General features: G+C 39.7%; 5 protein-coding genes, 1 long non-coding RNA gene and 3 other non-coding genes across 10 annotated transcripts; 3 read left to right on the top strand and 6 right to left on the bottom strand.

Moving 5' to 3' along the window:
- Nucleotides 1-2,787: 2,787 nt before the first annotated feature.
- LOC117813314 (inter-alpha-trypsin inhibitor heavy chain H3-like) lies at nt 2,788-22,933 on the bottom strand. The gene is made up of 17 exons (XM_034684471.1): nt 22,294-22,933; nt 18,386-18,421; nt 18,193-18,210; nt 14,036-14,193; nt 13,851-13,955; nt 13,617-13,779; nt 13,347-13,457; nt 13,131-13,259; nt 12,853-12,969; nt 12,599-12,767; nt 11,954-12,079; nt 6,166-6,347; nt 5,859-6,044; nt 4,623-4,762; nt 4,279-4,439; nt 4,028-4,057; nt 2,788-3,928 (listed from the first exon to the last, which is right to left on the bottom strand). Exons 1-17 carry the CDS (start codon nt 22,546-22,548, stop codon nt 3,837-3,839), a joined length of 2,178 nt encoding a protein of 725 aa, XP_034540362.1. The 5' UTR covers nt 22,549-22,933; the 3' UTR covers nt 2,788-3,836.
- LOC117813323 lies at nt 22,149-30,483 on the top strand. Its single transcript, XR_004631392.1, has 7 exons — nt 22,149-23,687; nt 24,446-24,601; nt 24,764-24,825; nt 25,216-25,253; nt 26,656-26,705; nt 29,260-29,327; nt 30,137-30,483. It is a non-coding gene; the product is annotated as an uncharacterized LOC117813323 (long non-coding RNA).
- Nucleotides 24,012-36,636, bottom strand: LOC117813307 (inter-alpha-trypsin inhibitor heavy chain H3-like). Its single transcript, XM_034684456.1, has 22 exons — nt 36,523-36,636; nt 36,193-36,222; nt 35,935-35,958; nt 32,502-32,656; nt 32,317-32,421; nt 32,055-32,217; nt 31,826-31,936; nt 31,526-31,654; nt 31,276-31,392; nt 31,023-31,191; nt 30,427-30,552; nt 30,151-30,332; nt 29,839-30,024; nt 29,600-29,739; nt 29,254-29,414; nt 29,040-29,066; nt 28,890-28,952; nt 28,412-28,525; nt 27,124-27,325; nt 26,815-26,987; nt 24,690-24,801; nt 24,012-24,576 (listed from the first exon to the last, which is right to left on the bottom strand). Exons 1-22 carry the CDS (start codon nt 36,634-36,636, stop codon nt 24,438-24,440), a joined length of 2,742 nt encoding a protein of 913 aa, XP_034540347.1. The 3' UTR covers nt 24,012-24,437.
- A 1,211-nt stretch (nt 36,637-37,847) lies between these two features.
- stimate (STIM activating enhance) lies at nt 37,848-57,905 on the bottom strand. Its single transcript, XM_034691407.1, has 10 exons — nt 56,916-57,905; nt 53,440-53,488; nt 53,248-53,343; nt 52,997-53,118; nt 52,539-52,651; nt 49,300-49,377; nt 48,919-49,062; nt 44,563-44,670; nt 39,863-39,986; nt 37,848-38,154 (listed from the first exon to the last, which is right to left on the bottom strand). Exons 1-10 carry the CDS (start codon nt 57,115-57,117, stop codon nt 38,039-38,041), a joined length of 1,152 nt encoding a protein of 383 aa, XP_034547298.1. The 5' UTR covers nt 57,118-57,905; the 3' UTR covers nt 37,848-38,038.
- On the top strand, nt 39,287-39,358 carry trnae-cuc. Its single transcript has one exon. It is a non-coding gene; the product is annotated as a tRNA-Glu (tRNA).
- Nucleotides 45,099-45,171, bottom strand: trnar-acg. Its single transcript has one exon. It is a non-coding gene; the product is annotated as a tRNA-Arg (tRNA).
- Nucleotides 57,906-61,285: 3,380 nt separating the features above from the next.
- On the bottom strand, nt 61,286-80,236 carry sfmbt1 (Scm like with four mbt domains 1). Of its 2 annotated transcripts, none has more exons than XM_034691071.1 (21): nt 79,950-80,236; nt 75,181-75,237; nt 74,988-75,082; nt 73,733-73,976; nt 72,970-73,058; nt 71,983-72,235; nt 69,991-70,088; nt 69,632-69,733; nt 69,218-69,377; nt 68,880-68,962; nt 68,196-68,322; nt 66,833-66,946; nt 66,605-66,647; nt 66,442-66,503; nt 66,179-66,318; nt 65,240-65,349; nt 64,758-64,933; nt 63,984-64,162; nt 63,675-63,899; nt 63,105-63,233; nt 61,286-62,950 (listed from the first exon to the last, which is right to left on the bottom strand). In XM_034691071.1, exons 2-21 carry the CDS (start codon nt 75,203-75,205, stop codon nt 62,810-62,812), a joined length of 2,595 nt encoding a protein of 864 aa, XP_034546962.1. In that variant the 5' UTR covers nt 75,206-75,237; nt 79,950-80,236; the 3' UTR covers nt 61,286-62,809. The 2 variants fall into 2 exon arrangements, with proteins under 2 accessions (XP_034546962.1, XP_034546968.1); XM_034691077.1 differs by lacking the exon at nt 79,950-80,236 and adding an exon at nt 79,479-79,497.
- A 1,706-nt stretch (nt 80,237-81,942) lies between these two features.
- Nucleotides 81,943-104,434, bottom strand: LOC117821294 (protein kinase C delta type-like). Its single transcript, XM_034695471.1, has 17 exons — nt 104,246-104,434; nt 90,874-91,004; nt 90,359-90,631; nt 87,637-87,805; nt 86,853-86,884; nt 86,670-86,755; nt 86,121-86,250; nt 85,875-85,975; nt 85,664-85,748; nt 85,367-85,494; nt 84,949-85,122; nt 84,674-84,765; nt 84,475-84,537; nt 84,157-84,295; nt 83,673-83,861; nt 83,397-83,525; nt 81,943-83,250 (listed from the first exon to the last, which is right to left on the bottom strand). Exons 2-17 carry the CDS (start codon nt 90,980-90,982, stop codon nt 83,092-83,094), a joined length of 2,058 nt encoding a protein of 685 aa, XP_034551362.1. The 5' UTR covers nt 90,983-91,004; nt 104,246-104,434; the 3' UTR covers nt 81,943-83,091.
- On the top strand, nt 89,927-89,998 carry trnae-cuc. Its single transcript has one exon. It is a non-coding gene; the product is annotated as a tRNA-Glu (tRNA).
- Nucleotides 104,435-112,979: the final 8,545 nt, after the last annotated feature.

The following is a 112,979-nucleotide window of genomic DNA, read 5'->3' as shown; positions in this document are numbered from 1 at the left end:
TTTTCTTTCAGTGAGGGTCAGAGGTCATTGGTAAACTGATTTAGTGAGGTTTCTGATGACTTCTCTGCTGACACTGTGAGCTGCACCTTGTATGGCTTTCCAAAGAGGCTCTTTTGAGCTGTATTTCTTGCCATTACTGTAAATTATCTCCTTCAGTATTGACCACAAGTTCTCAATTGGGTTGAGATCGGGTGAGCAGGCAGGCCAATTTATGAGGCCATTCTCTTTTGTATTTTCCTGCATGGAGGAAAAGACATTCAGCTAAAGTGAAATAGATGCTAGTGTTCATGCTGAGCACAATGCACCGTCACATGCCTCACTTTATTCCCCGGACAGGATAGCATCTCAGGGCTTTAAAGAGGATCGCCTCATGAACTGGCCTGCCTGCTCACCTGATTTCAACCCGACTGAGAACTTGTGGACAATAATAAAGGAGATAATTTAGAGTAATGGCAAGAAATACAGCTCAAAAGAGCCTCTTTGGAAAGCCATACAATGTGCAGCACACAGTGTCAACAGAGAAGTCATCAGAAACCTCACTAAATCAGTTTACCAGTGACCTCTGACCCTCACTGAAAGAAAGGAGGTTATATTTAACATTTGAGAAACACTTTAGATTTGAAATGTTTTAAAGACATTAACAGTTTTATTTTGTATACAAATGTCAAGAAAACTGTTGTTTTTGTTGAAGTTTGAAAACAGTTGTAGTAAATATTATTATTTTCAATCAATAGAACGTTTAAAATGGTGCCTAGTTTTTAATTTTCACAAGTTATATGCTCTTATCACCAACTTGCATAATAATTTGGCACGCTCATATTTGCAGATTCTACATTTATTTAAAAATAAAGCCAACTTAATTCGAAAAGCATCATTTTAACAACACAGTTGAAGAAATATATTCACTATCTGATTTCTTGACAAATTTGAAAACTACTGTTAACATAGTTTTTAACATATTCACAAAAATACTCACGTGCCTAATAATTGTGCACGCAGTGTATACTTATTTTCTTGCATATTTTGTCTGTATTGTGTTTTGGTAAACTTTAGTTATGCTGTTTGGGTGAAACTACCTTGGAGGTTGCACCAGTTGTTCCGGTGTCTCCCTTGTACACTCAAAGAAATTATTTGTTGGGTGAACGTAATTCAATTATGGCAAGAATTTCTACCTAATTTTTCTACCTAATTAAAACGCTTTAATTTAGCGAGACACAACTTTGTTGAATCAACTAATTGTAAATATGTTGAGTGAACATAAAGTATTGACGTCACCATTTCTTATTTGCAATGTTTGGGTCCAACTTAATTTTGAATGGTACAATAACACTAATTATTCATGCTGACTGAACAAAACTAAAGTAAGGTCAGTCCATCCATTATCTTGACTTGTTATCTTATCTTATCTTGTTAGGGGTTACGGGGAGCTGACTTCGGGCGGAAGGCAGACAACTATTCAAGCACACACACCTACCGGCAATTTAGTGAGACCAATTAACCGAAGGTGGCAGTAACGTGCAACATCTATGGTGGAGAAATGTCTTAATCAGTAAGCACTTATTTTAAAGGCTACCAAGTCAAGATCCATATTTTTTGTTTGTCATTGTTTGTCTTCTCTGGGGAATAGAGTTCTATTCCAACAAACCCAGTCTGTATTGTGGTCTTTTTCCAAACTTGACCCCAACTGGGGTAAACTAAGTTGGCACGTTTAAGCTGCTAAATGAAAACATTCTTGATATGTCAAAAATGTCTTATTTTCTCAATAATTACTATTTTAGAGTTTATTTTCATATGATAAAAAAGTTTGTCTCACAGTTCAAATTATTTCTGATGATTGAACATACGGGCTGAAGAGTGGTGCAGTGGGTAGCGCTGTTGCCTCAAAGTTAGTAGATTCCAGGTTTGAGTCAGGTGCCTTTCTGTGTGGAGTTTGCATGTTCTCCTTGTGCATGCGTGGGTTCTCTCCGGGTACTCCGGCTTCCATGCACAGTCCAAAAACATGCTCTCCAGGTTAATTGGACTCTCAAAATTGCCCGTAGGTGTGTGTGCGTGAATAGTTGTCTGCCTGAATGGGATAAGCGGTCTAGATAACGGATAGATTGAACTTACTTTAGTTTTGTTCAGTCAGCATGATTAATTAGTGTTATTGTACCATTCAAAATTAAGTTGGACCCAAACATTGTAAATAAGTAATGGTAACGTCAATACTTTAAGTTCACTCAAAATGTTTACAATTAGTTGGTTCAACAAAAGTGTGTCTCCCTAAATGAAAGCATTGTAAATAGGTGGAAATTCTTTCCATAATTGTATTATGTTCACCCAACAAATTATTTGGGTGAACACTTTGAGTGTGCCTTGCTGGGCAAGCATATCTCTCCCTCCCCCAGCATGTCTCACTCCAGGACTCCATTGGTTGAAGACCGTTGTGTTTTCCAAGACTCAGTGGAGCAGCCAGCCACCCCCAGGTGAATGGGAAGCATGGATACCATCACGTGTTTATGGATTCTCTAGACCTAGTCAGGAGTTTGGATTGGCCCAGGTGAAGGCCATAAAAGGGCAGGAATATACACTCTCCAACTTACAGGGAGAGGCACCCCAGTGGCCACTCAGGGACTCAAAGAAGGACACCTCAGAGTCCACGCTTTACATGCTGACTTAGTGTTAAGGTCACATCATACCAAATCATTGGTCATCTCTGCGGTGACAATAATAAAAAAAAAAACATTTGTGCTCATGTAAGCCAGAGTATCATCACAAAGGTTTCAATGTTGGATTTTTTTATTTTTTTATTTAACTTTATTTTTATTGAATTTTACAATTATTTGAAAACAAGGCACAGACAAACAAAATTACAGTTCTTTTCAACAACAACAACAACAGGGTCAATAGATTTTGTTGGTATTGTTTACATACCTAACTAGAGGAGATGAGCCTAGCACAGGATTAATTTCCTTCCTTTTGTAAATATTTCTTCCTTATTGGCTGTACAGTGTACATGAACAGAGTGTACATACACATATACATACATGTACATATACACATACACACATGCACATGCACACCCACATCCATGCAACCACAACAACAGACATTTTCTTCCTTTTTTTTACAGGTTTTTCTGTTGATAAGTCAATGCGTTAAAGTGAGTCGTCCATTTGTTCCAGTAATTAACAAACTTGTCCTTACGTAGGTTCAGTGAGAAAGTTAGCTTTTCCATGTTATGTATTTCCGCCATGATTCTGATCCAATCCTTCTTTGTGGGGGGCTCCTTAGTCAGCCATCTCCTTATTATACTTTTTTTACTGGCTGCACACAAAAATAGAACATTTTGCAATAATGGTACTGATGACTGACTGCTAGCATGACCTGTGCTCATGTGTTGACAATACCACAAACCAAAGTGACTTATAACCAAGATAAGTCTTATACAGGAATTCAGCCCTAATGAGAAATAATGTAGCCGAGTGCTTGAGTGACAATAGATTAGATCACATCAATCTGCCTGCTGATTTGAAATTGAAGCTGTAATACAGATTCAATTATTGTAAACTTTCAGTGATTGTATTCCTTTTATAGAAAGAACTGCCTGGACTACTTTGCTGAAAGACTTGGATTATATTTTGAGAAATAATTCAAATGATATATTTAAGGAATTATTTACTGTTAAGCAATTGTGTTACATGGTTGATTTAGATGTGTTTTTATCAGGTTTTAGTTGCATGTTAGAAAAAAGAAAGAAAAGAAAAACACTACTTTTTTCAGCTGTGTCCTTAAGATATAACTCTTTTGCTGTTTTGTTTTCAAATTCAGCGTCAGAAAAACTTATAATTTACAGATTAAAACAAACAAAGAAGATGAAGAAGTTCAAAGTAAAAGGTAAAGAAAACCTCTGATTTTGTACCACTTGATCGACCACTCTTGGGGACAGCTGCCATCAAAAAATAGAAACATGGGATTGTTAGGGCTGATTAGCCAACCTTAGATTGAAAAAGGATGTTAAATTATAAAGTTAAATAGACTTCCCTACCGAATGCCGCCTCTCGATTATGTTGCTCACCTGTAAAACAACATCAGTTAGAAAACACAACACAACATTGTTTCATTTCTTCTGTATGTTCTTCTGATTCAGCAGTTGTTGAAGGATATCACAATTTGCAATAAATTTGAAAAGAAAGAATACTTAGTTTGGTGCATCACACACTGACTTCTTCTGATCCGACAAATATGAATCAAACAGTAATCAGCAGCTAACTAATAAATTGTGATAGGTTGTATTACCCTCAGTCAGTTTGTCTGCAATGAGCGGGCTCTCTGATCCGTCTTCAGTTTCTGGCTTGGTGACCACCATGGATGTGAGAGGGGTGACAAAGCTGTATCTAAGGGCCATGTCCAGAGCCTTAGATAGAGCTTTGTCTTTCTCCTGCTGAGTACCAATGTCACTGAAAAGATGAAAAGAAAGGTGGCATTATATTGACATACAATGCACATGGCGTGCGATAAGGCCTTCTCCATAAAATCGCTTTAGATTCTCTGAACAACATGTCCCAAGTCACAAAGAATCTTGACACGGTACATCTTGTTAAACATACAAGTACAGCTTGACAGACAATTCACAAGTAAACCTGTTCTCCAGTAGCTGCTGGATGGTGAGGTAGGCCCACAGACGCTCAGAGAAATCCCCAAAAATGTAGTCCTGATCTGGGTAGATCATGTCAAAGTTTACAACAATGGCAGTTCCCTGCACTGAAAAATCTTCCTCAGACTGGGGAAAGAAAGAGAGAGATCAAATGGCAGCAGTTAATGGCAGGAGATCTGTACCTGTCTCATATAAAGATAAGTACATCATTCCCTATACAAAACCTCAATTGTATTCTCTAGGGATGCACCGATCCTACTTTTAGGTCCCGATACCGATATTGATACCTGGGTTTTGGTTTCTGCCGATACCGAAACTAGCCGATCCGACCCCGGTATTGATTTAACAAACTCTATTCCTTAATGTGAGGACAGAATCATGTTTTGGCAACTTCAGGCTTTTCTGACTTTGTAAACCAATTAAATGAATAATTTTAAACTGACAGTATTGTAGCGGCTAAACCTAAAACTTAAAGCCACTGAGGGGCTGCCTAGACGGGCTTAACATAATTGACGCGCTTGCTGTTCGTTGTGTCTTGTGAAAATAAGTTCCTGACGTCTTTTGGTTGTAATTACGGATGATTTTATTGTTCACCGTCTTTTCTCCACTCGTGTCAACATGCAAGAATCCAACATAGTGTCCATCAAAATCCATAAAACGCAATTATTCCACAAACATTTCACCTTGCCAGCGTCCCGGCGTTGCGGCACGTTGCGGTCAAAAACTTTTTGTGCTCACCGTCTAGCAACACCTGATACCTGATGAAAGGTTCCTACCTAAGTATGCATGTGTACCGAACACGGGAGACCCCTAGTGGACAACTTAGTGTCCTACACACACACACACACACACACACACACACACACACACACACACACACACACACACACACACACACACACACACACACACAAACACACACACACACACACACATCTTGAAATGGCCCTTACAAGTATCATTATTCAAGAGATTATAAATGTGTACCAGCAGTTTGGTGAGTTAATCTTCATAACCAATAGATGTTGTAAACACAGAAAAGCATAGAACTGAGATGAATAGATCTGCCATATGGATTGGCACTATATATCGGCCCCTTGTCACCGATATCTGATCTAGCTTTTTGAGTCCAATCTAGCCGATATCGGATACCAGAATCGGATCAGTGCATCCCTAGTATTCTCATTCATCTTTAGTTGGTATATTGCTGTCCGTTTCTCACCCCCTTTGCGAACACTTCCACCAAGAAGTTATCCAGGTTATTGTCAGTCACCCGACCTGTAACTACAATCTCTGAGCCATTAAACAACTGGCTATATTGGTTTTTGGTCAAGAATTCCACTGCCTTTTCAGGATAATGCAGGTTCACATCCAAGAGCAGAGGGCTTGACACCTCCTCATAGAAACCCTGAAATAAAGACACACTTCAGATCATGTTCCCTAAATATCTGTAAAGGTATGAAAAGATATAATTTACCAATTGTGTAAGGCCTTTGAATTAGCGGTAAATAAGCTTGATTTAGTTTTACCTGAAGTTGAAGTGATGCATCTGATCCCTCAAATATTCTGCGGGCCATTCCTTTGTTTTGTTTGCTCATCACATCAAGGAAAGAGTAATCCACATCATTTCCAAATCCAAGACAGAACAGGGACATTTTACCCGCAATAGCAGAGCGCACGTTCTCCTGGATTCTCTGGAGGTTTGATTCTCCTTCAAACACAGAATACATGCAGGCAAACATTCAATTAAAAAATGATAAATAATTGATACATACAATAAAAATATTGATTCCTCTACATCACATTGCATGTACAGTATGTTTTCAATGAAGACAAAAGTGTATTAGTGGTAAACTGGTGGCATATGCGTTATTTATTAGTTTAAAGGCCCTTAAATTTAATGATTTAGTGGAACACAAAATAGCTCAGGTAATGTACAAAGCAAAACATAGTTCACTTCCTAACTGTGTTCAGAGGTTGTTTTAAATCAGAGAAAGCAGGTATGACTTAAGAGGAACAGGTGATTTAAAAAAAAACAAAGACAAGGACAAATATAAAACAGAGGTATGTATCGGCTAGAGGGGTAAACTTTGGGAACAGTTGGGATGAGGAATTAAAAATGTGTAACTCCCTTTGTGTATTTAAAAAAATGCTTAAAAACAAACAGATACATACATATATAATAATAATAATAATAATAATAATAATAATAATAATAATAACAACTCCCCTGGATACTGTTATCTCGCCAAGCCACGCCCTGACAGCCGTGGCGGTGGAATAGCTGCTGTCCTCCGCCAACAAACAAAAACATCCCTCACGACTATCCTTTCTCCACCATCATTTGAACATCTGTCATTCAAACTCTCTGGTCCAAAACCCCTAATCATTGCAATAATCTACCGCCCTCCCAAACATAACCCATCTTTTCTCTCTGACATTTCTGTATTCCTCACCCAACTCTGCGCCGTCTCACCCTCCATCCTCCTCCTTGGAGACTTTAACCTACACATTGACTCCACCCACTGCAAAACCGCAAGAGAATTTCTGGACATTCTGCAATGTTTTAACTTCACCCAACACATCAACTTCCCCACCCATAACCATGGACACACTTTGGATCTGGTCTGTTCCACTGGCATCACCATCAATCACATCTCCAGCTCCGACCTCAACATCTCTGACCACCTAGCCATCCTCATAGACCTAGCCACCCCCATCGCTCAACCCAAACAGAACCCGATCTGTTTCCTTCACCCACTCTGCCCCCTGGTACACCCCTGAACTCCGTCAGATGAAATCAAAGAAACGCCAACTCGAACGCCTCGCCAGACGAACATCCCTCACCACACACACCCTGGCATACAAGGACTTTCTCCACCACTACAAAGACGCCCTCCATACCGCCCGGTCCACTTACAACTCCAACCTCATCCACTCCAGCTCTACCAACCCAAAGCACCTGTTCTCAACAATAAACAAGCTTCTCAAACCCATGGACAATCTCTCCAACTCATTCACGACAGACAAATGCAACTCTTTCCTGTCATTCTTTCAAGAAAAAAACAAAAACATCCACACCGAACTGCTTACTTCTGCCCTCCCCACCCATAGCCACACACCCATCAGCCCCCCCCCCCCCCCCCCCCCCCCCCAACAACCCAGTCTCTCTCTCAGTTTTGCCTAATCTCCCCCTTGGATCTCAATAAATCACTCTCCGGCATTAAGACATCAACCTGCATCCTGGACCCCCTCCCCTCCTCACTGACCAAAGCTTGTCTCCCTGCCCTTCAACCCCTTATCCTCTCCATAATCAACTCCTCCCTGTCCACTGGTTCTGTCCCTCCCGCCCTCAAACTCGCCTCTGTCACACCCATCCTCAAAAAAACAGGACTCAACCAGAGCAGCCCCAACAATTTCCGCCCCATCTCCAGAACTCATCACAGCACAGAAACATCCCCTCCTTAAAATCACCAACGACCTCCTCCTCTCATCTGATAACAACTCCCTCAGCATCCTCCTCCTCCTGGATATTAGTGCAGCTTTCGACACCCTCAATCACTCCATCCTCCTCACCCGCCTTCAATCTTCCCTTGGTATCACTGGCACCGCCCTCTCCTGGTTCAAATCCTACCTCTCTGACCGCCAACAGTTTATCAGCATCTACAACCTCAAGTCACGCACAGCCCCCCTCTCTCATGGTGTCCCCCAGGGTTCAGTGCTTGGTCCCCTCCTCTTCATCATCTACATGCTCCCCCTTGGTCACATCATACGCTGCCATGGCCTCTATTTCCACTGTTATGCCGACGACATCCAGCTTTACATTTCAACCACATCCATCACCGCTGCTTTCCACACCACCCTCACAAACTGCCTCACTGAAATAAACTCCTGGATGCAAACAAACTTCCTCAAACTCAATTGTAATAAATCCGAAATTCTTATCATAGGCCCAAAATCCCTCACTTCCACCTGCCCAGACTTCTCACTCACTATTGATAATTCCACTGTTTCAGCATCCACCCACATCCGTAACCTTGGTATCATTTTTGATCAATCACTCAACTTTCAACAACACATTAACAATATTTCAAAAAACTCATTCTTCCACCTCAAAAACATCGCCCGTCTCCGCCCCTCCCTTTCCTTCACTGCAGCTGAAACTCTCATCCACGCCTTCATCACCTCAAGACTCAATTATTGCAATAGTATCCTCTACGGTACACCCAACACCCTCCTCAACAAACTACAATACATACAAAACTCAGCTGCACGCCTCCTCACTCACTCCCGCTCCACATCACCCCAGTCCTCCAGAACCTCCATTGGCTTCCCATCCCCTCAAGAATACAGTACAAGATCCTACTTATCACCTACAAAGCCCTCCACAATCTAGCTCCCTCCTACCTCACCGACCTTCTGCAGCCATACAATCCCTCCCGCAACCTCCGCTCCACCAACGCCAACCTCCTCACCCCTCTCACCAAACCCAAGCACCGAAACTGGGGAGACAAGCCCTTCTCTGTCGCTGCCCCCACCCTCTGGAACTCCCTCCCCCAACACCTCAGATTCTCTCCCTCACTCACCAAATTCAAATCCGGACTCAAAACACACCTATTTACAAAGGCTTTTAAACTATAATTGATTGATTTTTTTCTTGTTTTGTTTTATTTTGCTGCCTTGCTTTTCTCTTCTTTTTTTTTTTTGCACTGTTTTCCTTTGCTTTTATTGTCTAATTTTATTTTCCTGTAAAGCGCTTGGAGAATCTTTTAAAGCGCTTTTATAAATAAAATGTATTATTATTATTATTATTATTATTATTATTAATAATAATAATAATAATAATAATAATAATAATAATAATACATTTTATTTATAAAAACATGAATGAAATAAATTTAAAAGCAATCATACGTTGAAAGCAGTTCTAAATAGGAGTGTTTTGGTGAGTGTTTTGAAGGTGGAAGTATAAACTTTAATTTAAATTAGGTTTCACTAAGATTTCTGAACTGCCGCTTGTTGAGATTGAAATGTTTTTGTTTTCTGTTTGTAAGTTTGTTTCTGAATGAAACGTTTGAAGATTGCTTTTTTATAAAATAACATAATAATAATAATAATAGGGGAGACCCCAAATAGTCGAATATTTGACGATTCGTTCTAACGAGCCTTAGTCGACTGCCAATCTCATAGTCGAATATTTGCACATGAAATGTGGATCATTCCATTCAAACCATAGGGGTGCTCAATGTCTAATGTTACATTATTTTCCTGTATCCTGTAAAAATAGTGTCTCATATATCCTATTTTAATATAAATATAGACTTATTTAATGTAATTCTGAGAACAGCTCTTGAAGTGTTAAATCTCCTTAAAGTGGTAATTAAATCTCCCCTGGTAATTAAAGGTGGAGCATTTAGCGGGACCTGTGGAGCAGACGCACCTCAGCTGGCCTTTAAATCTTTCTACGTTCATGGTAGCTCAAAATGTCAGGAAATAAAACTTCAGATGATCCTAAAAATAGTGATGAATAGCTGTCCGAAGCCTCAAAAACAATCCACAGCATCCCATCCACCGCCACACCATCAGAGAGGATATTCTCAAAGACAGGATTTACAGTCAACAAAGCAAGGAGCGCACTTCTGCCCGTAAACACGATGGTTTTCCTTTTGACAATTTGAAAAGACTCAAGCGGACAAAGACGCGATGAAAGACTGTTTTAAAAGGTACTGTAAAGAGATTTAAAAACCCTTTAGCTGGTTCAGGTTTGATTTTGAACATTATACAAATGTTTAGCCTTAAGTTGGACAAACTACCCTCCGCAGTGCTGCTCTCCGCTGTGTGAACACTGTTTAAATATCTCCTGATTCCTTACTCTATAGTGGAGCGTTGTTCCATGTTTAACGGAGGGTGGCCTTATTTGAGTTTTCTCTCCTTCATCACTTCGTTGTTTTTGCAATATAGATTTAAAAAATCTAAGTTTTATACTTATAATATTCTGTTGTCCCTTTTACTTTAAGCTACGAGTCCCTTAATTGTAAAGGGTTATGTGTAATATTGTCATGCGGTCACCATCATGCAGACTTTGGGTCAATAAGGAAAAACAACAAACATTCGACTATTCGTCGACTATGGGCAAAATCTGATGAATTAGATTCGACTAAGCAAATCCTTAGTCGGGCTCACCCCTAAACAATAATAATAATAATAATAATAATAATAATAATAACTTTATTTATATAGCACCTTTAAAAAAATGTTTACAAAGTGCTTTGACAAACAAAGCATAGTTCAATAGCAGAGTAAACAAATTGACAGACAGGCAGGAGAAAATGTGATCAATGCAAAGCAAAATGCAACGCAGGAGGTTAAAGGGAATATACGTCAATTAAACAGTATGGAGTGGTGTGGCAATGGACCAGTAAATCATTGTTGAGAGGTTTTTCAGGGTAAACAGATAAAAATTAATTAATTAATTAAAATAAATTAAAATGGAGAAGTAAATAAAAGCATTAAAAGGGCAATAAAAGAGGTTTTCAGAGTAAAAGGACGACATCACATCGGGAAAATTAGAAAAAGTGCAAAGAATGAATTAGGAACATTAAAATAATAAAAGAAAAATAATAATAATAAATTAAGACAGTGAAGTAGTTGGATAAAAACTAAAATTAATAATAAAATAGAAGTAAAAGCGGTTAGAAAGATAAAGTCACATAAAAGCTAGTCTGTAAAAATGGGTTTTAAGAAGAGATTTAAAAGATGTCACTGACTGTCACTGTCTAATTACTTGCACAATGTTGCCTATAAGGTATAAGTTATGTTAAAGGGTAGGCAGGATAAGCCTTGGCTTCAGCCTACACCTTTTTTGGTCAGCGTGTGATTGGCTAAATATATGTGGATGTGTATGCATGTTTATATGTATGCATGAATGTACTTGTGTATGTATGCATGTGTATGTGTATGTATGCATGTACAGATCGATATGTGTGTATGTATATGCTGGACTCTATACATATTTTCTTGATGAATCCCCCTGTGATTGTTTTGTTTTTTTGCTTTAATTTGTAATTTTCACATGGCTCCTATGTTGTGGAGGGACGTGTTGGTTGTTGATGCAGACCAAAAAAAAACTAATCAATCAATACCACTGAGAGGACTTGCACACCTTTCACATTTTTCAAAATGTCCTGCACCATAGACAGACAGCAAAGCTAGCTTATTTTAATACTTGTTTAAAGTTGCACTTGGTCTACATACAAAAACCTCACTATTTTATTTTGAGAAAGAAATGTTAGAATCTTTGAAACAAAATAGGCTCACCGCTGTTTGGCATCCCATCGGTGAGTAAGATAATCATATCTGTGCTCCTCTCTGGAAGGTTCTTTTGCTGTCTTTCTTTCACCAGCATGCTGACTGCTCTTAGTACAGCATCGTTGATATTGGTGGCTAAAAGGAAGTCACATGTTGAAAAAAATAACATCTGTTTAGATGTTGAGACTCCCCAGTATTTTCTGTATGGCAAGTATGTTTCTATAATATTCACTCTTATTTCTGTCCACTCTGCACATCAGCCAGTTAAAAGTTAGCTTGGCTAGCATGAATATTGACAGTTCTAAAGTAAGAAACTTGCCCATTAGCATCTTATAAATTAATGTACGCCAAAAAATTGTTGTAAACTGTTGTTGTATATGGGGTGTGGATAAGGCCCACGCCCCATATACAGAGACTATAGAATCTGACCCAGCAGCTGCAGGTTCAGCTCCCAGCCACGACTATTTGCTGCATGTCTTCCACCACTCTCTACTCTCAGTATTTCTTGTCTCTTTCTAGCGGTCCCATCAATAAAGGCAAAAATGCCCGAAAATGTAGAATAAAAATCGAACACTAAAATGAATTTAATTTTTAGCCAAGGAAGTGCTTAAATAGTTTTTCCTGGTAGTTAATGCCATGTTTTTTTTCTCTTACATCGATTGTCCATTAGCTTCCGGATGTAGGTAATGGCTTTAGACACATGATCCTTTGATGCTTTGGTAAGAGAGTCCCTCCAGGTGGTAATTTCATCATCAAAAAGGACAAGAGCAAAGTGGTCCTCCTCATAGAGGTCTTTCAGAATGGCGACCAAAGCATCCCGGGTCTGCAAAAGTTCCCAAAGTCACAAATGAGGATGTACCTACCAGAACTACACATAATGGAGTGCACATATAAACAATGCCTGTCACCTGTTCAATCTTTCTACCAGCCATCGATCCACTCCTGTCAATCACAAACACCACGTTCTTTGGGACTCTGGGCAGGTCAGGAGGAGCAAAAAAATGCACAAAGTATCCGTTCACAATCTGAAGGGAAACATATAGATTGATTTAGACAAATATGCACATACAGAACCAGAAAACCTTTAGATACACATTAAAAACACTTCTAGTTGTGTTTTTAAATAGTGCTGTAATATGCAGGTTATATATTTGCTTCAGATATGGGGTCTTTGTTGGTAGCTGACCTGAACCTGCCCCAGGCTCTTCTCCCGATTCACATCGTACTTGATGATAAAATCTCCATCAATTATGGTGCCTTCACATCCCAGACATTTCCTCTGCTGCTCCATAGATGGTGAGAAAGAGATGTGTGCCTAAAAGATATTCATATCATTAAACATAAGTGAACAACATTCATGATCATTGAAGCCTTTCAACAAGGGGAGGGGTATCTGACTTGCCTTTTTGTCTGTCACAGTTTTCTCCACAAGTGACAGCAGATCATTGGTGAGGAAGGATGCAGTGGCCTCAACGAAAGAAATTCCCTGGGGCTCAAATATGTCTGCCACAATCTGTGTATACAAAGACACACAGGCATGCACACAGAATAACTGAGATAGATCAAGTGCAAAATCAATGTTAGCAAAAGGTACAAAACTCTGACAAGGGTTCCCCACATTTTAGAAAATCACCATTAAAATGAATAAATAAAAGAGCAGGGTATGTTTAACCTGAAACTCCTGCACTGGTTGTTCAGGTTTGACTCGGGTCAGAATCTCATAGTGGCCTAGATTCCTCCTAAGGAGCTCCTCGTGGGTCAGAATGAAAGTTGCGTTGCTTTTGCTTGCAATGTTGACAGACACAGAAAACTTCTCCATCTTTCGGCCAGAGGCCCTGCAATAATGGAGATGTATTAGATGATCAAACAATTAACTTATGATTTCAAATCATTCTCACAAACTTACTTGACCAGTCCAGCAGTTTTCCCAGATGAAACAGCCTTCTCGTACTGTTCCTTGGCTTTCTCTTTCTCCTTCACCTCCCCAACATACACCTGACCATCAATTTCCCTGCAAGCACATGACAGTTGTCAAAGGTAGAGAAAGACATGGTTCAAGCTCATTTTCAGAAGTGGTGAGATTTGGCTTACATGGTAAAGTTTGTGATGAAGGCGGTCTTTGGCATATCCACTTCAAAGAAGATTTCCTGTGAGGTGTTTGCTTTGTTCAGAGCTTTAGAGGTCATTACAGTGTGAGCAAAACGGGACGTCACAGTGCAATGCACCATCACACTGTACACCTCCACCACCTGAAGTACGGACAGAGTGTGATGTTTGGCATTCTTATGAAATTAAATGTTTTCTTTAGGTCATAAACATCATTTGTCATAACAAATCCTCAAACAGAATTATATTTACAACAAACCAGCAAGACTGAGAAAGAAGTGGTGAAGAGTACTGGCAGCCAGCTGTTGTCTCAAGAATGATTTGGGATTCAGGTATTATAAGGTGCTCATGAAATTCACAAAGCCACCCTATTTCCACAGGAGTCAAACTCAGGGTGGGAAGTTCAAATACTGTTATGTTGTTGTACTACTGCATTCTAGAATGCAGACTGAAGAAATGAAGGGTGTCATGCAGGATACATCAGGATCACGTCATGGCTGCCAAATTCATCAGTAACTGGAAAAACAAATTTGAATTTGCAGAGGGATATTCGGCTTCATATTAAGGTTAAAAAACAACAATATATTTGTTATCTGCTGTTAGGTCAGGCTTTTATTGAACTACTGCTTAGCTTACGTTAAAGCTCCAGTGAGGAACATTCAGTTTGTTTATATGGTGGTTTAAGTTTATGGAGAAGCTTGTTGGGAAGACCAGAGTGCAGAGAGGTACAATTATCAATATGGCAGGCCAAGGCATTGACAAGAATAGTTGTGCTGTTTAGTGTGAGAGACCGGCAGAAGTGATTGATATTGGGCAGGTGAAAATATGGGGGAGATAGGAACTGTAGAGTTGTCAATGGTTAGAGTGAAGCAGTTCATTTTGGCTAGAGTGGGTTTGGAACCAACAAGAAGAATATCTGTTTTATTGCTATTAAGTTTGAGAAAGTACCAAGACAACCAGGATTTAATTTCAAATAGACATTATGTGAGGGAAGATGGTGGAAGGACGGAGTATGGCTTGGAAGATAGATAAGGCTGGGTGTCATCAGCATAGCAATGAAAGTGAATACCAAATTTTCTGAAGATGAGACCTTGAGATAAGTGGTAGACAGTGAACAAAAGGGGGGCCAGGACAGATCCCTGGGAACACCAGAAGTTACTGGGGAGGGTTCTGATCAGTAGCTTTTATATTCAACAATCTGAGTGCAGCTGGAGAGATACGATTTTAACCAGGAGGGTGAAGGGCCAGTAAAATGGAAGCTAACCTGTCAAGGAGGACGAAAACCAGACTGGAGAGCTTAACACAGATTATTTTCAGAAAGCTGAGTGTGGATCAGAGCTGCACCTTCTTTTTCTCAATAAATACATGAAGAAACGGCAGATGGAAATAATCAAGATTGTTAGGATCAGTACCATGTTTCTCGATTAAAGAAGCAATAGAGGCTGTTTTCAAGGACGGAGGAACAAGAGAGATGAGAGAGAAATAGATAACATCAGTTATCAGTAATAGATAACTGAGTTATCAGTAATAGAGAAGAGGTAGGGTAAAGGCTTTTACCAGGTTAGTAGGTAGGGGATCAAGCTGACAGGAAGAAGATTTGGATCTTAGTGGTCAGTTGCCGTTAAATCTTGTCAATTTTGGGCATTAAAGAAAGACATGAAGTTGTTACAGTAAGCAGAGGAGTATATATGAGGTGCAAGAGTATCTTTTGGTCACAAGATAGGTCATTGTATGAACAGTAAGGCTAGGTTTTGCATACAGTGGTTCAGGGCAAACCGTTAATTTTGAGGTGTCGTAGTTTGGGGGTAAACCAGGGCGCTGAATGAAAAAAGGGTACAGTCCGAGTCTTCAAAGGAGCAAGGTGATGGTGTAAGGGGATGGAGCATGGCCAGTTTGTTTTACAAGGTTTGGACAGAACACTCATTAAAAAAGTCAGTGTTGATCTTAGGTGGCTGATTGACAGCTGCTAATGTAATGGATATAAAAGTAAAATGTTTAAAAGCAATGTTAAAAACATTATAAACACAGTATAAATAGAGTAAGAATATATGTTAAAACCTGTATAAATTCATCTTTGAAATATGTTAAATGTTAAAATGTTATTTCATTTTGTTACGGTTAAAATTTAAGTTTATATAGGTAATAGATTGGTTTTGTTGCACTTGGTTTATTTTTGGACACTTCCGGGTTTAGCCAGTAGGGGGAGCATGTTGCTTGCGGCTGATCATTACGTTGTGGAATGAAAGCCAGCAACAGCGTGTCTTTCTTTCACATTTCTCTCCTTACAGGTAAGAAAAGTGCACAAAAACATATATAAAACTGTACACATGTGTTATCGTAATTTATATAAATATGTCTGTGAAAAGATAGCTCTGTGTAGAGTCGGTTGAGTAAGTTTATTTAGAGTTTGTAGAGAAGTTACTACAGATGCTAATGTTTTTACCAGTAGTTGCTAGCTTAAATTGTATGGTCAGAACCAGGGGTGCATCTCGCTCGGCTGGTGGTGAAGCTTGCAGCAGAGTGTCGAGTAGTCAAACTTTAAAAAATAAATACATGTCGTGGGAATGTTTCGCACATCCGTATGCTGTGGTGATATGTAGTTAGTATTTGACTGTTTTGTGTTCAAGGCCTCTTTTTTCTGAAAAGTTTCTTTTGCGTTAGTTATTAGAGGTTAAAAAACGGGGTTTACTTCTGGGTTTCCTTTGGTTCACAGCCGGCGTAGAGGAAACTTCAAAGGACACACAGCGTCTTGTGACGCTACGCTGTAGGGCGGAGCTCGTTACAGTGGCTTCACAGGCTCTGGCTGCACAATAGCTGCGCCCAGGAGCGGGACTTTTTGGCTTCAGAACCGTATAACGGGAAGAGGCGGAGCAACGCTGTCCATTTTTATTTACAGTATATGGTCGGAACGTGGTGTAGAAACATTTAGTGCCGGCTGGCATAAAGAGTTTATATTTATGATGGACTTTTGCAAGTCAGTTATATGATGCAGGGCATTGTTAAAGAGATGTATGTTTGAATGTATGTTTATTATCCATTGAGATCATTACATTGTGGAATGAAAGCCAGCAACAGCGTGTGTGTCTTTCTTTCACATTTCTCCCCTTACAGCACGCTGTGCAGGGGTGTAACACTAAAATAACAGGGGTTGACCCATAAATCTGCTAGGCAATGCACTCAAAGGAAACATGCAGAGGGACAGTTAGTTGACCTGGCTAGCTAAGTTTGCATGCTATCTTCAACAGTCTAAATCATTTTTGAGTCATCAAATGTGTAGCTGCCTTGGAACCCACAATTGATGTATTTCCAACAAAATGGTTGAGTTATATCAAAGTAAAGACAGTGCGAGTGGAATGGAATCGATCAATGTAACAGGATGGAATATGATAGGTATGATGATCCAGATGAATGCAATCCATGTGAGCTGCCTGTTGATCCACATTGTTGTACAACCGAGGCTCCAGGGTACAAGAGAGCAGCTCGGAGGAAACGATGGAACAGCAACCAGAACAGGTAGATTGACCCGACCGACAACACTGGATTTATCCCAGATAAAGGGCACTGATACTTGACGAGAGTCCACGGCGCAAGCTGTTGTTCATTAGGGTTTAAACAGCATCAAACAATCTTTTTGAAAACTTATAATTTCCCTCAGCTTTCAGTCACTTACTAGCTACCAGTAATATTACCTGGATACTAACGTTAGCTGTTGCCTGAGAGATGAATAGCAGAGAAAAAATCATGATTTGTTAGATACCTGTCATTTAATATGCATGAAAAACTGTACTGCAGCAGTATGACATTATAACAGCATTTGAGCCTATTCCCTATGAGCATGAGGTCAGAGGAAACTGGCTGCTCTCAGACTTTGGTCAATGTTCTGAAACTATTAGATAGACAAGAGGCTGTTATTCTGTTAAAAAACATGAAACATTTAGAATTGGCAAATTCAGAGAGGAATAAATAACATATGGACCAATGACGTGTGAGAGAAGCTAGCTACTAGTCCTCTTTGCCCTGGCTCGTGTTTGCTTAATTGTCAATTTCAGGTTTCAAAAGTCATTTTCAAATGGTACATGTTTGGAGGAGACAGTCTTACTTCTATTTTGAAACATTTTGATATCAACATAATATTTTCTTACAGAAGTTGTGCTTCTTTTCTGTGGATGAAAAATACAGAGAAAAACATGTAGTTTATATCAACAATCAAACTATTCCTTTTTTATTATTATAACAGAGTCAAACAAAAGATGAGTGTGAAATAGAACAAATAGAAAAAGCAAAGAACAAAAGCTTTAATTTATGTGTATTATTTAAATAATTAAAGCTGAATACCTTTAATGATCTGGTAGCCATATATTCTTTGGTGTCCTGGAACACAACAAAAATATGACTTTAAGGACAGGCAGTATGGTAAATTATGCAAACAACACACACGCACGCATGCATGCACGCGCGCATGCATGCACGCGCGCGCGCGCGCACACACACACACACACACACACACACACACACACACACACATCTGAGTGAATCCCTTCAGTCTCTCTGACTTGACAGACTAAACAATGGAGAACGTTTTTTTAATGAGGAAATATTACGATCTATTGTTCTGTCCTCACTGTCACGAGGTAATCCGTGGCGAGATGTTGTTGTTTAGTGACGTAGTGTAGACAATAGTTTCAGGTTAGTCAATGTGCTTGTAGCAGAGAGTGACTGAGTGATTGTCTATTCGCTCAATAACGCTAGCCACGGTTAGCATGCCTGCTATATGACCACTAAGCTTTTTTTTTCAGAGCGACAGATTATTTCCTATATGTCTATGATGGAGAGAGCACCCAGTGTCTTTCTCAGAGAGGAAGTGCTATTGCAGCCAGGGAAGCAACAGTGCCGAACCCATACTAGATACTCTACAAGCTCAAGCTAACCTAAAACTAAAGTTGCTTAAATTGTAAAAATCAAACAAACAAACTACCACCAGAAACTGCAAACCATCTTCCTTAATTGTCTAAAATTCACAGTAAAACAGTCCATACTAACAGAATAATTCAACAACTAAATCACTGAAGTCCCTTTCAATAGCAGTCCGTGTAATTCTCAGAGTCCACTTAGACCCCCTACAGTTTACTGAGCAAAGTGAAATGTGTTTTATGGGGTGTTTGGTGACGAAAGCATGAACACCAAATACATCACCAAATGCCAAGTCTGCCAATAAAACAATTCAATGGACCCTGGACAAGAAAAGAGCATTGTTGGCTGGAATTACGGCTGGAAAAAAACTAGTCGCCACACGTTGGAAACCTCCACACTCACTCTCTTTCCGAGCATGGGTTCTGACATATTTGGACATTGTTTCTTTGGAGTTGTCGATAGCCAGAGTCCACAGAGCAAAAGACCCTGCTATACAGGCTTGGTATTCACTTCTAACGAGCCTCCGTTGGTTTCAGGTGTAACGTGTATCTATGGTTTGTAGTTCTGGATCCGGGGAATGGGTGGGTTTTATTCTTTCATTTTTTAAATTTGTTTTGTGCGTGTGTTTTTATTTTTATTTATTATATTAATTAATTATGATTTCTACTATCATTATTATTATATCTTAACTGTATATCCATGGTATTTTTATATAAACCTTTGTATAGTTATTTGAAGATGTACTCTATTTTTTGTAATGTCCATATGTCTATCCATACTTATTTTTTTTGTATTTTTTTATAATAGTTATATGGAAGGAAAAAAAAAAAATGTTATCACTAAAAAAAAAAATAATAATTGCAGTAATTCTTTATACTCTAGAGACACAAACTGATTAGCAGCACTCCTAAATAAAGCAGTGTAGGGTTTAGTTACTCTGCGACGATGACTATAGCATTTGTATATGGGGCACGGTCTAAGCGTGTGCCCCATATACAGAGGCTATAGTCCTTGTTGCAGAGGTTGCAGGTTCGATTCCAGCCTTGACCATTTGCTGCGTGTCCTCCCCCACTCTGCTCCCCATATTTCCTGTCTCTCTTCAGCTATCTTATCAAATAATGGCAAAAATGCACAAAAACATAACCTAAAAGAAAACAAGAGAGACACTGACTCTCTTGTGATTGATCATGTTTGACATGCTGCAAAATTTAGGACCAAAATCTCAGAATTGGATCCTGCGTTGCTTTTGATTGTCATCCGAAGGTTTAGACTGCCCCGGTTACAACCAGACATAATTCAACATCTGCATAGTTGCACTTTGATGTGTGAGAAGGGCTGCAAGCAGCATTCAACGGGCAGTTCCTGTTCCTGTTTTGTCAGACCAATTCTCCAACTCTTTAATTCTCTCTCTTTATCCGGTATTATTATAAATGTTCTAACCATGAAGTCTAATTTGACATGTTTGGGGAATGTTTCATTTCAGAAGTCAGACTTTTGTTGATCCCATAAATGAGGGCCCTTTATCACCATCCATTTTTCTTGCCAGCTTGTTTTTTTCTGCACAGTCTTGGTATTTATGATCTAATGAACTTTTATTCCTTAACAGAGAAATCTTTGTTGCCTCTATCAGAGTTTCTGCCAAAAAAAGTCCCAGGGGACTTGATCAAACTTTCATGGCTTTTAAATTTGTGCAAGAAAGTTTGAATCTAATAGTGGGTCTGCTAGCACACTTTGGTCCAACTTATATTTAGAGTCAGTTAATATGCCAGCTGACATGTTTGTTTTTCAGTGTCAAACATTGGAGGGAATGAAATTGAGGAAGAAAACACATCACTAACTATCTCCCTGGTTACAAAGAATGTTGGCACAAAAAACAATGAAAAGCATCTTGCTGTGCTTAATGGAGACAATCAGCATGGCCACAAAGTGTTTCTGACCAAGCACATAGGGCGGCTGAACCCGCCCCTGCATACAGAGAATTGTTGTCGGCTGTCACTGCCATTTTCATATTTGCAACAATGCACCGAATAGCAAAAGTAACATCATGGAAAATTTTAGGGAAAGATCAATCTTTCAACTGCAGATACAGCTTACATTAACTGGCTTGTGTCAACAGGTTTATGGTCTTGACTAAGATGCCAGTATAAAGAAAATAAAAGAACCGACATGTGACTGCGGCCAAGTGAGCCGTCTTTTGCAAAACCCTGGTCAAGCCAGCCGCCCCTCGAAAAATAATGCGCGACTACACAGGGAATTACGGTACAGCTGCTGCGAGCGACCAAAAGGAGGAATGCAGCCGTGTAGTTCCAAAGTTTTGTTATTGAATATATAAATGAAATTTAAAAATTACAGAAAAAGTACTTGTTCTCTATGTTTTAAAATAATTAGAATTTTTGAGAAGATTAATTGTAAATTCTTCTCAAATTGCACTTCGACGCTTTGATATTTTACTCATTTTCCTTATTTTATTTTGAAAAATCTGGGAGAGGTGACAAAAATCTTTCAATGGATTATTGTTCTCCATGTCCCCGGCTGTCACCCTAAATATTTTCAGCAGATTTTACTGTATAGTTTTTGAGAAAAATAATGTTAAATTCTGGTCAAATTGCACTTAAATTCTTCTCAAATTGCACTGCGACGCTTTGATATTTCACTCATTTTCCTTATTTTATTTCGAAAAATCTGGGAGCAGAATTGAACTTTATTTTTCTCAAAAACTATAGAGTAAAATCTGCTGAAAATTTTTAGGGTGACAGCCAGGGACATGGGGAAATATAATCCATTGAAAGATTTTTGTCACCTCTCCCAGATTTTTCAAAATAAAATAAGGAAAATTAGTAAAATATCAAAGCGTCTCAGTGCAATTTGAGCAGAATTGAACATTATTTTTCTCAAAAACTATACAGTAAAATCTGCTGAAAATATTTAGGGTGACAGCCAGGGACATGGGGAACAATAATGCATTGAAAGATTTTTGTCACCTCTCCCAGATTTTTCAAAATAAAATAAGGAAAATGAGTGAAATATCAAAGCGTCGCAGTGCAATTTGAGCAGAATTTACAATTAATCTTCTCAAAAATTCCAATCATTTTAAAACATAGAGAACAAGTACTTTTTCTGTAATTTTTAAATTTCATTTTCATATTCACTAACAAAACTTTGGAACTACACGGCTGCATTCCTCCTTTTTGGTCGCTCGCAGCAGCCGTACCGTAATTCCCTGTGTAGTCGCGCATTATTTTTCGAGGGGCGGCTGGCTTGACCAGGGTTTTGCAAAAGACGGCTCACTTGACCGCAGTGACATGAGTTCACTGTTATTTTCTTGTACATACCTCTGCCAGAGCATCTCTGTGGTAAACAACCAAGGCTTTTTGGTTCTGGGCAGTTAGCCAAGAGCAGAAACAAATTAGCAAAAACATGACTCTCCACACTCCAGGCATGTCTGTGAAACAGAAAAGACTCCCGCGCAGCATTTCTGGAAACAAGTGGGACATTCCGGGCATTCGGATACAGACTTTCAGTCCATCCACACTGCAGGGGGAGGATCTCTCAATTCCCCTGTCCCTGTTTATGTTTTTGTGATTCATGGGTGGATCTCAAAGCTGTTAAGTTCCATCCTCACATCTGCGTAGTTCAATTGCGTCTCCGTCCCTCCCACCAGAGAAACATGGATGTGAGGAAATTACGAGAGGGGCTGCATCTCAAGGCTCCAAACTTTCATCCTCGCGGGGTTCACTCGCGCCGTTCCCTTGCGTCTTAGTCCTTCCCACAAAGATGCAATGAAATGAAACGGGTGGAGAGAAGAAATGAGGAGGTTTGTTTTAAGAGACATGAGGCGTCCTTTCCTCTGGGGCGTCATGTCAAGTTTCTTTTTGCGATGACGGCGTCAGCTGATCAGCTGTCGTGCAGCTTTAACAGCTGTTAGTGTCTTCACATGTGTGCGTTGTAATTCTGATCAAATCTAAATTGTAACTGTTTGTGTTTTCCCTGTTTAACAAACACCTTCAAGAGAGGACAACGTAGTCTTTGTTTATCCTGTGTTCTGCCAAGAATACGGATCACTTTAGAAATTAGTCATTGTATATTTTTGATTGTATATTATATGCATTATTCAGTATGTACGCCTATCTGATCGAGAACTCTAAGTCTTATTTATATAACCCAGTTTTCTGATGTCTCAGGAACACTGGATATTTACTGCTTATTAGATCTAAAGTGAGTGCTATTGCTAACATACTTCTCTCAGAGTTGAATTCTCGTCTTGCAGAAGAAGAGAGGAGAATCAACAGGATAATTAACAGAATAAACGGATCAAGAATATTTCTAATCTATCTACGCTATAAGACTAAATGACTCATTATTTCAGATACTGACTGTTAAGAAATCGACATTTGTATATGATCTGTTTCAAGCTACCCCTGGTGACTGTTTTAAGGTCCGTCTTTTCGCTGTTAAACACGTGTGCCTATATTTACAGTCTATGATTATACTCCGGTGATGTGAAGTCCTTGCCGCTGCAGCGTCCAATCAGTGAGTGATATTCCACACGCGTGTATCTACCAGTGAAAATAGAAGGCTTGTGTATCCTCCCTCATCGAGCCTCCGATTAACCTCCTCTATCCATTTTCCTCTGTTCTCCGAGCTGCATTAAGAGCTTTTGAACGCCACTCAGCATTGAGGGTCCATTAAACCTACCGGTTCAGCCGAGGACCGAGGACAACCCAATGTGTGTATTGTATTCTCATTCATCTGGATCTCTATGATCTGGATGTGTTTGAAGAATGTATGGGAGACTTCATCATCTTAAATAAGGCCCAGCAAGTGCTTGATTTCAGGCGTGTTTGTGGTGTTTACTTGCTATAGTGCATATTTCCAGGTTAGATAAATTAAAGGATTTTCCCTTTCTAGAAAACATCAATTATATCTCCACAGGTTTGATGGAAAGGAGGTTATCATCATAAAATATTGGCCATGTATTAATCCCAAAAATATTTGGTATGATTTTTTCTGTTTGGAGTGTGACCAATAAGAAACATTTCACCAATTTGTACCCACTCATCAACTTTTATTTGGTATCATTTAGGTTATGAGTCCTACAGTGGACTTAGACTAGTCTGTAAAAGACTTTTTCAAGACTTTGAAACAGGTTATTATCCTGTAAGCTCCTGACATAAGAAAAAGGCTTAAAGATAGCCTGAAATAAAAAAAACCTTAGACATTCATCAAGTCAAGCAAGAAGAATAAACATGAATTTGATAGCCTGCTCTTTTATATTTTCATAAATATTGAAAAGAAAATAATCCATTGAATTATGAGTACATCTAGTTTCTGTCCATGTTTAGGAACACTGGTACATATTTTTGAATGCAGGTGAGTTGCTCCCATTATTTCTCCTTACTTTCAGATAGTGTTAATTCTACTCTTGCTGTAACAGCACTTGTGATTTGTGTGGTAGATATTGATGTGTAACCTATTTTTAAACAGTTTTAAAAAGGCCTGACACAGTGTAGTCTGAGGCTTGTCCATCGATGAGGCCTGTTCCATTATTGTGAATGAACCAGCAGGGAACGTTGTCTCCTTTCTTCACATCCCTCCTGAAGTCTCTCTGCCAGCCTCTGTGGACCGATACAGAAACGTCAGGTACACTAAGGATATTTCAAGTGAGACATCAGCAATAGATTCTGTTAGGGTATATGTTATATGAAAAAACTCTTATTTGAGGGAGTACCTGGTCACGTTGAGCTGCTGTCCCTTCACAAACATGGTTGCATCTGGTTTCTCTTGGACTTCGCCTGGACGTAGTTCTGTCACCTCATACTCAACCCCATGGTAGAACTGACCTGCAGGATGGTCCATTATGACAGGTAAATATAAGTACAATTGTTATGGCCCTGTGTCTCGTTATCCCAATGTGATTTATTATGCATACATTATATAAAGAAGTTCCAAATGTTTACTGTCCACTTAATGTTGTATAAAGGAAAAGGATTAATGCAGACAGCTGACAAAATATGGTAAAATGCAATGGAAATATTCACTACTCCAATAACTAGACATGGTCGTAGCGGCAACTTAGCTTAGCTATTGGCCAGGAAGCTAATAGTAGGCTAGCAATATTTAAAGTCAATAACAGCTGACATTTAGCAATAATCATTTGACAGTAAAATAAATGGTAAAACTATGTAACCAGCATGTCAACTATGTAACCAGCATGTCATTGTCCCCAAATAAACATCAAGTTTGTTTTTTTCAAGCAAACGACACATTCAGAGGGGCTACATACTTCTTAAAGGTTTGTGTTTCACAATCAACATTCTGTGGTGTTCAGAGGAAGACTGTTCATGCTGTAAAAATAAACATTTCCTTCTTAAACTCTCACTTTCTCTTAATTTAGCTTTGTCCCTGTTGTAATTTTTTTATTTTACTTAAATTTTATTGAACCAGGAAAACCTCATTGAGATTAATAATCTCTTTTACAAGAGTGTCCAGGCCAAGATTAGCAGCAGCACGTTCCAACAAAGTTACAGACAAACAACACACAATTCTAAAACATGACAACATATCATGGATCACATAACAGAAAGTTATCAGTCAAAGCATCTACAAGCTGATGAATCTTCCTCCAATACCTTAAAACTACTTTTAAAAACATTTAAAGAGACAAGCTCACTCAAACACAAGTTATCCTGCAGCAGGTTCCAGGCTGCAGGAGAAGCTTACTCTTGGGACTCAAAGCAGAAACAAGTTTTGTGACTGGGTCACAGAGTGGAGACTGTAGCTTCCATTGTTTTTAAAATAAATAAAATCACATGAATAAGAGGAAAGCAAGCTAAGAATCGCCTTATAAATAAGTTCATGCCAGTGATTCATTCTACGAGCACAATGCAGACCAGCCAACTCGAACATACAGGGAGCAGTGATGAATAAGAGACTTAAGACGTAATGAAGCTCAGAGCTCCACGATAAACAGTATCCAAAGAATGAAGGCACTGAGCTGATTCCTGCATATATAAAACACATCATGCTTTTTGGACTCATTTTAGATACTGGAAGTGCATATTCAGAAAGGTGAACAGACAGTTTGGGCAGAACTTATTAGTGTTAAATTCTCAGGAAGTAATTGAGACCCTTTGGCCAATCAGATTCAAGTAATCACCCTGACCTTGGTAATGAGCTAGGTATACTGAAAAGTTCTGGGTGAGGAAATTGTGCAGAAAGCAAAATTCCAAAGCCAAGGTAAAGAGATAATCACATAGCCATATGAACGTTTTACACTCACTATATGTCTTAAGTGCTTATACTACTGTTTTTGTATGAAGCCAACCAGAGATCAGGACCATTACTTTTATTTGATCCTGCTCAAGTTGTAGACTGCGCTGCTAATTCTGGAGTGCTAGCTTGTAGTTTTAGCATGCTTGTAGCTTGACTGCTGTGGCATGGATGGAAATAAATATGAACATGCAGCCAGAGTACTTCCACAAGTCAGTATTAGCTTGTTTATTTAATTAATTGTATGTGCCTTGGCTGTAACCAATTATATTACATTTCTGGGACATTGTAGAACAAAAGTACTCCACAGTGTTCAAGATAAAGCACTACAGTAAGTGTTAGACCCTCTAATGACAGTCAGCCAACATCAATGGTGATTTGTATTTCTTATTAATAACTGAACTTGTTTAATTTCTTTGTTTTAGAAAAGCAGTCTTGAGTCAGCACTAAATATCTGAGAAACATGGTGGTTGTGGTAAGTCAAAGCAGTTGACACAACATTTTTCACTTTTGAAGCTATTTCAAAAGGCTTTTAAACAGTGGCAACAACAACCATGTGCTTCCATACATGTGGCATATCATACCTAGCAGGCCATGAACAGAAGAGGACAGGAGGTGGCTGTCCAGGGTGTAGAAACCCAGGTAGTCCTGGTGGTACGGGTGCTTCTTCCATACTTTGTGCAGCAGGATGACAAACTTAACTGAATCTTTCAGAGTTATCGTAAGGCTGCGGTCCTTGATCATGGCAATATCCACACTGGAGGACGAAGTGGGGGGAAGAAGATGGTTAGCAGTTTTTCTGAACTGGATTTAATTAAACTTTTCACTCATGTAGAGGAAAAGTTACGTCTCAATGAAGGAAATTGAAGGCAATGAGACATGCAGCCACTCACTTTGGTCCTTTGAGTGAAGCTGAATCAGACCACAGCAGTTTGACCAGTTGGCCGTCTTGAAACACTGAGATGTCCTGAGTGCTCACCATCAGCCTCACACCCAGAGTCTGGTGGATGATGCCAAAGCGCCAAAAGTAGGTGTTAATTTTACCATCAGGGGGAATCATCTTGTCTCCTATGATCTCACCATTGACCAATATACCTGCAGGAATAACATCAAATTCAGTTACTCTGTTTAAAAGCAGTATATGATTTACTGGCACTTATATGGGAATTGTAAAAAAAAAAACCCAAAAAAACAATACTGCAAAAAGAGTAGGGGAGAACGGGGTTGGTTGTCACATGGGTCAGTTGGCACACTCAATATATCTCGCCACAAGAGGGCGCTGTCTCTCAAATTGGGGTAAGGACATTTCCAGAATTAGGATCAGCGCTCACCTACATAGTCTTCTCTGGAGTAAGAGAGCTGAACTTTAGGTGAGAGGACTTTTTTGTGTTTTTCATGTCAAATTGTAAATATTCAGTTCCTCAGTATTTTTCTTCTAGGCTTTTAAATGATGGGTTTATAGAAAAACAAGTGTTACCCTTACAAAGTGTGAGGGGAAAGCTATAGTTTAGATTTGTATTAGCTAGCTAACTAATTGTTAGATGGTTGTTAGCCTTGATGCTAGCAAAAAAATTCCAGTTGGGGTTGGTCGTCACATTCTCTTTGGGGTTGGTTGTCACATGTAACAACTAGTTGAGTAGGACATTATTGTTAGACCTATTTGTTTTGTTCTTTATGTTGTTATATAGGCTGGACTAAAGATGTGTTTCCTGTTCATGTTCCTTGCTCATATTATGTTAAAATGCAACAAGTTATGTAGGCCTATCACTTGTCAGTGCAATTAAACTTTCAAATTTAGTTCTGCCTTCTTGCCTTTTTTAAAAGATTTTTCCCATTGAAATACCATTGTGACAACCAACCCATAGTGTGTGACAACCATCCCCGTGATGGGGTTGGTTGTCACAATGTGTCAGAGTGTCTTTGATAGTTAATTGCCTCTTTGTTAAAATGAGTTGGAAAATGAGAGAGACACACATTTCAAGCCAACACCTTAAGCTTCAATTTAATGTAGGAATGACTATTGAAAGATGTTTTGATGATGAGCAATCATCAAAACAGTAAAAACTGTGACAACCAACCCCGTTATCTCCTACATGTGGCCCTAAAAATGAGGATTTGAAGGAAACTGGGAATCTGATTATTTAAAAGGGGTCTTGATGGTTATCAGGACTCAGGGCTGACCTGGTTTTGGGTCTCTGACCAGGTTGAAAATGGTTCCTGGTTTGTCGTTGATGTTGAAACACAGAGCATCGTCTCTGTCTGGGAGCTCGATGATGAAATGAGGATCGCCGTCCACTGCAGGTTACAGCAGAGTATAATGGGTGTGATAAACAATATAAAACAATGGTTTAGTTTTAGATACAGTCTTGGCTCAACATTTTCACAACAATATGACAACAAGACTAAACAATGCAGGCAGCTCTCTGAGGTTGTGCTTGTGGACAGAAAGGCTTTGAGCTAAATACAAACAAAAGTATGCTCACAAACTTCAGGGGAAAAGTCAGAGTTAAAGTGAGTATGACTCATCTGAGAACTATGAACATACTTACAGAATTTCATGGCAATTGATTGAAGTATTTGAGAAGAACTGACAAACCAACTTACTAAGAGAGTAACATTGTTCCCAGCTAGCTTTGTTATACAAAATAATTAAACTTACCAAAGAGTGAGGGTGGTGGCACATAAGAATATGTGTGACTTACAGGGGAGACATATCTTCCACCTGGAACAATACAATTAAAAAAATGTCATCAATATAATTTACTGACTAAATCTCAGAACCTTCTTTGTGCTTTAATTACTGGCTTACCCATTCTTTCTGCTTCTTGTCTTTGTTCTGTCAAAAAAAAAACACAAAAAAAAACATTTTAAACTTGAGTACCACCCTTAAGTGACTGCTGGTAGTCTGGAAAGTTAAAGCTGAGTGTTGTGACTTTGAGGTTTTGCATTGTTGATCATAGGCTTTACTGTGTCCTTACTCAGAAAAGTCTGTCTACTTTCATCACTTTTAAACCTTCTCTTACCCTCAGTCAGTTTATCAGCGATGAGTGGGCTGTCGGTTCCGTCCTCCGTCTCTGGCTTGGTGACCACCATGGAGGTGAGGGGGGTGACAAAGCTGTATCGCAGGGACATGTCCAGGGCCTTTGCTGTGGCATTTTCTTTCTCACCTGTAGAACCACTCTTACTGCAAGAAGGAAAGTGAAAGTTTCCAAATCTTTAATTCATAAGTCAGTATTACATGAATCATCTTTGGCTCTCTGATGATGGGCAGACAAATCACTTGAAGGTTTTATGAAAACAATGGGAGATAAAGGTTTTCAAGCTGAAGCATTTAGGAGCCTCAGCTTGAGTGAACATTTTCAGACTGACCCCTTCTCCAGTAGCTGTTGGATGGTGAGGTAGGCCCAAAGACGCTCTGTAAAATCCCCAAAAATGTACTCCTCATCAGGGTACATCACGTTCCAGTCCACTACACCAGGCTGGCCCTGCACCTTGAAGTCCTCCTCAAACTTTACAGAGGCAAAGAAAGAGTAAAAGTCCCAAAAGATTGATAATAAACACATCTCTAATCAAGTCACTATTGCTTTATACTATTTCATTCTCCTCACCCCCTGGCCATACACTTCCACCAGGAAGTTGTTGAGGTCGTTGTCCGTCAGTTGACCGGCCACCACGATCTCTGAGCCATTAAATAACTGGTTGAAACGGTTGGTGGTAAGAAAGTCCACTGCATTGTCAGGATAACGCAGGTCCACTTCTAAAAGAAGAGGGCTGGACACCTCGTCATAGAAACCCTGGAACAAATGCAAACTCATCTTATTGCCTGTGTTTGTGAAAAATGTCATGACATAAATGTGGAAAACTATGCAACAGTGTTAAACTTTTGTCTGGAAAATGTCTTCACAGCCTAAACCGTCCACCTGAAGCTGAAGTGCTGCATCTGACCCTTCATAAATTCTGCGAGCCAGTCCTTTATTTTTTTTGCTCATCTCATCGAGGAAGGAGTAATCCACATCATTTCCAAATCCAAGACAGAACAGAGTCAAGTTTCCTCCACCAACATTGCGCACACTGTTTATGATGAAACCAAGAGTGGACGCTCCTTCAAATGAAAGAAACACAAGAAGTTAAATGTAATAATATGAATTATAGAATGAAGTATGTACAAATATAGCCTACAGTGTTTATGTACTCACCCCCATCTGGCATTCCATCAGTCAATAAAATAATCATATCGATGCTCCTCTCTGGGATCCTCTTCTCCTCTCTGTCATTCAACAGCATTTTCCCACTCTTCACCAATGCGTCATTCATATTGGTTGCTAGAGTGTTAACATACAACAAATTCTGATCTGTACATCACAATAGTGTGTTTCTTTTTCATTTATGGAGGGAAGAAAGCATGTAGCATTAAAGCTGCTGTGAGGAACTCTGGGTGTTTGTTGATTTTAGACAAATATTGAATAAAAATTGAATTCTCTGACCAAACAACTAAATATGCTCTCTTGAAACAGTCAAATGTGTCACTTATTGTTAATTGTTGCTGCTGAAAATGTAAAGAGAGACTGTTTCTTTGGTGTGCTTTCAATCATCTTGTCTGATTCCTACCCCCTAACAGTGGTTTCAGGCAATACAATTTTACAGTGGAGAATTTATCAGTCTGCTTGCTGGTCGTCTCTTTTGCATTTGTAGGGCATTGTGGGTAATCAGTAACAATTCTAATCTCTTTCACTACCAGTTTAAAACTCCTCACAGGTGCTTTAAAGTTTCTATCGCTCTTTTTTATATTTACATCCACTGCTATGTAATTTCCTGATGAAGGACATGGCTTCTTTCACGTTTTCTGCTGTGGCTTTGGAAAGTGTTTCCCTCCAGGTCTCAACCCTGCTATCAAACTGGACAATGGCAAAGTAATCCTCCTCAGGAAGGTCTTTGAGGATGGCCAGCATCGCCTCACGTGTCTACACAGAGGTCAAAAGTCAAATATATGCACAAGGGTATCAATATACTCCAACACACTCACCGTCTGAACAGCCCCTCCTCACCTGTGCAATTTTATTTCCATGCATTGATCCGCTCCTGTCAATCACAAACACCACGTTCTTTGGGACTCTGTGCAGGCTAGGAGGAGCGAAAAAGTGTACAAAGTATCCATTCACAATCTGAAGAGGAAAGAGTCATTGAGAGCAGTAATAAATATATTTAATTGTTTCATGATTTTTTCCAATTTATTACAAAACTCAGTTTTAAGTGTATCTTCATATTTAAAGTTGTGAGTAAAGGGGGATATTAGACCTGAATGTCACCGAAGCTGTCTGCCCGGTTCACGTCATACTTAATGATAAAGTCTCCGTCAATGAGAGTTCCATCACAATCTGAACAACTCCTCTGCTGCTCCATAGTTGGTGAGAAAGAGATGTGTGCCTGGCAATGAGATATACATGACCAGCTGAGCTTAAATCCTTGGGTTAGTAACAACATACTGAATGTATACTGAATGAAAGGTAATTTTGAACTCAGAAAAAGAGTCTGGCTTCAGGAACTGCAGCTCAAGAATCAGAGACAACCTCTTCCAGGGCCTGTCGGATCATGTACCTTATTATTTGTGACGGTTTTCTCCACAAGGGGGAGCAGATCATTGGAGAGGAAGGTTGCATGGGTATCAACAAAAGAAATGCCCTGTGGCTCATAGATGTTTGTCACGATCTGTCATCCACACAGGCAAAAAGACACACAGACACAGAGACCATGTTATAAACAGCTCATTGAAATACAGAACAAGGAATGTCATTGGAGGCCAGACCAGAACAAGAACCAGATTCACCTGAAACTCCTGGACCCGCTGTTTGGGTTTGACTCGAGTCAGTATCTCATACTGGCCCAGTTTCCTCTGAAGGAGCTCCTCGTGGGTCAGAATAAAAGTCACATTACTTTCAGCTGCAATGTTGACAGACACAGAAAACTTCTCCATCTTTCTCCCAGAGACCCTGCAGTAAAAGACAGACAATAATATAATCAAATTGTCGATACTGTTTTTTGTGTGCTCACAGAATTGACTTACACATTTTTAATTCTCACAAACTTACTTGACCAGTCCAGCAGTTTTTCCAGATGAAACAGCCTTCTTGTACTGTTCCTTGGCTTTCTCTTTCTCCTTCACCTCCCCAACATACACCTGACCATCAATTTCCCTGCAAGCACAAGACAGTTGTCAAAGGTAGAGACAGACATGGTTCAAGCTCATTGTAAGAAGTGATGAGATTTGGCTTACATGCTGAAGTTGGTGATGAAGGCGGTCTTTGGCAGATCCACTTCAAAGAAGATTTCCTGTGAGGTGTTTGCTTTGTTCAGAGCTTTAGAGGTCATGACAGTGTGAGCAAAACGAGATGTTACAGTGCAGTCCACTTTCACACTGTACACCTCCACCTGAGACAGAAAGAGAGGGAGTATAAACAAGAGACAGAAAGAGAGACTGAAATACCAAAGAATATGGAAATCCTACTATCACAAGTGTCTTGCACACAATAACTCTGTGAATAATTACAAAATGTGCTTTGTTGTGTCATTTCAGACTAAAATGACAACTGAAACTATATCCAGTCCACAATGCACAACCTTGATTTGTCCCAAAGAAAACATTTAGAGCTTAGAAAGGATGTTTTAACAACATTAAGTCACTGGTTCCACTCAGGGAGTGTTGTGGTGAATCAGTCCGGGTGTGTCATGTCAAAGCACACAGATAGTGTGGCTATTCAACAAGTATTTTTCACTTATTCCCTCGAACTCTCATAAGTTAATGTCAGCTTTATACTGTGAGTCAATTTCCTCCCCCCCCCAGTTCCATTTGTGGCCAACACAATAAGCACGATGGACTGAGCTTTTCATGTGTATCCTCTTTTCTCCAGTCAGGGGGACGCTTTTCCTTCCTGCCTTAATTCCCTCTGCATGCTTTCTGTTCTCTTTGGGATCTTCTGAGAAAAGAAAGGAAGGGAAATGAGAAATATTTCTCAGGGGTGGCATCTAACATCTGGCCCAGTGGAGGATCAATGATACGACTCACAATGTGGTGGACTGATATTTTTTATTGTAGCAAAATATGCAACTCCATAATTTGATTATGTTTTAGAAGTCTTAAAGACTCTTTTTATAGTTCCAGGTAAAATGTGAGTAAAGAAAATTGCACACATTTTTTGCTTAAGCATTTCAACTCAAATGAGGAACTTTAAATTTATGATGAAATTGATACCTCTAACTTCTTTGCTGATCTTGTCATGTACATGTGTAAGAATTCTCTGATGAAAAATCTCATCCAACTTAATTTTTGATTTATTATAGCTGCCAGGTGTAAGACCCTCTGTAATTATTTTCCTCTAACAAGTGTGAGTTATGGCCATTTTAGCACCTCAGCTCTTCCTGATGCCTACCCTGCCGCAGTAATTACAAGCATTAAAATTGCTAGATAGAAATTATCAGTTTTTTCACAGATGGTCTTGTTGGCTTTTGTTGGTCCTGAAAGGGCATCCATGTTCATTTTAGTCTGTTTCATGACCAACTAACAACTCCTTACTGGGGCCTTTTAACTTATCCATTGTTGAGTATTGAGTGACAATTTGGTAAGTTAGGGGCAATTTTAGACAGGGAAGCACATTAAGAAAAAATAATTTGAACAGCTGACTCATTTGTGTCTTAAGTAAAGTCCACACTAAACCATAAGCTGAAACTAGTTAGTTTGTAACTTAAGTTGTGTCTTTGTTTGGTTGTGCTGCAGAGACCAGGCTCATCTTCACTAGTAGGCCGTAACATCAAATTAAAATATTTGTTCCATATATGACTTTTTATTCCATTTGATCAATCAGTGAAAAGCTTTTTACTAAATGGGGTGTTTAAGTGCTAACAACACACACTCATAATTGCCTCTAGCTAATGGCCGATTATAACTGCTGTCCTGTTAATCGACAAATCAGAATCAGAAAGAACTTTAATCACAATGTATGTCAAGAATACAAAGAATTTGACTCTGGTATTTTTGCGTACTCCCTTCATAAACATAAATAGACAGACACTAAAAATCAAGTACCAATAAAAAATATCATATACAAATTGCACAAGTGCAATAAAAGAAACAATAGACAACATGATAATGTGCAATAGTGCAAGGATGAAGGTGACTCAGCAACTATGTAAAATATAATAATAACTCATCTTGATATGGTGATAATCTATGGTGTAAAATAACTACAGTGACATTGAGTGGTGAAATCATCAACTACAATATACGGTACGTTTATATAAAGGTCCTCTAATATTGTGCAGATATGCAGTCGTCTACTGATCTTCGCTCGTTGTAACTGTCCACTTGTTGTAATACTGCTGCAGTACCAATTAGCACCACAAGGTGGTGCCACCTTTCTGTTTAAGTCTCATTCCATAGACAAGTTGCTACTCTGTGCGACCGCAGTTGTTACGTTCTGAGTCCAACCGAGAGAGCACTCTCACTTTAGTGACGAGTTGGTATAAGCTATGTCTATTTTCTATTTGTCATGTATGATTTATAAATATAGTGCCGTGGCGACCTGGCATTGTAAGGTTGACTGTTAAGTTCTGTAAAATAAACTGTCATCTTTAAACCCTCTGATGCTACCTCGCTATCTTGGGTTGGCTGCTAACTGCTTAGACCGCTAGCCCTCTCTTACACCTACTATAGGTGAAAACTTTAAGGTGTAACTTCTCTCTCCATTGGAACTATCTCAGCTGGTGAAACGCCTAAAACTTTAGTAGAATGTAAGTCCATCCTAAATTAGAAATGATGTTCAAACCAGGCAAAGTTTGAACTGTAACCCAGTGGAGCATTTTCAGGTAAAACAATGTAGCACTGTGTTTAACTCAAGACACTGCCTGAGTCAGAGACAGAGGCGTCTTAACTCTTGACTTCAGGAATCCTTACATCATGGAATAAGACTAAACAGAGACTCAGGCCTTTTGAGGTATTGGGTCAAGTCAGTGGAAGTTACAAGTCAAAAGACTTAAGCAGGTTTAAGAAATCCAGGATCAAGTGATGTCAGAGCAGCAGAAATAGAGCTCAAAGTCTACAAGGATCAGCAACCTATCAAATCTGCACAAAGATTGAAGATCATCAAATTTACTGTGATTTTAACTGCCGGGTAAATTTATTATCAAGAACACAAAGAGGGTTTCTTTAATAACAAAAGTGTAGATGCATATGTACTTTTTTCAATATTAGAGAGCAACTTCAGCTTCCCTGTTTGCTCATTTTGGCTGGTAAAATCAGTGACCTGTGTGGTCACACCCAAGTTTCTGTGATCATGGCGACGTCTGGATCATTTGATGAGACAACCACTCTTGATTGATACTCCGCTTGGTGTTTCATTTCTGTAGTTGAACAGTTATTATCTTTTTTAACTGAGAAACATCTGACCTCTGTTGTTGTGCTAGACAGTCATAATGACAACAGCTATACAGTCATCTTAGAGGAAACACTGATGGGTGTAAACAGTTGACTGTTTTTTGAGCACACAAACATAGAGCAACAATTCTAGTTTCTTGTACATATAGTTTTCTCTAACTCTCCCATATTTTGAGTGTGTGTGTCCTAGCTGTGGCATTGAATTATCCTGACAGCAAAGCTATATTTTAAAGGATTTCAATTTTTCATAAGCTGAAGAATAAAAAACACGTTTTCTTACCATGGCTTCATTTGCACTTCTTTTCTGGGATAAAAAGATAACACAAAAGGAAATTACATTTTTACATAAATACATTTTGAGACTGCAGAAATAATATGAAACATATGTACTTTAAAAAATAGTACTTTTAAACGATTCATAACTGTTCTTTATCAATGATTACTGGTTTGTTAAATTATATACAAGCTCAATTGTAAAAGTACAATTATACCATTACAGAAAAGCTCTGACTTAGTGTAAGTATTTCCTGTAAAATACCTTTAGGGATCTGGCAGCTCCTCCTGTCTCCTACAAAATAAACAGCAGATTTAAACGATGGGGAGCCAAGATTTCAGAAAAACAAAGTGGCACAACACAAACTAGCTTTTAAAATTAGCTTCACACCCTGAGTAACACATCTAGAGTTTTACAAAAGTAAAAACAGGGTAGATAGAACCCCACAGCTTGTTTTGCAGAGCTGATTCTGAAAAAAACAGACTGCAATCCTGAGCCACCAGGTACAGTGAATACTAGAAAACCAAACAACAGCTATTGACCATGTATTTCCACTTTAAGATCTTTGTACAGAGGGTCGGTGTGTGCCTTTACCTGCAGAGCTTCATGGCCCCCGGAGATGACAAATGCCCCCAGAGCCAGGCTGGGTAGCGTGAGGCAGGCGCTGGCCCACAGCAGCAGAAGTTGAACACCCAGCAGTCCAGACATGACCAAACTTCTACTGAATAGTGTCTGACTTCACTGCTGAGAAAAAGCCCTCTGCCCAGAGGGAGGGACAGTGTGTGTGTGTGCATGCGTGTGTGTGTGGGTGTTTGTTGTCCATGAGTATTGACCAATAGACCTGACCCCAATGTGCTGAAGTCCTCCGGGTACAAAAAATTGAATTGTTAGAAACTTCAAAGAAAATGTCTGTGCCCAGGCATATAATAAATTGATGTTATTCCTCACACTGAAATTGCACCTTACTAGATGTGTGGCAGCATCACAAGCGAAACATGCAGAAGATAAAGTCTGAGAGAAAAAAAAGCACTGATTGATTTCCTAAACTGTTATGTAGTTCAGGAGATTATTCTAAATGCAAACACAGCGCACATTCATCTTATATTGCAGCTACAAATTTATGTTTTTACCAACAGCTTGTTAAATACACAGTGTACATAAGCTATGTGTCATATGTTGGTAGACACAAGCTGCTTCATTCCCTTTTACTCAGTGTGTTTTCATTCCTTTTTTTTTCTTAGCTGAGGTCTTTCACTCAGGAGCCTGCAGTGCCTCACTTAGCATGTGTGTTTATAACATTTCCCACTTGCCAGGCTGCAAACTGTACAGTAGTGTCAAAAAGTCAGAGAGACTACTGTATTTTTTTTAAGATAAGTTATCCGTGCACACATGAACAAAAAAAACCCCGATTAGCTCTACATTTGGCCTAATGCATGCAGATGAATCAGACTGTTGAGATGTGCCACTGACTTGAATACAAAGTGTCTTTGACAGTAAATCTGTGCATCTTTATGAGCTCAAAACTTCTGGTGTATATTTGTGGTGTTGCCACTTTGGACCTTGTGAACAAACAAGATTTTGTTGTACCTGTGTCAACTCAACTCTGTTTACCATTTTGTGACTCAATTTCATCACGTAGATTTAAGCACTGACCCTTAATCAGGGCTCATCTTGTGACAGAGTCAGAGCTTCATCACTGGGATCCAAAGTTCCGGTTATTTGTCTCCTCTGACACCCCTTCTTTGTACATTTAAAGTATTTTAGTGAGTTGTGGTTACTTATGAATATCAGCAGTTTTGTACATTTTAAGGTCAGTTTACTGAAACTATACAGACAATGATGAAACTAGATTTAATTGCAGCTGTTTCTTGATCATTTAAAGAAATAACAACATTTAAACATAGTAGAAATGTATGCATTTATTCAAAAAAAGTACAAAAAAGAGCAATCCATCACATGGTTCAACCTTTTGCTGAAAACCAGCCTATTTATATATCTTAAACATTGATTCTTACATGTGTCACTCTTTCATTAGTCCATGTAAGGCAGATTCAGCTTTGATTAAGAAACAGAAAGACTTCAGCATGTGTTGTTTCTTCCTGGGGAGTGTCTACTTGCTGAACACACTTGCACCAGGAGCTTTGGGAGCAGCAGGATTGCTCAAGGCTGTCTCTGTCCCCGACCTCACTGCACTGAACACAGATGGAGCTGTTTTGCCCATTCGCTCTGAAAATGACAGAAAGAGACACAAATTTATCAAAACAGACGGTTAAACCCAGTAAGTGCTGATCCATGAAAAGTAAGGAATTCTCATCAGGTGTCTTTGAGACACTAAAACTCAGGATGGGAACAAAAATGATTTTTTTTTTAAGTTTTTAATACAGTAAAAACTTATTTCAGCTCAAATGAACCCTGTTCATTATTCAGCTGTTTTCTCTATTACTTCCATGGAATACACAGGGATACGTGTATATAAGAAAGTCACAAGTATTCAAGGAGTATATTTTTTGCAGTTAACATTAGTCATTTTAACTTCTAAATTGGATTCCTGCCACACACAAACATAAAAACCTGAATCAGCAAACTTTTGTGGTAAGTTGGCAGGGCTTCAAAACCAACCTGAGGCCCATCAGCCTCTGTTGACAACCTGGGTTAGGGTTCAACCAGTGAAACACGTGGTTGGTTTTATCTTCTGCAAGCAGGAGCAACATTGAAAGATAGCAGCACCTTTTTCAGTATTACCGAATATGTTGTTGTAAAATGGAGGTTATTCAAGGTCTGCTGCTAAAAGATACTCGTTGGCCTTCTGAATTTATAGTCTACTGAGGTTAATTGTGTTCCAAGCTGAATTTGTCCTACCAACACCTACACCAATAATCACGGTGAAATCTCGTGAAAATCGTGTAGTAATCAAATAACACTTCATACAGAAGCTACTTCACTGTTTGTATTGTAATTGATTACCAATGGTTCCATTTATAAAGATAAAGAGGAACTATCTACAACCATTTTTATAGAAATATGCTGTAAAATACAAAAAGTAGAAAATAATCTAATAGAAAAAATCTATGCAGTAAGGTTATACCTGTTTATGCCACAGAATAATACATTTGAGAGGGCATGGAATAGTCAATTGTATTTAGGTGTGTGCACGAAACCCAGAGCTGTTCTTTGTTAAAGTGAATACCAGATTGCAACCAGTTTATTTTAACAATGACAGATATCAATGCCTTATTTACTTCTTAGTATTTCAACTAAACGTTAAATACATGTTGTGTTGTGTCGCAGCACTATTTCACAACGACAGAATGAACCTTGCCTTATCATTAGTGATTGCGAGCAAGTACGCCTCTACCGCTCCCTGGTGGTCTAGTGGTTAGGATTCGGCGCTCTCACCGCCGCGGCCCGGGTTCGATTCCCGGTCAGGGAACGCTCTTTTGTGTCTTCATTGGAATGGAAACGACATTTAACAGATCCCCTCGGCTATTTGTAGAAATCTGTATGCTTGAAGGCACTACTTATATAATGCTTGCGTTTTTTGAGGGTTGGGTGGACTATTCAGTCTCCTCTTAATAAAAATTAAATTACCAACAAATCTAGAGAAAACAAAACACCAAGACACCTGCTGAATACAGAGACAAAACAAGCCTAGATACTGCGTAGGCTTATTCTTTTTGCCCTTTTGTGTTAACATTATATTATAAGTGATATCCTCAACTTTTTAAGTTATGGATACTTACACTGAAGCTATTAAGAGTATTAGGGGTCTACAGTCTAAGCAGGATTAATAAAAAAGTATTTTGTTGATCTAGAGAGTTCACTTATACACATTGAGAGGAAGAAAACCAAACTGAGTCTAAGATGGTTTACATTTCACACACTTCGCCTGTATTTAGGTGTTAACGGGAAAACATTAATACAAGGCTTTACTCACCACACTCCACCATGACCTCATATGTCTTACTCTTGACCTCGCCCTTCAGTCCCAGTTTACTGCGGGCTCCTTTCAGGTCCTCCTCCTTCATTGGGGGACGCTTCTTCTTCTTTACCTCGCCTGGCTAGAGAAAAGTACAGTGGATATGGATGATCATGCATAGTAGGGGTGAAAAATGTTGAACTAAAGGGTGTTCAAACTGTTGCCACAGCTCAGCATTTTGATGAATCACTGTAAGTAGCCTACCTGGGACATGGTTGTTGAAGATTCTGTCTTGCTTCCACCAACACGTCTTTCCTGTGTGATTGCTGTTTGTTTTTCTTGTGAGTTTTTTTTGTCTCCCTGATAGAGTCGCGTTATATATAGTCCAGGTCCAGACCCAGTGAGTCAGTGAGACCCCCTACCTTCTGTTCCACTCTGCCTGTTGTCAGTGTGTATAATTAGGTGTGACGTGAGGGCTGGTACAGCTGGAATGGGTTGCGCATCTTTTACCATAAGCTCACAGGCCGACAGCTGATAATTCTGGACACAACTCAAGTGGCGCCTTTGGCGACCCTCGAAAAGATAACCTCCTTTTTTCAAATTTTAGTGAAGGGGACTCAAGATAATCCACTATCTGGCAAAACCTTAATGCAACTCCAATGGTTAAAAAGTTGATGCAAGTTCAAGAGGATTTCTTTTTTTTTTTTGCTCTAGTAAAAAGCATGTCCAGACATTTGACATAAGGCAACAGGATGAGTCCTGAACCAAGAAGAGAGCTGAAAACTATCCCACTACCTTGGTGATGTGGCAGAAAGTTCATTAGTGGTTTTCTAATATAAGTAAAAGTTATCAGGGAGTCTTGAGGTGATCCGGTATCTGTTAAGATGACAAACATAGTCTATAAAACCATATTAAAGACAACTGGCAGGTACAGGAGACCAAATAATACACTGGTCACCAAAGCTTTCTCATCAACCTCTAATTTCAGACATTTCATATTTTTTGTGTTTACCTTTTTAATTCTTATTTTGGTCAATTTGAAACACTTTTCTAGGTCTGATTTGATCAATAATAAACCATGTGACCTCACTATTTCTTGTGGTGAAGTTTTGTTTATACATTTTTAGTTGTATTAATTTCTCTTGATGACTTTGTTTATATTGGACTTTGACAAATCTCTTAACTTAGTCTGCTTGAAGTCGTAGCCTTGACGTCAGATTCTGAAATTAAAAGAGTTCACAGTGTGATACTTGACAAACTGACTCATTAGTTTAAATTGAAACTCAGACACACGAACGCACATGCGGTCTGAAAGCACTCTTACTCATTTGAGTAATCCTGTTGCTGCCCATCCAGACTTTGATAATTATATTGAGAGAAAACAAGGGAAATAACAAACACCCCCACTCCTCGTGTGTTTGATTGTTCTCACTGAGCGAAGCAAAACTACTATCTCACGACAAAACACAGGTCGGTGCAGGTGCTTATTTTAGGCCTTATAGACAGCAGGCTTTAGTTAATGAGCATCTCTTTGTTAGGTTTGTAATATGTTTACCTTCTTTAACCAGTTAAATATCTCTCTCACGGTACAAACAATCTGTTCTCTGAGCTCCATCACTGGCTTTAAAAACTATGGCTCCAGGGATGGAAGGAGAACAACAAACACCGAAAAAGACTGGCTGGTGTGTAATACATTGAAATTAGCATTGTGTGTTAACTAAGACTCATATACCTAGAATAACTCCTGACAACAAAATCAGCTCTATCCATTGTTATTACAAGAACAAACAAGTATCAGCTAAATCTTTTTTTAGCCATATTTTTATTACTCCAGGGCTTCAAATAGCAATCACGGCTCTTCAAAGAAGGCTACCAAAGCAACTTTTTTATACACCTTAAATCAGGGGTTCCCAAAGTGTGGGTCGGGATTCCATGGGGGGGTTGCGAGACACAAATGGTGTGTTGCGAGATGTCTTCCAGGATATTTTGAAAAGTTATCTAAAATTAGTACATTTTACCCATTATAGTAAAAAATATCCACAAAAAGAGGAGCTAAATTAGCTAAATTAGAAATAAAACCTTGAAAATAGAAAGTGTAATGAGTTTTCTGCCTTTCTTTGTTGCCAGATGACTCCTAAGTTTAAGGTTAGTGAACAGCTGATTATCAAAAGCATCAGTAGCAGCAGGTTAATTCATAACGGCACAGGAAACACAGACACATGCTCATATAGGTAGGCTAATTTTCTGCTAACCAGCTAAATGAAGCCACATTAAATAACTTAGAGGAACAGTGGGGGTCGTGAGCCTTTGGTACCTATGTTTTAGGGGGTCAAAGGCTGAAAAGTTTGGGAACACCTGCCTTAAATGAACAGACACACTGACGTCATAATACTTGTCCCGTGCAGTGATTCTCATCGCTGGGGTCGTAAGCCCTAGGAGGAGGGAGAGTTGGGTTTCAACAGGCTGGAGGGAGGGGGGGTGGCAAGCCACTAATAGATTATTGTATAAATTGTAGTTAGTTTTTAAATTAAACCTTTAAATTAAAAGGTCATATTGTTTTACTTTTCTTTGTTGCCATGACGCATGAGGACAGAGTGAAAGCATCAGTTGCAGCAGGATAATTTAAAGCAGCAAAGGCAACAGTGACAAGTGCACACAGAGAGACTAATTTTCTTCAACAAGCTTAGTTAAGTGTCTGTAAGCTTTACGCCAGTGTGAAACTCTGCTTATCAAATACCACCAGTCTCTGGCACTGTTATATTGGGGGAATCCCTGGTCAAGTGGTCAGGATTTGGTGCCCTCACCACCACTGCCCAGGTCCGATTTCCAGTCAAGGAACACCTTTCCAAACACAGTGAAGCAGTAGAAGAAGGAGAACTGAGCCATAATAATGTCTCACATCCTTTATTGGAAAAGCGTTTATAATTTACCTCCATCACTTGTTATTATCTAGAAGTTTAACTTTGCAAAATACTAAAAGCCCTCTTTGTCCTGGCTGAGCGGAGAGTTAACATAAATTCTGTGGCCAGATGTCATATTTTCCTCCTCTCAAAATGCACAGTCATTTATTCCTTTCCAACATGCCAAAATCATTGTAATAAAACCATCACCAGGTCCACAATCAACACAGTCACAGTTTAAGTCACTCCCCAGTTACTGTCAAGAGGACCAACAGTCACACCAAAGCAACACCCTTTAATGCATCCATCACACTACAGTACATACAGTTATACTGTACATACACACTGGCATGGCCATGCATGCACACATGCACACACACACAAACACACACTTTCTCCTAACTGTCTGGTCCACAGTCGTTTAACAGTTTAGAGGTCTTTGCATGTCACATTCTTAACATCAGAGCCTGCTGAATGCTGCTTCATGCCTGAAATTCTGGAGCTCTGGATAAAAAAGTCCAAAACAAATACACAAAACTTAATAAACCACACAAAAAGCAAAACTAAACACCTGCTGGTAATTTAACTCAGGCACATCATTGTAACAAAAAAAATATATGTATATTAAAAGAAACACATCAGGAAAGATGAAAGTTTTGATAAATGAGAACTTGTGCAAGAAATGGTTCCCAAATCTACTCTCCCAGTTGGAGTGAAGGAATAAAGAACACTTTTGGAACAAGCATAGTCACCTTTTTGGCCCAAAACAACACTCAAAACTTATACAGAACCTTACAACTTAAACTGGGACAAAAGACACTGAAAGACAACGAGCACACAGTCGAAAAACAACAGTAAACCAGTCACAAAGAAACAGAGACCGCAGTCTTCCTCCACAGACAACTCTGACAGAGATGACATCAGAGGTTGAAGAGGTGCGATGCTTGCAGCCCTAGAGGTTTAAACATTGCCAGCACTGTGCCAGAAGATCAAAATGAAAGGTTGCAGCAAGCATCCATGTGCTCCCACAGACATGAGCAACATCACATACAAGATATGCAGTAGTAACATGGAACTGCGCTGGAAAGTGTTGAGTCGCATCAACACTGACATAACACTTCTCTAAGTTTGAGATGCGTCCAACTGTACACACCCTGAAAAAACAAACACACACACACGCACACACACGCGCACACGCGCACACACGCACACACACACACATCACAAGCCATTGTGGGATGCCTACATGAGAAAAGGACAAAGATAACATGGAATCTACATCTGGAATACAATCACTTTAAAAAGACTTTGTCAGGAGTTTCAACATAACCAACTCCTCGAACCGTTTGTTTGCATGATGTTTGGTTCAGCTGTGATCTATAGCACTGCACCCATACCATGTCCATACAATATGAAACCAGTGTTAAGGTTTTTCTATTATCCGTGCATTAAGAATTTATCAGTGTTATGTTTTCTAATGGTGGGATTTCGTTCCCCAAACAGTGTCTTCAACACAACACTTGCCTCAGGAGTGCTGTGTTAAAATCCAACAGTGATCCAAAGTACCTGGTTAACCGCAAATATATCTCCCAGTGTGTTAAATGGAATCCCAGGCTGCACACAGTTTAAGCAGGAGTCCTCCAAGAGTCACAAGTAAAGGGAATTCAATTACGGTCTAATCTTCTCTGATCAAACCGCATCCTAACTGTGTAAGACAGAGACAGAGTCAGTGGAGGTACTGGGAAAACTATGCTGGCCTGTGACAAGCTACCAGAGGAAGTTGAATTGTAGCAGTTTAGCGAGGCACATGGGTCAAACGGGGATCCCCATTCGAAGCTTCTTCTTCTTTACTGTCTTCAGGCCGGTGAGCCGACGAACATCATCCTCATCTGACTCATCCATTTCATCGTCTGCAGAGAAAAGGATCTGAAAACAGGAGGAGGGGCAGACAAACATTAGGACAATTTGGATATGTAGAAGGCAGGTTTGTTGTTAAACAGTAAGAATTATTCTGGCTGGTTAGAGAAATATTCAGCTCTGTAGTAATTGGCTAACTCTTGTGATATGAGTAGCTGTCTGTACATCCTAAATTGGCCCAAACTGAATGAGAGCTCAAAGCTTGGCAAAGTATCTGTGCCGAACTTATGCGGGGGACATTACTCATCTAGTAACTCTATTTATGTGTCTGTGTTTGAAGTAGAGCTTTCATTTCACTAAGAAACTATGTGAGATTGCAGTGACACTGACAGTTTTCCACCGAAAGCTGACGTCTGGTTATGTAACCTATGACATTCTTCATCCACTAGCGCTGCTTTCAGTATACTGTGAACTGTAAGACTCAAAACGAAAAGGAACGAGCCAGCCAGGAGTCGAACCTAGAATCTTCTGATCCGTAGTCAGACGCGTTATCCATTGCGCCACTGGCCCGCTGTGAGTGCTCTTAACAGCTGAATGCGTTTTGTGTTTGAGCATGGCTTAGCCCATCCCCCACATCTCAGCGCTCTACTAAAACCATGTGCTCAGAGGCATGCAGCAGCAGCGTGCTGCTGGAAACGAAACCAGCCAGGAAGCTGGCTTTTGTCTGCACTGCTTTGACCATTCATATGTTAAAATGTCCTGAAAAGGAGCTTTACTTTTACAGATCTGAAGACTTCCTTACATGCAGCCTGCTCTCTGACGAGTGATACAGCATGTGATCTTTGTCAAACCAAAAGTATGAACAGCAGTTCTATTCTTGTCTCCCATCCCTTCTTGCAGGTTTACAGAAATATATAGTTGTGTGGTAAACGTAACGTGAAATGATCAGAAACTTGCTTACACAGAATATTTGGTTATCTGTATGAGGGAGGTGAGGCTTTTACAGACAAGGTTCTGTGCTGTTTCTGTTGGCAAAATAAGGCTGCTTTATCATGTGCTTAACAAACTAATCCAATCGTTGTTCCACCCAAAAGCTGAACATAATCAAAGAAGAGCTGATAAGTCCTCTATTTATGGACATGCAGGGTATAAACTGGCTGGGACTGTGGTAGTCATTAGGCCACAAAATTACCAAGCAAAACCCCTCTGTATAGATCACGACATGGGCAATGTTGAGCTTGAGCCGGACAGCATGGAGGTAACCCTCTGAAAACAGACCCTGTTAAACACTAATTCATTAATGTGGGCCTAAACCATTCAGTTGGTTTAGGCCCAACTGAATGGTTTAGGCCCACAATACATTTCTGATCTGCTGCTACTTTATGAACCACCTCGACCTCTGAGGTCATCAGGTACTGGTCTGCTTTCAGTCCCTAGAGTCAGAACGAAACATGGTGAAGCAGCGTTAAGTCATTATGCACCACAAACTCCCTGAAAGCTGTAGGTCCGCTCCAACACTCACCTCTTTTAAATTAAAGACTAAGACTTTCTTATTTGCCACTGCCCTCCTAGCGTAGCTTATTTTAACTCACTTTAAATGCAAATTTTAATGTAATTTTTAATACATTTCAAATTCACCTTTTCTTTTCTGTTTTATTATATTCGTCATTCTAATTTTGTTCTTTTATGCCTGTCTGAATGTTTCCAATGCTTTTGATGTTTTAATGTAAAGCACATTGAGTTGCCCTCGTGTATGAAATGCACTATACAAATAAAGCTGCCTTGCCTTGCCAAATGTGGTGCAGTTTTGAGCAGAGCATGGATCTGTGCATTAATGACGTCAGCCTTTTTGTTGTTTTTTGTTGTGCAGATTTGAACGCAAAGTAATGACACCATGAACACCAGGGCTCATATAATCAAACAAAAGTTTTACATCACATCATCACTTCAGTCTGTGATATTACCTACTCTGCTCTGCTGATCGTGCAGCCTTCAGCTTGTGTCTGCAAAAAAACGTTTGTCATCATATAATGTCTTTAAAGTCTAATGAAGGTTTATGGTGCTCCGTGTTTATCAGCATCTGTAGTGGGAGAGTAAGAATTTAATTGGTCACTGGAGATCTGTGGTTGATGCAAGGTGTGAATGCTTGTACTTAAAGCTTGTTTTTTGAATCCCCCAGATTGGATGTTAATGCTAGGTAGGTAGGTAGGTATACACACCTAAGAAAAGCAGCTGATTACTTCCTTGTGACTTCTGTCTGACCTGATCTTCTCATCCTTGATTTGTTATACCCCTACACGGGGACCCATATCACTTTTATCAGACTTTTCTACAGCAGTTAATATGGCAGTGAAGCTGGTTTGATTATAAATCAAAATCACTTTTACAAATGAGGAGACTAATTCAGGACCAGCTGCTCCTGACTCTCACACGTTTATGACAGCTTGTTTATGTGTCTTTATTATTCTACATTTTTTATGAACTTCTTTTGTTTGATTATACTCTATGTACCTGAGCGCAAGTCTTAACAATGTCTTCTATCAAAGATACCTTCTCACAATGGAAACAAACAATGGAAAGGATGTTAAATAAGCAAGTGAAACAGTTAGGATTTTACATTCTGGGGTTCTATCTAGGTTTGATCTTTCATTTCTGAGGTATTCTAAGCTCTGATTTCAGAAAAGTAATCAGCTCTCCCCACAAAGATAAATAAACTCAAACTTTACAGGAGGAAAAACCTTGCTGCATCTTGCTGCCAAGGTGAGGGGATCCTTTTTTTTTTTATAATGACAGATTTTGTTTTGCATGCTCAAAAATACAGGACAGTTAGACTGCTTCCTTTTGGTTTAGTTATGGTGTGCTTTCATTAATTCAACTCACATGTCTCAAATCAAGTCTTTAAAGTGTCTGTTTCAAACAAACACAAGCAAATCTAATTATGCTACTCCTGCCTCCACTGGCTTGAGCTCCCCCTCAAACACTTCAAGTGTCCACTTGGCTGGTGTAAGTTGTACCAGGGTATCATTATCAATAGTCACGAACTGATGAATGTTTGAGACCGTTTCCCAAAATGTCAGTTCACATCTCTGCCACTAGATGTCACAGTCTGCTGACAGTCTGGTGCTAAAGATTGAGCACACACAGACCAGGGTTTGAATCCTGGTCAGGGAACACACTCTAATGTGTATTTCCAGTTTTAGATAGAATGATTTGGACTTCCATAGCTAGACTACTATACATGTGCTCAAAACATATTTCAGGTGTAATAGGTAAAGATCTGTCTCATGTAAGTTAGTCAATATGACGGTGTCCTTAAAACTTTGCCTACTGTTAATGCAAATGGGAATTGTTCTTGCATTTGCTACTGAGTGATTAATAGTCAAGGACCACAGCAATCTGCTGTCTGTGAGGTTGAAGTGACAACTGAGACACCTCTGTATCTTACATCACATTCACACCAACATCCCTGATCTCTCTGGGCTCCACCAGCAACACAGGAGGCGGTATGTGCAACAAATTCCAGGCATGCTACCTTATTGACAGCTATCCCCGGTGGTCTAGTGGTTAGGATTCGGCACTCTCACCACCGCGGCCCAGGTTCGACTCGCGGTCAGGGAGCACAGTTTTATGTACAAATGCCTAATCTACGGTGGCCCTGAAGTGCAAATCACAACTGCATATCAGAAAACACAAATAGCAAATCAGAAAACACAACGGCAAATCAGAAAACACAACGGCAAATTTTTTGATTTGCCGTTGTGTTTTTTGATTTGCTATTTGTGTTTTCTGATATGCAGTTGTGATTTGCACTTCAGGGCCACCGTACTAATCAGACTCTTAGTAACTTAGACATCAAGAGCTACATTCAAACAACAAAACAGATTAACTGGTAAAAATCAATGGCCCGTCTCCTGAAGTGGGTTTGCTGATTGAAAATGTGTGTCTACAAGGCTTCTGCTATCACTTCATGTGCTGTGAGCTATGATGGGTATGTGGCACAGAGCTCTGCGTTGGGCTCATCTGGTTACAAGCTTGTAAAGTTACTAGGTGCTTTTAAAAAGACAACAATAAGCAGCTCTTAGAGATGTTCCTCAGACTGAGAGTGCACTGCATTGTGAATGTGCATTCACATAGATGGAGCGTTGTCCTGAGTGTCTGACACATCACAAGTATGAAAAAGTCTGCCATCAGTGTATAGTCATTTTTAACAGCCTCAATAAGCTTAGATATAAATCTAGAGTAATAAGAGTGTCTATGTTGTGTAAAATGTTCATAAGAACAGATTTTGATTTACAGATGTGTAACAGTGAGACTTACCTCTGACTCTGAGTCATCATGGGACAGAGCTCGTCTGTAGCGCACCTTGCTGTTCCCCCTAGAGTCCTCCTCTCTCTCATCTATCTTTGCTTTTGTCCTGTGTTTCTTCATTAGAAAATTATCTACCACCCAGAACATGAGAGCCTACAAGAAACACAGAAGATATAAGGGTGAACTATGTTTACCTTCTCATCAACTGATGGAGTTGATTTCTTATATCATTCAACAAATCTAGGGAGATCTTTTTTTTTTCCTTTTATACACATACAAAACATCACTATGGTCTAAACAGACAGGGATGATTAAGGAATGACAGATTCTTAGTAGATACATGAAAACAAGCGTGCACAAAACAAAAAGACGTAATGACAGCAGACTTACGTTAATGAAGAACGGGACGATGAGCATAACGATGGCCAGCTCCAGGTCAGGATTCTGTATGGGGTTGAGGAGGGCCAGCTGTGATGCACACAAACATACACAACACATACAGACAAGAACAAACATGAGCATACACAGCAGCAACGCGGACAGTAAAAGTCTATATATTTTTTTATATATCTATTATATTTTGGGGCTATTAGCCTTTATCTATTTAGGACAGCTGAAGAGAGACAGTAAATGCGGGGAGAGTGCGGGGGAAGACATGCAGGGAATGGTCCAACTGGGAATTGAACCAGCAACCCCTGCGACGAGGACTGTAAGCTCTGCATGTGACAGCAAAAGTTTGAGACAACCAAGGTCAAAGATTGGAGGGGGCAACTAAGACCCCTTAAAGAATCTGCCAGAAACCAACAACATCAGAAAGAATACACGAGTCCTTGTCTTCATGCAGATTAGCTTTCCTGTTGGTCTAGAGTTTGGGGGTTTTCAAACAGGCTTAGATTCATTGTATTATATAGTAGTCTAACAATAGTAGTCTAACTTCAGACAAATACCCTCAACAGTGCTCAGTGAGATGTGTACATGAGGCATTCTTCTGATTACTACAGGATGAAAAAGGCCTCAAGCAGGTGTATGTTTTGGCAACATAAAAAACAGATGACAGAACATTCAAACAACAAGTGGAGCACACTGATGGTGGCAAACTGTCTGCTGTGAACTCAAACTAATGTTCCACAGCTCTTGTGTCATACTGAAGAAAACAGAACAGACAGTTTAAACAATTCATTGTCCTTGGATGAACATAAAGAGGTTGGAAAATCATTTGAAAATACGCCCTCCCTTGATTTAAAGAAAAACTGGAATCTTGGCAGCCTTCAAAACTCTATTTGAGGTCCATCTTTGCCTTTCCTGGTGGTCTAGTGGTTTGGATTTGGCCCTGGTTCGATTCCCAGTCAGGGAAAACCTATTTAAGTCACCTTTACTTCACTGGATAGCAAACAGTGATGCCTTTGCCTCTGTGTGACATGATATCGTTCTTGCTCAAGTCTTCACACTCTTTAACTGATCTATACATGGAGACAACTACTTATAAACAACAACATTGCCAGTAAATTGGATGTAAAAAGTGCATGATTCAAAATATGAAAGAAATTGCTCTGCAAGTGTTTATCGAGTGAGAAAAATTGACTCAACTCAGAGGATTTCTGTGAACAACCAAGGACCTTCAAATCAGCCATTATTTATTTAATCAAGACATCACAAACAGCTAAATACTAAGTTAACAAACAGTGAAATGTTTCTTTTATGATGGCCCACATCAAATCAAGCAGCTTTACTTCTTCCCTTGTTGGGAATTAAATGGGACACAGTCTGAACAAGTTAGAGCTGCCTTAGGGAAAGTTCCTTTCTTGTTGTTTCACGCCTCCTTTGAAAGAAGCGGTTAAACTTATCTTTCTTCAGATCCTGACCAGAACTAATCTGTTTTATTCTTTCAGTAATCTGTTCCTGTTTACTTTTGAATGGCTAACAATCTACTCAGTGCTGAAATCAGCTAATGTAAAAAAAAAAGCTCTTTCTGTGGGTGACAGGTGGTAATGAGACACAAATTTTGGTGCCATGAGCAGCAGCAATCCTTCATTAGTCAGTCCATTCAGGATTTCGCGTTTTTTTTTTGTGATTGTTGCGGCCCAAAAAGCCTGAATTTGCGACAGCTTTTTGAAAAAATTGCGGTGAAAGTTGTGATTATTTTTTTTTGCTTTTTTCCTCCAATAACATCTCAGGGGCAAGTAAATACACTAAATTACAGTTGTTTCTAGAAAACATTCTTGATGTGGCCACTGACTGTATTTTGATTATCTTGATTCACAGAAAAATGCCATGAAAAGACTGTATTGCACATTTACGACGGTCCCTGAATGCACCTCACAGCGACTGAGGCACAGTCAGGCAGTTCACGGCACTCTGAAATGAATCTGCATCTTTGATGACAAGGAGTTGATAAAAACTTACTAAATATGTCTGATGTATCACCAAACTGGATTAAATCAAGCTGTAGACACAGAGCTTTTTACGGTAATAGCGGCAATAACGTCAAACGTCAAATATTAAACATACATCCCCCGGTTGTGTCTTTGTCACTAACGCACACCGGGGGTAAAAATCCTCAATGAAGATGAGACAGATGCATGGAGGTGAGGAGAGCTGGTTCATAAAGCACACCTGCTGCAGGTAGGTGACCAAGCTAACACTGAGCCCCTCAATCTATAAATAACAACGTTGTCATCGTCACTTGTCCTGCCTGCTGTCCCCTCTCTTCACCCATTCTCCGTGTGTGTTTTGCTGTTGAAGTGAGGACTTACGTTTATGTTCCAAGGAAGTCAAATTGATGACAAAACCGATGACAAACAGCGGCTGAGATTAAGGTAATTGGTCAAATTTGCGGGAAAGTTGCGGTGATTGTAAAAAATTGCAAGGCCGTGAAAAAAACGCGCTGATTGGTTGAATTTGCGTTGATAGTTGCGATCGCGAAATCGCAACTTCCTGGAGGGACTGATTGGTCAATTCCTCCCTATGTCTATAAGCATGCTCATGAATAATAATAAAAAAAACATTAAAAAGGAGTTATTCTTTGAAAAATGCACCCCATAATGCTCTGCAAGTCAACCTGAACTTTTGAAATGTTTATAAACTAATGAATGGTAAATGGACTGTGTTTGTATAGCACTTCCATGACTCTTCTGACCAAACCATAGACTGTATAAAATATGGACGTAGAATCCGTGACATCACCTATCTGTTTCTGAAGCACTGTCACAATTGCTCCCGCTGTCATATTGCTTGTCATATTGCTGCTGTCGAGCGATTGTGACGTAAAGAGGCGGGCTTTGAGCCTCCTAGCCAACAGCTACAGTGTTCCTGCCTGTCAATCAAGTCAGCTGTGCCTCTCAATGGAAGACTCATAATCTCAATATCTTCGAAATTGCCGTGTTAGAAAAAAAATTCACCCCCTGTACAGTGTGAGCCGATCGAGAAATGAGCTATCCAATTGGTGTGTATGTGGTTTCTGGTACTTCAAGAGCCAGCCTCAAGCAGATCCTCGATGAACTGCAGTTTTTAACACCTCCGCATTGGACTCATATTTTTAAGCCTGAGGTTGCTGCTTGGACCAAACATAAAATAAACAGGTATTTAATGCATCCTCTATATTTGGGAGTCATAATGGTTTTTTTACTGACCTTCTTCCACTGAGGGATGAGGAGGACAAGCATGATAAGGACCTTCTCAAACATCATGATGAGGATATAAAGGACGCACTGGCCCAACCATGCTGTGCACTGCACTGGCTCTCCTAGGCACACGCACACGCACACGCACACACACACACACACACACACACACACACACACACACACACACACACACACACACACACACAGGAAAACAGAGACAGATTTCTTAACAACAATAAAAAAATCTGCTTTGGTATTCAGATATGTAGCACAGATCCATTATTAGATTTCACTACCTCAGCGTTACACAAACAGTTTTGGAGACAAAGAATGCTCTGGCAACTTTAGATTTGACATTGCAGTAAAGCAGAACTGCGGGCAGTTACTGCCCTCCATTGGGCATTACAGGTATTTGAGGAATATCCTCACCTCTCACTTTACCAACTCACACACATGGTCCTCACCGTATTCTCCAAAACGCAGAGAGTCCCACTGCCTCCACTCTACAATCGCACTGACAGCTCTCACCCCAGCATAGATTATCAGCATACCCAGAGAAGCATCCAAGAGGAAGTTAATGAGGTATCTGTGTGGAAAGACATGTGAATGTAACATTAAACTGCACTTTGAGTGTCCTTTTAGTTTCACAGTTTCTTGGCGGTCTAACATGCAGAGTCAGTTAAGGAGGAGGAGAAACAGTTCAAGATGGACTCACAGTGAGCATGGATCCTCCTCTGTGAGGTCTGACAAGAAGACGTTGGCAAAGTGGATGAACAACATCCCAATAGCCTGTTTTGAGGTGTCCAGGAACCTGCAAGGAGACAGAACAGCTGAAATACTTTTGAAGCACTGCAGAAGGATTCATTTGATGCAGCAACATGAACTTAAGCTGGCTCTGCTGCCTTACCAAATCTTCCAGGGTCGCCTCTCGTGTTTCGGCTCTCTGAAGCGTTTCACTGTGGAGTGAAGAGAATGATATGAGAATGATAGTGAGATTTCAAAACAAATCACAAAGGTTGAGAAAACAGAAAAACCAAATAGAATCTCCTTTGTTTGCATTTCAAGTTACAAAAAATACATCTTTGTTCATCAAACTGTGTGGCAGAAATGTGCCTTAAAGTGAGAAGAAGTGTAAGATAAAGGCTTAATCTATGCTTTGTAGAAGAACAATAAACAAGCAACAAGATTGTTGGTGAGAGAGAAAGCAGAAGCAGTGGTCAAACCATGAACTGAAACAGGTTTTAGCACATGTAGCAGCTAAAAATGTATTCATTTGATAGTCATATTATCAGCTCACTGCTGAGATGACAGAAAGCAGTGAACTTTTCTTTTGAAGTTGCAAAAACAGTAAAGTGGATCAGAATATAGATTCTTCAGTGAAGATATGCGGTTGTTCACAAATATTGAGTCATCTAAACGGAGCTAACCTGACCAGCAGGGACTATATGATAGTTTCTGAGAACATTGGCAACAAACACTTCAGCGACATGTGAATGTAACATTGACTCAGACTCTTATAAGGCTTTTTATAAGTCCTCACTTAAATCAGTTCCTATTTATAAAACAAGTTCTTAATGTGTTGTGCAGAAAGGCTAAACACAGAAACCAGTGGCATGTCCAACACAAATAAAGCTCTTGCTGTTCTCCACAATAGTGACTTGTTTGCCATGACACCCCCACTGCCATCTTCTTTCGAGCGACACAGAGTTGCACAAGAGAGCAGTCTTATCATGACTGGTGAGATTTACTTTACTTACATCAGACACAGACAGTACACCGTGTTCCAAATTATTTTGCAAGTTGCAAATATTATTATTTTCAATCAAAAGAACATTAAAAATGGTGCCCAGTTTTTAATTTTCACAAGTTACATGCTCTTATCACCAACTTGCATAATAATTTTGCACACTAATTTCTGCAGATTCTGCATTTATTTAAAAATAAAGCCAACATAATTTGAAAAGCGTCATTTTAACCACACAGTTGAAGAAATATTCACTATCTGACTTCCTATCAAATTTGAAAACGACTGTTGACATAGTTTTTAAAATATTCACAAAAATGCTACTTGCATTACAATTTGGATCACGGTGTACATGCTGTTCAAAGCTGTGTAAACACGTCAAACTTTTGTAAAACCTGTACGGTACACAAACACTTTCCAGACTTTTTGTGTGTTCATACACTCTGGCTCTTCTAAAGATTGTGACCTCAGTTTCTGCTCTGAGTACAAGTGTGACTTCAGTCTGAACACACCCTGCTTGCAGCTGGGTGTGATGCGAGTGCAGGCGGTGGCCTCAGCCTTCTCCTTCAGCTCAAAGCCTTAAGCAAAAAGAAACAAAGCACCAACATGCTGAACATTCCTCTCTCACTGCTGCAAGGCTGCTGGGACAAACAAAGCTGCTCTCATTAGGTCACACAGTTAGTGCTGAGCCAGACACTGACCAAATGGAACCATGGCTTAACCTTTACCAATGTGTCCTGCCTGTCTAAATTTGATTGCATATGAAGCCATCTCTACCAGAGATATAAACAAAGCTGAGCAGGGAGAAATCAAACAAGAACGACTTCAGTTGGATGTCAGTGGGGAATTATCAGTCTGCTCGATCCCTGGCCCATCAAGCCCACATGTGGAAGTGGCAAGATACTGAGGCTGAAGTTGATTCCCAAAGGCTAAGCCATCAGTGTGGATATGTTTGACTCTGTGTAATATTGTGTACTGTATGTAATACTGATACATCACTGTGAGTTTCTGGAAGACTACAGCAGGGGATCTATACTGTCCATCTAAATTTAGAGAGATTGTTATTTCTTAAGTAATTCAGCTTCAGTGGAGATTGAAAAGTGAAAAGTTTGTGCTACAACATTTTTTTGTTTCTAACATTTAAACTGGAATTGAAGCGGTGAGTGATTTTCACAGTTGCAGACACCACCTGTGACAAAATAATTAAGGTGGAGAGTCTCCTTCTCTGCAATGACTCCCTTATCTTTATGACTGTGTGTCAGGAAGTAAGAAGCACAAGCTGCTTTTATTAAAACTACAACCAATTACTTTAACAGGAGAACAGGGTGGTGGGTGTGGTGTTATATTAAACTGATTCATACATTTAGTTTTCAAAAGGTAAAAAGACTTTCTTTCTAATATTTTCATTTTCCTGTTAATGATCATTCATGCTTTTGTGTCATCCCTCAGTAAGTTGTCCCTCCATCGTCTTCAATTAGTCCAGAACACTGCTGAAAGGCTGTTGACCAAGTCCAGCCGGACAAACCACATCACTCCGGTTCTCTCTTCCCTACATTGGCTTCCAGTTAAATTTAGGATTAATTTAAAGGTTCTTGTATTTGTGTATAAAGCTCTGCATGGTCAGGCTCCTGAATATGTTGCCGACCTGCTCCACCCCTACCTCACCAGTAGGTCACTCAGGTCTTCTGACCAGGGCTTGCAGGTTGTCCCTCAAGCTCGTTTTAGGACAAAAGGTGACCGTGCGTTTTAGTTTGAAGTGGCAACATTGTGGAACGCTCTTCCTGTAAATATTCGTTCAGCTGTCTCTGTTGTCACTTTTAAAGAACTCTTAAAGACACATTTATTCAAACAGGCCTTCGACCCACCTTGTACAGACTAATGTTTTAATTATGCTATTGTCTGCTTCTTTTACTGTTTTATGATTTCATTTAATTTTTTTATGATTTCATTTTAATTTGAATATTTTTCCTGTGAAGCACTTTGTGATTTTATTCTATGAAAGGTGCTATACTAAATAAAATGTACTTACTTACTTACTTAAAAGTCTCAGAACTGACCCTTCAAGCTTGGATCAATATCACATCTGATCCACTAAAGGCATTTTTCCACCGCAGGAACTTTACCCCGGAACTAGGGACTTTACCCCTGAACTATGTGCGTTTCGACCGGAGGAACCAGGGTCGAAATTTAGTTAAAGGGTAGACATTCTCCCCCCTGAAAAGCCCCTGCTTGGGGGGGGGGGGTAGTACTTTTCAAAGGTCTTGGGACTTTCAGTTGAACGTAACAGTGTTTGTGGAGTTTACACAGTTGTTGAAACACAGGGAGTTCCTGGGAATGCAAACTAGTTTAGTTTTTTATTAAGATTTCAAAATAATATTGAATATAGTTTTTTATCTCCATACGTCACTGGCCTGATTTGCACAATCTACCTGGGACTTCAGCCTGTGGTCAAAACGCAGACAACAATGGGGGCACAGGAACCTTTTAGATCCGGGGAAAGTAGTTCTGGGGGCTAAAAGACCCCAGAACTCTTGGTCGAAATGCACTGGCACAAAGTGATGCCACTGGATGATTGTCTGGCCCCTAGCAAGAGCCAGGGTCATGTATGAGGAACACAGCAGAACTCTTGTCATACTCACACATCAGGGTGCTGAAAGCCACGACTGCGAGAAGACCTTGCAGGAAAATCCCAAACGAGTCCATCAGGGCGCCATTCTCGCACCCTCGGGTGTCAGTACCTGGCGTCGGGCTGGAGGGAACCGATGTGTTGGTGAAGGACACAACAGGTGACCCTGCTCCTCCTAGACCTGCCAGAGTCATGTCTCCGAGCTGGGACTGCATATTGACACCACTAACAGAAGAGCTGGACAAGACTGATTGATAGAGCCGACAGAGGTAGCTTCATACACAGATATGTGTGTGTGCTCCCCTCGTCCTCTCCAGCAGTTGTTGGTCAGCTAATCGATATGTTAAGCTGGACTGTCTTCAGTGAAAGATGGTGGCATCGTCTCACCTCCAGGCGCGGACTCATTATCCTGCTTCTGGCATCCCTACAGCCATGGCTGTGTTGTTATAAGAGAAGTCAAGTGGTGGCTCAAGAAGGGTTATTACAGCTGTATCCGGCTCCTCTGCACACTCAAAATGTAAAAATCAATATCTGGTGAAGAAGGTCCACGTAGCAGGGAAGAACCATGTCCTGCTCGACCTGGAAGCTAACATTAGTTACGGACACACCGGTTAGATCTTTGTCATGCAGCTACTGAAAAACCTAACCAGTGCCACAACTTATTCTATTATCTTGTACAGTGCAGGTAAACCATTGAGGAGTGGAATCCTGCAGCCAGACGAGCGTCCATAGTTGAAAGGAGAGCCAGCGGCTGATATGCTATTTACCTAGCTAGCACCGAAGCTAACTAGTCATTTTGTAATGCTAAAAAAAACCTCGTGCTTTCTTCTAAATGTTGCAAACTGTGTGAAGTTGTTATCCGGGGCTGTTGCACATGCACAAACTGCTCGCATGTATTTCAAAATGTGTTATAAATAATTGCAGGTCACCGCTCGCGAACATCCAGCTGCTGCTTCCCTGCCCACTAATGTTGACAGACGTAGTGTCACGTGACCTGCGCAACAACAAACAGCATGCTGGGAAATGTATGCCACCATACACACAGGAAGTGTTTTAGTAGTCACTGTTGAAATGACACACCACTGAGATATATTTGCAGTATTCCAATCAAGCCAGAAATACAATACCTAGGAATTTATATTACAAAGGACCAAAAACAAAATCAATCCCTTGAAGTAGAAAATAAAATAAAGGAATGCAAGGCCAAATTAAATTCATGACTTCAAAGAGACCTTTCAATATTAGGTCGAATATATCTAACAAAGATGGAATCCTTATCTAGATGTATTTACCCAGCATACTCTAATGCCATTCCAAAAAAAATGATAAAATGTATCAACCAAATAAATATGAACTTTATTTGGAGACACAGACCTAGACTATATAATAATAATAAAAACAATGATAATAATAATAATAATAATAATAATAATAATAATAATAATAATAATAATAATAATAATAATAATAATAAAGTTTATTTATAAAGCACTTATCAAATCAGACATTACAAAGTGCTTTACATCATAAAAACCCACAATAAAGAGACAAAAGCATGGGGGGATATATGGGATGGCAAGACAATTTAAGAGGAACAGCTAAAAAAAAGAGTAAAAGAGAAACTGCTAAAAGCAATTAAACAATAAAACAATTAAAATCAGTAAAAAAATAAATAAAACAATGAGTGAATAAAAGATAACAATGAATAAAAGTAGATTAAAAATAAATGTAACATCGTGGATAAAACAATATCACAGTAAGGCCTTTCGATATAAATATGTTTTCAGCTGTGATTTAAAAGAAAATACTGATGCTGCTTGCCTGAGATCCTCAGGCAGGTCGTTCCACAGTCGTGGAGCCTGCACAGCAAACGCTCGGTCACCCTTAGATTTTAACTTTGTGACAGGAACTTTAAGGAGGTTCCTGCCTGAGAATCTGAGGCTGCACCCAGGCTGGTAGGGTGACAGCAAATCACAGATATATTCAGGGGCCAGGCCGTGAAGTGCTTTAAAAGTGATAAGTCAAACCTTAAAATCTATTCTAAAAGCAATGGGCAGCCAGTGTAGGGTCATTAAAACAGGAGTAATGTGCTCTCTCTTCATGGTTTTAGTTAAAAGTGTTGCTGCTGAATTTTGTACCAGTTGTAATCTATTGAGAGATTTTTGAGTTAAACCTGTTAAAAGCCCATTACAATAATCTAGTCTAGAAGAAATAAAAGCATGAATAATGGTCTGGGTGTCATTAAAAGCCAGCATAGATCTTATCCGTGCAATATTTCTAAGGTGATAAAAGCAAGACTGGATGGTTTTATTAATATGTCTTTCAAAAGATAAGTTGCTGTCAGAGGTCACTCCGAGGTTTCTGACATTTGTTTTCACATTGTGTGACAGGGAACCAAGGGAGGACTGGAGGGGAGGGTGCATTTCTGTTTTTTTCAGAGTTAAGTTTCAGGAAGTTTGCTGACATCCATAGTTTTATATCTGTCAGACAGTCATTGAGGAGTGAGAGGTTTGTGGTGGTGTTTGGTGTTACAGGGAGATACAGTTGTGTGTGTCGTCAGCATAAAATAAAGCATATGTGAAGAAAAGTGATATAACTAAAGACATAAAGGATGGTGGCCTAAATGTTATTGACTTTGATTGCCTTAATGGAACACTAAAATCCTGGATCAATCGCAGCAACTCTTTCTGGTACTGTATCCCAAATCATATATTTAATAAAGTTGGAGGCTTGAAGTTTCTGCTAACAGCAGACTACACTATTGATAAATTACCTGTTTTACTATCAGAATTTCACAAACAAATACTGTTGTACTGGAAAATGTTATACGTCACTCTGTGGAATAGCAGATATATTTTACATAAAAACAAATCTTTATTCTATGCAGACTGGCATGAGAGAAACATATGATTTATAAGTGACATAATGGATACAGATGGTAATCTTCTGAATTCTGAACAATTCTGTGGCAAGCATAATTTCAACCCCCCAGAATCTGATTTTATTAAACTCCACAAAGCACTTCCCCAACAATTTGTATTCCTAACAAAAAATAAAATGACACACCCAAGAATAGCTCCACAACTCTACCTTCATTGTCCATTCAGGGATTGTCAGTCCTAGATAAAAATGTAATAATAAATTGATAAGAAATAATCTTAATGAAACACTATTCCCAGGTAGACAGAACAGGAATGATATTTTACACAAATTTGACAAAAAATCAACGGAAAATTTAAGATGATGTACCTCACTTTCTCTATACCACTCAAAGCAAAAGATACACACTTTAAAATTATGAACAATATTTATCCTTCTAAAGAATTACTCTGTGCACACTTTAAATTTGAAGACAATTTATGCCCCCTGGAGTCGACGAACCGTGTTTTCTTTTCATGCCAAACTGTGAAAACCTTCTGGACTGATATCCATGAATGGTTAAAAGTAAAAATGAAATCCAATCCAATTTCCTTTTCAATAAATGACATAACTGCATATGTGTGCATATGTGTTTGCATATGTGTGCATATGTGTGTGCATATGTGTGTGCATATGTGTGCATGTGTGTTTGTATGTATATATATATATGAATTTCTATTTATTTTATTACTTCTCTTCGTTTATTTTGTCATTTAAAATAATTTCTCAACTAACATTTTCTTCACGTGTTTTCAATTTATTTATTTATCTGTTTATTTTATTCATTTTATTTCATTTCACATATCTGAGCCCCTGTTTGATTGTATTTGTTTTGTCTTGTTACATTAAAAAAGTTACATATAAAATATTAAAAAAATAAAAATAAAATTAATGACATAACTTTCTGTCTGATATTAACAAATAAAAGTGATGAAATCTGCTGTAACATAATCCTGTGCCTCTCAAAATTCTTTATTCATAAAAACAAGACTATGAAATCTCCCCCCAAATTTGTTGTTTTTCTAAATGAATTCCAGCTATACCTAAAATCATTGAAAATAATGAAAGGACCAAGAGCACTTAAAATATACGATTCTCTAAAAGAATTCCTCACTGAATTATAAAATTATTCCCTCTCCTTACTCAATTTATTTTATTATTTATTTTCTATGTATGTATCATTTCTCATTTACCTTAAATTAACAACTATAGCTGTATTGTTTCTATGTCCTTAATGATTGTTTATGTATGATGCTCCTTCTGAATGTACCCATTGTTTGTTATGTACATCTGAAATAAAGTTGAAAAGAAAAAAAAAAGTAGTCACTGTTGAAAGTTTAATTTGAATTCTTTGTTTAAAATGCTGTTATGATCATCAAACATGAAATGAAAAGCCGTAGTACAGTGAAAACCACAAAAGAGCTGACTAACAAATTGCAGAAATTGAACTCACAAAAGAAGCACATCACAGTAGATCACACTTTTGTAACAGAAACTAGTAAACAGAGAAAAAAAAGACGGATTAACAAAACATTTACAGATTATCGCATTGCTTGAAAATGTCATTTATTTTACCGTAAAACGACTGAAATAAATGGCTCAGGTAATTAATTGTAGCTGAATTGGTTCAAACCGTACACCATGAGAAGTTTAGGTCTATTCTGTGCAAATATATTGTTTCAGATTTACAGATTGCTTGCTGAAAGTTAATTGCTCAATAATTATTATTTCTGATCACCCTGTTGTACTAGAAGACATTAGATTATCTACACTATTTACAAACATGCAGTCATTTGCATAAATCTATACAGTAGAGTTTTTCTTGTGCTTTCATTACAGAGTCATAAAACTGTAAACAGCTCTTCCATACTGCAGAAGCTTGTACAAGAAAGCAACTTGATCTCTACAAAATGGCGCCCCTTGAATGTGTTGTTAAGGACATTGTATCTTAATTCAGCAGGATAACATTTGCAAAGAGTATGATGACAGTATACACATTTAATATTTAAACAAAAACCAAACTCCTGTCATGCAACGACATCTAGTTTAGTATAACTGTACCTCGGGCTCCACAGAAGCTGGCTTTAGCTAAATGTAATTGGTTGTTTTTAATTTTTCAACTATTCTCATCTTTACCTATAGGTGCTGCTAATGAGTAAATCAAGCACCCATTAGGACAATGTATCACAATCTGTTGGTCTTTCAACATTTGGGTTTTTCAGTGACATGGATATTGGGGGAAAAACTTTTTTTTTAGTTGTCATATGTTGTGTTTGTACCCTCATTCACACCACAAATGTTTAACATCTTTTCAGCAAAATCAGACTTGAGTAGGAAACCACCAGATGTGGTGGCAAGACTTCACGAGTTCAAATCTCCAGCAGATGACAGCAAGTTCTGACTAGCAGACAACAAATGTTATAGGTCTTAAGTATTACAATAAAAGCTGTTAAGAGGTGTTAACTATTGAAGACAGCAGTGCAGGCTGTAAACCATGAAAAGACAGAACATGACAATGAGGTTGAAGGGGAGGCGCTTAGTCACTTTTCACCATACAGAAACAGACAAACATGAGAATTATGAGACACTCAGCAGCCAAAAATATGTTTTTATGCCATTTTTTTTCCAGAACCACACAAAAAACCAACCTGATTAAACCAGGAAGCAAGGCCTCGAAGATGGCTTGTTTATTGAGTCCTGATCTGCAGAATATGCTGGGATTAGTCAATGTATTTCACTTAGTTTACGGCATTTGAGTGTCTTGAATTCTTCTGTCTTTAAGTCATCCCCCTCTGCCTTTTCTGAAGAGCATGTGAACTGTTTTTGATGGTAGGTCTTGACTTCTTTGTTGATTTTCCAGTGGACAGATAACGTAGCTCTCTCAGTTTACGTTCAGAGTTAGAATTGCCAGAATTGGGAAGTAGGGTGTTTTTTGCAGGATAAATAACAGTGCAGGATGTGGTACAGTCCATGTTCATTCCCCTTCAGCTACGTGGCAAACTGTTGATAAAATGCCAGCTTGACTCTTTCAATGTGGTGACACAGCTTAATGGCCGGTCCCAGCTTCAGGTCCATACACTCTTGCACTGTTGGGAGATTCAGCAGCAGCAGCGCTTGTCCGTCAATCTCCTGTAAAGACATAAATTGATGTGAGGCATTTTCTATAATTGGACATGACAATGTTTTGCATTTGTGACTCTGGATATAATACAACAGTTTGATACCCTTGTTACATTAGAGATGAGGAGGAAGAGTGGTTATCAAGTATGTGAGTATTTCTTACTTGATCCAGGAAAATCCGTGCAAGAGGTGCACAGTCGGTGGTCCTGATGAAGCGAACCACATCAGTAACGCTCCACTCCAGGGGGCTGGTGTCCAAACACAACTTCTGAGGGGGCTCAGTCTTTGAGGTCTATGAACACACAGACGGGGCGAGTCAGACAGAGACTATGCAAGATCTCAGGGCTGAAGTGGAGAGGCTAACAACTTATTTAAAACCTTAGAATTGATGCTAAGCAGACGGCTATCAGATGTAAACATCAGAAAAGAAACACTGGAAGCTTGGTTCTTGTTTATTCCCTTGTAAGGTGTTTGGAGAAAGTTCAGCTCACAGTGAACATATTGTTCAAAATCTCACTGGAATAGATTAGGCGTACAGGGGCAGTTGTTTTGAAGGAAATTGGAGGGTTAGACTGTAAAAATGTTTTACTAGTAGTGCACATTAGAGTATTTCTTAACATGCCTATTGTTCATCTATAATAACACCACAAGACAAATATCTTCAAAGTGTTATGTATCTATTTCTAACTTTTTTATCTCATGATCTTTTTACAGCCATTCTGTCTTTTCTTACCTTTGGTGAAGGAGGTCTGTTCTCATCATCAGAAAATGAAGGTGAGCGAGGTTTCCGGCGCCGGCGGGTGGGCCTAGGTGTTGCTGGCGGGGAGGGGGACGGCGTGGTTGGCTGAGACTTCCCATATGATTGTTCAGAATCATCTTGGAGATCATCCTGCAGCTCTGAGCCAGAGTCTTCAGTCAGGGAGTCGTCCTCATCCAGATCTTCTTCCTCTCCGCTGCCCTGTGAGCCAGTGGTACCCTCCATCAGCACAGATTCAGGTGAAATGTGAAGTCATTATTGATGAAGAGTATATGAGTGCATTACCTGAGGAGATCCAGCAGGCGTGTTGTCAACTGAAGCTGAGGAACGTCGCTTCTTGTGCACAAAGAGCTGCTTCCTCCTCTTCCTCCTCCTCCCTCTTCTCTTCACTCCACCCTCTAGGTTGGAGTGGCCACCGGGTGGACGGCCTACGCGTTTACTCTTCTTCTTCCCATAGTAGTATGCTGGTGAGAAGACAACATGCTTAGTGAGTAATGTTACGTTTGATGTCTGGGAAACTTAATTATTAATATGGATGGAAATTAGATCTATCAGGTTTTTTTAATTCACCACACATAAAAAGCGTTGATTAATAGACTGTAAGTAGTAGTAGTAGTAGTGTTTGGAGGATATGTGCTGTCATGAGTGATTTGAACACATAAGAGATAAAAGAGAAAGTGTAATCAGTTACTGTTGCTTTCAAATTGCATCAGTTTCTTAATCTCAAAGCTTTAGAGCAGCAGCAAGTAAACATATCTACAAATCTGCGACTTTGTGCTGTGGATACAGTTCAGCTTACTCGCTTCCTGTGGAGAGTCTAACCAGCTCTATCCCGCTTCACAAAAAATCTTTATCCGTAAGGGAACACTTATGTAGTCAATGATCATTTCTATTCAGGGCCAACACAAATTAAAATAGTGTTAAAATAGAGCAAGTTTGTACAGTGCATAGAATTAAGGTCACATCTGACATTAAGTGTACAGATTTACACCTCACATCATTTAATGAATCATTTGAAGCCTCAACAACCAGCAGTCACTTATCCTATAAACCACCTACTGTATTTGGTCTTGGTGAGGACGGAGCAGTTCTCGGAGCAGCGGTCCAGAACCATACGAGGTCCAAACAGGTTCGGGCAGCACTCCAGCTTGATGCAGGTTTTCCTGCAGAAGTCTGCAACACGGTCAGCAGTGCGAACTATTTCCACCGTAGCCCGGTAACTCTTTCCCTTGTACCTGGCGTAGACGATTACAGAGTCAATAAAATGTGATTTATTTATTTTTTTACATTTCAACCAAACATTAGGTCATAAAACTACATGTGGATTTTAAGAAAAAAGACAAACTTGAGCAAGGCCTCACTTAAATTAAAGCCAGAGCTTGTTGGCTCAATATTTGCTTCAGGATGATATTTATTTCCATTTGTTCATTCATGTACTTGTTTATTCCAGCATGTGTCTCAAAATAGGCCACCTTTTAACACTCCTACTATTACTGCAGATTTTCTCCAGAGCAGAGATTTTTGAATGTTTCCCCGCTTACTTGGCTTTGAGTGTCTCTCCATGGCCTTGCCAGCGGCTCTCCTGGTCCAGCTGCAGCTCCCTCAGCACACGGCTTGGTTTGTAGGCCGAGTTTATCAGCAGAGTCAACACCTGGACAAGGGACCAACAGGCAACACATACAGGTTACCTGGAGATGGAGTGTTTGGTCCTTAATTGTTAAACTGGGTTTTGTCATTTTTACATGAAACACCATATTCATTTTGAGACATCTATTTTATCAATATTAACATGTTGAATGGCAGTAGATAAGCAGACCATAATGGTCTCTGCACTGTGTGCCATTAGTTATTAAATGGTGACATTGTGTCATGATAGCAAGGACACCACAAAGAATGGAAAAAGCACTATCAACCCCATGATACAACACAGAAGTCATCAGCCCCGTCGAACATAACACTACTTAGTGTTGAACATTCATGAGACATTGAGTCAGCACAGCCATGCCAGCAGCTCTGACACTTGGACACATCCGTGCTTTAAAGTTACACACTCACATTGCTAACATTCTCTCAGTGATAAACCTGACACTGATGTTTGTTTTTCAGATGTATAATCTTTAAAATGTGCACCCTCTCAGATAAGCATGCAGGAATGTTACTACTGGCTAATTAGGGTTTGATGTGAAGTAAAACTAAAGCTAATAGGAATACTATTAGGTTTGTAGACATTTGGTCGTGGAAAAAAGGCTTCTATTCGACAAAAACTAAATGGCTAAATAGCAGTTCCTGATAGTTTATCATTCCTCTATGTAGTCTGTCAGAACAAAATCAGTGACAATCCTTCCGATATGCAGATCCAACAACCCACATTGCCCTACATAGAATCCTGCAACTAGCATGGCTAAGTAAAAATTCTAAACCATCACCATCAACATTTGCATGTGTTTCAGAATTGAGCTTTGATGAATGGCCTCTCTCACCTCTTTGAGAACCAGGACACAGTTTCCAGGGCCGATGAACTGAGGCAGCTCTGCAATGCGTCCTTTATTAAGGTAAGGCCCAGAGAAGCAGCGGTGATTGAAGTAGATCTTGGGACAGCAGTATTTTCCATTACCATGTCCTGCACATGGACACGAAATGAGACTCAAATTATGAAACTACCACTAAACACATTGATGCACATTAGACCAGAGATATCACACAATCTATTCCTTCACTGACACCTGAGACATTCCACACTCACCTGTTTCTGACTGGGAGGCCATCTGCTGCTTGACAGAATCAGGTGATTTTGGTGGAGTTCGGCTATAAAGTGACAAAAAAGAAATCTGACGTTTAAAAAGAATCCAACTCCATCCATTCAAACCAATAAATCACGAGCAACCTTCCCTTCTTTAAATACTCACTGTTTCTCAGGCTGCACCACAGCTACCTTCCTCTCTTTTTCAACTGAAAAACAAGGAGAAACTAATGTCAGCCATGCCTACTTATGTTGGTGGACCAATGTGAGCCCATTTTACATTATCATCTATTTCAGAGTTCAGAGTAATACCCTGTATCATCTACCAGCATTAGACATAGTCTAGTTATGGCAGAGATTTAAAGAGTCCATTATGATCACTTATGTTGTGTACCTGAGGGTTTGATGGGGTAGACGAGTGGATAGCCATTAGTCTCACACCAGCTGACAGGGAAGATGTCCAGAGAGTCTATATGAACTATCAGCTCTGGCAGTGGCTGCTTCGGTCCTGATCAAACATTCACACACAGCAAGATTAAAATGTCATCATAATAAACAGAGACCAGTGGTACAGATATTACAGTCTGACTCTGGTGAGGTAAAAAACTCAATACAATGCAACAAGGAACTGACATTACTGACATCATGCCTTGTGTGGCAGTAACTTCTTATTTTTTATTAACTTGTCTGAATGAATTGAAGAACATACACACATTACTTTACTATATCTTAACTAAGCAAGGGCAACATGTCATATGTGTACATGTATACACATATGCTGTTGTATAAATGTCAAAACATCAACCCTGTAAATCAGTTTATCTGTAGCTTTTAACTGTAAAGCTATTTGCCAACAAGGAAACATCACGGTCAATACATCTCAATAAGTTTTTCTGAGAGACAGTCTTTCAACTTTATAATTCAACTTTTGCTTATCTTCTGTTATTTTATCAAAAATTAAGGTGCTTGCAACCAAGCGGCAACCTCCGGTCTAAAAATATGAGTCCAATGCGGAAGTGTTAAAAGCTGCAGTTCATCGAGGATCCGCTTGAGGCTGGCTCCGGAAGTACCGGAAGTCACATACACATGAATGGGTAGAAGCCGATCTTTACAGCAGAAATAAACATGTTTACAGCCTGGTACAAAAGACGTGTGTAGTCTGGATAGCTAATTTCTTGATCTGCTTTCATTGTGAGGGGGATGAATTTTTTTCTAACGCAGCAATTTCGAAGATATTGAGATTACGAGTCTTCCAATGAGAGGCACAGCTGCCTGCCGGAACGCTGCAGCTGTTGGCTAGGAGGCTCAAACTCCGCCTCTTTATATCACACTGGCTTGACAGCAGCAATATGGGTGCCGCCGCCGATTTGCCTCAAACAGCGCTTCAGAAACAGATGGGGGACGTCACGGATACTACGTCCATATTTTATACAGTCTATGCTTGCAACATATTATGCTGTTGCAATGTCTTCTCTTTAGTTTTGAAAACTAATGTTTGAGTCTAAATGAGATCAAAGCAGAGATTCTAGGTTTGAATTATTGAATTACTCTTAATCTGGGTGTCTCACATTCTTGAATAGAATTAATGTTTAACAGCTCCAGAGCTTCACATATTCAGATTATATAGCTGCACATTACACATTAAAGCTTTAGATGACATCACAGTTATACTGTGGGACTGCATGGGAATTATACACAATCACTTTCTACTTCCATATCTCAAAATAAACACATTCTTAGTTTGTTTTTAATCTTACCTTCCAGGCTCAGCCAAACATGTTGCCCTTTGACCCTGGTGACGGTGGCCACGTGAATGTTTACAGGTGACAGGGGGTCGACAGCCTCCAGTTTCATGGCTTCTTTGAAGCAGTGGTCACTCTGCTCCTAGCAGGGAAACAGAGATAGGTTGCTATTTTCCACAGCAAATAATGGTTGTCCATGTTAAAATAAAAAATAATTAAATTCTCAGTGAGGCGGCTGTTCACTCTGTGGGGACCTGGTACAATTGTGACATTTGATTACGCTGTAAGTAAAATGGGAAAAATCTAATTTGACCACATTCTGTAACCTGTCAGGAAGATGTTTCATTTAATGTTTTTAAAGTATGCAACAGCAAAATATGAAATATGTTGCACACAATAATGAAGGCTGCAAATAGAGTCTTTATGTGCAAACCCCACCCATGTACAGGGGCATCTTATTAGGTCACATGGTCGAGAGTTTCAAAGCTAAACCCAAGTCAACCATTTTCACATTTAATTGTTGACAATGATCAATTGAGAGCACAAAATTCACTGGGAGTCATGTGTTGGTTTGTCTGAATTCATGAATCCATTTTGGATCCTGCCAGCAGCTGGTGGTGTGTTGTAGATGAAGAGAGCCAGCTCTGATTCAGAGTAAAGAGGGAAATTGGTGTAAAAGGGGTCAAAAGGTTCACTTACAGATGGGAAGCAATGCTGAGGAGCTGCTTCTGCCTCACACTGCTTCAGGTAATCTGCCCAGTCAAAGTCTGAGCCCTGGTATCCTGTTCAAGATAATAGAAAGAAAGAAAGAAAGAAAGAAAGAAAGAAAGAAAGAAAGAAAGAAAGAAAGAAAGAAAGAAAGAAAGAAAGAAAGAAAGAAAGAAAGAAAGAAAGAAAGAAAGAAAGAAAGAAAGAAAGAAAGAAAGAAAGAAAGAAAGAAAGAACGAAGTCAATTAGGCAACAGACAGCCTGAGAAAGACTATAAGAATGATCTTGACAGAACTGGTTTTAGATGGACATCATTACAAAGAGCAGACCTGGTGGAGGGCTTAGAGGCACTCCATTTTTGAGGCTCCACTGAGCAGGGAAGATCCCTGGACTGTCTCTGTGGCACAGAAAAGACCTTCTAGCAATGTCTTTCTCCTCAGTACCACAAAGATTGTCCATCGTCACCAGGAAGTACTGCTCATTGAACACCTGAAGTAGAGAAGAGGTTCATTATTTTAACACTTCAAGATACCTATACAACCGTCTACAGACAGTGTTAAGTAAAGGGATCTACTTGACTGTTTGACTATAAAGAACACATTTTAGTTAATCATGATGCAGTTTCAACATAAAGACAGTGTGGCTATAATTACAGAAAGAGTGAAAAACAGGGTCAATTAACAACAAACTGGGGAACAATATTGCAGCATAGTGGAGACGGATTTGATATGAAAGTCTGTTACCTTGGTGACAGTGGCAGGTCTTATGGAAATAGGAGCAGCAGGGTCAGCAGCCTCCAGTTTCATACCTTCTTTAAAACAATGAGCAGCGATAACAGGATGTTCCTTTAAGAAAACACACACACACGCACACGCACACGCACACACACACACACACACACACACACACACACACACACACACACACACACACACACACAGAGTAATGTTTAAAAGATCAGCTCTAATATGTGAATGATTGTTTTACTTTTGAACTTACTCAATTTTTGAACTTTTCATTTACGCATTGTTATCAAAGCTTAATTAGCTGAAAATATATTTTTTTCTGGGTCAACAACAAATAAAAGCAGGGTTGGCAGTACCTTATTGAACTCAGCAGTCAGAGCTTCATCCTGAGGCAGGTCACTGATCCTCTGTCTCACCTCCTCCCACTCTTTCTCTGGCCGTAGGGCCAACAGAGCTGAAACAAACAAACACAAAAAATCAGCGGTGGATGAGCTCCAACTGCCTTCCTGATGGCTTGGGCATGGTTAATAATTATAAAATGAATAATTCTTTTTTATAAAGCGCTTTTTCATATACTGAAAGACACTTGACAAATATCACATTATAATAGGAGAACAACACATAAAGACAAAGGTTAAAAAAAGCAACAGCAGCGAAAAGCAGTTCTGAAAAGGTGGGACTTGTGATTTGAATCTTGGCAGTCTCAGATGTGTTTGGGGAGAAAGTTCCAGAGGGAAGGGCCAGCATGGGAAAAGGCTAAAATGAGGTTCAAGTGCTTGATCCTGAGTACAGTAGAAAGAGGAGTTTGGCATTGGAGGAGCGGAAACTGCAGGCAGGAGTGTGGGAGTGGAGCAGGTCAGTGATGCAGGAAGGAGCCTGGTTTTGGAGGGCTTTGAAGGTTGAGAGAAGGACTTTGAACTGGATGTGTTGTGGAACAGGGAGCCAGTGGAGGCTCTGAAGGACAGGTGTGATGTGGTCGTGGGAGCAGGGAGTGTGTGGGTTGGTGAACAGCAGAGTTCTTGATGTACTTGAATTTAATGAGGACTTTGCATGATGGACCATAAAGAATGCTTCTGCAGGAGTCAATTCATGGTGTGATGAAATCATTGACCGGAGTCTCAGAGGCAGGGAAGGAGAGTGAAGGGCGGAGATGAGCTGTGTTTTTGAGATGGAAGAAGGCAGCTCTGGTGATGTGATTGATATGATGTTGAAACGAGAGGAGGTTATCGCTCGCACCTAGGATTTTATTTCAGTGAGGCAGTTGGTCAGTGTGGAGCAGGTTTTAATTAAAAAAAATGTATGCAAAACATAGATCTGATTAAGTTTAACTCTACTCAGCAAATTGATCTAGAGACAGCTTGCTCTTTGCTCTTGACATCCAAATAGGACCCAACAATGTATTAAGTCTTTTCAAATAAGCTCAAATAATTAAAAGGAATCATTCCACAACTTTGCAAACAAAAAAAAAGACATCATATCCAAGCACACTAGGGTTGATACAGACTCAAAGAAATGATAATAATATAGATATAGGTCATTTTTGGGTACCTCACTTCCAGCTTGTATCATAAAATAATATATCTTCCCTGTTCTTTTATGGAATGTTAAAGTACAAGTAATGTATAAAAAAAAAGACAATAGTTGTTTCTAACTCTCTACTGTATCTTGTTTCCAAATCATCTTATTTAATACAATCTGTTATAATCTCGAAAAAGGACTGAAGCAAGTTACCCCCCTCCAAACACACACAAACACAGGCAGCAGAGCATTGAATATTTTTAGCTGTAGCTTCAGTGGAACCAGACCAGCTGTGTCAGGAGACAGATGCAGCCTCTGATACTTCTTACATCTCACATACAAACAACTCCGATTCACTTGAAGGGCATTAGATTATTGTATCTCTGAAAACAATGATCTATCCAAGTCTGCATGGAAAATCAATTTCAAGGTCTGATGGGACACCAGCACAATTTGAATATCGGCTCCTCGTGTTCTATCTCTACGCATGTGTCTTAGTGTTGATGTAAGTGAGATAATGTGACAAAAAAAGAAAAATGACAGACTTAATGGAGCGAGTTGAAATAAACAGAGTATGATTTTCTTTTGTTGTCAGTCCTAAAACATTAGATTTGATGCCCCTTTATAAATGGTAAAAATATACATAACTATAAATCGAAAGCACACAATATGACATGCATCTAGTCCCCAGCTTCAATCTGAACTCTTTATCTACCCTCCCCACTGTAATTGTAATTCCCATCTGCTTTGGTAGAAAATCTTCAGACCTAGAAATCATTATCTCCCTCTGTATCTAAAAATACAGTTTGACCCATGCCAGTGCCACTGACCTGATGGAGGCCTGAGGGTGCAGCCTTGTTCTACAGCCCAGCCGGGTGGGTGAAGGCGTGGGTGGAGGTAAAAGAGCCAGAGGGTTGCTGGTGTGTCCGGCAGGCCCTCTGTGCCTAAAAAGCGCAGCTTCAGCCTTCCTCCAACGTTCTCCTCTACCTCGGCAGCCCAGGCCAGCCCCGGATCTTCGTTGTCCTGGAGCTCCACATAGCAGCCTGCACACAGGAGCTCCACTGGGTCTCTACCACACTGCGGCTGCAGGGGGAAGGCGGGAGGTTAGAGGTGGTGAATTAGAAGAGTAGAGCACACACTTACACAAACAGAAATGGACACACGCCTAGGCAAGGCGAGGAATTTGTAAAGGGAGAGAATGTACTGCATGACTAAATGGCAGAACTGAAGCTCAGTCACAGAAAGCTAACTAATGGCTCTAAAGAATTTCACAGGCCAATTTGCTTTCAGCAGCCCAGCCTCGGTTCTGTGCACAATAGATCAGAGTCTTGTATTTGGTAGACTTGGGACTTCACGCCCAGTGCACAAACACGACTTAATATTAGATGTAAAAAACATATTCAGTTCACTTCACATTTATTCCAACAGGCATTCTAAGTGTGATGTTTTCATCCTGGTTTATGACATTTCAAAATGGGAGTAACAGACTCGCTAAACCCTTGCTTAAACAAAATGACATTTGTAAAGCATTTGAGTGTGTGTCAAACTGCAGACTAACTGATCACCAGAGGGAATAAACTGTCACATTGAAGTTTTTCTGTAGTAATCTCCAAACTTTCCTCACCACTAACAGCAATGAAGGATGTCTGACTTGATTTCTTGGAGCCTTAACAGTTTACTTTACAGGATTGTCTGTTTTTTGGATTAAAAAAAATCAGTTCTGGTGGGGGAGATTATTCTTGGCACAAACAGAGACCTGCCCCACCCAGGGTGTGAGGAGTTTCTGACAAGACAGCTGCTCCGTTCCTCTGCCTTACCAATTCCAGCAGATTGGCAGGCGCACTGCACTCCTCAGCCAGGGCCTTCTCTAGCAAAGCCTCCCAGTCCTGGTGCTTCTCACGCAGACCTGAGGCAGAGAACACACACAAATACACAGACATGTACACAAACTGTTTATTTAATAACCAAACAACCAGGTGGGCTCATAATCACACGTACACAAACACTTTCTCACTGGTCTGATGACAGCACCAACCATGTAAGAGTAACTACAGGAATGAATTCAATGAAAACAGAGAATTGCAGCTAATATGAATTTCAAACTGTGAGCAACTTTCTCCACTGTTGTTCAGTGTTTCATGTAGCTTTCACATTCTAAACAGACTAATGTAGTCATTCATTTGTTCTGGTATTTTATTTCATAGTATCTCTTTGTTTCAACCAGTAAAACCAGCAAGGTGTCAAATGCTGATTGGAGTCTGTACTGAAAATAACAACGAGGAAAACTGCTTGGAAGAAAACTTGACAGGCAAAACTGTTTCACTTTCAGTTGAGAAATCTGCAGTTCAGCAGTATACTGGAAAAAAAGAAATATGCTCCTTGCTATGCTGAACAAGAGTGCAAATACTTGGGTTGAGTTCCACCTTTAAATAGCTAAAAATTGTTTGATTAGTTTGTCACTCAGTCTTACAAAGACACCAAGAAACTTTCTGAATGTTCATATGATGTCTTCAACTTTTCAAGCGTCTCTCACAAATGACAAAAAACAACAACATGATCTTAACACCAGTGAACCCTCACCCTCAGGGGCCCTCATGGTCCTCCCATTCTGGCGGCTCCAGCCCAGTGGGTGGAGGTCCGCCATCATGATGTCACACCAGAAGTCCGCACGCCGGTCGTCCTGGTAACCCTCGTAGCGTAGCAGTAGTAGCTGCCCACATGTGGTGATGATACTGGCCACCCAGTAAGGACTGTCAGCCTCGGAGCGCACACACACCTCCAGCTTCATGCCTGGAGTCAGTCCTGTCTGCAGGCCCTGATCCACCTGAGACCAGGACAGAAGAACATATGCATGAAGTAATGAACTTCAGTAGAACCCGCACAGTTAAATCACAGCTTTATATGTGTTCCCTGTGCAGAAAAACATTAATAAAGTGGTGCTGCAGCCACTTGTGTGTTTATTCTATTGATTTCCTTATAAATATATACCTTCATAACTGTTTCTTATGACCTGATTTATGTATTACTCCGAGCTTTGCTAGCTCACACATTCCACAACTTTAAGCTCTGATTTCAAACTAAACATTGTTTGAAACTAGGGATAGACCGATTATCAGCACAGATATTCAGCATTTTGACGTATATTGGCATCAGCCTTTTTTAAAAATCCGACCGCCGATAAGAGATCAATTTAAAACTGGGTTATTATACACGTGGCTGAAATGACACCGTCTGCAGAAACCGTAGCCTAGTTTGTGTTCCATTTCTCCTGCAGCTTCTCATCACAGGAGACGAGCTGAGCAGCATCCGTTGTGGCCCCTACAACTACTAGTGATTAAAAACTCATACAACCCCACTTCAAAAACACTGAAATACCCCCATAAAACAAAGATAAGTGAAAGATTATTTGTTTAAGTTTTCATTTAACTGTAAAAGACATGCTGCTTACCCTGGCAGCTCCCTGCACTTTTTGTTAGAATTTTGAAACAAAGATGTCTATTGTCTAAGATAAAAAAAAAAGTTAACATGTTGCAAATCTGAAAAGCTGTTTAATAAACATATGCTTAAAAGGCATTTAAACGAAGTTAAGAGTTTGAGTTTGTATTATTCAAAATTTTGACGCCAATATTTCCCCTTTTACTGCAAATGAATATCGGCTCCAAATAGCGGTATCGGCCCTGAAAAAAACATATCCGTCTATCACTATTTGAAACTATCAGCTGAAACTTAGAATGGCCTTTACATAGATATTTAGTGATTGTTTAAAAATAATCATCCCAACTAGTCCAAAATCATGCAGTGATGTGTGTTAGCTGTGAATGCTGTCAACACCCACATGTTTGAAAGCATGATGAGGCACAGACACAGATCCAGTCTCCTCCAGGTAGTCATCCCAGTTGAAGTCGGAGACATCCTGAGCAGAGTCTCCATCTGGAACAGACACACAACACATTTTAATTTTTTTCCAAGCTGCTGTCCAACATATTACCTTACTCATTTCACGCAGCTGTTCAGAAAGTGGTTCTTACCAGACTCCGGTGACTCCTGACTCATGCTGGTGCCCCCTCAAGGCCAACACAGGAGCTCTGAGGAGGAACAGAGGAGGAGGATTATTATGCAGCCAGAGTAAATGAATAAATACTGGTCCAAAACTCCATCTGCAGACTGAAGAAAACCTTTTGTTAAGCTTAAACAAATCACTGTGTATCCGAATGATCTCTGAGCTTGCTCCTGTTTGAAGCAACTGTAAGATTAATGAGACAGGTGATACGGGTAGTTTGTAACTGCCCTCTCAGCAGTTCACAAGCAGAACTGTATCAGCAAAAAGTTACACAAAGAGCTGGAAACAGTGATCAAGACTTACTCTAGCTGGCTACTTTTGGTACAGTGCAGCAGCATGACACATGGTCCTTATCAGCAAACAATGTGTCAGCCAACAGCTACAGATAACAGAAGTATTATCTGTATGCTGTCAGGCACATGAATATAACAGCAACCACACAGCAGACTCAAGAAAAACAACATTCAACAGTTAACAAACCTTGCATTAAGTAAGAGCATAATCGAACTTTGATTTGTTTGAATTTTGTGCAGCTGCACCAAGGACTCTTGAAGCTTCATCACAGAATTTTCAGACACAAAGTCCTTGGTTAACAAATTAAATCAGCATTCAGGTGCTTTTATCTTGCTGTGGACTTAGTCAGTATAAAAACAAATGAAGAGCAAGATCCAAAAATGACATGCTGAACATTTGCCATCAATCCTACATAACACCCTATGGTGCATCATCGCTGAGAAGTACATTCAATTAAACCCATCTAGGTGGCTCCACCTCTTAACTCATGTTTTTGGAGCTCTGACCATACACCGTTTCCCACCCCACTGTGAAGGTTTCAATCACAGTCTTGACATAGATGTGGACACACACATCAAGCTGTGACACATCAAACTGACCGGCAGCATTGTGCAAAAGCAGATGAAATAAGTAAATATAACAAGAGAGATGTCATGAATGAGACAGAAGGGAACACAGGGCGTGACGACAGAGGAGAGAGTGGTGCATGGGATGCTGAGGAGAGCTTCTCCGTCACGTCAGCCCCATTCAGGCTGCCTGTCAGGCCCGTCTTTGTCAAGTCTGACATCTCTATTAAAACCAGGGCCGCTACCCAAAGCAACCCCCTCCTGACGACTAAACTGCCACAGCAACCCCCGTGCTCCTCCGGGATCAGCGCCACCTTTCACCCACGACCCTGCCCCAGACTCCTTCTGTCTCTCTCCCCCTCCCTGAAAAACACACACCAGAGGGCCTCATTGTCCTGGGGTCACACTCCTGACATAAGAGAGGGAAAAAGAGCAGTGGAGACGGGAGGAGGAATACAGACTGACACTTAGGAAGACATATTTTAACACCTGATGCTGAGCATATGGGGTCATGATGAATTTGTGATTAGGTTTTTTTTTGTTTTTAATTTGCCCTTATGAAATAAATCTACCTATAATCCACTTTCTTCAACAAATTATTTTTCAGCGTTTTTGATTCAATGAAACTATGATAGAATAAGACTTTCTCATATTCGTGAAATAGTCTGTTTAATACTTTTTAAATAAACACTGAGCGATCATAAAAAATTCCACAGACACATTTCCCCATCGGTCTTATTTTACTGCCTAGCTCTGGTTTTCTGTCGGCCTTGACTTTCTTGAACAGCAACGCCTCAGCTTGTTTCAAGCAGACAGGAAGAAATGCAACTTCCCCTGTTTCATACACAGTAAGTGGTCTGTATGGACCACAGCTAGCAGCAGCCTGACTAAATCTTTCTGCACCACCCGAGACTCTGACTGAACCTGAAAGAGAAAGGACTAAATGTGCACACACCCACGTAAAACCATACACACACAAACAAGTACTCAGAGATAACAGATCCACACTGCATCTTCTTTACAAACACACTCTGAATCATATTCTCTTAGCTCTTAGAATAAGATCAATTTTTTTTTAAAAACACACAAGCTCACACAGATTCAACAGGACATAAAAACAAATATAACAATAAATGAAATTAATTGCTGAAACATTTCCCAAAATGCTATTTTACTGGCATCTGTGTATCATGTATAGATTATTATTTATAGTATGCAGGGAAGTAGGTAGAAAGAGAGGCAGTTTCCTGGTTTGTCTCCACACTACAACAATAACAAAGCCAGACTGTAATGTACTTGTGTTATTTTGGTTGGTTTTATACCAGTGTGTGCTATTAGCACTGTAGCTCAAAGGCTCTGTCTAACCAGAGTACAAACCCTGTGTTCTCACTTCTTTGTTGTGACATTAAGCCAAAGCTTTCGTTTTGGTTTCATGGTGCCTGGTCATGACTTCTCAGTCTCTGTTTTTTCTGCCTTCATCAAATACAATAGAAGCAATGGTAATGTCATTTGTGTTGCTCAAATTAGTTAAAAAATACAATAAATTATGTTAACGTCCCAGAATAATTTGCAATGCTCATTCACAGTTTTTTGATAACTTTGGTTGATAGAAGTTATGTGATGAACGTTTGGATTATCTCTTTTATTCATCCTTTCAGGAAGCAGATTGTTCAACAGAATGCCGTTTAACATTTTTAATATAGAATTGTGATCACCACAAATACCCTTAAACTAAAACATCATTGAATGAGGTTTAAAGACTCTGCACAAGAGAAACCAACATCATCTGGCTGACGGTCTTCAGCAGTATAAGAAAACAAGCTGTTGTTGTTTTGGAACTTAGTTAAAATGACCTTTGAATTGGATGCAGATTTACACACCATACCACCTTGATAGCATGACAGGTCGGCCCAGTATGAGTTTTTATCTTATATCCAATGGGGGACACTAACAGAGTAAATTTACTGGAGTACAGTACTTAAGTACACTTTTGAGTATCAGTACTTTACTTGAGTATTATTTTTTGAGGAAACTTATTACTTTTACTCCACTACATTCAGAAGACAACTATTGTACTTTTTACTCCACTGCATTTATATCAGTGCTCTAGTTACTCACTACTTTTTCTTTAAAGTCAGCTCATGAATTTCCTTCTCTTTTCTGAAATCTGATCCTTAAGACAGTAAAATGTGTTTGTGTAGTTCTGTTTGTCTCAGTGGTTTAGCCATACCTGTAAACCGTGCGTCTCCACAGTTGAACGTGGAGCAGACACAGAGCAAATTTTACTCAGATCAGGCAGTTCATGTAGAGGTGGTAATGATGGCTATAATTCTCCACCTGAGCACCCATGTCCATATCTTCAGCCCGTGTTAGAGGTTTTTGAAATGAAGAATGATATGTATGGTTTGAAATGTTCTCCCTGTTTCCCACTCTGCCCAAATGTACAAAAATACACTGTCCAACCTGAGAGAGCGTGCTGAGCTACGGAACATTTGTTTCATTCCAGATGAACATTTCAAACTTAGTTGTCTGTGCTTGGAGTAACTTAGTGTCTGTTTTTATTCCATGGTATAGTTTTTAGAGATTTCAAGTAATGATTTCTAAATAAACATAATGTAACAGAATGTACTTCTATGTATTCTTTACTGCACTTATGTATTTTGAAAATACAACGTTTTAAGATTTTTTAAAGAAGTACTTTGAATAATTAAGTATTTTTAAAAGCAAGCACTCCCTAACTCAAGTAACAATCTGACAGAGCAACTTTCACTTGTATTGGAGCAATATTTGACCTGGAGTATCTATACTTTAACTTAAGTAATGAAGCTGAGTACTTTGTCCACCACTGCTTATATCTGCCAACGCTGTAGCATGCCTACTATTGTTGTGTTTCAGATCATACAATGGGAGACTGCCTGCTCAGTGGATGTTGGACCTTGTGCTACACCAATCTGACCTCTTTGTGGCTGGCTAACCTGCAGATTTCCAGGAGCGCAAAGGGGAAAAGGCACATTTTTTCCCTCCAGCAGGCATAGTATGCTACAGAAAGGGCAGCATCATTCAGTTGTACTAACGCTGCTCGTTGCAATCACATAGCGGCACGTCAGCCGGAGCAGCGCTGCCAGCGGATCACCAGAGTTGCACAATAGGAAGTTAAGAGCCAGGGGGAAAATAGGCTGCTATAAGTCAACGTGGAAAATGACAACTCCACAAACGTAAGAGGCGTCATCCAGCAAAACATCAGAATAAGAGCAGATATCAACCAGTAAGTTTATTCAGCTGTTTGCTGAGAGAGCTTCACTGAGACACAAAAAGGCTGAGGTCGTGCAACCTTCATTATGTAAGACTTTGACATTAGAAATAGGGAATTATCCAAGGGCACATTTCTGGAATTTTCCACACAAACCTTGAAGTGAAACTAGCTTCAGGTTGCACTGCTTGAACGGAGTCACAGCAGCAGTCTGAGACAGAGATGGGCCATTAACGCAGCGGCTTTGCAGAGAGAGAGAGAGAGAGACTACAGCGCCGACGGTCTAACTTTCTCTCTGAGGAGAACATGGCAAATATCGACTGAGAAAATAATTCAACTGCTGTCTAATAAATACACATGCGATCCTTAAGGTGTAACGACCGTGTGTGACCCGCTGAACACATGGTAAAAACGCCTGTGTCCGAGTCAAGTTACTGAACGTCACAGCTTGAGCAATAAGAGCAGGCTGACGAGCAATAAGGGCGCTTACACTCGACCGAAGCCGACTCATCTTTTTGAGAGACGGGAAAAAAGACGAATGCGCCACCACAATACAAAACAGCGTTGGGAAACAGTTACAAACAACACAGAGTATGTGAATATTCAGTCGCAAAATGCGTCCCTTACCGCTAAGTAGTTTTTCCAAGTCGGTTTTTAGATGCCGTTCCTCTCCGCCTGCTCGCTCGCAGCAATGTTAAGAGAACGTGATGAAAACCCAGCAGTCCCGGTCTACCACTTCAAAATAAAAGCACCATAAGTACGGGTGGTCATTTCCGTTGGCAAAGCAACAGCGGGGCTTTTCGCGTTGAGGATTAAATCATGACGCATCCGGTTTTGATTGCGCTGCGTAACGCCAGCTTGACGCCGTTCTCGTTCACGACCTCATTCCAATATGGCACAAACGGCCACTGCGCATGTTCTGCCGCCTATATGCCTCTGAGCCCGGCTACATCACACTGACTTCCATCTTCACACACACACACACACACACACACAATAAAATATCACACTGCCAAAATCAAGCCCAAAATCTGCAACGTGCTCAAAGAAATGAAGGAAAGCAATGTGGTATATGTTTGCATTAAATGTTAAAAGGACAAGGGGATTAATCTGAGCTGACGTTATAGGCTTTAATCCCCAGCGGAATCAACCCTTAGTTAATGGTTGAGTTGGAATTAATTGTACGTAAAATCGACCCAGTTTCGATAAGTGGATTGTGTTTTGTTACTAAAAAGGCAATTCGTTCCGTTACGAAGTGGGCATTAGATTGTGTTATTGAAGCTGACCTCGAGTTCTTTAATTTAAATACAATATTTTTTTTGTAAATAAAACCAGCAACAATGTAATAGGCTAATTGAGCAGCCACTTTTCAAAAATATATCACAATAACGCCCTTTCACAATGAAAGGATAAAATTCTGCAGGCACGGTACTTATGCTTCACAGAGATCTAAAGTCGGATTTTTATTGGAGGAGAGGGCGGGAGAAACTGCTGGAAAATGCCTTGTTACTGTGAGCGTGATGATAAAAGTCAACATATGTGATATAAAAAATGTGACTTCTATATTTATTGAAGCTATGTGTCTTTTTATCGCATTTATATGAGAACAAAAATCTGCAGCCTGGAACAGGTTTTGCCGCTCACTTGAACCACCTACTTAATCCTCCAACAGACCAACCCGACGGTTGCCTATTTTAACAAAAGAAAAAAAAACATCCGCGTTTTGCATGCGCTGATGTGGAAACTGTGCGATGAATGTGCTCTTGAGAAAAGCGATGGGATCTTGCCCTGACAGTCGAAACAATCGGAGAGCCACGAATAAATCAAACGGGGGCAGACACTTACTCCCAAATTCAGTCATTTTATTTAAGTGTAAGGTTGCTCTTTCTGGGAGCTTTTGGTCGGAGGGCGATGTATCCAAATTTAGGAAATTAACACTAGTAAACACAGGGACAAATGATACGCATTTTTGTATTTCTTTATCTCGTTTGTTCATGCTTTTCAAGCTGACAATGCTGTATACTCATTTTTTCTTTAACTTTGATGCTGTATGATGTTTAAGGCCGATTTAACCAGCTTGAACTGTTCATTGCTCGGTTCAGGTCGTTGTTTTGCATCATGTTTGTTCTCTGTCCACATCCTGCAGCAGGCTGTGGACTACTGCTGGGGACAGAGGACGAGGACAGGTCATAAACCGTGCGCACTGCAGGAATGTCTCTCCTCGCCTTTCGCCCACCGTTTCAAAGCAGCTGCAAGTATAGCACCTGGCCACTAGATGGCTTTCTTCCATGCTCACAAAATCCCTGCGGTACTTGGTGTTTTGGTGCCTTGCAACGGACACAACATTTTCTGACGTACACAACACGCTATGCCACCGTGCACTCGGTAAGCACCATACAATAATATAGTGCATATCACTTAGAACGAACCCTGACTATAAAGTCACATCAAAACAACAGGAATGCAGTGCTGGAATTTCAGTATGCAAGTCTTTACAAAGGGATTTCTGTTTTTTGTAAAGGCCTTTAGATAAGAAGCCTTGAGGCATACACGTGTATTTAAATGTGCTGTTCACGTGTACCCCTCAAACTAAAGTCAAGTGACACTAGCTGACAAGCACTGAGCTTAGGATGCATTTATTTATAATCAGTAAAAGATGAGGACAGTAAAAAAGTACACCCATAATTCAGACAGCTCTTGGTGGAGTACATACATTTTTTCCATATACAGCTCTATTATTTTCATGATAACATCCTACATTCAAGTACTATAATACATAAAAGACCCCATGCTTACGGTGAAATGCCCATCCCTCCCACACAGAATAACACATCCTTCAACACATAGATGTTCAGCTTTAGTACCAAACCCCTTATGCAACTTTACAGTATGTCTGATGATAGCCCAAACGATATTATGCATGAATTGATTGTGTGCGTTATGCTTCAGTTACATATACAGCAAGCCATTTGACACAAATTGCACTTAAAAATAAGAGACATCTTGTGCTAAACAAAAACATCTGATTTACTCTTGAGGGTATGTGACACTTAGTTTTCTTGGTGCACCTGCGATTTCTGAAGACAGTGAGGTTGAAAACCATTCACATCTGTATTAACATAACGTCACTTCCAAGGGATTTCAATTCCCCCTATTCTTATGGTACAATTCTTTTTTGATGCCTTTATCTGTCTGTCAGGGGGATCAACAGAGGATTCATTCAAAAACTGACAACAGTAGCAGCATTTACATCTAAAAGGATACCTGCACACAACCCTCATATTTGTATGCATTCGGTAACACACAAACACTCACAGGTAGGGTGTTATAGGAGAAAATGAGGGGAGAGTACATTATGTACCACTAAACTCTGATAACTTATATGTGCAATGTCTAGTCTATATACATGGTTTTGCCTGTGAATACAATTTTCAGATACAGTACATTGGATGATTATATGGATTCAAAATGTGATCACTAGGAACAGTGATAAAGAGAAAATCAAAGTCACTGAACCCCCAGCATTGATTTAAGTATCAGTTATGTGGAAGAATCTCCCTTAATTTCCTGGAGTTTTATAATCTCTTGCACACCTACTGTATACAGTCAGCAAATGTCCTGGTGTCATAACTTATCATCCTCTGACATAGTCAGGCCAAAGTCTTTAATGCTCTATTTCTCCATCCAGTTGAACTCAGACCATAAGACAAACCAGTAATTAGGCTTGCATCCCATTTCAACCATGTTGGGGGAGTCATTTAGTTTTTTTTTATTTGCTTATCATATGTTCCAGTTTGGGGTTGATAAAGGAAAAGCCAGCGAATGCTGTCTGGTCCATGGAGTCGATGAGGTTCTTGTCGGCGTGGGAGAGACGTGGCTTCTCACTCAGGAACTCTCTGTCAAAATTGCTGCAGTCTCCAGGGGATTTCTGTGGGTGGCAGGTCAGAGATTTCTGTCAGGTTAATGGACTTAAGCATCCTGAGGTGACCAGTATACTAGGTACTTGCTATCATATTTATACACATTTTTTTCAGGTTCATTAGTTTGTTTAGAAATAAGATCACAAGCTCATACCACTTTGGGCTTGAAAGGGGGATCCACTCCTCTCTTCTCCAGGGCTGGCCAGTTGATGCTTTTAAAGAATGGGTGTGTACGGATATCACCCACCACACCCAACCTGCGTGTGGGATCTCGCTCAAACAGCTGGAATATTGATGGAGGGAAAGAAGCTCATGTTATTTCATTACTATGATACTGAGGGATGTACGCTTAAATCCTCATATGTAAAGATGTTGTTTCTCACTGAGGTATAAAAAGGTTTCTAAACAATGCGTGTAGTCTTATAATTACCAGCTCAAGCAGGCTCTTGGCCTCCTTGGTGATCCATCGAGGGTAGTGAGGGCTGTCTGATCTGATGGATTCAAACAGCTCATCCTCATCATCGCCTTGGAAAGGCGACTGACCAATCAGCATCTCGTACACCAGCACACCAAAAGACCACCAGTCTACTGAGAAGGTGTACTTCTGTCCAAGCAGGATCTGAGATGAGAGACAGTTTCAAAAAAGACGTAAGTATGGAGAAGAAAGAACGTGGACATGATGTCCAGATGGAAGCTGTTGTTCACCAGTTTAACAGAAGCCCAGTTAATAACTGTGCTATCAAGACTTGTGCTGGTGCTGCTATGCCTCCTCATGGCCACTAGAGGTCATATATGTTCTGGATGGCATGAAGAGGCCTCACATTTATACATATTATTTCATGACAAAATGGCCTCAGAGGGATTTTACAGGAAAATAAGTAATATGAAATGTGACATGAGCCACTAATGTGTACCTCGGGTGCGATGTAGTCTGGAGTCCCACAGAATGTGGTGGCTCTGGCATCTCCAACCACGTTCTCTTTGCACATGCCAAAGTCTGCTATCTTAATGTGCCCGTCTTTGTCCAGCATCACATTGTCCAGCTTCAGATCTCTGAAGAGTCACGGCAAGAGATTTATACAAAATAAGAGGAGTTCTGTTGTTGTAGTATATTTATTTTGAATTACTGCAGTCTAAAATACAAAAAGAGATTCACTGAGTCTTTCCTGTTTCACCAAGAGGTGGAATATCAAGGTGGCAGACAAAAGCACAGTTTGGCTTCTGGATCTTACCTGTAGATTATTCCTTTTGAGTGGAGGAACTGTAGTCCGACAATTATCTCAGCACCATAGAACCTGAAGGTTGAAACATGTAAACCACAATTAAACACAGTTTCACTGTGCTGAAGCTAAAGGCACAGACATGACATTACAGAAAATGACAGTTGCTGTATTGCTCATAGTTCTTCACACAGTCACTCAGTGTGCTTACGTGGCTCTGTTGAGATCGAAGCGGCCTTTGTCTTGGATGTGAAACATCAAGTCACCTCCATTCAGGTACTCCATTACAAAGAAGAGGTGCTCCTGGGCAAACAACACATAACTGTCAGCTCACCATCGCAGACAAATGTGAGAGATTCAGGGGGGCTGGGGTAGTGTGTCTTTCTCCACAACAAGCAATTGTTTTTCTTACTGTTGAAGCCAAGGTGCAGCCGGTATCATGAAACAAGCGTGCCTACACTTATAACATGCTCTGTAAGGGCTTACTTTAGACTGGAATGTAGAGTAGAGGTGTGTGAGGAAAGGGTTCTCCCAAGCAAGGGCCAGAACTCTCTTTTCCACCATGGTACACTCCACGTCATCGTCCATGAGAACCACATCCTTCTTCAGAACCTTCACTGCAAAGAACTGCCCCTGCCCCTTCAGCTCTGCCAGCAGCACCTGAAGTATCACAATCATTGGGAGTGAGTACTTCATCAGTGTGATCACACCAGCTCCATGGAGCATAATCAGAAATCAATAAAAAAAGATCTATAAGAATAAAAATACATTTTCACAATTTATGTGTACAATTTGTAACACGTTTTATATTTTATGTTTACATTGTTGACAATTTCTGTGACTTCACAATCATTTTACAATAAATTCAGAAAAGGAATTCAAAGAAAGAGGAAATTTAGTCGACCTTGCCAAAGCTGCCTTTTCCCAGCACCTTGTGGAGTACCAGCTGGTTGAGAGTTAGGCGCACCCGGGGCGATGTGGGTGCGGCTGGGGTTGGGCTCACACCGTCAGTTACCTTTCCATTTCTGCTTGCTGTAAACACAATTGTACTGACAGAGTAAATACACATGCAAACCTGAATGCAAAATGATATGCAAACTCATACAACAAAGACACACAGATAGTCAGCAACAATGCCACGCCTATTCTTCAGAGCAAACCTCAGTTTTAATCAAACAAATATGTACTACTGTTAACTCACCACTAGGGTCCACTGTTGCATTATTGATGTCTTGATAGATCCCAATATCTGCTGCACCAGAGTCAGACTTCCTCATACTAGATTTCTAGAGAGAAAATAATCTTTTGCTTAAGCATTCATCAACTGTCAACAATTCACTCATAATTTTCAAAAAACATTTAATGGACACACAGTTCACCCAAACTGAAATAAACGTAGTAATTGTGCAAACCTGGGTGACTTGAGACAGAGCCTCTGCAAGTAGTTTCTGGTTGATCCCACACAGATTGGCCACTTTCTTTTTACAGTTGCCATGTACATTCATGCCACAATCTGGTCAGAGGTGTGACAAATGCATGAGCAGAGAGACGGGATACAATGAAAGACACATTTGTCAGAGGTATGGCCGGAAGAAGGGGGAAGTCAGATATAACATTTGAGAAAAGATAAAAAAACATAAAGAACAAATGCAGCTCACCTTCACATTTAAGGCCCTGTTTGTAGAGACCCCACAGAAGACTGCCACAGTGGTCACAGAATGTGGGGCTCTTGTAGTTATAATGCTTGAAGCGATGTGGCATATCAATGTTGAAGCGCTCTTTCTGGAACTAAAACACAAAAACACATTAAATTCACAACATCTGATGATTTCACAGGCACATGGGGACTATGAGAGGCAGGTACAGTCAAAACAAATCAAACCAACCCCCTTTATTTAAGAATACATCTCTTTGTATTTGAATAACCATCAAGTAATAAAACCACTTGTATGTGTTTTGTAAACTTTGGTTGTATCTGTGTTATGTTGGAATGAAGTTGTGAAGCCTTCAATCATGAAAAGTTTGCATTGTTTCTCGTAAGAAATGAAATAACATAGTAAATTAAATAAATGAAACACAGTTATTATTGAACCATAGCTTGGAAGGAAGATACTGCTAGAACTGTTAAACAAACTGCAGTTCCCTATCAGCGACAGATCTGAGTTGAGGTTCTGCAATGATGTTGGAAAAAAATTAACTTTGCTCACCACAGTGTCTCGACTGTTGGCTGCGGTCCCAGTGCACCTGCCAATGATGATTTCGATGCATTTCTTGTGGATTGCTGCATTGCATTCTGGGTGAAATAAATGTGCAAATATTGTGTAAAGAGAGAACGATTCTAAAGAATAAAATCTGACTAAAATGCATAAAGAGGCCAATGAAAAACTCACGCCTGCACTTGTAACCTTGCTTGTTGAGACCCCTGTATGGGAGAAAAGGAAGTTGAGTGTGGTACCAGCAAAACAGGAAGATATCTTTCCCTCTTTAGATCATGAGATGTTATAAATGCCTGAATGCTATGTGACCATAGAGTCCCATTTATATGCAGTAAAGGAAACATCCCCAGCCCGTCTGTAAAGCTGTGGTTTGGGAGATAGGAAAGACCTTGGCTCACAAATTGCGCTGCTAACACAGTTGGAACACGACATGACAGCCTTGTGGGATTTCCCCAGACAGTGACTCGCTCTCACAATAGCAACCCTGCTGCTGTTCCTACCATTACTAACCCCCTACCCAAACTGCTCCTTTTAGAAAACTGGAACTGCTACAAATAGGTCTTTTAAGAAACACTCTCAGGGGGGCTGGACAATTCTTATTGGAAAACTGATGTTTTGGTCTTACTGGGGATCTAGGGAACACAGTGGCCGAAAGCACAAGTGTTCAGCAATTATCAAAGTAAGTGCCATCAAAATAAAAGCACAACACTGATTGTAATAATGATGTAGTCAAACAAGCAGGCAGGCAAATTAGCTGCTTGTGGCTATGTCATGCTTGACACAGAGATGTTGGAAATTACCACCATGGTTGCTGTGCAGGATTCAATGTATACAAAATATATACTGCACAGCAAACTGAAAGATGTAACGTATATGCTAACAAGCTAATATAACCAAAAATATATTTGCACATCATATATGAATGTAATGTGACAAAAAGCAGGACCAGGCATCTTACCAGAGGAACTCTCTGCAGACGGAGCAGAAGGTGGGTTGGCCAAAGAAGGTGGCTGTGAACTCATGGTTCTTGATGATGTGAACTTTAGGCTGCTTGAACGCTCCTCTCCTCCTGTTGAGGGTTGTAACTCCATCCTCAGGAACAACCTTCACTGATGGCTTACAAGGCCCTGTAGTGAGTGATCAGGTTACAAATTAGACCTCTTCACATTCAACATTCTTTACATGTTATAAGTTTTCATCGACAAATGAAATAGAGACTGATAAGTATGAGGTTTGAGTCTGATCTTTATAATTCATTATTCCATTCCTAATGAACTATTTCGAAATCAGCTACAATGAGTGTGTGTATCTACAAAGATCAAAAAACATATGCTTTACGCTCCTGCAACACTTTACACTGTGTGTTCCCCGTGTTCGGACAGAGTTCGGTAAGAGAGAATTTAGTTTTGCTGCTCCTACTGCTTGGATATGCTCCAGAAGGACTTGAAATTGTCAGATCTTATCTCACTTGACGCCTTTGGCTCCATCTTAAATGAAAGACAGACCCCAGAACAGTGCCTGTGTTTCTAAATGCCGTTTGTGACCACAAATTGCGCTTTATTTGCAAATGAGTTGTACTTTTCAATTATTGATTGTTTCTACATACTGTCTGTTTATATGCTCCATGTTGTTGAGTTGTGCTATTTATTATGACGTGTGCTGCTGACCTCTTCGCCAGGTCGCCCTTGTAAATGAGGTCTTGATCTCAATAGGTCTCATCTGGTTAAATAAAGATTAAATACTTTTTTTTTTTTAAATGAGCACACGTTGTTTTGTCAAAAAACCTACAAGTTGGAAGAGTCCAGGGTTGCTACTGTTTAATGGAGGGCAAACTAAGAAAAAAAACATCTTGGATAAGCAGTTGACTGACACAAGTCAAGGGGCTGGGGTCAAAGGTCACCTTTTGATGACTGAAAAAGAGGTGTGAGAGAGGTAAACAAAGGAGATAGAGAGGATAGTTGGATGGATAAAAGGGAGTGAGAGGTGGTGTAGGTGGGGCAGTTGAGAAAGAAGTAGCCCTAGAGAGACATGTGATGGACGGGGAAATGTGGGGAGAGTGACGATGTGTGAGGGAGATAAACGTATTTCCTCTCTGTCACTCTACTGACAGATGTTTTTGTTTGGAGAGCACTTCAGTAAACTGAGCCAAAAAAAGCAGGAGTGAGACAGAGGGCGAGAGGAAGAAGACGGGGGAGTAAGACAGCATTAAGAGCTGTTCACACATGCCTTAAAATACTCCGGGCTGCTTTTCAGGAAACCTGTGGAGTGTGTAGGTGGGAGCTCATGGCATTTGGAGCTCTCTCATAACAGGCAACACACCCCTCTCTCATGACCCTATCCAACCCTGAACAGTGCAACAAGACTGTGTCGCCCCACGCAGGGACTCCCCCTGAATAAAAACAAGTCTTTAAATCTTACTGAATCCAGCCCCATGCTGGCAGACGGCTGTGTCTATATAAACTGGGTTCCCTGTCTGGGTTAGCGACTTGATACATCACTACCAGTCAGTGCTATTTCACTTCTGGTTTTAACAGAGAAGTGAAACAAAGGCCTGCAGTTAAAAGCAGATATGACAGCAATTTGATGTTAAATTCAAACATTCTATGGAGGATCATTTCAGATGCTATTCAAAATGTTGAGCTGGCCTTGTCTTAGTACGGTGTAAAATCGTCAAATGACTTAGTTGTTCACCCTTTATGCATGACAAGATAAAACAGGAAGATATAGAACTATTCATCAAAATAAAATAAGAACATAAGGATATCCTATGGTACAACGCACCATAAGCCTACTTACTGCATGCATTTGTTTCCCTCTAGGAACACTGTCATTCACTGTATCAATAGATAGATACAGACGTTTAGTCAGTAATACTCTGAGCCTTTGTGCAGAACTCCCACATTGAGTGTTCTGGCAACATAGTTATACCTGCAGTCTGCCGACATGCTTAGTGAGAGAAATGTCTCCTGCATGACATAGAGATAAAGGAACTCTGGAGGACACCTTATTGCAGGGCATTTAGTGTGAGGTCCACAATGAACATAATGTCAGCTGTGGTTGAGTAGAAGGTGTGGGGAAAGGATGAAGCAGTTATTTCTGTCAGTAGAGGGCACTGCCTATCAACGACAAAGGGGAATGACTTTCTGCTACATGAGAGAGGTGGGGGAGGAGAAATGAAGAAAGGGGGGAGGGGGTTGTTTCCCATCAGTTATGCCAAGCACTTTATCTAATTCAGCTATTTTTGCCACTCCCTGGTGGTCTAGTGGTTAGGATTCGGCGCTCTCACCGCCGCGGCCCGGGTTCGATTCCCGGTCAGGGAACACAGTTTTAAAGGTCTTCTCAACACATTCTAAATCACTTCATTCATCATCTTTGTTTCTAAAGAACACAGTTTTCTACCAGCGGGGAACAATTTTCAAAAACAGGCACACCATTACCCATCAGGATTTAGCAATATTTTGAAGCTTAATATGATTGCTGTTGTCAAGCCACCACATAAGTTGGTATGCAACTGTGGACTGAATTTGACCAAACAACATACACATGATCCTGATAGAGCAGAATGATTTCTGAGTGTTAAACAATATAAAATATGTTGTTTTGTTAAACATATCTAATATTAAAGAAAAACACAAAGGTTTAATCCAGTTTTTCAGAAGCTTTACTTCAAAGCAGTTTACCTGCGTCAGTGTCTTCCAGGAAAAACTGGACAGCCATTTGGACCTTCCCTGTAGGATGCAGGTCCACCCAGAACTCAGCACGACTATTGGTCTTTGACTTCTTACAGCGCTCAGCCAGTACAGACACCCCAACCGTGGCCTTCGCCAATGGCTCTTCCGTACTCTGCATGAGGACCACCTCTAAGACCCGTCCCTCGTAGATGTGAGCATCAAAAGTGGATTTCCAAGCTGGATACATGGTGGGCTTCCTCTGGACCAAGGTCTTTCCTCGCTCTGTCAAAGGAGATTATCATTATGATAAAAAAAGCTGTCTTGTTTTATTCTCAGTAAAGTCGAAGCAGAGGTAAAGATACAGAAAAAGGGTCTTCAGCTGTTCGGGGATCATTGTGCTTATGATGATTCTTAGTATTTGGCTGTGACGGCCGTTAAACTTGTGTCGTCACTTTATGTACTTTTCAACACTTTAGTCGAGACAGACTTAAAGTGCAAACATGTGTGTTTGTGTATGTACATACCTGTGTTGACTGACTCCTTCACCTTGATGGCACAGATGGGAGGTCCAGACAGAGGAGGCAGAGCGCCAACATCATAATCATTGAAGGCGATACGCAGGAAGGGTGCCATGGTGACTGCTCACATAAGCCTCCTGGAAAAAGACAGAGACTCCCTGTGAGAACATCATACAGACAAACAGACACACACTCATATAGGCTTTTATTGCATAAGTCCGTCACTTTAAACAAGATGGATGACAGTCAGTGACTTACAGTGTTCTCTTAAGGGAGGAAGCAGACATTTCTCACTCAAGACTCAACTTATGAAACTGGCTACTAGAATTAAGGGGAAGAATGAGCTGAGTGGTCATCCCAAAGTGTGTACATACGAGCAGGAGCACATGAGACAGAGAGAAACAGAAAATGAAAAGATCACATCTCTGAGACAAACAGAGTCAAAGTGTTAGTGGAAAAGACAACCTGAGGTTAGAAGATAAGCAGAAGTGTCTTGTGCAACTTAAATGTTTCCTTTCTGATCATTGAAAACCTGCTCCTCAAACATCTGTCTCTACCTGGTCAGCTGATCTATCTGGGTCTGTGGTCTTATTTAAAGGACACTCTGAGCCTTACAGTCACCATTAGCATCAGTCATGTCAAATGTAAGTAATGTGGGAGGTGACAAACAGTCCTGTTTTGGAGAGTTATTTGGTTAAGTTTCAGTGTTTATCTTTACTGTAAACATTTCCTGCAGTCAAATGCTAAGTCAGTGCTTTTTAACGGTGCCTCAATGTTCTATTTGGTTGTTTTGTTGTACCCCACTGCTTGACTATGAATATTTCCGAGTCATTCGACAGAGGCACAGCGCTGCCTTGAAGGCCATTTCTGAAGAACTGCAACATGACCTCCATTATAAGAAGATTCATTTTTATTGTAAGTCATTTACAAAAGTATTCACCTAACTGCATGTATTATAACCACTTGAATACAAAATAATCTCGGTTTATTCATTTCAAATAAAAAATTAAATTAGCATAAGTACAAAGCTGAAACATAAACAAACTTGAAAAAAGTATGAATCCTCTTTCACCTTCTAACTGCACTGCTGCACTGACAGCTCTGTAAAAGCTCCACTTTTCACGTGTTTTGTAAACGTCCTCTTTCTACTGTTTCTTATGGAAGGACTATAAACTGTATTAATGGACGTAGTATCCATGACATCACCCATGTGTTTCTGAAGCGCTGTTTTGAAGCCAATCGACAGTGGGAAGCACATTGGAAATGCTGAACACAACATGACTGCTGCCGAGCAAGTGTGAGGTAAAGAGGCGGGCTTTGAGCCTCCAAGCCAACAGCTACAGTGTTCCCGCCTGTCAGTCAAGTCATCTGTGCCTCTCATAATGGGAAACTCATAATGTTAATACCTTCGAATTGCCGTGTTATGAAAAAAATTCGCCCGCCGTACAGTGCTTAGACTGTATATAAAATGGACGTCATCTTGCTCGACTCGAAGTGAGGCTGCCACAAAAACTGTTCCCCCTAGTGTCTGGCTGCAGTATAGGTCAAAAACTCACTCTCCCCATTCATTTGAATGGGGCTGCAGTCAAACTTAAAAAAATAAATACATGTTGTACCAATGTTTCTCACATCCGTATGCTGTGGTGATATGTAGTTATTATTTGACTGTTTTGTGTCCAAGGCCTGTTTTTCTGAACAGTTTCTTTTTCGTTAGTTATCAGAGGTTAAAAGAGGGGTTTTACTTCCGGATTAACTTTGATTGAAAGCTGCCGTAGAGAGACACTCCATAGGACCACAGGACGTACACTGTAGGGCGGAGCTTGTTATCGTGGAAACACACAAATTCCCTACTGTGCAGACTTTGGCCAAAAAGATGTCTGCGTTCTGGACACAGCGTCATCTACCTCGCTGACCTACCCCCATCTATACCTTTTCCCTCAATGTTCATGAAGCATTGATTGGTTCAGTCTTAGTACAAGGTGTGAGTTAGTATCACATACAATACAGTATCACACCAGCAGCCTGAATGTGTCAGAAGAACAAACTTCAGCGGTGTGTTTTCAGCTATGTGACACAGTTAAGGATGCAGCGATAACCCGTTCCACTTTGAGCCGCACTTTAAAATCTCATGCTTATTTAATCGTACAGGCTCAGCTAGTCCTCTGTTGTCTCTCTCAATAATGTTTGGTACATTATGTTTGGCGCAACCTGCACGGAACGAAAACAAAGTGACACCAGTAATGCACCAGCTTAATGTGCCGTGCTTATCAAGAGACACGGAGGCTACGCTGCATTATCTTAACTATGGCAGAGCGACCAAGCAGAGGGACCAACAAATAAAGTAAGCAGTGTGGGAGCATCTCGGATACACAGAGAATGACTAAGGAGTTATTTGAGATAATGGAGCACCCATCTGCAAAACCTGCTGTAAAAAAGTTGTAGCAAGTGGTATCAAGCACATAAAAACTTGACGAAGCATCAGCGGGATCACCACCCAGTTTCACCAAAGGAACTGTAGTAACACACACATATGGATCCTTCCATGTTATTGAGGCTCTCACACCAGTGTTAAGATATGCTATGTCACAGTTTAGCAGGACCCAGGGGGAATATTAGCCTACATCCTCGTTTTCTAAAGCAGCAATACAATCCAGCTGAATTCCTCCACACAGCACTTTTTTGAGCCTTTAAGTTCCTTAACTTGAGCTCATGTAGCTTCAGCCTCCTGCTCCATTAACATAATCTTGGCTTATTCATTTCAAAGACAGAGAATGCCTGATTTCAGGAAAACAGCAACTACTCAATGAGTTTTGGTGCTCTATGAAATGGCAATACCTTTGCAGTAACTTTTAACCCTCCTGTTATGTTGTGGGTCAAATGTCAAATTGACCCATTTTAAAGTTTAAAAAGAAAACAAATTTGCTATGAAACTTCTTCTGCTTGGCTTAATTTGCATAAACAACATACACAATGAAAACGGCTCATTTCACACATTTTCAATAAGTACATTTGCACTACATAAAAAAAAAATTACAAATGTAAAATAAAAATAAAATAAATTAAAAAATCCATGTCATGTAAAACTATTTCATTAATATTTAGGGCTTTTCAATGTACATTAAAAAAAATTAACATTAATTTACATAAAAAAACAAGTGAGTTATCCTCATTGAACCATGATCTGTGAGAGTTAATAAACACCATTGCACTTAATATTGATTTAAATGGTTAGTAATGGAGTTAATAATGAGATTTTTAAAAAAATTATTGGGATTTTTTTGGGTTCGGACACTTGAATCATTAAATATGCCCTGGGTCAAGTTGACCCAGGAACATTATTGCTGTATCTAAGTAATAGACATAACATAAGCAGGGTTAAAAAGCTAAATGCACATATTTTAGGACTATGATTATGTAAGACAGTAAATGTACCCTGGTCTCTTATTTCATATGACATATGGAATCACAAGCAGTTTAAATACTACTTTACCTTAACAGGTGTGAATGTGTGCCCTTCTACAAATGTGTGCAGTCAAACTTTGAGTTAATAATTTGACTCCCTCAGAATCTGTAAGCGTAGGAGGCAGCTTGGAGCTACATAGACGGGCTTGTGACGGGAAATGTATTAGATTGATATTCCAGACAAGCAAGAAACATCTGGAAGGGGAAGTGAAGGACTTACTCTGACACTGCATGGGCCCTCACATCAGTGCCTTTTTTTTAACCCCCTGCTGCTACTTATGACTGAGACTACAAAGAACCCAGTTAGATTTCGAGTTCACTGGTTACTGAAGTGCCGAGTAAACACAGATTTTGACCTATAATCTTGTGTCTAAATGGTATAACATCTGGTTGTAGATGTGTATGTGAACTAAAGTCCTAAAGTTGAGTAGTAATAAACGCCTCTGGGCATTTAGATATATTGTATTCTTGTAACTAAGAATGCATATAGCAATCTTGAAATGTAGAGGCATGTTAAGGATTCATTTGGATTTCTGACAGTCCAACTCGTTTGGCTTAGAACGACACATTTCTGTTGCTTTCAAGGGATTTCACTGTGACCCTTGAGGCTAAACAAGTGACTGTGTCTGAGTGAGGTTAGGAGAGTCAAGACACTTTTAGAGCACTTATCATGACATGGCCCATGCACAAACACACACATTCACACTCTCTCTCACACACACACACACACACACACACACACACACACACACACACTCACAAAGCAAACAATTGAATTCAAAGTTATTGAGTATACCAGATGTGAAATGCATACAAAGACGTCCTTTTGAAAAGTCCATTTCCAAATTTCTCTCCACTGTACACACACACACACACACACACACACACACACACACACACACACACACACACTCACGCACACACACACACACACACACACTTTCTCATGTACACATACACAAGCAGTGGTACATAGAAAAGAGGGCCTTGTTTCCCCAGAGAGAGTGGAAAAAATGAGCACATGCAATTGGGGAAGGGGTGGGTAGAGGAAAAGAGCATGAGGGAGGGAAAGAAAAAAAGAGACAGAAAACACACTGTGGCTATGAGCAGCTGGGAGGATACATCAGACGAAATGATACAACAGTGTGCTGACAGTAGAAGCAGACACAATGAGGCAGATTTGTCCATGTGGAATCAAGGTGCATTTAGCTTTTGTCATAGACTGTAAGGACTGCCAAATAGTAAATATCTGGCTGGGCTCCCTGTATGTGACGAACGTGTTAACTTACCACACAAAATAATTCATTCTGGAAGAAGGCAGTGTGTGCAGAAACATGACAACATGTAAGAAACTAGAATTTCATAACATAACCCTTGACTTGACTTGAAAATTACAGGTTATATCACGACAAAGAAAACACCTTTAGTTCAAGATGACAACAATGTTCCATTGCATGCATGGCAGCACAACAAACTGAGACAGAGATATGTGACTGTCTGTCTGCAAAAGATACGCTACCATCAGAGTGATGCTCAGAGATGCCCTGCAAACAAGTCAAATGTTTGGTATGCAATGAGTAAGAAGAGATGTCATTGAGGGGAAGAAGTCATCCCGCAGGTCGAGCAGGTTTGGGGACCTTCTGTTTGTCGACCTTTTATCTGCAGGTTCTAACAAAGACAGGTGCAATTACACAGAGAGCACCAACCACAGATCACAAACAAAAGCTGTGTTGTGTTCGTCTGTTATCGTGCTCTGAATGAAAACTGAGAAGTTAATGAATTCTGCGACTTGCAGAATTGAACTGGAAACTCCAGAATCATTCAAAAATGTCCTTACATTGCAAAACCCTAAATGTGTTTCATCTGCCAAATCTGAACAGCTGAAAGCACTCAGAGTGTTCTGTTATATATTCAATTCACAGGGGGAGCGTCGGACAAGAGACCACTGAGAAATAGTTCATGCTGACATGAACAGGTATTTAGTTCCATAATAACAAGGGAGATTTGCTGACACCAACAGGAGCCTGCATCATAATTGTTTATGTCCATGTTTGGTTAGCAGTGTGGAACATGTATTTCATTTATTTTACTGTACATAAGCCCTTCATTTAAAGACAATCCAGCAAGACAATTATTTCAATGTGAAAACAAACAATCAGTATTTAAGAAACAGAAGAATGATCTTGACTGAAGCGTAAAGTCAGTTTCTTTACCTTAGTTTAATGAGTATGGGTTTCATTTGCCAATACAAAGGCACAAAGCCTGAGGTGAATACTAGTGCAGTGCCAACCTACTGAAGCATCCTTAGATACCAGGTATGTTATTATAGTGGAAATACACTACAGACAGTCATTGGTGGTAAAGGCGCCAGCATTGGACAAAGTGACTTCTGCAAAGTGTATGGATATTTGTCTGTTTAGATTAGTGGGAGTCTGAAAAAGAATACCTTACCACAAAGCTCTGGTTTTGCCTATAGCTGTCAAACCCATTTACAGAGACTATTCACTACCAACCTGTGGCCCGCACGTCATTCCTTACTTACTCTGCCAGATCTCTACTCTACTCTTATCCTTTAAATAGAAGCATGAAGCATTGGAATTGAAAAAATAATACCTCTCTACATTGTAGGTTTGATATGAATGCAACCACCCTTAAGTCAAAGCTGAGAGCCCCACAGTTTGTTAGATTTTAAATGGAGATTCATTTGGTAAAAGACCACCACAACGGACCTGTGTCATGTCCTATTATTTAACAAATACTTGGTGTTTGGACAGCATTTGTATACTTTACACATATCAGTTACAACTCTAAGACAGTGCAGTGGTCATCAACAGATCATTTTCACAGACAGATTTGGACTGGTCACATTAGAACACATGCACATGTAAGTGCACTGTCAAGAAGTGTGAGTCATCATATGTCCCCATAAGCAATTCCAGTGAACTTGTATTGAAACTGTCTCACCTAAATGGAATGCAGCTATTGTTAATCTAGTTAATAATTATATCAGGGCTATTCCTGGTGTTACATTTCAAAATGTCCCTGTTAAAAAAAAGGCCAAATGCACAGAGTGTAAAGTTGGTTGATTTCTTGACGAATGGAACAAAATCAAAGCAGCAGGAAATAAAGAACGATAACATTTATAATAAAGATGGCTGGATTCCATCAGGCTGCTTTGATTTCAGGTTGTAGTACAGATCAGCTGGCTCACTGTCACACAGGTAAATAGATCAGAGCCTTTGCAAGTGGTCTTTTAATGAGAGCACTTTTCCTATTACGACAAATCAAAATGTCAGATGATGTATTGATGTTAGGTCTTCGTTAATAATATAACATTTAGTACGGTCTAGACCTGCTCTGTTTGTAAATGCGTCTTTGCTGTGATTTGGGGCTATATGAATAAAGATAGATTGATTGATTGATTGATTGATTGATTGATTGATTGATTGATTGATTGATTGATTGATTGATTGATTGATTGATTGATTGATTGTCTGAACTGGATAAACCAACTTGAAGAGAAATGTTGGAAAAAATAGACCTAAAGCACATTTAGCACTTTTTGAAGCCACTCGATTACCTTTTAATCTGAACTGATCTTCTTTACAAGTGTTCAATACAGCGACTCCAGCTGCTGTTTGTTTATGCAAAGTTAAATGGGGCTGTGGGGGAGTCAAAAATGGGTCTGTTTTAGTGCCAGAGGTAGACCTTAGTGATTAAAAACTGGTCCGACAGTTTAAAAAAGATGAAAGCTTCAAAGTAAGATGCTGATGTCAGATAAACCTGCTGGGAAAATTCAGTCTCGATATATTCACCAGATACCAAGGAATTTTAATGTTACATAACAGAAGAGAGCTGTCAGTCCAGTTGTTTGGCTGTTTTCTGGCTCACTCGATGCTGCCATGTTATGCAAAAAGGAAGGGAGTGCGGGAAATAAACCTGTAGTTTAAATTACAGTACATTCAGTGGTAAACCCTAAAAAAAATAGAATAGGAACAAAGAGGAATAAAATGTTATTAAGCTTTTGGTTTCCATGTCCTTGCTCTTTTTAGTCCCTTTCCATTAACGGACTTTACTATAAAACCACAAGTGACACAAAGAGAGGAAATTATGTTAGAGATGGAGCTTTTACAATATTGTGGCGACATTGAAGTGGCGGGAGGGATGCACAATATTGGACTGCTGCCAATATATACTGTATAAATGTGTGAGTGTTTTCAACATTATTTTGGCTGATGCTCATGCTGGTACCCATATTTATATGCTTTTTTAATTTTCATTTGAAAGAACACCAAGTCTTTCCTGTACTAGAATTTACCTGTTACTCATGATGTTACAGATGATTTGTTTTGGAAATAGACATCAAATTTGATTCTCTGATAAATGAAATGTGTATCCTTTAAAATGTATTTATTCTGTCTGGCTTTTATGTAGGGTTTAACAATCATATTCCTTTACTTTTTACTTTTATATTGATTTTAATGTTGTTTTATGATTTGATTCATTTTAACTATATATTTTTATTTCTAATTATCTACTCAGTTTTATTGATATTTTTAGCCTTAATTCTATTTTCAACTCTCATCATTACCCCTTTGGTAATCTTAACTATTTAAATTGTTAATGTTAATTTGATGCTTCAACTCATTTTAATTACATATATTTCATCGTTGTTAGTGTGCATTAGTCTCTACTTTAAAATCCATTTTTGTTTTTTAATATGCCTTTCCATTATTTTATTTCCGCCTCTTTCTCCTTTTCAATCGCTGTAAAGTACTTTGGATTTCATTTGATTTGTATGGAAGGTGCTATATAAATAAAGCTTTATTGATTGATTGATTTTTGAATACAGACATTCTGCAATGTGTTTGTTCTGACACTTAAAGTACTTTCATACAGCCAACATGTTGCTAATAGACTTCTAATGCTGATGTAAAAAGGGAATTTAGTGACATTCTAATCACTGTACAGTTATATTGTTAGTAATGCTTGATAGTTGTGCATGTTTATGACAAATTCAGTGTGTCATTGAAGTAAAAGTCAGTTGACAAGTCTGTACCCCCGGGGTAGATGCTCTTGTAGATAGAGATCTGTGACCAGTGTTCATTCTATGTTTGGCAGTAAAATTGAGCTTGTGCTACATATGGTATAGATACATGGTTGAATAAAGAGCTCTATAGCAGAGCAACATTATGCCCCACTATGTAATAGCTTCATTTACTATTTCATTTCAAGTTATTAATGAAAATAGTTCAGAGAAATTCTCAGAAACTCTTTCGGTGAGGTAAGGCGGCGTGTATTTGAGTATTAACAGCGTGTACTCTGCGTGCACACACTAATAACCTTGAACAAAGCAGCCTTTAATGAACTTCAGTGGGGACTGGCTCCAAAGAATCGTAGCCTTTCTTTCACACACCGAGGTTAATTTCTAACAACTCCTCCCCAACCACACACACACACACACACGCACGTGCACACACACAACCACACACAGGTTATGTCAACACAGTTTATTACAGCAGTGGCCAGGGGAGACACCAACGCCCACAGGCAACAAAAAAAAGCATGAAAACGTGCATTTAACCTCTGTTATGGGTTGTGTTTCTCTGTCACCCTTTCTCACACACACACACACGCTCCAACACACAAATACACACTCAGCAATCAGGTCAAAGCAGGACAGGAAAGAAAAATGAGAGAGATTGGAAGAGGAATGTGATCAGAGCTGAGGTGGCTGGTTCAAGGTCAGAGTCAGATGAATGGCTGTTGTTTTGATACTTTTACCCCAGTGACACTGATGCACTTAAGCTTTGAATCAACATAAGAACGTATGGTGCACACTGTTAATAACTGGATGTTCATACTAACTAGCATTAGCACTAACTTTCTGAGCAGCTATATGTCTGTTAACCTTCTCTGGTTTTAATTTCCTTTCCTCTAAGTATCAGTGAGGCCTTTGGCATGGCGTCAAACCTGCCATACCTGCAAGGAATGAATCCTACCACTGTCTATGAATGTGTGTGTGTGTGTGTGTGAGGGAGTGAGACTGTGTGTACGTGCGCTTGCGTGTGTGTGTGTTTTCTCTCCTCCTGCATTAAGAGTGGTGTCCATTTCCGCCCTGCTCACAGTTCAAGGATTCGTGCTCAAGGCAGCCAAAAAAGAAAGGTGTGTGATCGCATGATGTAGTTTGTGTGAGTACTAGCCTCTTGTATGTGTGCCTTTGTAGGGGGTTGGGGGGGGGGGGGGTTCCAAAAACTACTGTGTCACCTGTGTGTCTGCCTGTATGGGTAGCTTTGTGTAACAGCATGCTTTTTATGCAACATTATGTAAGTGTTGCAGTAACATGCTGTGAGGAAATTAAAGGAAGCTGTTTGTAGGTTTCTGGTGATACATAAAAATTAAAATGAGCCCCAATTTCTTCTTTTTTTGAATAAAAAACTTGACTTTGTTGTAGAACAAGGTCCAAAAAACAACTATCCAGGTAATGAGAAAAATAAAAAATGAAGGATCTTGGCTGCATCAGCATTGAGAGCTGTCTCAACATTCACACCCTTACCCAATAAATTGTAGAGCTAACAAATGTAAGCGTATTCTGCTGGTTCATTGCAGATCTCTTTGTTTGTAAGATAAACGTGTGATAAACAATTATTCAAACACACAACAGACTAATATCTGTCCAATCGTTGCTCTTAAGTATATGAGTCAGTGATGTGTTCATGTGTGTGTCGTACTATCGAGGGATCAGTGCTGCATGGGCAACTCCACACTGAGCAGATGTCCCAACCATGTCCTTCCAGCAGCACACGAAGCCACAAACCAATATTGACACACCAGTAACTGCAGGCAGATGCAGACAGATAGAGTTACCTGTGCTCACAAAGCAGCTCTGCCTCCATAAGAAAACAACAGGATACAGAGTCTTGCTTCAACACAGAGTTGTGTTATAGTGTGTGGCACAAGACTCTTGCAAGCAATTGGGGAACATTTCAAAATAGGATCATGTGTTAGGTGTAGCTGGGGAGCTGACATGTTATGTCAGCTACTGAGGATTCAAGAGGCAAGGTTGTTAACAGCAACAAGAATGTGGACTAATCTCTACAGACACCTTTTAGTCATCCTCCTGACACAAGTCACTTCTTGTACTGTATTGAATGGTGTTGTATATGTGACCCACTTTTTAACTATAGACTACACCCTGTAAAGGTGACGAAGGATAATAAGACAGTTATTTGATGGCAATTCCAGCTGCGAAACCTGAATGCAAAGAAACAAACCTTTGACATTCAAGGTTTGTACACTTAAGTCTCAGCGGATCCATGAAAACCTGCTCCAGGACAGGTTAGACCACAATGCGCCAAGTGCTGTCCTTCATCGTACTCATTGTGTTTGTCATGGCTGTGACACTGGCAGCTCTCTGTGGACCTACACCAGAAACCAGCGGATGAAACCTGGGGTTCAATCCAAGACAAGTCAACTTAAATCAACCAAAGTTCATCATAATGCCTGATTATTGGTTCCTTTTTACAATCTGCTTGATTCAATAATCAGTTTCTACCTGCAGGACCCCCATGAGGACTTTGTAAGAAGAGAGATGTTCTAATTAAAACATTTTACAGATTCTGTCTTTCTTTTTGGTACTAATTTCAAACCCCCTGATTATTTTTTTCCCTGTATCTAACAACTTTTGTCGTACTGCCAAAGTATAGATGTTACATGTTTGCTCATTTTAAGATCTAAATGAACAAAACCTAACCTGATAAAACAAGCACAACACCTGAAAACAGGTTAAGCTAACATTAACAGCAGCTTTGCTCTGGGCCTTTTCTGTTGTCCTGGTTCCATATTGGAGCATAAATAAACCCTGATGAGATAATAATTTTGTTTTTGTTTTTACTGATTTTTAATCCCTTGTTTACATAAGAAAATACTTCCTTAATATGGAATTAAACTGGTAATAACTGGGATTTTGGCGGCTTTGCACAAGGTGACACACTCCACTTGCAGTGCACTGTGATTAACATCTTGATAAGTTATAATATCAGATCAGTGCATGGAGTGGTGTACCGGTGATACAACAAACTAGTGTTGTAGTCAAGACCACATCAACCAAGACCAAGACATGTCGGAGACCAGAGTGCACCGAGACCAAGACAACACCAAGACATTTAGGGATCGAGACCGATATCAAGACCAAGACCAAGGCAGGGCAAGACCGAGACAAGACAAAGACCATATATATCAATGAGAAATCCTTATGAGGGTTAACAAAATATAAGACTTCTGTTTATTGTATTAAAGTTTGCTTTAAATACAATTGAAAGTAACAAACAAGGTTTGGTTTTGTCTTTGTTGCCTTTCTTTTGACGCGCTGTGAGACTTTTGGCTCCTGAAGTTTCGTTTTTGTCTTCGTTAGTTTAACTTTTGCTTTAGATGAGAGTTAAAACTGTGTTTTCTGTTGCCTGTGGTCTCAGACGAGGTAGGAGGTTGTAGGGGTAAATGCGCAGGATTGTTTTGTCAAGCCTTTCTTTTCTCATTAGTTGTGTACATTTTTTTATTTTAGATAATATTTGTAGTGTTTTTATCTGATGGGTTATAGGTGTTGAAACAGAGTGCATCAGTTGGGGTCTCGACGGTCTTGATATAAAATATGGAGTTCGCCCAGTCTGAGACCGAGACAAGACCGAGTAAAAATGCTTTGGATTCCGAGACAAGACCGAGACCTTAAATAAGTGGTCTCGAGACCGGTTTCAAGTACTACAACACTACAACATACCGCCTTAAGATTTAGGTTGCATTTAAACATACCTGCCAGCCTGCTCACATGGAACACACTGATTATTAGGAGTTATAACAGCTTAATAGAATAAATGAAACCAATTCAAGAAATGACAATTGAAGCTTTAAATGTCTTTAAGTGGGAAGTGTCAAGGCCACAATAAAGCCGTATTTAATTGGGATAAAGAGCTTCTGGGTAATTGCCCAATGTTTTGGTGCTTTGTGATTATTATGGTGGTCACTGTGTTGAACACCACCCTTTCACCCAAATAGTATCCACCACTGAGTTAGCAAGCTTCACTGCTGAAACGCACTCCTCTGTTGCCATAGGAGACGACACTTGGCTCGAGGAATGTATGTAGCACTCAGACTGCCGTGCTGCCAGTGTGGTTTAAACAGCCTGATGTTCCTGCAGTGGAGGAAAGTCAACTTTGTATACATTAACCTGTAGGCCTGTAAGCCGTGAAACATGGCTTAACTAGCAAAACATCAACTGTAACACAGCGAGAGAGGGAGACATAGAGACAGAGATGAACTTCCTCCTCCACTGCAGCAAGTTCTCTTTACTAAGAGATTCACACTACAGGGATATTACTAAAATGGTACCAAACTTCTCAACATTAACCCCAGAAGAGAAACTGTCAGGGAAAGGGTCAGCAGCTCCTCTGGCTGCTAAATATGTGTCTGCCTGTCACAGCCTGAGGGACGCACCAAGTGAGAATATTGAGACGTGCTGTATGGGTGACACCATTGTTTATTGATGTGTATATAGTAATGTAGGCTATATAATATGTAATGTATATATGTGTATGAATCTTATGCGCTTTGTCAAACATGTCTTTGTTCATGCCAATGAAGCAAATTGAATTGATTTGACATTCCGCGACAGCAGCTCCTCTCTCCCATCTCTCCGGTGATAGCTGCTACTACTGGTGTCAGCTGAGGTTTGCAGTCGACCTATACTTTGTTTGTGAAGTAAAACATCTGCAAAAACTGTGTCACAACAAATACTGGTGACAGTCAAAAACCTGCATGCAAGATAGCAAACTAAGTACCGTTGCCCTAACCGTGATACTGCACCGAGTTCAGGTTTTTACAACCTCGAACAAGTTGAACCACTTCACAATAAACTGTGACTTACCTCTTCCGCTAAGCTGTGCAGGGTCTTGCTTGGTCGAGTTTGTACCGGGTATGGTGTTTGAAACACGGGTCTCCCGGAGTTTGGACTTCAGAAACTCTTGAAAGGTTTAAGGAAGTGTTCACACAGGCTGCTGTGAGGCTCCCTCTGTTCCTCTGTGCGACTCTGTACTGAAGCTCTATAGCAGCGCGCGGGGCAGAGAGGAGTGAATGTGTGACGTCAACCAGGTGAATTCCCAGGGACGCCAACAGAGCGCGCGCAGAAGACACACTGAGTCATAATGTCATAAATTTAGGGGATATTATTATTTGCTCAGGCTTCTTAGTTGTTTTACCTTAATGCATTTTGCTGGACTGGATTGTACGGTGGCCCTGAAGGACAAAACAAATTTACAAAAGATGAAACACTTTTATAAAGTTGGAGACAAATTTATATTTTGGAAAACATTTTTAGATTTTATCAAACAAAAAATAATTAATTACGTTATTCATTTACATTTAAGGAAACACATTTACAAAAGATGAAACACTTTTACAAAGCGGGAGACAATTTTACAAACGACGGAACACTTTTACCATTAAGTCTGCCTCCTTTTAGCCTGACTCTGTTTAGCCTGACTCCGTTTAGCCTGACCCCGTTTAGCCTGAGGCCGTTTCATCTGAATTCTGACACATGATGAAGATTTTGCGGAGATATGACGGAGCTTTTCCGGAGACATGTTGCTTTTTGCTCAGCTGAGGTCTGACACCTCACTCTGAGACCCAAGGATGTCCTAATATGTAAACCATGTCCATCTCCGTTTGGTTTCTCTACATCAAAACAAACTAAATGACCCCTCACTCGATCACTTCCGGTATTTGGTACATTCCCTTTCCGTAAAAATGAAATGTTAATTTGTTTCAGAAATGGTAAAAGTGTTCTGTCGTTTGTAAAATTGTCTCCAACTTTGTAAAAGTGTTTCATCTTTTGTAAATTTGTTTTCTTAAATGTAAATTTGTTTTGGCCTTGTTAAAAGTGTTTTGCTGACCTGATTTTGTTTTATAAAATGTAAAAATGTTTTCCAAAATTTAAACATGTCTCAAACTTTGTAAAAGTGTTTCATCTTTTGTAAATTTGTTTTGTCCTTCAGGGCCACTGTAGGATTGACAGCATTGGGAACTTGATTGAAAACCATTTTTTTCACACATTATCGTGTTTATTTATCAGATTCAGTTTAACTTGAAAGACCTTGTCTGGAAAATGTAACACTGTTTCAGACAATATATCAGCATTAGGAAGTAAACTAAAAGATTGTGAAGCTCCACAAAAACCTAACAAGTGTGCCTCTGGTAAGAAATATGTGAATTTGGCAGGGGAACAAGCAAAACAGAAAAATCAATGCAATGTGTGTGCTGGGCTGCACAACTGGCCTAAGTTCATCTTCTCTTTAACACAGAGAAAGCAGTCTGTGGGCTGGCCCAAACAACCGTGCATTTCCATACTGGCCCTGCCCACAGAACCTCCACATTCCCACTCCTCCTCTCCTGCACAAAGCACAGATCCACGTGGTGCTGAGTCATCAGCCTACGCCCACTTAAACTGAATGACTATAAGAGAGAATAGGTCTGTAAATTTAGACAGTCTGTCTCAGCCCCTAAAGGACTAAAAATAGCTCTAAAAAGGGTGAAAGAATGACGTAAAGAAAAGGTGACAAAGTTTCGATACTGACTGAGATAATTGAGTGAGACCATGGAGTTACTCATCAACCCAACCCCACCACAAAAATGAGGAGCATGGCACAACAACTTAAGAGCAATTTGTTATGTAAAATGAATGAAAGAATGAAGGATGAGTAGACATACACATAGACACACATAGACAAACATACACATACATACAGGCACGCACCCACACAGACACACAGACTACAGACACACACATACACTTTGGCAAATGGACACAAATTTGACTCAAGCACATATATGATGTTTTCAAGATCATTCAAAGCAAACAACTGTGGTCATAACTATGAGCATTACAGGATATCACTTATTTCAGAGAGTCACACCATTTTAAGCTGGTATCCAGTAACACAAACACCAACAACCATAAAACTTGAAGTCCCATGACTGGACTCTTTCCATTACTTTCTCTTCCTGGAAACTTTTCTGTCTTAGATGACGCCACGCTGCACTATAGAAAACCCCAGCTGACAAGGACTTTTGACTAACTGCCCTTGCATGCTCCTCCCATCCCCAATAAACCTGATTATGGCTTTGCCAACTGATATCCTGTGAACTGATATCAAGTGGATTTACACTTGAGGCACTACTTCCTGTGTTTTGTCCCCACAAAGTCATTTTTTAAAAACAGGAACTACACCAAATTGAGGAAGCAAGATTTTCTTCTCAGCACAAGCAAGTGAAAAAGATTTTCTCCCATCACCATTCTTCGATTGAAGAAATACAGGTCAAAGCTGAAGCCATTTTCCACAAGTAACAGGAATGTACTAAACATCATTTCTCAGCAGGTTAGGTTTTCACAATATCAACCCCCCCACCTTGTAAGGGATAAAACAAAATGTTGTTCAGTCTCTAGAAAAAAACTTAAGTATGGCATGACACAGCAGAGACTTAATTCAACTACTAGTTTCTTGTTTTCTGTGCGAGCCAGACTTGTATTCGGGCAGGCAGGGGACCCAGACGGTTCCTGTTGTGATGGCCATTTCTGCCATCTAAGCAGTGCCAGGGCAAACATCAGAGTGAGTAATGAGAGGAACAGACAGAGGGAGGGAGGGAGGGAAAGAGGGAGGGATGAAAAAACAATTCCTAAATAAGGAGAGAAATGGTCCTTTTATCAAGAGACACTAGACCGAAACTGCCTTTCTAACTTTCCTCATTTCCCTTCCTTTCATCAGCTTTATTTCTCTTTCCTTGCTCAATCATCTTGTCCCCTCTTCATTTTTACACACCATTGCCATGTTTCAAGGCTGAGAACTACTTGATTGTGGACAAAGAGGAGTTCAACAGGTTCTCTATTCAAATAGTCTTGCGGCAAACCAGGCCAGTTGCTTCGACAGACATTCATGGCTTAGGCCATACATGGGAAAATGATGAAGGTAAAATATGTCACAAGTGTGTGGCTTATCTTTTGAAAAAAGGGGGTAGTCTTACTTCCCTCTTTTGGATAAGTGGCTTATCTCTCAAGTGCTGATAAGAATGCTGAAAGCACATCTACAAGTGTTTGTTTATCCTTTGGTTAAAAATGCTGTTTCACTATCGGCAGGGCTTTGGTATAATACAATTAGATAGAATAGAATAGAATAAAATACTATGCTACACTATACTATACTATACTATACTAAATGGCATTTCAAACAGCACAACAAGCTGTCTCTTTATCCAACAATGATCAACAAAGAGTAAGCACACATAGCATACATTCTCTATGGACATATGACTGTCAGTGCATTTTACCTCAATCATGCTTAAACTTTTCACGGCTAAAATAAAGGGATTTACAAATTGTATGCCTAATTACAACAACAATAACAAAACACATAATTTAATACATCTCAACAACTTTTCAGGAATACACTGACACATTTAACGTATGATTTTCTTGTCCGATAAATCCATGGGTGACGGTCCTCACAGGCCCCTTAACAGGATGTTACAAAATGATATGATACGAAACAACACAATACAATCAGCTATAAGACAATTACATGTAATAAGAAAATAAACTACTTTGAATATGATACAATGAGATATGACTTGGACACAATAACATTTGATATTACACAATTACCAATATGATAGTATTTGGTATGATGCAATATGGTACAACGCAATACGATGCATACCATGTGCTACTGACTGTACAATACCATTACCCATGAACCTGTATGATACGACACAAAAAGAAACTTAAGACACAACATGTCATGTCACAATAAAATAACATTTTAATAAATAAAACAGCATTTTCATTGCTCCTGGGGGACATGGACTCCACTGCTGCACATGTTTCCACAATAGTTTTTGTTGGTAAAATCACAAAAACAATCAACATCTTATCACAGTAGTAAATCCCAACAAAACCCTGATTCACACATATGTTCCACACAATATGAAACAATGTTAACTGACATTCTGTTGTGTCCACCAATGAACGCAGCTGCTTACTTTAGCTCGTAATTTATACTGATGTCTATTATGACAAATTCTCTGTTTATTCCTGATATATTTTTTCCTTTCAAAGAATGATTACCTCAAACTGTGTTTGCAGGTGAAGGATTTTCAGGATACTGCATGGAGAGTTTTTCACTTGCCTGCACTCCTGTAATTAAGCTGGGGATAAATACCAGTTTACAAAGGGTCACAGTTTTACCTACACAACTCTGAAATGTTAGTTCAGTTGTGTTTGTTAGTTTTTAAAAAAATCTAATCTCAATCCCCCCTTATTTATCATTTCGTTTGATTTTGCATCCCTGGACAGGATTGGTGTTTTGGCTTTGCAATACAGACTTCATACAAAATGTGTGGCTTCATCTTGGCTTCCTGGATCTGGATTGAAAAGTATGTGCAGGGAGAAACTGTCCTTTTACTATTCTTGGAAGTCCTTTTCTTCCTAATTGCAGGGACTGCATAAATTGAAGGTTATTGATTTAAACATACTGGCAGTAACCTAATCAGGCTTGGCATCTCTTGTACCCGACAAAAAGCCGAGAAGGTTTTATGAATGTGTTTGCCGGTGTGACTGACAGGGGTCATGCTCCAATCAAGATAAGAAGTGGAACAAGGTGTCCTTAACTTTCAGCTACTGCAGGGAAATGAAAAACTTTCTCTGCTTTCAATCCCTGTCTCACTTCTCTCTCTTTTGTCATTTCAAGTTAGTATTGGGTCACTGACACTCCTGGGATCAAGTATCTAGAGCAACCCCAATCTTCCTATTTTCTCTTCTGCCTACTTACTGACTGACATGCAATCACTTCATCTTTGCCTATCTGATCTGTGGTGGTCTTGGGGCCATGATCTCTTCATAAAGTAAAAGTGTCTTCAGCAAACACGTTTTGCTGCCTCTTACTTCCTTTTTTATCTCAATTGGCAACCTTAGGAATTATTAATGAGATAATCAAATACCGGTTTCCAATTAACTGAGGCCTTTTACAGGCTGGTAAATTAAACTCCATCCCTTTCCTTTTCTTAATTAGGAACTCACATCAGGACTGCTCTAGTTAACATGCCGTCATTAATATTGCAAATGTCAAAACAAAATGGGCCTTTAATGTTTTGTGCTGTTTCTTTGGCTTTAAATATGCATGATAGCCACTGCTTTCACGGTCACGGTCCAATGCAGTCTGACTTGTTTTGGCACAGTGGAATTCTTCAGTCTAACTAATTAACTTATCTGTGAAGACTTGCATTACCCAGCTGTCTGTCTGGGGCTGGGAGGTGAAAAGCCTGGAGAAAAGAGAGCTGATTAGAATGTCTGGTAGTGGACCTGAATGTGTATTTTATATTTGGCCAAATTACATCAGCATAAAAGCAACAGTTAACAGTAATGGTGGGTAATCCCCCATGATTATACAAATAAGACACCTTAAATTAACCTAAAATTAGAGTGCCTCCCTTGAGTAAATATGTGTAGAGAAAATTAATGAAAGCAGTTTCGTTCTATACTAATCAAGCATGACTTAAGCACAGAGAAATACAATCAGGGGGAATCATTGTTCTTTGAAGTGATCTAGTTTTAGAACCTGGAAAGACTCACCTCAGAATAATACTGTATTACTTATAGCTGGCCCTAACAGATGATGTACACTCACTATACAAGGCTGTTGATGGACACATCAACAGCCACAGGGTGTAAATCAGGCACAGGCATTACTGCAGAGCATGAGCTTTTTTAGACCCTTTTTAAGGTTGCTAAAGAACCCCTAAATTGTATCCCAATACCCTTGGAAAAAGAATTATAGGGGAATGCCCAACCAGATTTTTCAGCAGGTATCTTGTAAACATGTTAATCTGAAAGTCTAGATATTGAAACTGATCTCCATGAAATTTAAAATGAGCATATATCTTTCATAAAACATTGACATTTTTCAGTTTCAACATTTGATATTTTGTCTTTGCACTATTTTCAATTAAATACAGAGTTTAAAATATTTGAAAGCCATCAAAATCTGTTCATATTAACATAGACTTTAGAAGCATACCAACTCTGTCTAACTGAAGTTATAGTTAAGTGAGGTTTTAAAACTTTTGAAGGGATTTGATAAAGCAGTAGGTCAGTTGCTATGTGGTCCAGAAAAGTGCACTTATATACTCTTACAAGAAGTGACAGATGGTTACATTATAAACATTTGAGAACAAAAATTTTGAAAGTTGTTCGATAAGACAGGTGCGGAGTATGTTAGTAGGTCTGTAGGAAATTGAAACAATGTTTTGTTGTTTTTTTTTTAAAGACATCAAACTACCAAGATTGAGTGTGAAAATGGATGGTGACTGGGCTATTGTTCGGAAAACGCTTCAAATATTTTTTAATTGGCACCATGTAAACGATGGCACCTCAAGCATTGAGAGGCAAGACTCAGAAGGCGCATACTCATACTATACTGCTGTTTGCTACCATAGACTGTAAATAGCATACGGATATGAGAAACATTCGTACGACGTGTATTTATTTTTTAAAGTTCAACTGCTCGGATTTTTTGACCTATACTGCAGCCAGCCACCAGGGGGCAGTCACACTGCTGAAAGCCTCACCACCAGACACCGGAACCTCTCCCTTGTTTGCTACTCATTCCCTATGCACAGAGCACCCTCTGCTGGCTATTCTGTTTAACAGGAAGAATTTGGTGATTGTTATGGGGCGCCGTTTGTAAAGTTGTGCACACCGAAAATAACAGCAACATTTCTATATTTAGCTGATATGCAAATCCACACTGCCACCTAGCGGAAATACCAAAGTAAAAGCTTCATAAAGCGATACAGACTTAGCAATAGCAACTTAGCTTGTCCTACCATAGACTGCGTAAGTTCTGTTTCTGAGCGTTGTGAAACCCCTTTATGGCCTCCAAAACTGCCTATCCAGCATTTTTACGGCGGGCAGTCAGGCTATAACTCATAGGAGTCAGTACTGACCTGACAGACTATGATTGGGATATCTGTATTGCTTTATGAAGCTTTTATTTTGGTACTTCCGCTAGGCAGCAGTGTGAATATTTGGGCGCCTTTAGTACCAAAATAAGAGCTAGGGTCGAGGAGCAACATTTAACATTTCTATTCATATTTAACATTTCTATTTCTATTTAACATTTCTATTTCTATTTCTATTTAACATTTCTATTTAACATCTAGATTTATTAACATTTATATTTATATTTAACATTTATATTTATATTTAACATTTATATTTATATTTAGCATTTGGATTTAACAATGATTTTAACTTAAAATATTTTTCACAACAAAATTAAATGTGATGGAGATCACAAATATTCTTCTAAATGTGATTAAAAAAAAGGGGCTTCACAACATTTTTATGACGTTTAGGAGCTAAATGTGAAGAAATGTTGCTGTTATTTTTGGTATGCAAAACTTTACAAACAGCGCCCCATAGATTGCAGCAGTGTTCAAAGTAGACATTTTTCCTTGCCTTTTGCCGTGTTTATATATTAAGATAGTTGCCGGGTAATACGCAGGATTATGTATGGTTAGCAGGATTTATGGGCAATATAACCCCTTCAGGGTGGACTCACCCAATTGTCTCCCTCTGTCAGGATTCTACTTCCCATAACTTCCTGCTAACCATACATTATCCCTAACTTGGTTTGACGTTGTCTTGCAAATAACAAATTATAAAAGAAACAAAATGCGTGTTATTTTAAGCGTTGGCGTTCCATTTTAATTGACAGGAAGCATACAGGTGCAATGCTTCCTGTCAGTATAAAAGCTTCCAACCTGGTATTTGAAGTAACATTTTCTCTTTATACCTTACTCTCAATTTTACTATCTCTGTACTTACAGTGCAACACTCAAAAACAACTGAACATGACAAGGTGCTTCTTGAAACTTTAATGCTCAGACATGTTATATGAAATAAGTAGGGGTACTCTGAGGTATTCAGTCTTTAGCATGTGGGTCTATTGATTCTGTGTAATTGTCATGGTTTACTGCTGCCCTCTGCTGGCCGTAGGGAACACTCAGCCAGGTTTGTTTGTTTTTCTGACTCAAAATGAGGCAGAGGTTGCACCTTCTTTGAAGTGTACATATGAGCATGAGGCTTAAACTAACATTTGAGAAAAAAAAAAACAAGATTGGTGCAATATATTAAATTAATTGGAGGAAAATTTTGGCATCATTATTTGAAAAATAGGTTATTGTGTCCTGATTAAAAATTAATTCAATACAATGTCAAATCTATGGTGTTAATTTATACATTTTGTCCTAAAGTCAGGTTAAATAAAACACAAGTTGTGCTTTTTAATTTAAGATCACAGTGGCTCTCTTGCTGAGCAGTTGAACAAACAAAATAAACAAAATAACAAAGAACTCATCTCGTAGAATTAATATATACACATAATCAGCAGTGTGTGGCCCTATTACAAGGTGGTTTAATATTGTAACAAAGGAATTATTGCATCTCTATGATTCACAATAGAGACAGAAAATACAAGGCTTCTCTCTCTCATTTTTAAAAGGTCATGCATCTGGAAACTTAATATTATTCTGACACATATATAAATAGTGAT

The sequence above is a fragment of the Notolabrus celidotus genome, chromosome 1 (genome assembly GCF_009762535.1).
Source record: "Notolabrus celidotus isolate fNotCel1 chromosome 1, fNotCel1.pri, whole genome shotgun sequence".
Taxonomy (NCBI): Eukaryota; Metazoa; Chordata; class Actinopteri; order Labriformes; family Labridae; genus Notolabrus; species Notolabrus celidotus.
Note: the sequence above shows the minus strand (reverse complement) of the source record. Positions and strands in the feature narration are given on the sequence as shown.

Excerpts from the sequence above, each read along its gene's own strand:
- LOC117813314 (XM_034684471.1), bottom strand. The coding sequence starts at position 22,548 with ATGAATCACAAAAACATAAACAGGGACAGGGGAATTGAGAGATCCTCC. Across the intron at positions 12,080-12,598 it reads GAAGCTAATGGACAATCGAT|CCACCAATATCAACGATGCT; the intron begins GTAAGAGAAAAA and ends ACTTCCTTTTAG. Across the intron at positions 6,045-6,165 it reads ATGCATCACTTCAACTTCAG|GGTTTCTATGAGGAGGTGTC; the intron begins GTAAAACTAAAT and ends TCTTTATTTCAG.
- LOC117813307 (XM_034684456.1), bottom strand. The coding sequence starts at position 36,636 with ATGTCTGGACTGCTGGGTGTTCAACTTCTGCTGCTGTGGGCCAGCGCC. Across the intron at positions 31,192-31,275 it reads ATGGAAATAAAATTGCACAG|ACACGTGAGGCGATGCTGGC; the intron begins GTGAGGAGGGGC and ends ACCTCTGTGTAG. Across the intron at positions 30,553-31,022 it reads GAAATTACATAGCAGTGGAT|CAACCAATATGAATGACGCA; the intron begins GTAAATATAAAA and ends TTAACACTCTAG.
- stimate (XM_034691407.1), bottom strand. The coding sequence starts at position 57,117 with ATGCAGTCCCAGCTCGGAGACATGACTCTGGCAGGTCTAGGAGGAGCA. Across the intron at positions 53,119-53,247 it reads GAGGAGGATCCATGCTCACT|ATACCTCATTAACTTCCTCT; the intron begins GTGAGTCCATCT and ends CTTTCCACACAG. Across the intron at positions 39,987-44,562 it reads AGCTTCGAATGGGGATCCCC|CCAGGCGAGGTAAAGAAGAA; the intron begins GTTTGACCCATG and ends ACTTTTCTCTAG.
- sfmbt1 (XM_034691071.1), bottom strand. The coding sequence starts at position 75,205 with ATGAGTCAGGAGTCACCGGAGTCTG. Across the intron at positions 66,504-66,604 it reads GTGGTGCAGCCTGAGAAACA|CCGAACTCCACCAAAATCAC; the intron begins GTGAGTATTTAA and ends GTCACTTTATAG. Across the intron at positions 62,951-63,104 it reads CACGGATTTTCCTGGATCAA|GAGATTGACGGACAAGCGCT; the intron begins GTAAGAAATACT and ends ATGTCTTTACAG.
- LOC117821294 (XM_034695471.1), bottom strand. The coding sequence starts at position 90,982 with ATGGCACCCTTCCTGCGTATCGCCTTCAATGATTATGATGTTGGCGCT. Across the intron at positions 85,749-85,874 it reads CTCTGTCTCAAGTCACCCAG|AAATCTAGTATGAGGAAGTC; the intron begins GTTTGCACAATT and ends TTTTCTCTCTAG. Across the intron at positions 83,526-83,672 it reads CCAAGAGCCTGCTTGAGCTG|CTGTTTGAGCGAGATCCCAC; the intron begins GTAATTATAAGA and ends TCAATATTCCAG.